Source organism: Lagenorhynchus albirostris, chromosome 10 (genome assembly GCF_949774975.1).
Source record: "Lagenorhynchus albirostris chromosome 10, mLagAlb1.1, whole genome shotgun sequence".
Classification (NCBI taxonomy): Eukaryota; Metazoa; Chordata; class Mammalia; order Artiodactyla; family Delphinidae; genus Lagenorhynchus; species Lagenorhynchus albirostris.
The window spans coordinates 42,688,857-42,832,381 of NC_083104.1; the positions used below are offsets into that span (position 1 = coordinate 42,688,857).

At 50.1% G+C, this 143,525-nt stretch overlaps 1 protein-coding gene across 8 annotated transcripts; it reads right to left on the reverse strand.

Moving 5' to 3' along the window:
- Positions 1–20,744: 20,744 nt before the first annotated feature.
- On the reverse strand, positions 20,745–106,774 carry SCN5A (sodium voltage-gated channel alpha subunit 5). 8 transcript variants are annotated; one of them, XM_060164059.1, is made up of 27 exons: positions 106,490–106,774; positions 103,847–103,965; positions 96,562–96,651; positions 95,109–95,237; positions 88,006–88,097; positions 84,493–84,723; positions 83,044–83,107; positions 81,580–81,721; positions 80,880–81,077; positions 79,704–79,883; positions 78,703–79,074; positions 73,551–73,683; positions 72,376–72,611; positions 63,093–63,266; positions 61,449–61,805; positions 56,566–57,006; positions 54,958–55,119; positions 52,177–52,297; positions 51,108–51,262; positions 36,222–36,395; positions 32,316–32,438; positions 30,198–30,479; positions 28,015–28,068; positions 27,284–27,425; positions 26,516–26,616; positions 25,051–25,321; positions 20,745–21,985 (listed from the first exon to the last, which is right to left on the reverse strand). In XM_060164059.1, exons 1-27 carry the CDS (start codon positions 106,760–106,762, stop codon positions 20,745–20,747), a joined length of 6,057 nt encoding a protein of 2,018 aa, XP_060020042.1. In that variant the 5' UTR covers positions 106,763–106,774. The 8 variants fall into 8 exon arrangements, with proteins under 8 accessions (XP_060020042.1, XP_060020037.1, XP_060020036.1 ...); XM_060164054.1 differs by having other exon boundaries at positions 26,516–26,620; positions 27,288–27,425; positions 54,958–55,116; positions 106,490–106,762; XM_060164053.1 differs by having other exon boundaries at positions 26,516–26,620; positions 27,288–27,425; positions 106,490–106,762.
- Positions 106,775–143,525: the final 36,751 nt, after the last annotated feature.

Consider the following 143,525-nt stretch of genomic DNA (forward strand, 5'->3'; position numbering starts at 1 on the left):
TCAATTAGAATTTGCCTGCATGTTCCCCAAATGTTTTTTATCCTTTTTTGAAACATCCAGGCTTCAATCAAGGTTCCTATATTATATTTTGTTAATTATGTCTAGTCTCTCAATCTAGAATAGTCTGCCTGGTGAGCTTCAAAAGAATAGTAGATTCTCCAACCCCACACTTGAAGATTTTGATTTAGTAGATCCGATGTGAAGCTGGAATCTGTATTTTCTAAACAAACAACACTGGCTATCCTGAGGAGCAACCAGGATTTGGAACCGGACCATATGCCCTTCTTTGCTCCCACTCTCCCCCAAGGCACACATTCCTTAGACAGAAGTCTTCTGGCAAGCAGGTGGTCTTTGAGTTTGACCTTGTGACTATCAAGTGAAAACTTTCTCCTATCCCATTAGGCCCCCAGGTGCCCAATTTTCTTTATAGAAGAGCTGCATAACATTCAGCTGAAACCTTCCCCTGTAACTCCTGCTCATCAATGACAGGCCCTAACCGCCTTTCCAGGCTACACAGAACTGGCTGGCACCTACTTTCACCTGATAGCCCTTTAGAGATAAGGTGCTCCTAATGACATCAGGGCATCTCATTTCATGCCCAAGCATTCATGGATTTCAGACCCTTCACCATAATTTCACATGTCTTCCTGGTGTGGCGACCACGTCTGGACAAAGCATTCAGGGTGAGGTGATAGCAGTGCTGAATCGAGGTGGGGGATTGACACCCCACTTTTCTCACTATACCACTGGTTCATGTGGGACTTGCTCCAACTAACGGCTTCGGGTCTTTTCCACATGATCTACCGTCAAATCACTTTCTCATCATGTGCTCACGTAGTCAATTTCTGGAACACAAATATGGCATTTTATGTATGCCCAACTATTAAGATTCCACTTGATTATAATTCCTACCCATCTTCAGGCGAGTTCACATTCTTGATGATCCTGATTTGGCCATCTGACATGTTAGCTATGCCTCCCAGCTTTGAGATTGCAGATTGGAAAAACAAGCCTTCAATGTGTCCGTTAAAAGCATTGAAGGAGACAAGAGCCAAGGAAGGTCCCTTTGGTAAAAAATTCATTTTACATGGCAACCTGCTTCACATACCCATGCAGCAAGTTTCATGTGATAATAATGGGCTCTGATATTTTCAGAACTTACATTCAATTCTCTTCTATGTCTTAAAAAAAAAAACACTAAATTGATTGTACAATGCAGAAATAGGTCTCCATGAAAATTTGCCTGTGAGTCACTCTGGGACAGGGAGATTGCCCACTGCACTTCTGGTTGCACACAGCACGGCTGGGCCAGCGCTTTGGACACCTGTGCTATGCAGGGAGACTGCCCAGCCCATCTTCCCACTTACACATGTAATGTTTGCCCTCCACCCCGCAAGGCTGTTGCCGTTACTTTACTTTGCTTTGTAGTTCAGTCATTCATCATTTACTTGTCTTTGCCCTCCAAGGCCTGCTAACTTCCTGGAGGCAGGCAGATTGCAGAGTTGACTCCTTTCTGCGGCCTCCAGAGGGTTCTGTAAACAGCACGTGCCCAAGACGTGTTATGGAGTTACCAGCAAGTCGGAAATGTTGAGCTTATCCTGCTTGAGTGTCACTGCGCTCATGGTCCCTGTGAGGGAACCCAGGAAGGCTGAGGACTAGGGCCTGGCTGGGGGGCCAGTCCCCCTGCAGGGAACACAGAGACTGGCCTCTGAGATGATGGCTTCTCAGAGGAGGGAGGAAGGCATGTGCATTGTTCTGGCTGTGAGCTTGTGGGCAGGCGCTGCGTGGAGCAGGGCCCTGTGCTGGGATGACTCCCAGCGGCGTGCTGAGCACTGCTTCCAGCCGGCTGGAGTTCCCCGGGCGCTTTCCCCACTCACTTTTCATCAGGATCCACAGGGTCTGGTCCTGAGTCCGCCCGTCCCAGTGGGAAGATGGGAGCACGGAGGTGCCTGTCAGAGTGTGCTGAGCAGGGCTTTTGTGTGTTTGGCCCAGAGAGAAGCGGAGTTAAATTTAGGTCTTCCAGCTGTGTGCAGGTGTGGAACCCTGCCCTCTCCCCTGCCCCCAGCCAGGATCTTGGAATTATTTCTCTCCTCTGCCTCCCCCAGCCCCAGTTCCTCGACAGGCACAGGATGAACCGTCATGCCTCTGGTGATGCCAGGGCTCATTTCTGCCCAAATGTCTTCTAAGTCTGGGGACAGTGGCAGACAGTGGCCTTGAATTTGCCAGGCCTCCCCAGGAGCTCCGAGGCCTTGGCACATCTGGGGCCCAACTGGCTCTTTCTTAGCCCACTAGGCAGGACACATATTTTAGTTCCCACCACCTCCCATGATGGGCCCCTGACTTCTCCCCCGGCCTCCTGATTTCTGTGCTGTGTGCCCCCTCTCGCCTCTCTGCCCCGCACTGCCCCACACTGCAGAGGGAGCCTTCAACCTCTCGCTGTCATTGCCATTCAGACACGGGCAGAGACCTTGGATCTTCTCCAAGGTCAGTGGAGTCCAGGACAGTGTGACGTGTCTATGTCCTCTTTCCCCATATGAGGCTGAAACTTGAATAGACTGGGATTCCTCAGGGGTAAGTGTGCTGCGACGTCTCCTTCACTGTGGCCCTGGGACCCTTCCTCCGGGCTCCCTGGCTGAGGCTCGGAGCCTTACAAGCTCTGGTCTAGGGTCAGAGCCTAGCTCTGCTCCTCTGCATACTTGCAATATGATTTCAGGTAAGTGGCACCCCCTTACGCCTAGTCCCCTGTGTGCAACGTGAGATTGGGCCGGACACTCTCCAGGGTCCCTCTGTGTTCGGTGTTCTGACTGCCCAGGGCAGAGCACTCCTTCTCATAACGCAGCCTGCAGGGGTGCTTTGCAGGGAGATATGCAGGGGCAGCCTGGAGGTGCGGGGGGTAGTGGGCTGAGGGGCCTCAGAGGAGGCGTGAATGAGGGAGAGGCAGAGCAGGCCGGTGTGGACAGCCCTGTCCCAGTCCTATCTCCCGTCCGCGACACCCTCTCCACACCCCAGCCCCGATAAGCGGGTGTGAGCCACGGCCGCCTTGTGACAGGTCCTTCAGTGGGGAGGGGATGGCGGGGGTCCAGGTCTCTGCTGAATCCGGACGTCAGCGCCTTCCTCCCCCACCCCCTTTTCCCTGCTGGGCTGGACAGGCCCAAGCAGCCCCATCCTCCCTGACACTCGGCCAGCGAGGTTCAGCCTCCTCAGGGGTGCAGGGAGCAGAACTCCCTCAGTCCTTTCTGGCAAAGAGCCGAGGAGGACAGCCACCCCTGCCAAGCTGCTCCTGCAGTGACCGTGGGGCTGGGGCCTGGCTGGTCCTCTCATCTCCTGCCCTCACCCAGTCTCCTCCAGTCTCTGTGGCCATCAGCTTTCAGTCATCCCCCCTCAACTCTGACTTTGGGGCCACTGTTTCATCGGGGCCCACCTTCTTTCCTCCAAGGCCCCAGCCAGTGTTCACCACCAGCAGGCCAAGGCCAGAAACCCCTAATTTCTGGGTTTGTGGGCCTAGGGGTCTGAGAAGAAGAGAAACTGAGCTTGGAGCTCTCAGGAAGGGGAAGGGAAAGGCAAACAGGCTGGGCTAGAGGCTGCAGGACACCCCCGGGAAGGAGGGTCTTTGCCCCCAGGCCTAAGGCACTCAACTCGGAGCTTCCTTCTGCTTTCTCAGAGGCTCACTAACATGTTCAGAGCCGAAGATTGCTTTGATTCTCAGTCTGCCACCATTGTGCATCGGGCAGCCCATCCATGTGCATTTGGGTGTAAAGATGTACGTGTCCTCTGTGTATGTTCCCATCCCCGGGTTCCGTTCTCAGCCTCCGCACAGCTTATGAGGCATCAAGGCCCACTGGCTAAGAGCACAGACTCTGGAGCCAGGCAGATTGACCTGGGGTCAGCTCTCAGCTCTGCCATCTTAACTGCTCTGTGCCTCAGTTCCCCCATCTGCAAAAGGAAGATGACAACGTGGACGATAGTACCACATTCCTTGTAGGACTCTTGCAAGTATCAAATGAGTTACTACATGTAAAGTATTTGAACAGCACCTGCCACAGAGTAAGAACCGTGGAGTTGTTGGCCATTATTATTATTTGTGTAAATTTTACTTTAATGTGATTTCACATATATCCTTTATGCAGAGTCACCAATTATTTATATTTTGCTCATTAATTTTATAATTCTCTCTCTACATATATGTATGTATAATATACTGTATATTCTATATTGTATATATACTATACATAGTATATACACATACAGATTTTTTTCTCTGAATCACTTGAGAGTAAGTTGAAGACATCATGCCTTTTTACCCCTAAATACTTGAGAGTCTATTGGTGAGGACAAGGATATTCTTTGACAAAATCACAATGCAGTTAACAAAATTAGAAAATTTGTTATCTAATCCACAGGCCATATTCAAATTTCATCCGTTGTCTCAATCATGTCTTCTTTCTATTTATTTATTTTTCCTGGTCCAGGGCCACCTGTTGCATTTAGTTGTCATGTCCCTTTAGTCTCCTTTAATCTGGAAGAATTCCTTGGCCTTTCCTTGTGTCTCTTGAACTTGACAGTTTTGAAGAGTTTAGGCCAGTTATTTTGTAGAATGATGTTGCTCAAGTTCTGTTGCTGTTTCCTCATGATTTGTTTCAGGTTATGCATTTTTGGTAAGATTACCACAAAGGGGATGTTGTATCTCTCTCGGAGTATCACTGGGGGAGGCACGCAATATCCATTTTCCCATTTGGTAGCGATGTTGTCCCCGATCACTTGGTTTAGGACGTGTGTGCCAAATTCCCCCACAGTTAAATTAAGTAAATTAAAGAGCAGCTGTGGGAAAATACTTTGAGACTATGTTCCTCATCAAACTTTTATCCTAATTTTCATCCACTGATGATTTGCTACTCCCTCCCTCCTTCTAAACTTACTAACTGGACCATTCAAACTGGCTCCCATGTCTTTTGACATGTATATACCAGTCTAAGCACTCTCTTACTTTCTAGGATGGTCCGGGGCTCATCTTGTATTTTTTCTCTGCTCTAGCGATGAATCAGCCATTTCACCAAGGAGTCCGATTTCCTGTGAATGGAGAATGGTATTTAGAAACCAAGACTTGGGGCTGCATGTGCTCATTGATACTGGTGTATTATTGTTCCTCCTTGACCATTTTATCATCTGTTCACTTGTATGCGAAGGTTGGGACAGCACCAATGAAACTGCAGCTTGGAGATGGGAGGGGCAAGGGAGCAAGGTGACCTGCATAGAGTCCCCTCTCCTCTCTGGCTCTCTGAGTCCTCCCCACCTTCTCTTTCCTTCTTTCCCTCTTCATCATGACCTCATGTCCCCCTTCTTGGTCAGAATTCCTCTGGAGATTCCAGCTGTGGGAACCTCTGAAACCATTTCCCCAGCTACGTGTGTGATATCAGAGACAGACAACTATGTAACCTTTGTGTGTGAACAGTCAAAGGCAAAGATAATTTACAAGAAAGTTTTTGCTTAGAACAATCTGGTGACAGGGTGATTGGGGAAGACACATTTGGAAGATTTCCACATGGAAATGTTCCTTTTTCCGGCATGAAAAGCACACAGACCCAAACCTGTGCTGAGGTTAAGGCTGGGATGCCGTTGGAGGTCTGCTCTCCAAATAAGCCTCTGCAAAGCTCAGGGGACCCGCAGGAATGGTTACATGCCTAGTGTAGCCCACTTGCCATGTCCACAGGTAGCAGGTACAGGTGTGGCTTAAGAAGAAACTGCCTGGAGTCCGGGGAAGGCCACTTGGCTGGCTTTGTTAGTTATTCAAATGTAGCGTGAGTACATATCCCTGGTCCCCCACTTGGGAGTTAGTTAACTGTTTTGAGACTATATTCAAGGCTTCCTCTCTCTGAGATCTGGGGTATGGAAAGCTGGCCTCTGGAGGAAGTGCATCAATTTACAGAAGGACCCAGAGCCTCTGGGATGGAGGAAACAGTATCCAGCTGCTACATCCTGAGATGAGAAGGGGAGGAGGTGTATTGTGTGGGAGTGGCATGACCACAATAAAGGCCTTGGACCAGTGGCTTCTGAAATGAAATCATCTTGGGTAAGCAGAGGTCGGGGTAGTGACAGGATCCCAGCAAGGGCTCCCCTGTGTTTCATGGGGGAACGCTGGCTTCAGCGTGGAGTCAGGCTACTGCTGGGAGGTGCTGAGCTGCGCTTGTGCTCTCGACTGGAGACTGTGGTTATTTATCCACAGGAGTGTCACCTAGAGATGAATCAAAGTGGGGTTCCCTCCCTGGGCTCCCCGTGACTTTGAGGAATGGTACCGCCTTCTGGTAGCCTGGGCTGGTTCCTGTGAGGTGTCCAAGTGTCCTCAACAGTGACATGGCAGTGCCGTCAGACCTCAACCCCAATTTTGTTTTGTAAACAATTCAAGCAGAAGGGGAAGTTCCCTCAAGAGAGGGACTGGATGTGTCATGTAAATTCTTGATAGGTTGATAGAAAACATTAAAAGCTGATTGAGAGTATTCCCTGCTAGTCCAGTGGTTAGGACTCTGAAGCTCTCACTGCTGAGGGCCCAGGTTTGATTCCTGGTTGGGGAGCTAAGATCCCCCAAGCCACACAGCCAAGAAAAAAAAGCTGACTGAGGCCGCCTTTGTGCTCTATGCTCAGGGGGCAGTTCATATAGCTACATTCACAACGACCAGAGAAGCAGTGTTTTCCTATCAGCAGCGACATAGTGCAATGCTTCAGGCGGGTACAGGAACTTGCTATCTTGTGGAGCTTCTGCAGTCTGTGGTAGACATAGGAGGTTCTTTTCCATTATGGGTTATTACCAGATATTTTCCATTATGGGTTATTAACAGATATTGAACATAGTTCCCTGTGCTATACAGTAAGTCCTTGTTGTTTATCTATTTTATATATAGTAGTGTGTATCTGTTAATCCCAGACAACTAATTTATCTCCTCCCCTTCCCCTTTGGTAACAGTAAGTTTGCTTTTCTTTATGTCTGTGAGTCTGACTCTGTTTTGTAAGTAAGTTCATTTGTGTCATTTTTTAGATGCCACGTATAAGTGATATCATATATTTGCCTTTCTCTTTCTGACTTACTTCACTTAGTGTGATCATCTCTAGGTCCATCCATGTTGCTGCAAAAGGCCTTATTTCATTCTTTTTTATGGCTGAGTAGTATTCCATTGTCTCTGTGTACCTCATCTTCTTTATCCATTCCTCTGTCAATGGACACTTAGGTTGCTTCCATGTCTTGGCTATTGTAAATAGTGCTACAGTGAACTTTGGGGTGCATGTATCTTTTTGAAATATGGTTCTCTCTGGATATATGCCCAGGAATGGGATTGCTGGATCATATGGTAGCTCTATTTTTAATTTTTAAAGGAACCTCCATACTGTTCTCCACAGTGGAGAATTAATTCTTAAATAGAATAGGCCCCCAGTGAATCATCCACCCTGCTTGCCAAGTACTCTTTGGGGCAGATGTCAGAGGCCTGAGGGCCAGCCCAGGAGGTGGCCTGAGGAGGCCGACAGCCTCTTGTGGCACCTTCCTTTTTGTCCTAGTCGGAGACCAGAGGCACCTCCTCACCCATTTTTGGGCGCTCTGTTCTCCAATTTTGCATCCCAAATTGCTCCCAAATTTCTCACCCTCCACCATCATCTCTCCCTACAGAGACCACCTGACCTGTTTCCCCTCATCCATTCTTATGCCCCACAGATCTTTCCCTCAGAGCAAGAGGTAGGATCTTTCTAAAGTACAAACCCAGCTGGCAACCTTGCCCCTCCCTGCAAATAATAGAAAGCATGTACAACAAGGCACCTCTTTGTGTGCCGCTGGATCACGTCCACACTCTGCTCCTGGCTCGTCCTCACTCCCAAGCCAGCCACGTGGGCCATCTTTCCCTTCTGGACCAGGCCACGACTCTTCCACCTCAGGACCTTCACACCTGCCCTTCCTGGTCTCTGCCTGGAAACACCCACCTCAGTCGACAAAAATGCCATGTCTTCATCAGAGGTCTTCCCTGATGTTTGTACTCATTGTACTTTGTCCCACCCCACCCCCTCACTGTTTTGTAATTATAAAGAGCTCTGGTTTGTGGATTTTGAGGTTAATGTCCGTCTCCCCAGCATGACTGAGTTCCATGAGGGCGGGGGTCTTGTCTGTTTGTGCTCATTATTGTGCTCTCCAGAATCTGGGAGATGTTCAGCACATGTTTGCTAAAGGAAGAATGGACAGATGCCTCAGTTTCCCCAGCTGGTCCCGTGTGTAGGCTGACATCACTTAGCAGGAGTGAGTGAGTGAGGAAAGGGACTCCTTTGGCTCCGGGGCCTCCTGTCCCTCGCACCTGGGGAGTTTCGCTGCCATCAGGCCCGCAGGCCAGGCTGTGGCCCCACTGCTCCATTTTTATTTATCCTGCAAACACCAGAGTCTCTACAGGAGGAGGAGGGTGGTCACGCAGCAGCTGGGGCTGGCGGGAAGCAGACACATGGGGCCAGGTGGTCTTCAGCCGGGGCATAGGAGCAGAGAAATTGGCACGAGGGGCTCTGCAGCTGGGGCCTGGCAACAGGTGGGTGGCGAGGGTGGCACTGAGTTGGTGACTTGCCTTGGGGAGAGAAGGGCACTGTGGCCAAGGTGCCAAGAGAGTCTGGGCTGATGGCTAGGAGGGCTGGGCGGGCTGCCCATAATCGAGGAGGTGACAGTGGGCGTAATGAGCCCACTTAGTGTAAGCGAAATGGAGGACTGGGGGTAGGAAGTCCAGAGCTTCAGCACCCCGAGCCAGCCGTGCCCCTGGCCTCTGGTCTTCCTCACGCCTCCTGTACTCCAGCCCCTCACTGCCTCCTAGTCTCCATGCTCTGGGCTTCTAGAACCCCCAGGCCCCCAGCCCCTGCGACGCTGTCCGCTCTCCCAACCTCCCTGTCCCTCAGCTCCCCAGTCGCCACCTCTGGCCTGTCCTGCCAGCGGCCTGGGCCCTGCTGGTCAGCCCCCTTCTCTCACCTCCTTCCACTCCCTGTGGCGCCCTGGCACCAGCCCCAGGTCTGTGTGGACTGATTTCCCAACACTCCTGTCCTCCCTGCCCCACACCCCCAGGGAGGGGCTCTCTTGGGGATCCAGCCCCCCAGAGGTCAGGTGGGGGGAGGGTGTGGCTGACGGAGGGCCTGGTCCCTCACCCCCCGACCCTGAGCTGTGGAGCTGAGCTAGGGAGAGGGTGGTGTGGGGAGAGGGAAGAGCATGCGGGGCCCTGCGGGGCAGGGGATGGGGTCCCAGAAAGGCCACACTACCTTCCCAGCTTCCTTGGTCTTGCCTGGCGCCATCTGCCCTTCCCAGCTCTTCCTCAGTCTCCACTGTCCCCCCCTGGTCCTTCCAGCTTCTCACGGTCCCTCTCATTGGTGACTGAGGAGCTGGGGCCTAGGCCATTCTGCGTGTCAGGAAGGACGGGCTGCAGGGAGCTTTCTGCTGCATTGTGTGTGTAACTAGTGTCCCGGGGGGTGGGTGGCTATCGGGGGTGCCCCTGGGTGGAGGAAGGGACCTGTGAGGGGTGTGTCAGTAAACAGAGAGCAGTTCAGGAAATCAGTGAATGTTACTGTGGAAGGGGTTTAGAGATTGTCCCTAACCATTTACAGATGAAAACACAGGGCTCTGGAAGAGGGAAATTGGATTGGCATGAACAAGTCACATGGGGGCTGGTAATCATGTTCATCATTATCATGCTGGATATTTATTAAGTGCTACTGTGTACTAGGGATTATTGTAAATTCTTTATGTGTCTTAGTTTACACAATCCTCACACTACCTTAGGAGGTAAGTATTGTCATGCCTATTTTACAGATGAGAAAATGGAGACTAGAACAGTGAGGTCAGTTTCTCCACATGGTGCAGCAAGCCCATGCAGAGTGGTGGAATGTTGTCACACTACACAGGGAGTTTTGCTCCTTCAAATGGTGACATATATATATGTCACATATATATATAAGTGACATATATATATGTCACTTATATATATATATAAAGTCTGTCTTTAGAGCTCCTTAAAAACAATAGCAGACGTTTCACCAAAGAGGATATAGGAATGGCCAGGAAGCACATGAACAGATGCTCAACATCATTAGTCATCAGGGAAATGCAAATTAAAATTATAGGATACACCGACCCAACTGGCTAAAATTAAAGGAAAAAAAAAGACTGACAATTCCAAATGTTGGCATGGATACGGAGCAACTGGAACTCTCATTGCTGGTAGGAATGGATGATGAACAACCACTTTGGAAAACATCTGACAACTTCTTATAGAGTTAAACATACACTAATCAGATGAAACTGATTAGTTGTCCCCTGAAACTCAATTTCTAGGCATTTACCCAAGAGATAAAAACATATGACCATACAAACACCAGTACACAATGTTGATAGCAGCAGCCTTATACCTGATGGTGAAAAATTGTAAACAACCCAAATGTCTATCAACTACTGAATGCAAAACCAACCATGGTACATCCATATAATGGAATACCTCTCAGCAATGAAAAGGAACAAACCAACACAGGCAGCAACATGGATGAGGCTCAAATGCATTATGCTGAATGACAGCAGCCAGACACAAAGGTTACGTGCGATATTATTCCATTATATGAATTCTCCAGAAAAAGTAGATCTATAGGAACAGAAAACAGCTCAGTGGTTGCCAGGGGCTGGGGTGGAGGAAGGGGTTGACTATAAAGGAGCATGAGGACGTGATGGAAATATCTGATATCTTGATTTTGGTGGTGATTATACTGCTTATACATTTGTCAAAACTAACCACACTGTGCATTTTAAAAGGGTGAATTTTGGGACTTCCCTCATGGTCCAGTGGCTAAGACTCCATGCTCCCAATGCAAGGGGCCAGGTTTGATCCCTGGTCAGGGAACTAGATCCCACATGCTGCAACTAAGAGTTCATATGCTGCAACTAAGACTTCGCATGCTGCAGCTAAGAGTTCACATCCCCCTGATTTAAGTATAGAAACAGTGGGCTGGAGAGGATAGAAAGTACGATGGTCATTGTTGCCTCATTGCAAAAGTGACATCAGAGGAAAGAGGGGAGCCATGCACTCTCTGGGAGAAGACTGTGACAGAGAGGGAACAGCCACTGCTGAAGCCCTCCGGTGAGGCGTGCACGGCCTAGGCAGGAGCCAGCAAGGACCTGGTGTGGCTGAAGTGGAGTAAGAGCCGGGGTTGTAGACGGGCTCAGACAGGCCCTGGGGAGCAGGGTGCATTGGGGGGCTGCAGAGGGCTCAGGCTGTTCTCTGAGTGTGATGGGGGCCACTCGGGGGTTCTGTGCAACTTGCCTTTTTTTTTTTTTTTTTTGCGGTACACGGGCCTCTCACTGTTGTGGCCTCTCCTGTTGCAGAGCACAGGCTCCGGATGCGCAGGCTCAGCGGCCATGGCTCACGGGCCCAGCCGCTCCGCGGCATGTGGGATCCTCCCGGACCAGGGCACGAACCCGTGTCCGCTGCATTGGCAGGCAGACTCTCTACCACTGCGCCACCAGGGAAGCCCCAACTTGCCTTTTAATAGACGCCACTGGCTGCTGTGTTGAGAACGGTCTGGGCCAAGGACCAACCAGGAGGCCTTTGTAAGAATCCAGGCAAGAGGCGGTGGTGGCTCAGACCAGCATGGCGACGGTGGTGTTGAGGAGTGGTCTGACTTGGGATATATTCTGAAGGCAGAGCCGGCAGGATTTCCTGCTGGATTGGATGTGGGGTGTGTGAGAGAGAGGAGGTAGGGATGATGCGAGGGTTTTTGGCCTGAGCAGCTGGAGCTCCAGCTGAAAACCCCATGGGGGCTGCTGACCGGTGTTACCTGTCGCCTGGGGCCTGTGGCTGAAGTCAGGACAGATACAGGGGAGGGCTCAGCCCTGCTCCTGGCTCTGGGGCTCAGGGGATGGGCTGCCTGTACTGGTTATTCCATTACCCTTTATTTATTGGCCTTATTGGCTTTTGTCATTTCCTCGTTGTCTCCTGTCTGGAGAGAAGACTATAAATGTGATGGATTGATACAGGATACAGGAGGCCCAATTATCTCTGTCGAGCCGGCCTCTCCTCTTGGTCAAGCCCTCCCCGTTCTCCGTCTTTGCAGCATCTCCCATTGCCTTGAAGGCAGAAGCAGCCTGGTCCCTGGCTGTCCAGGAAGAGGGAGTGCAGCCCAAGAGGGTGAGTGGCAGACAGACGGTCCCCAGGAGACACGGCTCCAAGAGCAAAGACAGGAGGCAAGCTCAGCCCCACAGAGGCCGGGCCGGAGGACAGCGGGGTGGGAGGGCAGGACGTACCGCCGCCGGTCAGCCCACATCCGGGGAGGGGGCTCTGCTTCGACTTGCACGCCTTTCTGGAATCCGAGCTGGCGCCTCCCTCCACGAATGCTGGGGCGATGGGGCTTTTCTCTCCGGCAGCAGGTGCCTGGCAGCTGCCCGTGGATGCCAGCCCCGTGAACTGGCCTGGGAGGAAGTGCCTGTCGGAGTGGTGATTGTACGTGCTGGGCTTGGGCTTGGGCTTGGGCTTGGCCCGTCCCCGTCCCCTGCCCTTCAGGCTGACTTGGGACGCCCACAGGAGAGCGGCACCTTGCATGGGGGCCCCCCGGGGTCCCTCTGGGATCCCCCCAGGATCCCCTGAGACAGAGGTTGGCAGCTGCCGGCCTTTGAGTGTCATTTCTGAACCAAATCCCTCGGCCCCCACCTCAGGCCTGTCTGCCTGCCTCTGTCCCTGGGAATGTCCTGAGGCCCCTGGTCCAGGGTGGTTGGGACAGGAAGCCTGAGGTTCCTTCTTAGGATTTCAGGCATCTCCCTATGGTCACGCCCTGCTCGCTCCCCAACACGGATCCTGGTTGCCGTGCCTTGAGTGTGCATGTGTGTGAATCCGCACCTGCCTCTCCATGTAGGCGAGGATCTCAGGTAGGTGGCGTCCTTCCAGAAGAACAGAGTGGAAGGTGGGGCTGTGGGTGAGAATAGGAGCCAGGGACCTAAGAGGACAGAAGGGCAGGAATGACTCAAATGGAGGAGAGGATCCAGGTGAACCCAGTGGACTGTGAACGGCTGGGTTGAGGGGGTGTCTCTTGTGACAGCATTCCAGGGCTGCTCTCTGTGCCAGGCACGGGGCGGGGGCCAGAGAGTGTGGTGCGAGCGGGCCGGCCTGGCCTTCCCCAGCCCTCAGGCAGCGCACAGGACGGTGAGCTGGAGGGGTGTGCAGGAGACACAGTCCTGCGGCTTCCCCAGCCCATCCGCGGTGGCCTTTGGCACCTCCTAGCTCTCGGCCGCTGCCCGCTCTGTCTCCGCCTGTAGGAGTGAGCGCCTGTGCTGTCTCCCTGCCCCTCCCAGCCGCCCGGCACTGAGTCTCGTGGCCGTCAAGGCTGAGGCGGAAGAGCGGCTGGCACGGGGCAGGGAGCAGCCAGGGCCCTGGCCCCAGGGTGAGAGCTGACGTCCGTCCGGGAGCATCTCTCTCCCTGCCAAGGGTTGAGATCCTGGGCTGCATGCCTTCCTTCTGACACAGGAGCCGGCATCCGTCCCTCGTGGAACCTGGACCTCAGCCTCACCCCAGAGTGGCCAGGTGACAGCTGGTGGTGTGGTGACCGCAAGGCCCACTCTTGCCTCCCTCCAGATGTACCTGACACCTCCCAGGCCAATATTTTATATTGGGAGTATAGTTGATTTACAATGTTGTGTTAGTTTATTGTCATTTTCAGGTGTACAGCAAAGTGATTTGGTTATACATATACATATATCCATTCTTTTCCAGATTCTTTTCCCATATAGGTTATTACAGAGTATTGAGTAGAGTTCCCTGTGCTATAAAGTAGTCCTAGTTGATTATCTATTTTATATATACTAGTGTGTATATGTCAATCCCAACCTCCTAATTTATTACCCCCACTACCTTTCCCATTTGGCAAACATAAGTTTGTTTTTTTTATGACTGAGTCTGTTTCTGTTTTGTAAATAAGTTCATTTGTATCAATTTTCAGGTTCCACATATAAGTGATATAATATTTGTCTTTCTCTGTCTGACTTACTTCACTTAGTACCATCATCTCTAGGTCCATCCATGTTGCTGCAAAAGGCCTTATTTCATTCTTTTTTATGGCTGAGTAATATTCCATTGTATATATACACCACATTGTCTTTATCCATTCCTCTGTCGATGGACATTTAGGTTGCTTCCATGTGTTAACTATTGTAAACAGTGCTGCTGTGAACACTGGGGTGCATGTATCTTTTTGAAATATGGTTTTCTCTGGATATATGCCCATGAGCGGGATTGCTGGATCATATGGTAGTTCTATTTTTAAGTTTTTAAGGAAACTTCATACTGTTCTCCATAGTGGCTGTTACGAATTTACATTCCCACCAACAGTATATAGGGGTTCCCTTTTCTCCACACCCTCTCCAGCATTTATTCTTTTTAGACTTTGTAATGATGGCCATTCTGACTGGTGTGAGGTGATACCTCATTGTAGTTTTGATTTGCATTTCTCTAATAATTACCAACGTTGAGCACCTTTTCATGTGCGTTTTGGCTATCTGAATGTCTTCTTTGGAGAAATGTCTATTTAGATTTTCTGCCCTTTTTTTTTTTGCGGTACGTGGGTCTCTCACTGTTGTGGCCTCTCCTGTTGTGGAGCACAGGCTCCAGACGTGCACGCTCAGTGGCCACGGCTCCTGGGCCTAGCCGCTCCGCGGCATGCGGGATCTTCCTGGACCGGGGCACGAACCCGTGTCCCCTGCATTGGCAGGCGGACTCTCAACCACTGCACCACCAGGGAAGCCCTTCTGCCCGTTTTTTGATTGGCTTTGTGTTTTTTTGATATTGAGCTGCATAAACTGTTTGTATATTTTGGAGATTAATTGTGTTTTTTTGATATTGAGCTGCATAAACTGTTTGTATATTTTGGAGATTAATAATTAATTAATTATTTTGGAGCTGCATAAACTGTTTGTATATTTTGGAGATTAATTTGTATATTAAGGGATTGGCCTAGGGATCAATCCCTTGTTGGTTGCATCATTCGCAAATATTTTCTCTCATTCTCTGGGTTGTCTTTTTGTTTTATTTATGGTTTCCTTTGCTGTGCAAAAGCTTTTGAGTTTAATTGGGTCCCATTTGCTTATTTTTGGTTTTATTTTCGTTATTCTTGGAGGTGGATCCAAAAAGATACTGCTGCAAGTTATGTCAATGAGTGTTCTGCCTATGTTTTCTTCTAAGAGTTTTATGATATCCAGTCTTACATTTAGGTACTTAATCCATTTTGAGTTTATTTTTGTGTATGATATTAGAGAATGTTCTAATTTTATTCTTTTACATGGAGCTGTCCAGTTTTCCCAGCACTTATTGAAGAGACTGTTTTTTCTCCATTGTATATTCCTCCTCCTTTGTCAAAGATTAATTAACCACAGGTGTGTGGGCTTATTTCTGGGCTTTCTGTCCTGTCCCATTGATCTATATTTCTATTTTTGTGCCAGTATCATACTGTTTTGATTACTGTAGCTTTGTAGTATAGTTTGAAATCAGGGAGCCTGATCCCTCCAACTCTGTTTTTTCTTTTTCAAGATTGCTTTGGCAACCTTTTGTGTTTCCATACAAGTTTTAAGATATTTTGTTCTAGATCTGCAAAAAAATGCCATTGGTAATTTGCTAGGAATTGCATTGAATCTGTAGATTGCCTTGGGTAGTGTAGTCATTTTGACAATATTTAGTTTTCCAATCCAAGGACATGGTATATCTTTCCAACTGTTTGTGTCACCTTTGATTTCTTTCATCAGTGTCTTACAGTTTTTGGAGTATGGGTCTTCTCCTCCTTAGGTAGGTTTATTCCTAGGTATTTTATTCTTTTTGATGTGATGGTAAATGGAATTGTTTCCTAATTTCTCTTTCTGATCTTTCATTCGTAGTGTATAGAAATGCAATAGATTTCTGTGTATTAATTTTGTATCTTGCAACTTTACTGAATTCATTGATGAGCTCTAGTAGTGTTCTGGTAGCATCTTTAGGATTTTCTATGTACAGTATCATGTCATCTGCAAACAGTAAGTTTTACTTCTCCTTTTGCAACTTGAATTCCTTTTCTTTTTCTTCTCTGATTGCTGTGTCTAGGACTTCCAAAACTACATTGAATAAAAGTGGCAAGAGTGGACATCCTTGTCTTGTTCCTTATCTTGGAGGAAATGCTTTCAGCTTTTCACTGTTGAGTATGATGTTAGCTGTGGGTTTGTCATATATGGTGTTTATTATGTTGAGGTAAGTTCCCTCTAGGCCCACTTTCTGGAGAGTTTTTATCATAAATGGGAGTTGAATTTTGTCAAAAGCATTTTCTGTATCTACTGAGATGATCATATGGTTTTTGTTCTTCAATTTGTTGATGTAGTGTATCACACTGATTGATTTGTGGATATTGAAAAATCTTCACATTACTGGGATAAATCCCACTTGATCATGGTGTATGATCCTTTTAATGTATTGTTGGATTGGTTTGCTAGTGTTTTGTAAAGGATTTTTGCAAGCAGCTGTGGGCTCAGGAAGACTGTAAGCAGCCTGTCTGCTGATGGGTGAGGCTGTATTCCCACCCTGTTGGTTGTTTGGTCTCAGCACTGGAGCCTGCAGGCTGTTGGGTGGGGCCAGATCTTGGTGACAAAATGGCAGCCTCTGGGAGAGCTCACACCAATGAATACTCCCAATACTTCCTCCACCAGTGTCCTTGTCCCCAAAGTGAGCCACAGCTACTCCCGCCTCCCCAGGAGACCCTCCGAGTCCATCAGGTAGGTCTGGCCCAGGTGTCTATGAAGTCGCTGCTTTTTTCCTTGGGTCCCAGTGTGCATGAGAACTTGTGTACATTCTCCAAGAGTGGAGTGTCTGTTTCCCCTGGTTCTGTGGAGTTCCTGCAATCAAGCCCTGTTGGCCTTCTAAGCCAAATGCTCTGGGGGCCTGACATGGGGCTTAGAACTCTCACTCCTGTGTGAGAACCACTGAGATATAATTATTTTCCAGTTTGTGGGCCACCCACCCTGCGGGTATGGATTTCATTACATTGTGAATGTGCCTCTTCTACCATCTCGTTGTGGCTTCTTCTTTGTCTTTGGATGTAGAGTATCTTTTTGATAGTTCCAGTCTTTTTTGTCAATGGTTGTTCAGCAGCTAATTGTGATTTTGGTGCTTTCGTGCGAGATGGTGAGCTGAAGTCCTTCTACTCCGTTGTCTTGTCTCACACCCCTCTCCTCATGTTGTTTTCACTCTTTTTGCTGCAATTTCTAATACAAAATATATTTTCTTTCACCACCCAGTGTACATACAGGCACTCACCCAAGTTTTCTATGTATATCTGAAACAATAGCTTCACAAAACAACACTTATCCTAAGCACATAGCATCCACTGCTATTTTAAATTCTGATATCATTTTAAAAAAAGCTGGTCGTGGCCCACTACACTGGGACATGGCCTGCCCTTTGAAATGCCCTGGTCTGGCTGGGGAGACAATTAAACAAGTGTCACAGGAGGTTAAAGTGGACTGTCTCTGCCCCTGTTTTGACCAAGGGACCAATACCAAGGGTTTCAGGTTGCCAAACCATGTGTCTCTTGTATGCAGATGGCTTACAAGGGAAACGGAGCCAGACATGGGGACCCCATAGTCACATCAAGGATAGAAAAAGGGGTCCAAGGGAACCTGTTGTGAGTGGGTTTCTTGCAGAGAACTGTCATGAGTTGTTTCCAGGACGCTGTGGCTTTCTTCTTGAGGATGGCCTGTGTGTGGAGGGTGCCACCTTCTAACCCTGGCCTGCTGAGGGGGGCTTCCTGGGCCTTCTTGGAGAGCTTTGACATGGAGGACTGGGCCTCACTGGGCCTGAGAAAGCTCAAGTGGACCAGCCCTGGGACCTGGAGGGAGGGTTGCTCTGGTGGTGGCCTTGGAGCACACTGCTGCCGGGGCCTAGCCACGGGCCAGTGTGGGTGGGGCAAGTGTGCTTAGTGCTTCCTGAGGACCAGAGGCTGCAGGCAGAGAGGGCCTATGTGAGCCTCCACAACAGGGCTACCGGGAAGGTCCCGGGGCTTGGCAGGAAGAGGCTGGGAGTAGACCCACAGGTGCCCACAGGCAAAGGAAGGGTCACGGGGCCCCTGTAAGAGTGCATTCCTAGGGCTGAGGAGACTACAGGGAGAAGGTCCAGTAGGGAGTCTCCAGAAGGCCAGAAGATGCCCATATGAGAGTCCCCTGTAGCCGTCCAGCCACCCTATCGCCGACTGTCGTAGGACTGGACACTGTCAGGATGAGGCTAAGATGGTATTTACAACAGAGTGGCTGAAGGCTGCTGTTTCACCCAAGACTGAGTGGAAAAGCCCCAGCATTGGCCTGGTTTTTACCCGGGGCCAGGGAAGATTGTCTCCACTGAATGAAGCTGAAAGGGACAGGAAGAGGCAAAACTAAAGGCTGGATATATAAAACTGAATCACTTTGCTGTATACCAGAAACTAACACAATATTGTAAATTTGTAAATCAACTATGCTTCAATTAAAAAAAAAGAACAGGGTCCAGGCCAGGTCATGTAAGCCATTTATTGGTTTGTTTTAAAAATATGTATCTTATTTACGCACGAAGTTTGGTGAGAAGTGCTTGGGTAGTTCAGACAACGGCTGGCACTTGGTGCAGCCAGCGTCGTCTGTCAGCGGCCGGCCCCGGGCACCTGCCTCAGGCTCCCAGGCTGTCCCCACATATAAAACCCCAGTTGCCTTCTGGTCAGCTGGGCCTGCAGGCCGGCCAGCCTCCCAGCCTCATCCCCGTCCATGCAGCAGGCTCTGGGTGCCAGGTGCCAGGGAGGGCACACACCTCTCCAAGCCTTAAGAGCACAGCACAGAGAGCTACAAAAATAAGATTTCCACTCAGAGAAGTGTCGCTGGGACAGTTAAAAACCACATCCCACGCTGGACTCAAAGGGAACATGGGAGAAGAGAAATCACTGGGGTGGAAGGGGGTGGAGGCTGGGGCTGCCACCAAGGGAACTCAGGTGACAAGAAGAAACATAACACTTGTCTCGCCGGCAGTGTCCCCTTAGCTCCCCACGGCCAGCTCCCTGACGGCTCGGCGAGGTAGGTTAGGACAGCCAGCTTCTGGCTTCCCGGGCTGCCCTGAGAGGTGGCTGCCGCCGGGTGGAGGGCGGCTTTGCTGGAGAGCGGATTTGGGCAGCCGAGCCCCTGCCTGCACAGGCTCCACCAGCCACCACTGTCACTCTCAGGGTGACAGTTCTCTACATTAAAAGATTTGCATATGCTAAGTAGGATTGTCAGCAGCTGAAGAGGCCCTGGGGGTGGTAATTGGACTAGAAAAAGTATTTTTCCCTGAAAAGGCCTGCTCACAAGACCTATGGGCAGCCTGGCCGCTGCCCCAGAAGGTCCTGCATGCGGGTGCCACCAGGACCCTGGGCTGAGCGGGAGGGGCTGGTCCAGGGTCACACTACTCCCTTTCCCAGGGGGCCTGGGGTCCATTCCCCTCCCAGGGCACAGGGACTGGGCCTGAGCCTCCTGAGGCCCCTTCTCTGCACAGAGCCCAAACAGCCCTCCCCGCTCCCATGCCACTGCATCTGGAGAGGAGCTGGAGGCCACACGGGCATCCCCTCACAGCTGGGCAGAGGCAGAAAGGTCCGGAGAGAGAGCCTGGGTGATGACAACAGACTCCCTTCTCCACATGGGCCAGGGGCCCCCGCCCTGAGGGCTGTTGTGTTTCTCAGCCCTAACCCCACGGGCTCAGCCTTCTCTTCCTCGCCTGTGGGGCAGGGCCGGCCAGGCTGGGCAGCAAGGACAAGCTGGGTGGCAGGAAGTGAGTGGGGCTCCTCCCTCAGGCCCTTCGTTTAACGTTAATACACTAACAGAGGCCACGCTCTCCAGGGAAGAAAGGCAACATCAGTGCCGAGGACCAGCCCTGGGACCCGGGACACTCTCTTCTGGAAGCTTGTTGTATCTGTAGAACTGACCCCAGGGTGGCCTGCATAAAAATACAAGGGGAAAATGGACCTTGGGTACAATGGAAGGCCAGGATGAGCCCCGGCTGACAAGAATCCCACCCATGGGGGCCGGGAGGAAAGGCCTGTCTCCCTTAGGCTAGGGCAGAAGAGGCTGCCTGGTGCTCACCTCGGGGAGCCCAGGCCACACGTGGCCTGTGTCTGGCCTCTGTGTGTATGGGAGCGTGCACACGCATGAAGGGGAAGGGGTTCAGCCCTCTTGGCACCTTAGCCCAACCCCTGGGCAGTGAAGGCCTGTGGGACCCACACTGGATTTCACTTTTGCTTTGACAACAGAGTCCCAGCAGCTCCATAGACACTCTTGTGCAGAGTTAAGAAGAGGCAGCGGGAATTGCTGCCGATCCGTCCATGAAAAAAGTTAGTTCTTTGCTCAAGTAAAAAAATATCAAATATAATAAATTTATGAAAGCCCGTTCACAACACCTACAGTCTCAGTTTTGTATTTTGTCTCAGCAGCTGGGGTGGAGTTGCTTGTCAGAGCCCTGGGGTGTTGCCTGACCAGAACCTTCCGCCAGGACTGGTACACTTGGGGCCTCGAGGGACAGGCCACCCCGAATGGCTGGCGTAGCCAAATGCTTCCAGGCATCAGCATGGTGCACAGGGCTCTGCCTTGTCGGTCCATGGGGCTGAGGCTCATCTCTCACTCCTGAAGCCCAAAGCAAGGACAGATGGCCCAACGGCTGCTGGTCTGGGGCTGCATTTGGGTTTGCCATGACGCTGTGCGCTGGCCCACCGGGGCACGCTCACACGACAGATTCACGGTCCCTGTCTGGGGACGGGGGGATGTCCGCGAGATCTTCGCTGGGGCTGTAGTCAGATGCCCGCGCCTGGGGGTTATCGCTGGTGGCCCTGGTGACGCTGTCGTAGGAGGGTGGGAAGGACGTGGAGGAGATGGAGGAGCTGGAGGGCGGGACAAGGCGCTGGGAGAAGTTCTCGTTCATCATGTAGGCGATGAGGCCCTCCTGCTCGGGGGCATCCTCCTCGGAGAGGCCGCTGCCGCCCGCCTGCTGGCGGAAGAGGAAGGAGGCATGCTTCATGGAGCGCCGCAGCAGGTGCCTGCGGAAGGCCCGCTGGATGATCGAGGCCGACACCTCCTCGTGCTTGCGCCGGAGTGTGGTGGTGATGGGCTCGTACGAGATCTTGGACGGGTTGGCCGCCATGAACTTCTCCTCCATTTGGATCTTCAGGGCGTCCATCTCCCCAGACTCGCCCAGGACCCTCTTGGTGAAGGCAAAGAGGATGTCCATGCAGTGGATACGGTCCCCGCTCACCATGGGCAGGTCCATATTGATGAGGCTTATCTGGTTGGGCTTGGCGATTCGGAGCGGCTCAGACAGGGCGTCAGCAAAGTCGGACAGGGCCGAATACTCAATGAACTGGGTGGCCTCCGGGTCAAACTTCTCCCAGATCTCATAGAACATGTCGAAGTCATCCTCGCTCAGGGGCTCCGTGCTCTCCTCTGTGGCCACACTGAAGTTCTCCAGGATGATGGCGATGTACATGTTGACCACGATGAGGAAGGAGATGATGATGTAGGTGGTGAAGAAGAGGATGCCCACGGCGGGGCTCCCGCAGTTCCCCCGGGAGCCGTTGCTGTTGGGCAGGGTGGGGTCGCAGTAGGGAGGCCCCGTGTTGAGGATGGGGCTGAGGAGCCCGTCCCAGCCTGCCGACGTGGTGATCTGGAAGAGGCACAGCATGCTGTTGGCGAAGGTCTGGAAGTTGAACATGTCATCAATGCCAGCCTCCCACTTGACGTAGGCGAAGTTGGCCATGCCGAAGATGGAGTAGATGAACATGACCAGGAAGAGCAGCAGCCCAATATTGAAGAGGGCGGGCAGGGACATCATGAGCGCGAAGAGCAGCGTGCGGATGCCCTTGGCCCCGCGGATCAGCCTGAGGATGCGGCCGATCCGGGCCAGGCGGATGACTCGGAAGAGCGTTGGGGAGAAGAAGTACTTCTGGATGATGTCTGAGAGCACAGTGCCTGTGGGAAACAATGCAGACTGTGGCCACTGATGGCATTGCTGTCCTCCCTCCAGCCCAGCATCGCTGGGAGGGGTCTCTGTACAGCGAGGAGCCAGGAAGTGGAGGCCTGGGTCACCTGGGGCCTGCAAGGACCCTGCCTCCACCCACCTCTTTGAGTCTCCATTGCTGCATCTGTGGTCCAGAAAAGGAGGACCTACAGTACCTGCATCTTTTGCAAAGTGCCTTCTTAGCTCTCCGTTCCTTAGTCTCCTGAGAACACCTGCAGAGCCGTACCAGGCCCATCTTCCAGATCTTGGGTTCTGAGGCCTCAGGGGACTTTCTCAGCATCTTGGTGGCCCACCTTGGACCAGAACTCGGGAACTTTTAGCTCCTTTCTACTCAAAGTGTGGTCCAAGGACCAGAAGCCTGATCTCCTGGGCACTTATCAGGAATGCAGAATCTCAGCTCTGCCCCAGACCCACTGTGTTTTAACAAGCCCAGGTCATTTGTGTGCACACTGAAATACAAGAGGCACTGGCCAGGCAGTCGGCCCACTCCCCGCACCTCACCTGTCACATCTCAGCCTCTCTGAGGTGCTTCCTATGACCCTCTCAACTCTGCTAGCTGCCAGGCCTGCCCACCCATCTCCACTGACTACTCTGGATTTGGAGTTTCAAGGAGCAGGGATGTAAGTTATAGGGGAAAGAGTGGAATGCACTTGCCTCGTATTGGCCCAAGTGACCTTTCCTGACTCCTCATATGATAATAATGTCACTGGCTGACATATGTCCAGTGTTCACTGTCAATAGGGCACTGGGCTGAGCAATTCATACTCATCCATTTAGCCCTTCCAACAGAAGAAAGGGCTTACCCTAGGAGGAAAGCTGATACCATCATCCTCATTTTCTGGAAGAGGAAACTTATCTAAGTTACCACCTAGTCAGTGAGAAGCTACGATTTGACTCAGACACTCTGGCTCCAAGTCGACATGTTAACTATGCCTCTCTGGTACACAAGCTCTGGGATCACTAGGTGTTCCTGAGGACAGACTGCACCTCCTGGAATCTCTGAGACTATGCCTCAAGGGCTCTGTTCCTGTTCCTGACACCCGCATTCTCTAAAGCTTCTCTCCAGTCCTACCAGGCACAATCTCGCCCTCACCCCTGCCTGGGACCTCTCGGAGCATTTCCTGACCTAACTTCCAGCTTCTAACCATCTGTCCATCACTGCAGCCATAGCAGCCCCTGCTTTTGCCTCTGAGGCACTGAAGGCAGGGTCTGAACATGGCAGAAAGATGAAAGCCAGTCACCCCAAGGCAGCGGTCTGTGGAGGCAGGGTCAAGACTGGGCCCTGAACACAAGTGACAAAAGAAAAAAAATATTGATAAATTGGACTTAAAAATAAAAGCTTTGTGCTTCAAGAGATAACAACCAAGAAAGTGAAAAGACAACCTACAGAATGGGAGAAAATATTTGCAAATCATATATCTGATAAGGGACTGGCCTCCAGAATATATAAAGAATTCTTACAACTCAATAAAAACATAAATAAGTCAATTAAAAAATTGAGCAAAGGATTTGAAGACATTCCTCCAAGACATTTCTCTTATTATATACCAAGATATACCAAGGAAAATGACCAATAAACACATAAAAAGATGTTCATCATCATTAGTCATCAGGGAAATGCAAACCAAAACCGCAATAAGATATCACTTCACACCCACTAGAGTGGCTATAATTAAAAAATACAGAAAATAACAAGTGTTGGTAAGGATGCGGAGTAAATGGAACCCTCATACATTGAGGATGGGAATGTAAAATGGTGCAGCCACTTTGGAAAACAGTTTGGCGGCCCCTCAAAATTTTAGATTACTGGTTGCCAAGGGGCTGGGGAGAGGGAAAATGGGGACTAATCGCTAAATGGGTACAGAGTCTCTTTTGGGGATGAGGAAAATATTCTAAAATTAGAGTGTGATGATGGTTGCACAGCTATGTGAATATACTAAAAAGTACTGAAGTACACTTGAAAGGGTGGATTTATGTTATGTAAATTATATCTCAATAAAACTGTTGTTAAAAAAAGAACTTGGGCTCTGAAGTTAAACAGATATGGGCATGTGCTATGGTCTGAATGTTTCTGTCTCCCCCTAAATTCATATGTTGAAATCCCAACTCTCAAAGATGATGGCATTAGAAGGTGGGACCTTGGTAGGTGCTTAAGTCATGAGGGTGGAGCCCACATAAATGGGATTAGTGCCCTTATAAAAGAGGCTCATGGAGCTCCCTAGCCCCTTCCACTTTGTGAGGACATGGCAAGAAGGTGCAGGTTATGAACCAGGAAAAGGACCCTCACCAGAAAACATTATTATGCTGGTGCCTTAATCTTGGACTTCCAGCATCCAGAACTGTGAGAAGTAAATTTCTGTTGTTTATAAGTTACCCAGTCTGGTATTTTGTTATAGCAGCCTGAGTAGACTGTGTATGAATCCTGTCTCTGCTTCTCCCTAGTTGTATGATTTCCCTGCCTCAGTGCTGACTTTATAAGGTACACTGCATGAGGCAGGTGATGTCTGAAGGAACCTGGCACATACCTGGGTGGCTAGACTCCAGAATTTTCCATCTCCAAGGATAACTTCTACTTTAGAGGGCCACCTGCCTCCCGACTCTGGAACCTCTTCCTCCTTCAGCCTAAGGGGCAGGCTTCCCTTGGGAAGGCAGGAAAGCCCCCACAGGTCCCATTCCCTTTCCCAGACTCATCCTTGAAGCTCTCCAATCAGAGAGCTGTGTTCCAGGGTTCCAGGGAGGGTGGGGCCAGGAAGGGGTGCTGGGTCCTCTACCAGGTTGGCCCCTTGGCCTGATTGGGCCCTCCCAGATGTGTGTGTGTGTGAGTGTGTGTGTGTGTGTGTGTGTGTGTGTGTGTGTGTGTGTGTGTATGAGATGGGGGTAGAGGCAAGGAATGTAGACAGAAAAGAATGTAGGAGCCTGGTGTACTTGTTATGGTGAAGTACAGATCCAGGGCTGGAGGAGAGGGAAAGGCCTGGCCTGGGGAGGGCTTTTCTGCCCAGCCAACTTGCATACCCACCCACGATGGAGAGGATGACAACCACGAAGTCAAAGATGTTCCAGCTGTTGGTGAAGTAATAGTAGCGCAGGGCAGCCATCTTGACGATACATTCGCCTGTGAAGATGGCTACGAAGAGCAGGTTGATCTTGGCCAAGATGTTGACCTTCTCAGGGCTCTGGTCATCTGTCTCCACCATCATGGTCACCATGTTCAAGCAGATGAGAAACATGATGGTGACATCGAAGGCCTGCTTGGTCACAATGTCGAATATGAAGCCCTGGTACTTGTTCTGAAAGGAGGGGCAAAGGACGGGCTCAGCAGGGGTCTCAGACAGGCTAGCACGCCCCCATTGCTGCCTCTCAGCCCAGGCCACCTACCCTCCTACTTCATCCTCTGCGGGGGGGGCCAATGCCCCCAGACAGTCACGGGAAGAAGAAGAAGTCAGGATGCTGGCCAACCTGGCTCTCCTGCTGAAAGCTCCCTGGGCTTCCAGGCCCAGTCCTAGGCTCTCTCTTCCCTGAGACCATCTCTGATGGCTCTTCAGAAAGGGACCTCTCTTACCCCGAGTTTCCTCAGCACATCATTCATCATGCTTCCCTTTTTGTTCCCACTGTCTGAAGGCTCAAGGTCAGATTTAAATTTCAGTCCTAGTAATTGTCTCAGTCCTCAGGTTAACAAATTTTCTCCACCCTTTTTATGGAATTTATTTTATTTATTCTACTTGGGACTCCCCCAGTGGTCCAGTGGATTCTACTGACTGTATTTATATGTGTCTTTAATTGTAAGATTATTTTGGGGAAGAGAGACGATTATAAATAAGTGAAAACACACGTCTGCGCATGCACACACACACACACACACGTAACCTAGAACCGAGCATGGAGAACAGGAAAGTATCAGATGAAATGGATGAATTAGATGCAAAAACTGGGGCTGCCACTTACAAGCTAGTGATTTAGGTACCATTCACCTAATTAACCTCAGTACTGCCCCCATCCTGCTCCAATACACACACACACACACACACACACACACACACACACACACACACACACTTTTTGGGGCCAAGGGAGTCAGCCTAGCAGAGAACCCAGCACCCCTCTGGGCCCTACCTACCAGGGAACTCTACTGCTCAGGGAGTTGCAAGGATGAGGTTATGCACGGGGGTGGGGGCAGGCTGCCCTGCGCTCCCTGGGGAAAGCCTGCAGCCCTGCAGGGGAGAAGGGGGCTCACTGAGAGGTTCCTGTGGGAGGGGAGTGTCCCCTGGGCTGCCATAGCTGTCTCATGCCTTCCCTTCTATCTCCGTGAGACTGAGGCCCCTGTGTGTGGTTACAGGTCCCTCCTTTCCTGGACAGGCTGAGGGCCCTAGGTTGGGCCAAAAGACTGTGAAGAGGCCCTGATAGCTGGTCTTGTGGCATGGGGCCTTCCCAGGGTCCCCTCAGCTGGTCCTCCCCACTCCCACCAAATCGAAAGCCTGACTCACCAGGGGCCGTGGGATGGGCTTCTGGGGCTTCTTGGAGCCCAGCTTTTTCATGGCATTGTAGTACTTCTTCTGCTCCTCTGTCATGAAGATGTCCTGGCCCCCTAAGTGCAGAGAGACAGGCACCAGCTTCATTTTGGAGTTCTCAGAGCCCCCAGCATGGAGGGCACAGGGATCTCGCCTCCTTGATGAGGATGCCAGGGTTGCGCTCCTCCGCACTTCCTCTCCTGGGGGAGAAAAGTGTGCCTCTATCCTGCACCAGAGATTCCCCCCACCCCCGTACCTGCTTCTCCTGGGTCCCTGTCCCCATTCTCCTTGAGCTCTCTCTGACTTTGTGACTTGCAAATCCAGTCCCTACTCCCATCCTCTCCCCTGCTCAGCTCAGCCACCTTGGAAGTTCTCTCTGCCCACTTGGTTTGCCTGCCACCCAATCATGGCCCCTCTGATGGAGCTCCTGGAAGACCCTGGCCTCTGTGCAGTACCGCCCCCACCATTGTCCCTGATCACGGACCAGGTAAACAGACACAACCCTCACCCCAGGTTCTCTTAGGAGCCTCATCTCTCAGACTACGGCAGGCGTGGGGCACCTTGTTACAGGCTTACAGCCCTAAGCAGGTCACATTATAGACACACCCCTCTCCCACCCTATCCCAACAGGAGCAAGAAGAGGACCATCCCCAACAGGAAGGAAAAATGGGGCCAGGAGCTGGAAAGGCTCCCAAGTCCCTGGCATCCAGCCTCGCCCTGCAGCCTGGGGAACCTGTGCTCTACGTATCTTTTTCTTCTGTTGGTTGAAGTTGTCAATGATGACACCGATGAAAAGGTTCAGGGTGAAGAAAGACCCGAAGATGATGAAAATAACAAAGTAGATGTACATGTAGAGGTTGTATTCCCACTGGGGCTGCTCTTCATACTAGAGGGGAGAAACCAGACGGGAGGTCAGACAGGCGGGAATGGGGGTGGGCTGGCTGGGTGTGTCAGAGGAAGGTCACCACACAGCGTGTATGTCTGAGTGTGTGTGATGGGTGGGTGGGGATGGAGTTGAGAAGAGTGGGTGGTGGCAGGTGATAAGGGCAGGCATGCTGGGCTCAGGGCTGGCACAGCGTCCCTGCATGGCTCCTTCCCCTGGGCCACTGGGAGGTTTGAGTATATGGGGGCATCTCTCAGCCTGCAACTCTCAGTGTGATGGGGGTGGAGCACAAGGACAAAGGAGAAACTTGATTTATGTCTCTGTTGGTTCCACCCCATCCTCCTGGGGTAAGACTTTGATTCAACTAAATTACAGTGAATTTAATTTGAAAGATATTTGTAAATTTGGGGACTCCTTGGGAGACCACACAACCCTGCCCCAGGGCCAGGCCTAGGCATTCCAGAGAGGCTCAACTCTGGGTTGACACAAGAGACCTGGCCCTTATGGGATGTAGACCCTGATACCCTGGGGGCCAAGAAGCTGGGAACCTCGGGTGCCTGACTCAGGCAGAGAGGCCAGTGTGACAACCTACCCCCCTGGAGTCCACAGCTGCATACATGATGTCCATCCAGCCTTTAAATGTTGCCTGGAAGGAAAAAACAAAAGTAAGGAAATCATTTAATCCTGCGTCTATGGAGCTACTTAGGGCTCCCGTCTGGGCAGATGAGGCCAGGAAATAACCTCCTACAAGAAGCAATCAGTCCATCCCACCCTTTCAGCAGTATCCAAACGGCTGGGCGGTCAGGGAAAGGCCTTCTTGTTCAGGGCTGAGGAGGAGGGGAAGCCAGCTAAGCAGACACCCCAACAAGGTCATACAGTGGGGGAATAAACTTCTTGATGTTGGCCAAGCGACTTCCCTTCAGATCCACATTCATTTCAGATTCTAAAATGACACAGAAGCGCACAGCAGGTATCAGGGAGAGAGAGGTGGCTCTTGGGCTCTCAGTTCTTACTTAAGGTGGACTCCAGGGCTGACCTGGTCCCCTTTGTCATGAGCCTTATTGCTTCTGCTTCATAGCTTTTCAAAGGAAGTCCCTGAAGAATCCCAACCTTCCCTCATACTTAAGGGGGTCCTTTTGCTAGTGGTGTGTTGGCAAATGGCTAACAAATGGCTTTCCAGAAGAAAAAGAAAAGCCCTGATTGTTGCGTTTGCCAGCTTCTCTGTGTAAATACTCCCATCATTGCCATCCTTAAGTTGCCAACATGTCATTACTGAACACAGAGTTGGGAAGAGATGCACAGGAGCACAGCGTTGTAATATTTCCACTGCATGGATATAATAGGTGTGAATAACCTCAGGAGCATAGATGATAATAAGTGGTAATGGTGAGTTCTGATTTCGTTTCAATATCATTGAGTTAATTACAAGTTTAAAAATCTAATTTTTAATAATGGCTTGCCAAATATTGGAAAATGTAGCAATTGGCTCTTGTGAGTCCATACGTGCCGGCGCTGGCATGGCACACAAGGCAGGAAAGAGGAGGCTGAATAGGACAAGGTCCTGGCACTGGCTGCATGGACTGCCCAAGTCTGGGATGCTATGATGATTCAGAAAGAGCCTGGGGGACATGCTTGCTGGTGAGACCAATTGCCTAGCGACCTCACTTGTGTCCTTGGCAAAATCCGATCGTGTCCTGAGCCTACTTTCAGGGTATAAGCTGGTCTGCACAGACTTTCCATGTCTAAGAGTTTTCATGAGTCAGGCAGGGCAGAGGGAAACCAAGGCAGCCGCAGAGAAGGCAACTGCTTCAGCTCCCTGTGCCACGGGGCCCTCACCTGTACAGAGAGGCCTGGAGATGCTGTGGGACCTGCTGGGGACCACCCAAGGTTACGAGATGCCCGTGACCGAATTCTTCCCAGCCACTGTGCGGTTCTGTCTGCAACAGAAAGGGGGCTTTCCTTCCGAGTTCTGACATTCAGAAGGGACAGTCACAGGGATGGAAGGTGCTCTGAGTTTGGCTCTAATCATGTTCCCCACGATGTATTTCAGGGGAGTCGTTGGAGAAAGCTATCCCTGTGATTTAAGAGGTGGGTGGAGGTGTGAGGGGATGTGCCAAGCTTCCCTCTGTTCTGGGAACTAGAGACAGGTGTCTGGGCTTTTGGTTGCGACAGCAAGAAGAACAAGCTGCAGCTTTGCATGTTATGGTTCAGACTGATTTCTGTTGTCAAGGTTATTTGTATGCTGTGCATTATAATCACTGAAGCCACTGTCCTCACAAATCAGTGGAAACTTTGGAAAGACTGGGGAAGGCCATGCGTGTTTAAACATCACACATCTTGCACATTAGAGATGAAAGGAAATATATTCTTTTAACAACGCAGGAGGTATCACTACCTTTTATAACAGAGGGGTGGCCAGAGTCACAATTTTGCTACTAGTTCAGTCCCTGGGTGTCTATGGTCGTTCACTTGCAATCTGTGCCATCGTACTGCCAAACTGACTGCTGTCTGGGGAGCTGGTTCTGCCGTAGTGCTGAAGCCCCAGGCCATACTTGGAGAATGTAGCATCTTCCTTAGAATGGAAAATCTGGGGCCTTCCCAAACAGCCAAGAATTCCCTGGAGAATCCTAAGCCTCCTTTGGGCAACATGATCCTATCGTGAGGATCCAGAGTGGCCCCGCTCTCCCTCACCTGCCCACAGCATAGGGGAAGATGCCTGTTGCTGGTCAGCCAGTAGGAGGAAGGAAGGCCCTTCCCCACCCCCACAGGACTTACCACCTGCAGAAGGGCCAGGTACCCGGCCCCCACGTTGTCAAAGTTGACTTTCACCTTGGTCCAGTACAATTCACCAGTCACGTTGAAAGACACACAGTCGCTCTTGTTGTTCACGATGGTGTAGTTCAAGGGCAGGTCTCCCTCAGTCTGGTTGATGCATCTCCCAAACTTCCCCGCGAAGAGGTTCACGCCCATGATACTGAAGATGAGCCAGAAGATGAGGCAGACGAGGAGGACATTCATGATGGAGGGGATGGCGCCCACCAGGGCATTGACCACAACCTCAAATGGGCAGAGAAGAGGCTCAGTTCCTGGGGGTGCCCAGAACACACACCCTTTTCAAGAGCCCCAAACTACTCAACCTCCTGGGTATAGGTCCCTATGGGGGTGGGGAACAATTCCTGTCCCCAGTGAAGGGGAACCCATGGCTGGAAGCTCTGGTGGGCAGCGAGGGGAGTGAGAGAGAACACACACGCCTTTTGCTTTGCACCCTAAAGTCTGACACAGCTCAGAACATCTGCCTTTCCCTTCTTGGCTCTGCCCGGAATCCATGACCTTCAAACTTAATTTTCAGCAGGGTCTCTGCTGGATGAGTATGCCACAAGTCTGATGAGAAAGGGCCTCTGGAGATACACTCTCTGAGCTAAGCTTCTGGTTTCCTTTGGGGTTGCTGCTACCGGGATGGATGGGTGTTCTCCTGTAAAGTGTGTCCAGGGGACCTCCGGGTGGTACGTCTGGAGGGTGCTCTGACAGCCCTCCCATGCTGCGGTGGGAGCAGGGCTGGCAGGGCGGGTGGTGTGCGCGCTCCCTGTGCCTCTGCCCTCCCCAGGGAGAGGCTCTCTGACCCCATGGGGCCATGGCCCCATGCTCTTCATTTAAACTCACAGCACCCAGGAGAAGTATCCTTGGCAAAAATAACTGGGGACTGCACTCCAGTGAGGGACCTAGTTCTCAGCTGTCTGTGAGCCAGGAACATGTTTGCCACACAGACTAGGAGCGGAGCTGGTGTGGAGCTGGGCGGTGGATATGGTAATGCTGACACACGCAAAGAAGGGGGTCGGTCCGTGGCCCCCCAGCAGGCATGATGAACCTGGGAACGGGGTGGGAAACCAACTCTCCCGTTTGCCCTTCTCTGGCTCTGTGGCCAGCAGCCACAGCAGAGGCATTCCTGGCAACTAGTGTCTCCCCCATGTCCCCTTGTCCCAGAACAAAATGTCCTTGCTCCCAAAGAGACATTTAACTTAGGTCGGATTATTCACTTGTGAACGGCTTCCCACCAGAAATAAACAGCTTGCTTCTCCATGGATTGGGGGTGTGAGCAAAGTTCAAAACCATCAACCAAATTGGGGCTGTGTAATGGTGCCTGCTGGGTCAGTGAGAGACACACAGATGTGTCTGCTAAAGTCACAACAGAACTGTGAACATTTTGTAAAAACAAGAAACAAAAAAAACCCCCACACAGAAACACATGGGTTCGTTTTCTTGCTATATAAAATGGATAATGTTTTTTCTTGGTGAGCTTTTCAATTTGCCTTATATGTGCACATTCTTTGGTAAAATTTGGTGACTTGAAACAAACGCAGAGGGCTCTGCACTTAGAAAATAGTGCCAAAGAGCTTACTAAGCAAATACAAGCTGCTTTCTCATGGTGAGAATACAGCTGGCTCCTTCCTTGCTTCCTTCATCCTCCCTAGCACTGCCCTACCGCCTATCACAGACAGGGAAGGCAGCCTGTGATGGCCAGGAGGCAGGGGACAGGGATGGACACATGGAGCCGGGGCGCACACAGACACGAGGCCCCGCTGGAGAGCAGAAGCCGAAGGGGCCCTGGGCCGGTGGGGCTGGCTGCAGCTGAGACGCCTTTGCCCCAGGCCTCACTTCCTCTCCATTATCCAGGGCTCTCTGGCCCTCGTGGAGCCCACAGGGCTGGGAGTGGCAGGCCTGGGGGGAGGTTCGCACAGCTCTCCATCTCCGAGTGCCACCAAGCCCAGCCGTGCTTCCTGGAGATCCTGCACATGCTCCCACCGGGTCAGGGCCGCCTGGACAGCAAGTGGGCCTGCGGGTCCCCTCCATGGAGCCACCTCCCACTGCCCCTGTGGGAAGAGCCACCCCTCTTACCCTCATGCCCTCAAATCGTGACAGGGCTCGCAGGGGTCGGAGCGCACGCAAGGTCCGCAGTGACTTGATGGGGCCCATCTCAGCAAAGCCCAGCGCGTTGGCCACCAGGCTGATCAGCGAGACCTGTGGGAGGCAGGGTGGGAGTGGAGCCACGGGGACAGCTCGAGACAGTGGCAGGGCTCCTGGCCCACCGAAAACAGGCTGGGTGTGAGAGAGCCAGCAGGTCTTCCTGTGTCCAGTCTTTCTGATTCCCGGCTGGATCGTTTTCACAGGCTGTCCTGCGTTGGGCCAGCCTTCCTGCGGCCCAAGAGGCTGGGGGCAAGCCCAAGCATGGCCCAGCTTTCAGACCTTCACTGAGGGCCTGCTATGTGCACTTCACACACACACACACACACACACACACACACACACACACACACACACACACACACACACACACACACACTCACACGTCTGTAATAGCCGCAATCACCCCAGGACTTGTAATGCACCTCCCAATGCTACAGATGAGAAAACTGAGTTCCAAAGCCACCCGCTAGTGTGGAGGAGCAGGGTCACAAAGCCTGGGCTTTAGGTCCCATGTGCTTTCCTTCAAGTCAGATTCTTGGGCCTGCCCCTTCCCTGCCGCGAAGTAGACTCTCTGGGGAAGAAGGACTGTCCTGAGTTGAGTATGAGCAGACAAGACAATCCTGGGGCATTTCCCCAAAGCTGGACCTCACAACATTCTGCCGTCTTCAAAGAAGGGAAGCGCAGATGGAGCCCCTGAGGGCTGTTCTCTGCTGTCTGCTTTCTCTGCCCCGCCCTCACCAGGGCATTTCCACCCAGCGGATTTTATCCTTCTAAAGTTCCAGGAGCATCCAAACACTTCTTATGTCACTGCTGGCCGGTGATCACAGGTTAGAAGTGGCCTCCTGCCTGACCTCGCCGGCAATCACCATTACCACCACCCTAGCTCTGAGGGCAGCCTGACGGTGGCGAGGGGCTGCAGGCGGGGCCCTGACTCCCGGACCCTCCTCCCAGGCTTGGAAGCAGCAGGTTGGGAGAAGGCTGGGCAGAGGGGCTTGGAAGAGGAAGACTCCCAGGATGGACTTCTGTGTTGCCCCCACCCGGGAGAGGATGAGGGGCATCTCTCAGGGACTTGCTGCTGAGGGCAGCCAGGTCCGGCCAGTCTCCCTGCCTAGCTCCCAGCAGGCCAGCCTTGTCTGTTGCTTCCAAAGCTCACCCTGCCTGCTCCACCCAATGTCAGTTGATGGCAACTCCATCCTTCCAGCTGCTCAGGCCACAAGCCTTGGCATCATCCCTGCCTTCTCTCTGTCTCTCACATCCTACATCCAACCCATCAGGATTTCCTGTTGGCTCTGCCTTCAAAATATGTCAGAAGTCCAAATATTTCTCACCACTTCCACTGCCACCATCCTGGCCAGGCCGCCATCATCTCTCCCCTGGATCACTTCCACAACCCCCCAACCTTCTCCCTGCCTCCACTTCCCTCCCCCACCACCCTGACAGGGTGATTCTTTCATAACATGAGTCAGATGATGTCGCTCTTCTGTCCAAAGCCCTTCAACGCCTCCCCATTTCATTCTAAATAAAGGCCCATGGTTTTCAAAGGCTGCATCCGTTCTACCCCATGCAGTCTGGCCTCATCTCCTGCACTTCCCTTCCCCACTCCTCTGCTCCAGCCACTCTGGCCTCCCTGCAGTTCCTCAAGTATCCCAGGCACCCTCCTACCATAGGACCTTTGCACTGCTGTTCCAACTTCTGTTTGGAATGTTCTGCAGACATCTGCCTGGCTAACCCCAACCTCCTTCAAATGTCACCACAGTGAGCCCACTCTGGCCAGCCTGTTTAAAGTTCTAATCTCTATCTTCCTTTCTCCCTGAGTCCCGGCCCTCCTAACCCCCTTCCCTCTCTACTTCCTCTTCTCCATGTGTATACATCACCAGCGTAATATAAAGCTGGCTCATGTATTATGTTTCTGGTTCACAGTCACCTTCCTGAGTGCAGGCAGGGGTTTTGTCTGTTTTGTTCCCCAAGATCCTCAGCATCTACAATAGCACCCACATACAGTAGATGCTCAATAGTATCGAAAAAATGCATGAATTGAACATGGAAACATCCTTTTCCAGACCTTGAGGCCTGAAGTCCACCATTTCCATGAAGTGTGGGGATAGGGGGGCATGGCCAGTGTCTGGAAAGCTGGATTCCAGCACCCACTTCCTTCTCCTTGACCTTGGGCCAGGCCCTTCTCTGCTGTGAGCCTCAGTTTCCTTCTCCACAGGCTAATTCTCCAATCTTGAGAATTTCAGGCCCTTAGGCCTGGCCTCAGCGGAGTTCCCCAAGGTGGCAGGTGGTGGGAGGTGGGTGGGCTTCCCCAGAAGTCTTTGCAAACTCTATCTGGCCTGCCCTGGGGGAGTCCCAAAAAGCTGCAGGAACAGCTGGGTGAGGGGGCCTCAGGGCAGAGCTGCCAGGATCCCAGGCCTTCCCCTGGCCCTTTGGCAAGGAGGCTTCAGGGGTCCTCTCCCTCATCTCAGGGAGGCTCTGAGGGCTCTAGGCTGTAAGAGCATCCTGAGCTCCCCCCGTCTCTGCCAACCCAGCACCTCTCACCCCAGCATTAGCATCGGCCACTTGGGGTGATGAAAGAGGCCTGGGCTGGAGGCCCAGCAACGTGGATCTGTGTCTCCACACATACTCTAGCCCACGGAGCCATTCAAGTTTGTCCTCCCACCCAGGCCTGGACACTGGCCAGGCCCACTGGCAGCTGAGCCCCTCCCTTTAGCTTCTGGGCCCGAAGTGGGGACTAAGCACAGGCCTAAGCTCTTCTATAACTATAGGAAGGACAGCCCCTGCTGGTGGGCAGAGCTACGAGTGTCTTCTGGAAAGCTCTTCCCAGCCTGCAGATCCTGACCCACATCCTGCTGTGCGAGACCCACCACAACCAGATGATAAGTCCTCGCCGGAGCCCTTCGCCATGTTCCCTCTGCCCTTAGGGAGCACAGATCCAAGGCTGCCCCGCATTCTGAGTCTCAGTTCTCACCCCGCCATGGCTACCCTCCCACCTGACTGTGCTCAGGAGCCCCACAAGACCGTGCACTCACCCTGCTTGGTACCCAGAAGTGTCCCGGGGCCTGGGGAACTGTGGGGCAGGGGCCTCCCATTCCATCTGCCAACTGGATGCTCAGGGGATATGCCAACCTCCTGCCCCAGGTCCCCTGGGCACACCGGAGGTCAGGCAAGCCCTGCCAGCTGCCTGATCACCCAGGGCAGCCACCTGGAAACCCTCAGCCAGTGTTCATGCTTTCCTCCTTCTCACAGGGGACTGCAACCCCTCTCATCCTCCCCAAGTGGTACCTTCTACCTGAGCCAGGAGGATCTCCTGCCTGCCCAGCACTCTTTCCCCAGTCCCGTGCCCTCTGGTCTTTGGCTCATTCCATCTCCTATACAACACCTCCTCTGTGTGTGGACATGTAGGCTCTTAACCGGTCATCTGTGTAGTGGGCCTGACAGACACTTCACAAGGTGCCGTGGTGAGGGCTGCAATACGGGCTCATCGCTCCCCCTTCTGGACATCCTGAGAGGGTGGGACCCCACTCCTACCCTGGCTCACACCGCTGCGGGAACTGCACTTCACTATCCCCCGTGGTGAGTATAGTTTCTCCCAGAAGCCTAGGTTTCCCTGTGTCCCCAGTCGGGGGTTTTGATGGCAGAGCCCAGGTATCCGCTCTGTGACCCCAGACTCAGGCTTCCTGCCCCTTTGCCCACCCTGTGGCACAGCCAAGATGTTCCACTTCGTCCTGCTGTCTCCTGCTGCCCTGTCCTTCTGTCCTTCTGTCCCTCGGCCTCAGCTCCTTCTCACACTGGCAGCGGGCGCCCCCCTCCTCTCTTCCCTTCAGGGGCCACACTTACACCCACAATGAGGAAATCGAGCCAGCACCAGGCATTGGTGAAGTACTTCTTGAAGCCATAGGCCACCCACTTGAGCAGCATCTCCAGCACGAAGATGTAGGTGAACATCTTGTCGGCATACTCCAGCAGGACCTTGATGGTCTTCCGCTCCTCCAGGTAGATGTCCTCGAAGGCCTGCAGACCAGGGTAGACAAGGTAGACATGATATCCTGACCCAGCCAGTCCCACCCCGCACAAGCCTTCACCTCTGACAGTATCTGCTGCCCAGGAGAGCGGGGCAGAGGGGAGCCATGTCGTGGAAGGGATTCCTGAGTGTGCCCTCTGAGCCGCGTGTGCACCATTGCTGGGTTAGGAAATGATGTTATGTGGTGTGTGGACAACAAGGCAGAATGCGTAGTGAGAATGCTTCTTCCTTCACTTTAAAGAGCAAGTCTCAGTTCAGTGCTAGTGCATTGTTAAGACCTCTCTAAAACAGCTCAAGGCCTGCTGCTAGAAACAGCACACACTTTCCCCACCCTCTCTACTCCACTGTGTTTTTACTCAATTTACTTTGGCAATTCCCTACTTTTCATAGGAAACAATATTTGTTTCCAATGACAACAATCATTCAAAGTTGCCCTTTAAAATAAACTTATTTAAACAAACAAAAAAACGGTGAATGTTCATCTAAGGCAAAATTTTAAAGAAATGATAGTAAAGGCGGTTTGTAGATATGAAGATTAGGAAACACAGGACTAGATGAAGTCAAACCTCCTGCAATCCTCAGCATCTGGGAGTCAACATTCCTAAAATGCTAGAAGTTGTCGGTCTTTCCCCACCTCCTCACTGCTGCCTCAAGCCAAATCCCCGAGCCAACAGAGAGACTCAGATGGCCCCGCTGCCCTCTTCTAACTCCAGGTTTCTGATCTGTACCTGCCCCTCCTGAGTTACCTTCCCCTATCCAGAATGTGCTCTGAGGCTCCCAGTCTAGGCAACTGAATGTGTCACTGAGGGGCCCAGGGAGCTGCCTCCACCTGTCGCTCTGGGCCTCCCTGTCTGACTGCAGGGCCCCTGTGAGCTACAGTGATCCAGGGGGCCGGTGCTGTCAGCAGTCAGATTAGCAGACCACATAGCTAATCTGGTCCATGTAGATATGACAACAGGATAATTCAGGCCCCAAAATGGACTTTGGGAGTTGTTCAAGACAGAAAGTAGGCCTGTTTTTTTCTGAGTATAAAAATGTATGTGTCCTATAAAAAATGAAATAATACAGAAATTATAAAAAAAGAGAATAAACAACAACAAAAAAACCAAACAACCCAATCAAAAAATGGACAGAAGACCTAAATAGACATTTCTCTAAAGAATACATACAGATGGCCAACAGGCACATGAAAAGATGCTCAACACTGCTAATTATTAGAGAAATGCAAATCAAAACTACAATGAGGTACCACCTCACACTGGTCAGAGTGGCCGTCATTAAAAAGTCCACAAATAACAAATGCTGGAGAGGGTGTGGAGAAAAGGGAACGCTCATACACTGTTTGTGGGAATGTAAGTTGGCGTAGCCACTGTGGAAAATAATACAGAGGTTCCTCGGAAAACTAAAAATAGAATTACCATATGATTCAACAATCCCACTCCTGGGTGTATATCCAGACAAAACTATAATTCAAAAAGACACATGCACCCCCTGTGTTCATAGCAGCACTATTCACAATAGCTAAGACATGGAAACAACCTAAATGTCCATCAACAGAGGAATGGATAAAGAAGATGTGGTACATATGTACAATGGAATACTACTCAGCCATAAAAAAGAATGAAATCATGCCATTTGCAACAACACAGATGCAACTAGAGACTATCATACCAAGTGAAGTAAGTCAGAAAGAGAAAGACAAATATATGATATCACTTTTATGTGGAAACTGAAATATGACACAAATGAACCTATCTATGAAACAGAAACAGAATCACAGACATAGAGAACAGACTGGTGGTTGCCAAGGTGGGGGGGATGGGTTGGGAGAGGGAGGGAGTAGAAGGTTGGGGTTAGCAGACGTAGGCTTTTATATACAGAATGGATAAACAACAAGGTCCTACTGTACAGCATAGAGAATTATATTCAATATCCTATGATAAACCATGATGGAAAAGAAAAAAAAGAATGTATATATATGTATAACTGAATCACTTTGCTGCACAGCAGAAATTAACAAACATTGTAAATCACTATACTTCAATTTAAAAAATTGATTAAAAAAAGAGAATAAAAGGCATCTCCAATTTTATGGCACTAAAGTAACCTCTGCTAACATTTAGGTTAACATTCTTTCAGCCCTCACTATTTGTGTGTATATATTTGAGTGCACGATTTTATAAACAGGCTAAAATATTTTGCTTTAAAATTTTTTTCCATGAAACAATCTTTTGTGAATATTTACCTACTAAGTAATGTGAATACATACAAGATCTATCATTCTTTTTAAAGGCTGTATAATATTTCATTACTTGCATATACTACTGTTAATTTAGCCATTGTTTCCAATTTATCCCTAGTAGAAACAACATTGCAATGAGCACAGTGTCTGATTATGTTGAGGATAAATTTCTAGAATTGAGGTGCCAGGTCAAAGTTATACTTTTGGTACAGATTAGGAAAAGGACCTCCAAAAAGGGACACCAATTTGAGACTCCTTCCACAGTGCATGAATGTGGCTCTTTCCCCACCACCCATACTGGTGCAGTTTCTCCTTTGTCACATTTCCCAGACTAATGAATGAAATTTGTATTTGTTACATTTTAATTTATCTTATTACTAATGATACTGACATCATTTCCTTGGATATTTGCAGTGTTCTCTTTATAAATTGCCTGTTCATGTCCTTTACCTATTTTTTCACTTGATGGTCTGGTTTATTTGGGGACATTAACTCTTTGTTTTATATACTTTATCCTAGTTCTGTGCCTTTAAATTTTGTTTACTTTTGTTTACCGTACTGAAGTTCTACACTTTACTTTCAATTATATAATTTAATATATTTATATCATTTGTTATGATTTTCATTTAGTAAAACCTTTGGCATCATGTTAAGAAAGTCCTTGCCAGAGACTCCCTGAACAAGATGGCAGAGTAGAAGGACTTGAGCTCATCACCTCTCATGAAAACACCAAAATTACAACTAACTGCTGAACAACCATCGACAAAAAATGATGGGAAACTACCAAAAAAGATACTCTACATCCAAAGACAAAGAAGAAGCCACAACAAGATGGTAAGAGGGGCACTTTTGCGATACAGTCAAATCCCATGCATGCCAGGTGGATGACATACAAACTGGAAAATAATTAGATCACAGAGGCTCTCCCACAGGAGTAAGAGTTCTGAATCCCACATCAGGTTCCCCCAGCCTGGGGGTCTAGCATTGGGAGGAGGAGGCCCCAGAGCATTTGGCTTTGAAGGCCAGTGGGGCTTGAGTACAGAAGCTCCACGGGACTGGAGGAAACACAGACTCCACTCTTGGAGGGTGCACACAAGGTTTCATGTGCACTGGGACCCAGGGCAAAGCAGTGACACCATAGGAGCCTGGGCCAGACCTACCAGTTGGAGTGTTTAATCTTTTTACATTTAAGGTAATTATTAATATGTATGTTCTTATTACCATTTTGTTCATTATTTTTGTTTTGTTTTTTTTAGGTCTTTTTTACCTGGGTCTTGGAGGGTATCCTGAGGAGGCAAGTGTTGCCTGTGGTTCACTGTGGGGGCAAGGACACTGGTGGCAGAGGCCCCAGGGAATGTTCATCGGCATGAGCTCTCCCAAAGGTCAACATTTTGGTACTGAGACCTGGCTCAACACAGCATCCTGCAGGCTCCAGTGCTGGGATGCCTCAGGCCGAACAACCAACGGGGTGGGAACAGAGCCCCACCCATCAGCAGACAGGCTGGCTAAAGATGTCCTGAGCTAACAGCTGCTTGACACACCCCTGCTCACCAGAGGGACAAGACTCAACTCCACCCACCAGTGGGCAGGCACCAATCCCTGACACCAGGAAGCCTGCACAAGCCCCCGGACCAACTGCACCCACCAGGGGGCAAACACTGCAAGTGAGAGGAGCTACAATCCTGAAGCCTGAGCAATGGAGACCATAAAAACAGAAAGTCAGATAAAATGAGATGGCAGAGAAATATCTTCCAGATGAAGGAACAAGATAAAACCCCAGAAGAACAAATAAGTGAAGTGGATATAGGAAATATACCTGAAAAAGAACTCAGAGTGATGAAAGTAAAGATGATCCAAGATCTTGGAAAAAGAATGGAGGCACAGACAGAAGATAAGATACAAGAAATGTTCAACAAGGAGCTAAAAGATTTAAAGAACAAAGAGATGAACAATGCAATAATGGAAATGAAAAATACACTAGAAGGAATCAATTGAAGAATAAATAAGGCAGAAGAACAAATAAGTGAGCTGGAAGACAGAATGGTAGAAATCACTGCTGTGGAACAGAATAAAGAAAAAAGAATGAAAAGAAATGAAGACAGTTTAAGAGACCTCTGGGACAACATTAAACATACCAACATTACAAGGATCTCAGAAGGAGAAGAAAGAGAGAAAGGGCCTGAGAAAATATTTGGAGGAAGCACAAAGAGTCCCATACAGGATAAACCCAAGGAGGAACACTCCGAGACACATATTAATCAAACAGACAAAAATTAAAGACAAAGAAAAAATATAAGAGTGACAAGGGAAAAGCAACAAATAACATACAAGGGAATCCCCATAAGGTTATCAGCTTATTTTTCAGGAGAAACTATGCAGGCCAGAAGGGAGTGGCATGATATGTTTAAAGTGATAAAAGGGAAAAACCTACAACCAAGAATACTCTACCTAGCAAGGCTCTCATTCAGATTCAATGGAAAAATCAAAAGCTTCACAGACAAGCAAAAGCTAAGAGAATTCAGCACCACCAAATCACCTTTACAACAAATGTTAAAGGAACTTTTCTAGGTGGAAAAGAAAAGGCCACAACTAGAAACAAGAAAATTTAAAATGGGAAGGCTCACTGGTAAAAGCAAACATGCAGTAAAGGTAGGAAATAATCCACACACAAATATGACATCAAAACCAGCAACTGTGAGAAGAGGAGAGTACAAATGCAGGATATTGGAAATGCATTTGAAATTAAGAGACCAGCAACTTAAAACAACCTTGTATATATACAGACTGATATAGCAAAACCTCATGGTAACGACAAACCAAAAATCTATAATGGATACACACACGGAAAAGAAAAAGGAATCCAAACACAACACTAAAGATAGTCATCAAATCACAAGAGGAGAGAACAAAAGAGGAAGGGAAGAAAAAAGACCTAAAAAAAACAAAACAAAAATAATGAACAAAATGGTAATAAGAACATACATATTAATAATTACCTTAAATGTAAAAAGATTAAACACTCCAACTAAAAGACACAGACTGCCTGAATGGATACAAAAACAAGACCCATATATATGCTGCCTACAAGAGACCCATTTCAGATCTAGGGACACATACAGACTGAAAGTGAGGGGATGGAAAAAGGTATTCCTTGCAAAGGGAAATCAAAAGAAAGCTGGAGTAGCAATACTCATATCAGACAAAATAGACTTTAAAATGAAGACTGTTAAAAGAGACAAAGAAGGACACACAAAAATGATCAAGGGATCAATCCAAGAAGAAGATATAACAATTGTAAGTATATATGCACCCAAAATATATACTTACAAAAAATAGGAGCACCCCAATATATAAGGCAAATACTAACAGCCATAAAAGGAAAAATCAACAGTAACAGAACAATAGTGGGGGACTTTAGCACCCTACTTTCATCAATGGACGGATCATCCAGACAGAAGATCAATAAGGAAACACAGGTCTTAAATGACACATTAGACCAGATAGACTTAACTGATATTTATAGAGCATTCCATCCAGAAGCAGCAGAATACACATTCTTCTCAAGTGTACATGGAATATTTTCCAGGATTGACCATATGCTGGGCTACAAAGTGAGCCTCCGTAAATTTAAGAAAATTGGAATCATATCAAGCATCTTTTTCAAACAAAACGCTATGAGATTAGAAATCAACTACAAGAAAAAAACTGTAAAAAACACAAACATGTGGAGGTTAAACAATATGCTACTAAACAACCAAAGGATCACTGGAGAAATCAAGGAGGACATCAAAAAATACCTAGAGACAAATGAAAATGAAAGTACAATGACCCAAAGCCTATGGGACATGGCAAAATCAGTTCTAAGAGGGAAGTTTATAGCAATACAATCTTACCTCAGGAAACAAGAAAAATCACAAATAAACAACCTAATCTTACACCTAAAGCAACTACAGAAGAACAAACAAAACCCAAAGTTAGTAGAAGGAAAGAAATCATAAAGATCAGAACAGAAATAAAATAGAAACAAAGAAAACAGTAGAAAAGATCAATGAAACTCTCTTGTTTATCTTTGAAAAGATAAACAAAATTGATAAACCTTTAGCCAGGTTTCATCAAGGGAAAAAAAGAGAGAGGACTCAAATCAATAAAATTGGGAATGAAAAAAAAAGAGAAGTTACAGTGGACACCACAGAAATACAAAGGATCATAAGAGACTACTGCAAGCAACTATATGGCAATAAAATGGACAACCTGGAAAAAGTGGACAAATTCTTAGAAAGGTACAATCTTCCGAGACTGAACCAGGAAGAAATAGAAAATGTGAACAGACCAATCACAAGTAATGAAATTGGGGCTTCCCTGGTGGTGCAGTGGTTGAGAGTCCGCCTGCCGATGCAGGGGACACGGGTTTGTGCCCCAGTCCAGGAGGATCCCACATGCCGCGGAGCGGCTGGGCCCGTGAGCCATGGCCGCTGAGCCTGCGTGTCCGGAGCCTGTGCTCCGCAGCGGGAGAGGCCACAGCAGTGAGGGGCCCACGTACTGCAAAAAAAAAAAAAAAAAAAAAAAAAACTTCCAACAAACAAAAGTCCAGGACCAGATGGCTTCACAGGTGAATTCTATCAAACATTTATAGAATAATTAACACCTATCCTGCTGAGACTACCTCAAACAATTGCAGAGGATAACACTCCCCAACTCATTCTATGAGGACACCATTACCCTGATACCAAAAACATATAAAGATACCACAAAAAAAGAAAATTACAGGCCAATATCACTGACGAGCATAGATACAAAAATCCTCAACAAAATACTAGCAAAGCAAATCCAACAATATATTAAAAGGATCATACCCCATGATCAAGTGGGATTTATCCCAGGGATGCAAGGATTTTTCAATATCCACAAATCAATCAGTGTGATACACCACATCAACAAATTGAAGAATAAAAACCATATGATCATCTCAACAGATGCAGAAAACACTTTTGACAAAATTCAACACCCATTTATGATAAAAACTCTCCAGAACGTGGGCATAGAGGGAACCTACTCAACATAATAAAGTACATATATGACAAGCCCACAGCTAACATCATACTCAGTGCTGAAAAGCTGAAACATTCCCTCTAAGATCAGGAACGAGGCAAGGATGTCCACTCTTGCCACTTTTATTCAACATAGTTTTGGAAGTCCTAGATACAGCAATCAGAGAAGAAAAAGAAATAAAAGGAAATCAAAGTGGAAAAGGAGAAGTAAAACTGTTACTGTTTGCAGATGACATGATACTATACATAGAAAATCCTAAAAATGCTACCAGAAAAGTACTAGAGCTCACCAGTGAATTTGGTAAAGTTGCAGGATATAAAATTAATATGCAGAAATCGGTTGCATTTCTATACACCAACAATGAAAGATCAGAAAGAGAAATTAAGGAAACAATCCCCTTTACTATCGTCTCAAAAAGAATAAAATACCTAAGAATAAACCTACCTAAGGAGGCAAAAGACCTGTACTCCAAAAACTATAAGACACTGATGAAAGAAATCGAAGATGAAACAAACAGTTGGAAAGATATACCATGTCCTTGGATTGGAAGAATCAATATTGTCAAAATGACCATACCACCCAAGGTAATCTACAGATTTAATGTAATCCTTATGAAATTACCAATGTTATTTATTGAAGAACTAGAAAATTTTTAAAAAATTTGTATAGAAACACAAAAGATGCTGAATAGCCAAAGCAATCTTGAGAAATAAAAACAGAGCTGGAGGAATCAGACTCCCTGACTTCAGACTATACTACAAAGCTACAGTAATCAAAACAGTATGGTACTGGCACACACACAAAAATATAGATCAATGGAACAGGATAGAAAGCCCAGAAATAAGCCCACCTGCAGTCAATTAATCTAAGACAAAGGAGGCAATACTATACAATGGAGAAAAGACAGTCTCTTCAATAAGTGGTGATGGGAAAACTGGACAGCTACATGTAAAAGAATGAAATTATAACATTCTCTAACAAACACCATACACAAAAGTAAACTCAAAGTGGATTAAAGACCTAAATGTTAGACCAGATACTATAAACTCTTAAAAGAAAACATAGGCAGAACACTCGTTGACATAAATTGCAACAATATCTTTCTGGATCCACCTTCTAGAGTAATGAAAATAAAAACAAACAAATGGGACCTAATTATACTCAAAAGCTTTTGCACAGCAAAGGAAACCATAAACAAAACAAAAAAGGTAACCCACAAAATGGCAGAAAATATTTGCAAACAAAGTGACCAATAATGGATTAATCTCTAAAATACACAAACAGCTCATGCAGCTCAGTATCAAAAAAATAAACTCCCCAATCAAAAATGGGCAGAAGATCTAAATAGACACTTTTCCAAAGAAGACATACAGATGGCAAAATGCACATGAAAGGATGCTCAACATTACTAAATATTAGGAAATGCAAATCAAAACTACAATGAGGTATCACCTCACACCAGTCAGAATGGCCATCATCAAAATGTCTACGAACGGTAAGTACTGGAGAGGGTGTGGAGAAAAGGGAACCCCCCCTACATTGTTGGTGGGAATGTAAATTGGTACAACCACTATGGAGAACAGTATGGAGATTCCTTAAAAAGTAAAAATAGAACTACCATATGATCCAGCAATCCCACTCCTGGGCATATATCTGGAGAAAACCATAATTCAAAAGGATGCATGCACCCCAGTGTTCATTGCAGCACTATTTACAACAGCCAACACATGGAAGCAACCTAAATGTCCATCGACAGAGGAATGAATAAAGAAGATGTGATACATATATACAATGGAATATTACTCAGCCATAAAAAAGAATGAAATAATGCCATTGCAGCAACATGGATGGACCTGGAGATTATCATAGTGAGTGAAATCAGACAGAGAAAGACAAATATCATATGATATCACTTATATGTGGAATCTAAAAAAAATGATATAAATGAACATATTTACAAAATAGAAACAGACTCACAGACATGAAAAAACAAACTTACGGTTGCCAAAGGGGAAAGGTTGTGGGGGGGAGGGATAAATTAGGAGTTTGGGATTGATATATACACACTACTATATATAAAATAGATAATCAACAAGGGCCTATTGTATAGCACAGGGAACTCTACTCAATATTCTGTAATAACCTATATGGGAAAAGAATCTGAAGAAGAATAGATATATGTATATTTATAACTGAATCACTTTGCTGTACATCTGAAATGAACACAACATTGTAAATCAACTATACTCCAATGTAGCATAAAAATTTAATTAAAAAAAGACTATAGGGACTTCCCTGGTGGTCCAGTGGGTAAGACTCTGTGCTCCCAACGCAGGGGGCCTGGGTTGGATCCCTGGTCCAGGAACTAGATCCTGAATGCATACCATAACTAAGAGTCTGCATGTTGCAACTAAGAGTCCATGTGCTGCATCTGAGAAGTCTGCGTGCCGCAACTAAAGATCCCACATGCCACAACAAAGATCCTGCGTGCCACACCTAAGATCCGGTGCAGCAAAAAATAAAGAATGAATGAATGAATAAATAAATAAAAATTTTTAGTGTATAAAAAAATACTACAAAAAATTTTTAAATGAGGTACATATGAAAAAAAATGAAAAGAAAAAAGCAAAAAGAAAGCACTTGCCTATTCCAAGGATAGAAAAAAAATGACCTTCCTTTTCCTTTTCCTTTTTTCCTTCCTTCCTTCCTTCTTTCCTTCCTTCCTCCCTCCCTCCCTTCCTTCCTTCCTTTCTCATTTCATTGTTTTATATTACAATTTTTTAAATCTAATATATTTTGGTTGGAGCAAATATATATTTTAATTTTTTTTTTCAGAGTGACTAGTCAAGTGTCCTAACACTTTATTAAAGAATCCACACAGTAGAAGTCAACACTATCATCTACCACATTTCTATATTTGCTTAAATGTATTTCCAACCTCGGTGTGGTTCTACTACTGTCTTGGTCTATTTCTGAATTAGTGTCATATGAATTTTCCTGGCCATTTTTCATAATATTTAAGACAAACTTAAGCAATGTTTTGTCAAATTCCCTTTAAAATGTTAGAAATTTATTACTGCCTTGAGTTTAATAACTCATCAGCTTTAGGAACTAATACAGTCTTTCTGCCCAAGACGAGAGTATATTTATAGTATGTTTATCCGTTTGTCTTCTTTTACACTCTCCTTAGGCAAGTTTAATAGTTTTCTTCATGTACCTCTTATACATTCCATGTTATATTCATTCCCAATTATTTTATGGCTACAATGCCTGGCATGTAAGGACTATTGGAGAAATGTTACTTGTGACTAAGTGGTTTCTGTTAGTATAAAACAACAGCAACAATTGTTTGTATATTTGTTTTATAACTGGTCATATAATATTTTTAATAGTTTTTAAAATTTTTCTAAGCAATCACTATCTACAAGTAATGATATATTTCTATTATTTTAAACTCATTTTATACTTGAATATATTAACTTAAATTCTTCTGTTTTTCTGATTTTTATACTGTATGTTTAATTTTCTTGATTAATTGCACTGGTTAGTACTTCAAGATTATTATTAAATAATGAAAAACAGCTAAAAGGTAGTTAAATCATCCTTTTCTTATTCCTGACTTTAATAAAAATGTTTCTAGTGCTTTACTACTAATGATGATGGAAAAAGTTAATTTGAAAGTAAGTTTTTCATTAAGTAAAGGAAATATGTTTTATTTCTATTCTTACCAAAGTTTTAAAAATCAGGCATTCATTGAGACAATTATATGGTTTTTCTTTGTCTGACTCATATAAATAGATTTCCTAGTAGGGCATCGTTCTGACTCCTTAGGATATACCTAGCTATGACTCATTTAGTCTTTCAAATATTTTACTGGATCCTATTTGCATGTATTTTAAGAATTTTGTATCACGATTCACTAGTATAGAGTATGAAAACTGGTCTGTGGTTTTACTTCTGGTATACTTAAGGTTTTAAAAATCAGCACTATTTAGCTTTCATAAAAAGAATTTGTAGGTTTTCCATCTGTTTTCATACCCTAGAAGATTTTAAATAGGATTGAAATTATTTTCTTCCTTGAAAATATGAAAGAATCCACTCTTGGAGATGTAAGAGATTAGACCTAGTGGTTTATTTAATTGTTTTAATTTTTGAAGGAATCAGCTTTGGAAATTTTATCAGATTTACTATTTATTTTCTAATTCATTAATTTGTGTTTTTATTTTATTAATTATTCCCTTTATTTAAAAAATTTTTTTTACATTTGTTTATTTATTTATTTATTTTTGGCTGTGTTGGGTCTTCATTGCTGCACGAGGGGTTTTCTCTAGTTGTGGTGAGCTGGGGGCTACTCTTGTGGTGTGCAGGCCTCTCACTGTGGTGGCTTCTCTGTTGCTGAGCACAGGCTCTAGGCACGTGGGCTTCAGTAGTTGTGGCACATGGGCTCAGTAGTTGTGGCTCGGGGGTTCTAGAGCACAGGCTCAGTAGTTGTGGTGCACGGGCTTCGTTGCTCCATGGCATGTGGGATCTTCCTGGACCAGGGCTCGAACCCGTGTCCCTTGCATTGGCAGGCAGTTTCTTAACCACTGCACCACCAGGGAAGTCCCTCCTTTGCTTTCTTTAAGATTAATTTGTTGTTGTATTTCTAATTTCTTGAGTTAATGAATTTATTCTTTCTATTTAATAATGAAAATGGTTAAGTCTATTAATTTTACTCATTACAGCTTTGGCTGCATCCCACATGCAGTATTACTGATACTGTTATTTTCTAGTTTCTTTCCCCCTCTCCCAAGTCGAAGTTTTTTCTATACCTCTATTTTTCCGTTCTTATTTTTCTAGATTTCATGTGGACAAAACTGGTTGAACTGTAATCTTTGATTTATGACACACTGTCATCTTTAGTCCATGAATAGTCTCTATTTATTTGCTTACTTATTAATATAATGAACACCCATGAACCCACCATGAAACTATTTTCTGTTTGATCCAAAGTTTAAGAATAACTTTTACATTTTTAAGGGTTTGTTTTTAATCTTTCTATTTTTGCTACACTTAGCAGTCTTCTTATCTGTAAAACAGTGCCTATTTCACAGGGTTATTATGAGAATTAAATGTATTAATGTTTGTAAAATGTTACAATAGGGCCTGGCACATAGTCAGTGCTATTTAAGTGTTAGCTATTATTTTTATTATGTTAGGTCAAATTTATTAACTATACATATTTTTTACATATCTCATTGTCTTGTTCTTTCTACTTGATTTGTCAAGCACTAATAGAAGTGTGGTAAAATCTCACTGTACTACTGCACTGTTGCCACTTTTTTTCTGATTTTGCTTTGTATAAGTGCTATGAAATCCCAAGCAATATTCATAATAGTTGTATTTTTATTATAGGTTGGACCCTCTTTGTTTTATCTCAATTTTTACCTTGAATTCAACCTGGTTTAACATTAACAAACAAAAACACTCTGATTTTTGTTGTCATTGTTTGCATTTGTCTGCTATATCTTATTTCCTTTTACTATTTCTGAGTCACAGTGTTTCAGATTTGTCATTTGAGAACACATAGCTGAAGATTTTTTTTCTTCAGTCCATTTAGAGTCCTTTTCTTTTAAAAGATGAATTTTATCCAGTTACATTTATTATTAAAACACATGCTTGATCTTGCCTTTGCCATATTGTTTCCTGATTTAATGCTTCCTTGTTCCTTTTTTCCCCCTATCTTTTGCTGTAAAATCTCTGTGTCCTTAAAAATTTTTTCCCTTCAGCAATTTCAAAGTGATACATACTCTGCTTTCTGTTAAACAAGTTTATAACTTTAAATAACACACTCTGACTTCTTTTTCTCTGTATATCATTGATGTGTTTTTTTTTTTTTTTTTTTTTACAGTGCTTGGCTCTCTACCCTGATGAGATTCACCATTCGCTTGCCAAAACTCCTCCTCACTTATGCTAGGCTGAGCTTTTCCTCCACAGCCCAGACTAAATGGCTCTGGCTGCCCTTGTTTGTGGCTGTTTAAAAACAAAACTCGTTAACATATTGTCAAATCCTCCTTCTCTGAAGCCTACAGAGATTTGGCTCTAGCTGCTGATGGTAAAACAGCATGTAGCCTGCAAGCCATGGCTCCAGGCCCACTCTGGAACAGGGGCAGGGCAGTACAGGGTGGGATGGGAGGCCCAGAGGTTTAGAAGTGATAGCTGCAATGTCTCCCCATGGCCTGCCCCGACAGGAGGCAGCATGTGCTGGAGGCAAACAGCCTGGGATCAGAGCGGCCCCCTCCCTCTCTATAGTCTAAAGCATTCCTTGTTAGTTGCTCACCCATGGGGTTCTAAACTCCTCAACAATATCAGGTGCTTGCTCCCTCTGGGCTAGGAAAGTTTCTGTTTGTTCTGATCACCCTTCTCTCTGCCCACCAGCACCTTTCACAACCCTCTCCAGGGCTGTTCCATCTCCTAGAAGGGCTCTGAGAGATGAATAAGGTACTTGGGAACCAGATAGGGCATCCCTGGAGTGCCTCACTGCTCCTCCCGGCCTCACCAAACCTCCCTATTTTCCATAGTCCAGTTCCATCTGCTTCCTCCAGGAAGTCCTCCTGATTGCTCCAGTTCCCCCTGACCTCCCATCACCCTGAGTCATCTACTCCATTCTTACTCAACTCTCTCTCGAACTGATATCTGACTATCTCAAACCTGCTGAATCTGATTTCTCCAACTAGACTGGGAGCCCCTGAGGCCAGAGCCAGAGTCTCTTCCTCCTATTGCTCCTCCACGGCTCACAGGACCAGTAGATACAAGGAGAGCTTAGTAAAGATCTATTGAACAAATGGAAAGTCAAGACAAAGGACTCGGAATCTGACTCTCTTGGCTCAAATGCCACATCTGCTGCTTGTAAGTGGTGGGGCTTTGGGTGAGTTACTTAATGTTTCTACAAAGGGTTGCTATGGGGATTAAATGTGATAATGCGTGAACTACATAGCTTGGCCTCTAGCCCTAGAAGACATGGAATGAGTGGAGCTACCAGTGTAATATCAGCCTGCATTGTTAATTGCATTGAACCAGTCTGATGGAGTGTCTGACGCTGTGTGCACGTGGGTGTGTCACCAGGGCTTGGGTGTAGGTGACTGGGGACCTGCGACCTATGCCAGCTGTGCACTGTGATCTGGGCAAATCACTTCCCTTTGTGGAACAAGGAGGCCTGGAGAGATGACCTCTGTGAGCCCTTTCTGCTCTGACCTCCATATGTGCTGTGCGTGTTGACAGTTTATGAGTTGGTCCTGATCTGAGGCCCTGGGGGAATGCATTTTCAACAGAGGCTCCGCCCCAGTTTCTGACCTGGTTTTCCAGCTGGAGATCTCCTTTCTCTACCTCCCCTCCTCCTCCATACCTCCCTGCCCAATCCCCAGGAGGGTACCAGCGCTCCACTGCTGAGCAGGATCATGAAGATGATGAACGTCTCGAACCAGCTGTGCTCCACAATGCGGTAGCAGGTCTTGCGCAGCCTCCACCAGACCTTCCCTGGGGCCTGCGTGGTGTCCACGGTGCAGCAGGGACAGCGCTGGACACAGCCTTTGGGGGAGGGAGAGGAGTCAGACCCAGTCCAGGGCCTGCAAATGCCCACATCTGATGGCAGAAAGTTGAATGGTTGAAAGAATGACTGAAAGAGGTTACAATGATGGGTAATGAACTGGGTAACATGGTGGGTGGGGCCATGGCAGGGGGTGGGTGGCAGGGAGGGGTGACTTTGAGTGCCGCCCTCAGGAGCCCACACTCAGCAGGTACCCTGTGGATAAGCTGGATGGACTAGGCAACCAGTAAGTAGATGAAGGGCCTGGCAGTTCTGGGCAGGGGCAAGGCTGGGGTTGGGATGAGCTCCAGCTTGCCCTGTGCTCATCTAGGAAACTCTCCCCCTGGGGGAATGTACCAGAACCCCCCTGGGGTGCTGTGTCCCTGGTCTTTCTCCATGTTTGCAGTTTCTGAGCCTTAGGAAGGGCAGACTCCTCACTGATAGCCCCAAATGATGTGCCACATGGAGGGCAAACCCTCATCTTATCCCCAGCGGCCCTCCGAATATACCATGGATTCATAAAAGCTCTAGATGCCAATCACCAGCACAGCCACATGCCACACCCACCTTGAATATTTACAGAGGGCCTATTATATACCAGGTGCCGTGCCAGGGCCTGAGGGAACAGGGGGAATTAGATCCAGTCCTTGCCGCTGTGGAGACACCTGGTCATGCTACCGTCCCACACACGCAGCCGACCCACAGCGGCCCAGCCCAGCACGTCACGGGCACACTTGCCATGACTCATGTCACAGGCAGGTGGAGGGGCCCCCAGGGTCTCGAAGAATGGGGGAAAATTGGCAGGCACCCAGGTCAGAGTGGGGTGCGACATGGCCCTCTACCCCCAGGAGCTGCAGGTCCTCCTGCCCCGGTGGGCAGGGCTGAGGCTGGGCCAGAGGCCCATCCAGGGCAGTACCTTTAGTGAAGCAGTCCTCTGGATCCTTGACGTCCTCTCCGAGGTCGGGGATCTGCTCCAGGAGGTCAACAGTGTTGGTCATGTCTGCTGTGCTCCCCTCAGAGTAACTGTTCTCATGTGTCTGTGGGCAGGACCGTGGGGTAGGGTGGGTGAGGGCATGAGTGTGGGCTGTGTAGCAGCCTCCAGCCTCAGGCCCAGAGTCTGGGGGAGCCTGGGGCTCCCAGAGTGGAGGTGCCCAGACTATCCTCCATTGCACACCTGGGGAATCTGAGCCCGGGTGGATGGGAACCTCCCATGAAGGTCACCTAGCCTGGACCTTAGGGCTCCTGAGTTTGTGATTCTGGTCTACTGGTGTCTAGGGCAGGGTACAGGGGGTCGGGGAAGGGTTCTGGGAAAACCCTGGGAATGGGGAAGGCATCCAGGTAGAAGTAAAACAGACATGGGGTGCAACAGGGACACACACTGGGACACGGACACAGAGTGGCAGCTCGGCACACACAGAGGAAACAGGCATGCCACACCCAGAACAGAGTCAGAGCCAGGATCATGGGCACACACAGGTACCAGGTCAGACATGCAAAGGACAGGCCAGCAACCCAGCCCACATTTCTCACTCAATTCATGTGGGTGCTGGTGTGATGCAGAGCCTGGAACAAGAGCAAGAAGGTGCTGGAAGCTTTCCTGCCCGGCTGTGCAGGGTTCTGCTGCCCTGATCCCACATAACTTGATTATAGAGAGGTGTGTGCAGGTGCCCTTATGAGTGTCTGTGTGTGTCACATGTGGGGTGCCAGTGTATAGGGGTGTTGTAGTTCTGCCCACTTCCCCTCTTTGGGCCAGTGCACCCATCTCCAGCTGCCATGAATACTGTTTAGCCAGCCCCTTCTCCAGAAAAGTGTCTTTAGCCAGGGACCTGCAATCCCTGGAAATGGCTTGGTGGTTACATCGAAGCCAGGGGTGGGTGACGCCTAGTGACTGACTGATACGGAGGACACCAAGCTGAGGCTGGAATCCAGCCAGCATGCCATCTGGAGCTGCTTCTTTTGCCTCATCCTGCTTCTCTCACTTCCTTATGGGTCTCTCCTGAGGGCACTCCCTCAACGAAACATCAGCACAGGAAGCCAGGCTCCAGCTCTGCTTCTAGGAGCCCACCTTAATGATAAGTATGGTGGGGAAGGGGGATCTGTAAAGGAAGGGCAGCCTTCATTTGCTTCAGATCACGTCTACATTCCCCAGCGCAACTGGCCAGCCTCATGCCACTCGAGTTCCACTCCACTTAGGGGCGAGCTGGTTTGAGCTCTTGGGCAGCCTCTGCTCTCAAAGTTGCCTTCTTTTCCCTTCCTTCCACTACTCACTCCACCGCTGTCTCAAAGTCCTCTTTAACCTTGAGGTTTGCGATAAGGAAGGGCTGGATCCTGGTGAGAATGCAGAGTGCTCCTGGGTGCAGGGTGTTCTCCCGTGGCTTTGAGGGTCATGTCCTTCTCCCAGCTTCGTTGAGCGGCACTGAGCTGGGAGAGGCACAGTCAGAGGTCTTCATGCAGCTTTTCTTTTCAGACACTGGAGCTGTCACGTGGGAGGACAAGTTCTCAGAATCCCGCTGCAGATGGGATGAGGTGTCCTTCGCCCAGGAAAGCCCCAGCCCACCTCGTTCTCCCTCGTTCCCACCGTGACCTGATTTGAAGAGGTGATGAAGTTACAAAACTCGTTCAAAGGTCAACGTTCTAGTACAGGAGCCTCTTCTGTCCGTGACCTGCTCCTCCTATGTCTTCCTGTTCCCACAAGACTTGGTGTGTCAGACTCTCCAGGGGGAGAAGTGTGACCTGTACAGTCAGGATGATGATTCCACCAGGCCCTCGTGCTTACAAACTGGCCACGATCACAAAGCCTCCAATGGGCCCATCTCACATAAGGAACAAGGCAAAGGAGAAATATCCTGTTGGAGCAAGTCACAGCTGCCGGGATGAGGACCGAGGTCAGGCAGCAGTTCAAGGGCCCCTGAGTGCTGTCTCTGAACATATGACCTCCATCTTCCTTGGTGCTTGGCAGAGCCGAGGTGGGGTGTAGTCAGCTGTGCCACAGTCCAGTTAGCTCAGGGGTTGCAAACTCAAATGTTTACAGGGCCAGGTAGGTGATGGAATGAGGGCAGGCAGGTGGGAACTGGCAAACCGGAGCGCTCCAGCCGGTGTCAAGGAGGCGGCGGTTACCACTCGTCTCCAGCAGGGCGGCTCTTCTTGCAACTTTTGTTTTTCAAGAGAAACCAGAAATGCAGATGTTTTTACACAAAAGCTTCTGGGTTTTAAATGTTGGTAGCAAATTCAAATTAAAACCCTTTTGTGTCCCAAAGCCCTCCAGCAGGCCTTGTGTTTGCTGCCTCTGCTTTTCTCCAGGTGAGAAGCAGCTGGTGGCTTGTGTGCCAAGAACTTGTTCTCGGAGCTCCCACAGCCCCCTGGGATGGGCTGATTCACAGGACAAACATGTGCCGACAGGACCAAAGCACAGGAACCGAGTGAGGAGGGGGTGAACAAGCAGAAGTTTGGGGTTAGTCCTGCATCGTGGTCCTGAGCGGCTGCTTCCAGAATTTCCTCATGGCTCTGGTCCCCAAGCCGTGTCTCCCCTAACAGGACAGGGCTGCCCATGCCCCGCTCCGCAGACGGGTCTCCCACACTGGCTGTGACAATGGCTGTGGTTCCCAGCAGCAAATGCAGGCCTGTGCCCAGGGACTCTCATGGCCTCTAGTCCCAGCAGCAGTGCCCCACCGGCTTCAGGGACAAAGGTGTGCATTACCTCACTGCACCCTGGGGCTGGGGCCTCTGTTCTCTGCTGCTGCCGCAAGTCTGCCTGAGCTGCACTGGCCTTGGCCCCAGAGGAGGTGGTCTCTGACACCTGGCTCCAGGACCTGGGCTCCGGGAGGGCCTCTGGGCTGCCAGACATAGGCTGGGATTCCTGCTGAAGAGACCCCCCCAGCCCATGAGCTACCAGGTCGGAGTATTTCTAGGACTCTGGCTCTGCTTCAGGCCCTGCCCATGCAGCGGGGCACTGCCTCCTGCCCTCTTCATGAGGTCTCATCTCACTGAAGACCCCTCCCTCGGCCATCCTGAGGCTGAAGGAGGCTCCTGATAGGTTCGGGCAAAGGGCCTAAGGCTAGACAAATCTCCCTCTCCTCCCACTCCTTGAAGGGTACAGCTGGGCTATGATGCCCAGCTCCCAGATGCTGGCAACTCTACTTAGGAAGGACATGCTGACTTTTCCCAGGAGTTCCCATGGCACCCCAGCTTGCTTGCGTGCCCGCACGTGTGAGCACGCGTGCACACACACACACACACACACACACACACACACACACACACACACTGGCCCCAGGGAGCCAGGGCCAAAAGGCTCAAGAGAAGGAAAGGAGGAGGAAAAGGAGGGGCAGGCGGAATTCCACTCCTGTGCTGGGAACGTCCTGGAGCTAATTGGACGCTGTGGTCCTGGCAACGCCAACGCTCCCCCTCCCCCACCCGACGCTGTGGCTGTGCTGCAGCCCGACTGAAAGGGCAGAAGCTGGCCTCTGGGACCACAGGGAGGCAGGAGGATGTGGAATCAAGCCTGGAGCCTCAGATCAAATTCCATGCAAGGGAACAGCTGCTCTTCTCAGCCAGACCCACCCAGTGCAGGCCCTGAGGAAGCGGCCAGGATGGGCCCAATGAAACAGAGAGAACCAGTCCTCGCTGTTTGACCTGAGACCTATAGGGAGAAGCCATCTAAGCCTAGCTCAGGCCATGAGAAAACTGAGGGAGCTGGGGTGGCGGTGAGGGGTACCATTCCGTTTGTCCAGACTCTAGTCCTAAGTGTTAAAAATAACAGGTTGGGAGATAAGATAGTGCTGTCTCTGACACCTGCCATCTTAGGGATGCTTATTTTTAAATCTCAGAATTAGCCCTGGGCCTGGGAGGAGGGGAAGGGGCAGTGGGGAGGTCTGGAGGCCACATTCCTCCCTCACCAAGACATTCCACCTTGTTAGTCCTGGAGGTGACAAGGTCAGGGCAGGGTCTGGGGGCCAAGTGTCCTAGCTCTGTCCTAGACGCATGAGGAACTCCTAGCAAGTCTCTCTCTTCTCTCTCTTGCTGTGCTTCAGTTTCCCTTTCTGTACAATTAGCTGCCCGTGACCAGCCAGGGGATGAATGATGGACAGCAGTCCCTCCCAAGATGCCCTCCTGGGCTGGGCTGGGCTGGGGAGAGAGGGTTGAGAGCTGGTTTCAGCATGCCTCCATGAGGCTGGTTTTTGGGGGATGGCCTGTCTTCTCCCTCCAGGCCACACCTGCTGGGGCAGATGCTCTGAGTGAGGCTGGGTCCCCTGGACAGTAGGTGCTGCACACACGGTGCGGGGCTGGGATGTGGGATGGGGCTCACCTGCTTGCTGGACTCTTCCTCTGTGCTCAGGCTGTTCTCCTCATCCTCCTCTTGGTCATCCATGTCTGACTCGGCCACGGCGATGGGCACACACACGGGCTCCGGATCCCCGGGTGTGCCCTGGCCTGGCCGTTGGCCTTCCTCAAACCGTGTCTCCTTGCGGGCTGGCAGCGCCTTCTCTGTCTCTGAGGGTGGTGGGGGGCTGGAGGTGGTGATGCAGCCGGGCAGCTGGCCCTGGGTGGCGAGGGCTGCAGGCTTCCGAGCCCGCCGCTGCAGAAGCCCACAGCAGAAGTCCCAGGTGGTCTGCTTGAGGAAGCGCAGGCCCCGCTGGATGCGGGCCAGGGCCAGCTGGAGGTTGTTCATCTCCCCGTCCTCGTCAGGGGCTGTGAGGTTGTCTGCACTGAAGGAGCTGAGCAGCAAAGCCAGGAAGAGGTTCAGGACCTGTGGAGATAATGCCGTGTCCTGCGTGCTCAGCCTCGGGGCTATGATGAGCACTGCCAGAGGCAGACAGCTCGAGGCTTAAACCCTGGGCCCTAGGCTCTCATCCTAACCCCCCATACTCCTGAATATAGAGAGTTTGGCTATAAAAGGAAAGACAAATTCTCATCCTGAGGTAGGCGATAGGCCCAGGCTAAGCAGCTGCAGCTGGTCTCCTGCTGATGCTTCAGTTGGGATACCAGCGGGAGCATTGGGCCCTGATTGGGTGCATTCTCATGGATTTCCTGGCCTGACACATGCTCAGAGAAGGTCCTCAGTCTAGGGGAAGGACAAAAGGAGGGAGAAGATGCCAGCTGGAATCCATCTTGGCTGAGAGATGCGTGCCCACACCAGAACCAGATATGGAGATGATTGGCCAGAAAAAAAAAATCCGGAAAACTGGCCCTATTTAAGCAACCTAAGCCCCTCCCTCTGAGCTTGCCTGTGTGCTCTTCCACACATACTTTGTTTTTTCCACACTTACTTTGTTTCTTCCACAGATATTTTGTTTTTTCCACATGTACTTTGCTTCTAATAAATGCTTTTATCTTCTTCACAATCTTCGTCTCTTTGCTGAATTCTTTCTTCAAAGAAGAACTGAGGTCCTCCTTCCAGCGTTTCACTGCCAGAATCAATCCCTCCTCCCAAGGACTCAGATACAGTCTGAATTGAGGGCGTTCAAACCCAGGTTTCTTGGGTATTGGCCCAGGTTCAATGGGAGAACCATGGGTTCATCTGATGTCAAAGCCTGCAGATGGGGCCTTGCTGTCTTGGGAGTAATGGGGGGCAGTGAGGTCAGGGTGAGCACAGGGCTGCTCCCTGGGAAGTGAGATCCAATCTGGGATCAGCAGGGCCCACCCATCCATTCATTCATTCATCCATCACCCATCTGCTCTTGGGGCTTTCCTGGGAAGAGGCCTCTGCATCTGTTGGTGAAGGAGGGGCAGTGATATGTCTCTGAGTTCCCCACTGAAGCTGGGTCACCACTCAAAGATCTGGGGCTCCAGCTGTGGAGCACTCTCCACTCTCCCCAGATCCGACCATGCTTTCCAGGTGAAGGACATGGGAGAATGAGCAGAGAAGAGGGCGATGCCAGGAAAAGAGGCCAGGTGGCAGCCCTTGGGGGCCTGGGCGCCTGTTGGGTCAAGCTACTGAGACAGAGTTGTGTCCAGGCAGTGAGGGGAGCTTGGAGGGTGCTGCGTGCAGGATTAGACACTTGGATAGAGGAGAGGGACCTGGGGCTGAGGCTTCAGAGGTGCCGGAACACACAGTCTTTACTTAAGTTATTTATTAGGGGTTATGGATTTGATGTCCGTCCCTAAGGGGGGTTTGAAAAATCTCTCTGTCTTTGGATGGTTCTGGACTACTGCTTGTTGTTAAACCACCCTGCAAGTGTGAAGTTTTAGCTTTAGTTAAAAAAGAGAACTTTTACCGAGTGACAAGGGACTGGGCTTGGGGAGGGTAGTTGAAGATGGTGGTGGGCTCGTTCCACACAGGGGTCAGACCGGCTCATGAGCATCGCCAGGCCAACAGGACAGAGACACAATCTCCCCACCTTGGGCTCAGGTCTCCCCTCCGCAGCCACTCCCAGAAGGGAGTCCAGTTGAATGGGGGCCCCTATAGCAGGGTGGTGTGTGAAGGTGGACACCCAATCGGAGTCCCTGCTCTGGCTTCTTACAAGCCCCTGAGACATGCTTGTCAGAGAGCTGGGAGTGAGAATTCTGGCGAAAGCAGTGGGCAAGGTTGGAGTGCCAGGCCTCAGAAACGTGCCTTTGCTTTAAACATTAACATTCATGTGGACAGTATGGAAAGGTTAAGGAGTAGGCTCTCCTGTTCTATCTCCACAGAGAGATGATCACTTTTGACACCTGGCAGTCTCTTTTATGTCGTCACTGGAGGGGTGACGCATGTGATGTGATGCAGAGCTGCTGTCTACACTGACCTCTGGCCAGGCTCCCAGCCTCTGTCCACACTGGCCCAGGCCTGGCCTGCCTCAGCTCCTGGTAGCCCACCCTGGGTTCACATCCCCTGACCTCCAGGCATCTGGGGCCAGGCTGGGGGCAGGGCAGGGGGTGCCTGGGCAGCCTTGTCCACCCACAGAAGATGCTAGGGCCTCCCCTGCCGCCGGCTTCAGAAGTTCGGCTGCTTCCAGTGCTTTCCCTGTCAATCACACTGCTGCTCCCCAGCCCCTGCCTGATGATCACTTCCCATTTCAATGACAATCTTGCTTCCACCCACGCCCCGAAGCAGCCCAATTCCTGAGGCAGCCAGGGAGGGGGCCGCGTGGGCTGCGTTAGCTTCCCTCCTCCAGCAGCCTCTAATCTTCTCATCCCCAGGCAGATCTACTCGGAAGTCGGAAGTCGCAGGCTGTGTGTGCGTGAGGGCAGCTCAGCCTGGCCCTGGGCTGAAAGCTCTGTGTACTCGCATCCTCCTTGGAACACACAGAGTCTGGCAGTCCCAGAGCTGTGCCAGGGGCTGAGTGAGGGGCTCCCTGAGGGGCGGCAGGTTTGAGGGGATGGGAGGGGGGTTGCAGGGCCCGCCAAAGAGCTGGGTTCCACTGGCACTGTGCACTCTGCTTCCTCTCTGGGCTCCACCCATGGAGGCTGAGGAAGACCGACCCCGACTTGGCCTGGTTAAGTCACAGGGGAGGAGAAAGCAGGCAGGTCTGGAGAAGGGCTCTGGAATCTGCAGCCCACAGTACTCACATCACCTAAAATCCCTCTATGAGCCGCTGTGAGCCTGAGCTGCCCACACCATGGGCAGTGGTAGCCAGACACTGCAGGTGTGACGTTGGAGCGTGTGTGGTCCCCCTGTGTACCCAGGAAGGTGGCTGCATGTCCACAGTGGACACTGATCTCTCCCTGAACAACTGACCCCTCTCAAACTTGCCTCTTCCAAAGGCTCCTTCTCTGGCATTTAGATTTTGATCTCTCTCAACTCCAGAATTGCCCACATTGTAAAGACACAAGGCAAGATGCACTTTCCCTGGGACAGACAGGTGGCCATGGGAGCAAAGACCTGGGCTTCTCATTACAGGACAGCAGGGACTCTCACCACAGCTATTCAGGATGACATACAAGGTTCTCTCGGGCCCCACCTCACCTGGACCACCACTACCTGCCTGAGCCTGTGCTTTGCTTACCTTGCTTCTTCCCTCTCTAGCATCACCTGTCAATCAGGTCAGCGGGAAACCCCCTCCACCAGGAAGCCTTCCTTGATTTCCCCAGCTGAAGGGGCTCAGCACCCATGGGCTCCCTCTTAATGGCTCTGACCATTCTGACCAGCTTGAGAGTTATCTCAGGCCTGTTTGAACTCTCCACCTCCTCACTCTCTCAAGGTGGTGAGCAATGTCAGAGCCACATTCACCTCTGTATGCCCAATAGCATTTGGCACAATATTCTGCATGCAATGGGAGCTCAACAAATGTTTGTTAAGCTGAATTGAACCAGGTGATAAATCACTGACAGTGAATAACTAATAAAACAATGAGTAGATGAGAAAATAATTAATTAATGGATATAAAATGAATACATAATGAATAAATAGGTAAATAGATGGGTAAATGGAAGAATGAGGAAATGAGTGATGTGCATGAATGGATAGCTAAATGAGTGAGTGAGTAGATAGCTGGATGGATAAATGAGTAGATGGATGGGACTGATGAATAAGAGAATAGATGAGTGGGTTGACAGATGGATGTAGAGGTGGATGAATCAATAGAGGGATAGATGAGTGAGTGGAAAGATGGGTGATGGATGAATGAATGGATGGATAGGTGGGTGAATGAATGGATGGGTAGATAGATGGGCAAATGGATGGATGAACAGGTGTGCACATGTGTGTGTGAATGGGGGTTGATGGATGGATGGTTGATGGATAGATGAATGGATGCGTAAGTGAATGAGTAGATGGACGTTGATGGATGAATGACTGGGTGAGTGAGTGCATAAATGGGTAGGGAGATTGGTAACTGAGTAGGCAGATCGATGAAAAGGTGGACAGGTGGATAGGTGAGTTGGTGGGTGGGTTATTGATGAGTGGATCGATGGCTGGATAAGTAGATGTATGAATGAGTAGAGAGATGAAAAAGTGAATGGGTAAGTAATAGATGGATTGATGATACATGGATGGATGGGTAAGTGGGTGCACAGATGGGTGAATGAATGAACGGGTGAGTAAATAGATGGAATGATGGGTAAATGAGTAGATGGATGGATGGGTAAATCGATGGATGGATGAGAGATTGATGGGTGGATGGATTGTTTGATAGATGGCTGAGTGAGGGAGTGGATGGATGGAAGGAAGGGTAAGTGAATGGACAGATGGATGACTGGGTGGGCGGGTAGCTGGGTAGATGAATGGATGGGTAGGTGAGTGAGTGTGTGTGAGGCCACCGGCCAACTTACCACGAGATTGCCAATGACCATAACAAGCAAGAAGACCAGCAGGCACAGCGACTGCCCAGACACCTCCATGCAGTCCCACATGGTCTCGATCCACTCGCCACAGAGGATGCGGAAGATGATGAGGAAGGCATGGAAGAAGTCCATCATGTGCCAGCGGGGCAGCACACCTGGGTCGCTGATGCGGTGCCTCAGCTCTGAGTAGTTCTTGCCAAAGAGCTGCATGCCCACCACAGCGAAGATGAACACGATGATGGCCAGCACCAGCGTCAGGTTGCCCAGTGCCCCCACTGAGTTCCCGATGATCTTGATGAGTGTGTTCAGGGTGGGCCAGGACTTCGCCAGCTTGAAGACCCGAAGCTGGGGAGGGAGGGGTCCTTGTGAGGGGCTCTGGCTCCCACTGCCCATAGACACCCTCACCCCTGACAGCTCCTGCCTGAGAACCCAGGGCACCCTTAAAGGTCACCGACACCTGTTTCTCCTCGTTTGTCCAAGAGCACACACTATTGCTTCTCTCCACAGCCTGAGGGCAGCTTCATCGGGCCCTGCTCTGGGAGTCAGGTCAACAGCTCCAGACTCCTCCCCCCAACCCGCCCCATCTCTCTGTCCCCACACCAGCCTCCTACCCACCTTGGTCTCACTTCCAGGAACCACCCAGTAGATTCCCCATCATGGAATGTCCCTCTTCCAGAACCCTCCTCATCAGGTATCCTTCTGGGCGAGCTCAAACCATCCCTGACTTGCCCAGTCACCTCCATCTTTCCCTCCTCTCAGTCATCACAGAGAAAGGGAGCTGGTGTTTAGCATTTATTGAACACCCACTGTGCCAGGCCTTATGTTTAGGATGGATCAGCTCATTCAGAACTCCAAATAACTACATGAGGGTGGTACTATTATTACCTCATTTGACAGATGAAGAAGCCAACCCTTAGAGGTGGGGTATGGTGTCTAGGTCCCTCGGCTCTTGGCAGTGGAGTCGGAATTAAAACCCACAGCCTAGGCTTTCTATTTTGCCCCCAACAGCCTGCCTACCTAGCCCCAAGTGAAGCCACTTCCTCCAGAAAGCCTTCCCTGACCTACCTCTAGCCCCATGCCTGGACCTCTTAGACATTTTGAACTCAAAGCATGGTCCACAGACGCATAGCTTTGACATCATCCGAGACCTACTGAATCCACATCTGCACTTTAGCAAGATCCCCAGGCAATTTGTGTGCACATTAAAGTTTCAAAAATGCAGATTCCAAAACCAGCAGGTAGAGCCTCAGCAGACTTGGCTCCACCTGTTGCTTGCCATGTGGCTTTGGGAAATCGTTTCATCTCTCTGAGTGTGGAATGGGAATGTAGCAATACTAGCTCCTCTCCTGGGATCCTATGAGGACTAAAGGGGGCACGGTGAATCACAAAGGGCTTTGCAAATCGTCAGGATGGATGGGCACCCCAACTGCCCCTCTGGAGGGAGGGCTATCTCCCTCTGTCTTGCCCACCTCTGTGTCCCCCACATCACCAGCCCTGGGGTACCTAGCAAACAGCTGTTGGGTAAGGCATGAAAGATCACAGTAGGGGTGATTGAGTGGTGACCTCGGAGGGGGTGTGGCTCAGTACCCCAGGCCCCCACCCACTCGCCCCCTGCCGGGCCCAGCCGTGTACCAGGCGGAAGGAGCGAAGCACCGACAAGTTGCCCATGCGGGACAGGCCCAGCTCCATGAGGCTGAGGATGACGATGATGCTGTCGAAGATGTTCCAGCCCTGCTGGAAGTAGTAGTAGGGGTCCAGGGCGATGATCTTGAAGGTCATCTCTGCTGTGAAGATCCCTGTGAAGACCTGGGAAGCAGCGGGAATCAGGGGTTCCCGACGTTTAGGCTGGAAAAAGCCTCTGGCAGCAGGGGCTCCCTGCCTCCTGACTCTTGCTCCTGTAGGGTCCCCCTTCTGGGCTGCCAGCTCTGACTGCGCCCAGAATCCCAGTGGGTGCCTGCTCAGCCACGGCCCGGTCCCTTGGGGACACCTCCAGCCTGATGCCTCCAGCCAACTCTGCTGTTCCAGGCATGACCCACCAGCCTGGGCCTCAGAAACAGCCGGGCCCACTGCAGGCTCTGCAGGGACTCACAGCTCTGGGAGGCACCTGGGATCAGGGGAAGCTGGGGTGGGCCTTGACACCACAACTCTAGACCCCTTCCAGCCCGTGTGGCCACAGGAAGTTTCACACATGCCAAATACACACATTCCCACAAACACGCTTTCATGGCTCGTGGCTTTTGCCCATGCTGTTCCCACTTCCTCCCTGTCCACATGCTGACTCTTCTCACTGTGATAAGAACCAGCCACCATCTCTTGAGGCTTGACTATGTACCAAGAGCTGGGCTAGAATGCTTTGCATACATTGTTTCTTTTAATCTGTCCAACAACCCGACGAGAAAGGTATCATTAACCCCATTTTCCAGGTACAGAAACTGAGGCACCGAGAGGTTAAGTAACATGCCTGGGGTCAAGTAGCTCATAAATCTGAGAACCAGGAGATGAACTCAGTGCAGTCCTTCAAGATTTAGAGCAACCACTCTCCCTTCTAGAAACGATCCTGAGGTGGGCAGGGGCTGGGCTTCACCTGGTTCACTGACTCATGAGTCCCTGAGCAGCCCAGCTTCAGAAGGCAGAGACTCAAGGTTAAGGAGTCCATCGTGTGATGGGCCAGGCAGCCCCGACCATGGCCTACGGCTCTGAGCTGTGTCAACTGCTATGGCAGGAGGGTGCATGGCTCTGGGAGGAGGGGATATCCCCTGAGGGTGTGGCTAGCAGGAAGTTGGTGCCTGTATATCAGGCCTTCCTGGAGCCAGGTGGGGTAGTGGGTGGGGTTATCCTGAGAGTGGTGAGGAGGCTCTGCGGTCTTCTGCAGGGGAGGCCTGAGGTCCGTGGGCCTCAGTAGCTGTGGAGGTCAGAAGCAGAGGCATGGTTGAGGCATCTCACTGAGGTCAGCACTCAGGAGTGGGGGTTACCTTGTCCTTGGCACCTGCCCTCAGGAGACTCTGTGCTGGAAGGAGAGAAGGAGAGGCATCTGCACCTGTTGGTGGCCCCAGCGCCAGCCCTTTCCCTTCTCCGGAAATGAGGCCCTGTAGCAGTGGGCTGGGGGGCAGGGGATTGCTGTTGGCCCAGGGAGGGCACTAGGATGGCAGGTGGGTGGGCACCTCTGCACTACCATACAGGGCACCACCCATCAGCCCAGCCCATGTGACTTCAGTGGTCCCTTTAGTGCTTGTGCCCAGAGAGAACTGTCCTTCCACCAGCTGGGGTCTTAGGGAAGGGAGAGCCCCCGAAATCCTCCAGCCTCTGCTCAAATTCCTAGGCTGCCCTCACATGTGAAGAGGCATCCTTGGGTTCTGCCGCTTTCCCTGCCCCCATAACTTTTCCATCTCTCTGACCCCATCTCCCACTACTCTTCCAGCCACGCTTGCCTCCTTGCCATCACCTCCTCAGGGCCTCTGTACCTGCTGCTCCCTTTCCCTGGATCCTCCCCTCCCCAATCCACAGGACTCACTCCCTTCAGGTCTCTGCTTAAAAGCCACCTAATCAACTCAACAAAACTTCTCAACACTTAAAATCGGGGCCCCGCCCACGATGGTGCTTATCCTCTTCCTTGCTTTATTTATTTATTTTTATTTTATTATTATTTTTTTCCTTGCTTTATTTTTTGTTCCCTCATATGCCACCCTGACATACTGTACGGTAGTTATGTGTTTGTATATTGAGTCTCCTCTGGCTAGACTGTAAACTCCACAGTAGGAGGGACCTTTCCTGTCTTACTGTACCTGGAACAGTGCCCAGCCTACAGGCGGGCCATCAATATTGGCTGAATAAGCATGCAAGTGGTTGGGCCTTAGACCTCCTGCAGCGCCCAGCTCCATGTCCCTGTCTTCCTGAGGCCTTCCCTACTCAGCAACGGCCCTCACCCAGCTGCATTCCCTGCGTCGGGCTTTGCTGAGAGCTCCTAAGGGTGGGGCTTGGATTTGCCCTTCCTTGGCCCCAGCCCTCTGGTCTCCCCGGCCACTGCCTGAGGATGCCAGGGTGAGTGAGTGTGTGCTTAAGACCCACGAGTGCTAATACGCATGTCTCGGTAAAGGAGCTCAGGAAAGACCCCCCACCTCACTTTGCCCAGGTTCGCAGCTGTTCTGGCAGCAAAACAACAGATACAAGGTGGTGTTGGAAGTCAGCAAGAAAAAGACAGCAGAGGGAGGCTCTTGGGGATTGCCTTTGGGGAGGTGATGAGCAGAAGAACCAACAGCATCACCTGGAAGGTCTTCAGAAATGCAGAATCTTGAAGGCCCCAGACCTGCTGAATCTGAATCTGCATTGTGACCAGACTCACAGGTGATTTGAAGTTTGAGAAGTGCTATTTTTGAGCAATGGTTCTTAAACTTGGTGCGCTTTGAACCCCCTAAGGAATTTTAAAAGTATTGATGCCTGGGTCCCACTTCCACAGATTCGAGTTAAGTTGGACTGGAGTACCCAAGTAGCGAGAGTTTTATCAACTTCCCAGGTGATTCTAATGTGCAGCTAAGCTTGAGAACCACTGCTTTAGAAGTACATGAATTTTGGTGTGACTCCTTTCAAAGGATCACCACTGGCATTGTAAGGACATGAGATCAAAGCCGGATGGTTTAAGATGTGCAGACAACGGCAGCCAGACCCGAGTTCCAAAGCAGGGTCTGCCACAGTGGGATCTTGGGCCAGTTTCCCCATCTCTCTGAGCCTTGAGTGTTCCCATATGTAAAATGGGGATAATAATAACACCATAGATGGTGTCTAAGAGTTAGAGCTAATGGATGTCGAGTGGATACTGCCTAAGAGAGGGCGGTTGTTGTTCTCATTGGCCTCATTTATTATAGCTGCTGAAAACTCCAGGCCCAGGCAGGGGCTTCAGATACAAACGGCTCTGCATGATTTATAGGCTCACTGGGATCTAGCAGGCAGGCTGTGAGTGTGGGCACCCACCTCCCCCGACTCCTGGCAGGTGGCACACGGAGTCATCAGTGCTAATGGTGGCTTCCCAGAAAGTGGGAGGACTTTTGAGAAACCCCAAACTCTCCTGACTTTGGCTAATGTCTTTAATGGGATCATCCTGTACACACTGTCAACTTGCTTTTGAAATGTAACACCTTGTGAACATCCTTCCATGCCATTTAAACATCACTTACAGCATTATTTTCTTTTTCCTTTAAAAAAAAAATAGTTGTGGGATATTCCACGGTACAGATGTGCCGTAAGTAGTTTAACCATTTCTTTGTGATGGGCATTCTTTTGTCCCTATTACAAACATTGCCAGGACTTCCCTGGTGGTCCAGTGGTTAAGAATCCTCCTTCCAATGCAGGGGACGCAGGTTTGATCCCTGATTGGGGTACTAAGATCCCACATGCCTCGGGGCAACTAAGCCCGCACACCACAACTACTGAGCCTGCGTGCTGCAACGAAGAGCCCTCGCGCCAAAACGAAAGATCCTGCATGCCTCAGCTAAGACCCCGCATGCCGCAACTAAGATCTGATGAAGCCAAATAAATAAATTTTAAAAAACCATTGCCATAATAGATATCCTTTCACATACATATTTTAAAACAACTTGCTCAATTATTTTCTTGGTATAAATTTCTGGAAATGGAATTGCATAGCCAACAAGCATTTTTAGAGATTCTGACACATAACTGCTAAAAGATCCTCAGAAAAAAAAAAAAAAAAAAAAAGATCCTCAGAGATCGGTTTTAACCAAATCCATGAACCACATGGGATAACTGTTTCCCTCATAAAAATGTTAATTCCTGTCCCACTAACCTTTCCAATCCAATAGGACAAAAGCCATCTTTTACTGTTGCCTTGTTGGATATTTCTTTGATTTTTGTATTTCTCCTTTTGTGAAATTGCCTGTTCATATCCTTTACTTGTTTTCCTATTAGGGTGTTTGCCTTTTTTTGTTGTTGTTTATATATATACTTTATATATTAAGGGTATTATCCCTTTACCTACTGTGTGCATTGCAATTTTCTTGGTTTGTCATTTATCTTTGTCGTTGTACTTTCTAAAAATTATAAAATATTTTAAGCATATAAACAAGTATAGAATAATATAATGCGTCCTTTGTACCCACTACCAAACTCTACCAAATATTAACATTTTGCCATATTTGCTGCAAATCTTGTTTCATTTCTCCCTCAAAATAATAGCAAAGACTTAAATAGCATTTACTATATGCCAGGTACTGTACTAGTGCTTTACATATATTGAATCACTTAATCCTCACAATAACTCTATGAGATATTATTGTTATCCCCATTTTACAGATAGGGAAACTGAGATACAGAGAAGTTAAAGTCACTGGCCCACATGATGGAACCTGACATGAACCTAAACAGTTGGCTTCTTCTGCATAGTCTTGATCACCACCTGCCATCGCAGGTAAAACCCATAGAACTACATTCACTCCAAGGTAATCACCATCCTGAATTTGATGTTTATCATTCCCATGCATGTTTTTACAGTTTTAATGCATAGTATTTTTGCATTGTTTTAAGGTTTCTATAACCATATGTGTTCTTTTTTGCAAGTTCCTTTTATTCTTAACATCATGTTTGTGAGATTTATCCATACTGAAAGATGTATACATATTCCTTCTAACTGTGCACAGTATGAAAACACCACAATTTATTTATCCATTTTTAAGTGGAGGGATAGACATTTAGATTGATTCCAATTTTCCCTGTGACTAACAATGCAGCAAAGAGCTTTCTTGTACATGTCTCCTTATACAGACATGTGGGACTTTCTCAAGAATATGTATATCTGAAATTGTTATAGGGTATGCATATCCGTGACTTATCAGATACTGTACAACTGTTCCCTGAAATGGTTGTAACAAATTGACACTCTTACAAAGTGTGAGTTGCCGCTGTTTCATATCATTGCCAACACACAGAATTTTACTTCTGATTCTCTAATGGGTGAGAAACAGTATCTCAGTGTTGATTTAATTTGCATTCCTCTGTGTTTCTTTTCATCTGTTTATAACTATCTGAATTTCCTCTTCTGTCATTTCTTCTGTCCATTGTTGTGGTTGTGTTTTTGCCAGTGGATTGTCCCTCTTCTCTTTATTGATGTGTAAGCATTCAATGCATATTCTGGATTCCATGTCTTTCCAGTTAAATACTTTTTATAACATCAATTTCCAGTTTGGGGTAGTGATTTCACTTTGTTTACCATATCCTTTATTGTACACATATTACAAATTTTTTAACATAGGTAAATTTAGCAATCTTTTCTTTCATGGTATAAACTTTTTGTATGTTGGAGAAAGCCTTCCTAACCTCCAAATTTTAAATATTCTTCCACATTTTTATTCTAAAAGCTTTAAAATTTTATTTTATTGCTTTTAGGTGTTGAATCCATTTCCCTGCAACTAATTAATGAATATGGTATGGGGTAGGGATCTAATTTACTTTCTTCCATAGAGATAACCATTCTGGGGACTTCCCTGATGGTCCAGTGGTTAAGACCCCATGCTTCCAGTGCTTCCTCTGCAGGGGGCGTGGGTTCGATTTCTGGTCCAGGAACTAGGATTCCGCATGCCATGCAGTGCAGCCAAAAAAAAAAAAAAGGAGATAACTATTCTTCCCAATCTTATTTATTGAATAGTCGGTCATTTTCATATTGATTTATAATGCCATCTCTGATATTTATCAAGTCTCCAAATATGCATTTCTTATTTCTGAGTTCTTGATTCTGTAGTACTGGTCCATTTTTCTATATTGCACCAATACTATAATGTTTCAATTACTATAGCTTTATAATACATCTTATACATGGTACGGTAAGCTCCCCAGCTGATTCATTAATTTATTTCATAGACATTATTTTTCCATATTAATTTTAGGATCGCCTTTTCAAATCCCATGGGTAAAAATGTGTTGGGATTTTGATCAGAATTACATTAAACATCCAGGTTAATTTGGTAAGAACTGATATCTCTACAGTATTCAGAATTTTATCCATGAAAATGGCATGTCTCTTCACTAATTTATTCTTTTATATTTTTCAATGGTTTTGTAATTTTTTTCATATAAAATTTACAATCTTCTGCTACATTTATTCCTAGATTCCTCACAGTTTTTATTGCTATTGTAAGTGTTAACTTTTAGAAATTACTCTCCAAATGATCATTGATGGTGGCGAGGAGCAGAATTAATTTTAGTATGCAGAGTCTGTACCTACCAACATTGCTGAACTCTCTTACTGGTTCTAATTGTCTTTCTGTAGATTTTCTTGGATTGTTTCTATAGATAATTCTTCTTTTTCTTCTCTTACCACACTGACAAGGACTCCAGTATAATTTGGACTCGAAGCAGGGAGATGGGAAAAAAGCTAGTGCTGCAGCACAGCAGTGTAAGGCACTAGGTAAGAGGATGAACTCTAGATACAAATGGCTTGGATTTGAATCTTGGGTCTTTCACTTCCTGGCTGTGTGACCTTGGTTAAATTATTTCACCACTCTGTGCCTCTGTTACCTTATTAGTAAAATAAGGGTAATAATAACACCATCCCCCTTACTGGTTGTTATAAAAATTAGGTGTTCAACAAGTATTAGCTATGATTGCCAGGATCACTTTGTGTGTTAATTTTTCAGACATAGCTTCCAGGAACACCCAGGTATAAATCTGAACTCCAAATCTGTATAAGGTCAAATTCATAGTCACAAGCTTCTGGAGGTTACCTTCCCCACCCCCTCACCCCCCTCCAGCCCTGGCTGAGACTGACAACCTTCCTTCCTTATTGTTTCCCAGGGTCAGTGTGTGGATTTATTTGAGTTCACCACTTTACTGAACATAGGGTCATATTCTTATGGGGCTACTCAGTTCCAAACCCTACCTGCACTGTCCCAAATATAAGTCCTGTCCCTGCGTGTTCACAGAAATCCAAGCCCCCAAGATTACTCAAATCAGCACCCCTCCCACCCCCTAGGGCAACTACAGAACGATTTCACACGTTTACTGCTATGGTTTTTAAGTACCTCTTTGTTTTTGGCACTTGGGGGTTTTTGTTACTTTCTCATGAACTTTATTATGCATGTCAAAGAATGTTTGCTGTATTTTTGTTTCACAGTTGGAAACATCTCAGGTTTCCTTGTCCACAGTATTGCTAGGAACAGACGTTTCATTTGCCTTTTGCCTTTGTTTATATGATGGGCTAAACATTAGTGAAATCTATCATTCTTCTCCTTTATGGAATTTGTCTTTAGTGACATGCTTGGAAAGGATTTTTTCACACCAAGATTATTTACCCATGCTTATTTTTGTGATTTTGTTTCTTTACATTTAATATTTAAACCATCTAGAATATATTAACTGCAAGACAATCAAAACCTTACATACTAGCAATAAAGCTATCCAAACAGAACAAAATAGAGCTGTAATCCAATGACATGACCCATTACTAATAACTGAACCACAAATTTAACACGACTGCAATTCAATCACAACTTAATGCTCCAGGGAAGCCACCAGTGCTCTTCATCACCTCGACTGCTGCTCAGTCCAACCCAAAGGTCACATTCCATTAAAACTGTATTCAACTGAAATCCTATGTACCCACCCTCTGAAGACCACCCAACACAAGGCAGGCACAACTGTGCCACAAGACTCTTACAGACTGATATCTAGCTTTTCCTTCTGTTTGTATACAGAAGAAGAAAAGAAAAGCAGAATCACAGCAAAACGGACTCACATTTGTGAAAAAGTTTGAATAGACCCTGTAGAGAACTATCTAGAGTTCTGGATATGGTAAGTAATAAGGGAAGAAAATCCTCACACTCCACAGTGTAGGAGACATGTCTACGTGTGGGGGCCACCTGTGCAGCTGGGACCAAGACAGGGCTGGGTCTGCAAGAGGAGAGAGCTTGGAATGAATGACCCCCTCCCCCCACTCAACCTCAGTGATGATCCCAGGAGCTCCTTTCAGAGGCCAGTGGGCTCTCTGCAGCTTTGCTCTAGGATCTTCTGCAGAAGGGTCGACCCTTTGTTTACCTGGACAGAGCCAGTAGGACCCTGTCCCCCAGAGTCAGGAGACAACAGCTACATGCCCAGCTATGCCATCACTATGTCACCTCTCTGGCCTCAGTTTTCCATCTTCAGAGTGAAGAGCTAGGACTTGATTTGGTGTCAAGAAGAAAAAAATCAGAATTAGAACCCAGACATTCTGACTTCCAGGGACAGTCTCCTTAATAACAACAACGAAGATAATAACCACAGCTATCATTTATTTTGAGTGCTTATGGTTTATCAAACTCTGAGCCAAGCACATTATACACATTATCTTATTCAATCCTCATTAGCTTCCTATGAAGTTGATATTGTCATACTAATTTTACATTTATTAAATTCAACAAATACTTACTGTACCAATTACTGAAACTAAGTAATTTGCTAGAGGTCACATAGTTAGTAAGAGCTGAGTCAGAATTCAAATCTGGCTCTGCCTGATTTACTCACTCCATCCATCCATCCATCCATCCATCTATCTCTCTATCCTTCCCTTCCTCCTTCTCTCCATCCAGCCATCCATCCATCCTTTCCCTAAGAGAACTGCCTCTTTTTGCATGCACTCTCCTCCTCCGTTACTAACTGCCACACCTCATGTCCCCACACATTTCAGGCTCACACTCAACTCACTTTTGTTTTCTAGCTTTTGGGCATCTTTATCCCTAACCTCTCACTCCCAATTACATCTGTCACGAAAGCTGATCCTGAGGCTCCGCCCACAAGGTCTTCCACAATGACTCCTATCTTCAGAAGATCCTTTCGTGTTCTGAGTCACTCCTCCCTTACCCACAAAGGCTGTGCCAGCTGGCCAAGAGCCCTTCACAACACGATGCCCATGTGAGAGTCAGCTGCCAGCAGCCCTTACCAGGTTTCCGACCTGCAGCATCTCCTCAAATTCAGTTGTCATGTTGTAATGCTCCAGTGCCATGAAGAGTGTGTTAATCACGATGCACATGGTGATGGTGAGGTCGGCGAATGGGTCCATGACCATGATCTTCACTCTCTGCTTGATGGACATCCACAGTGGACAACACTCCCAGATCAGGTAGCGCTGGGCAAAGCGATTCCAGCATGGCGGATACTTGCGGTGAGACTCCAACTCTGGGTGGGAGGGGGCGGGGCAGAGAGCCAGTGAGCTGGTTTGTTTTTGTTGACCAACTCTTATATAACTCGTGGTATTCCAGAAAAGATGTATGACCTACCCAGGAGATGACAGGGCTGCTACATGACAGGGGGACAGAAAGAGGGGCAGGGATGACTAAGGGAAAGAGTGGCCTATGTCCTGGCTCCTTACTCTGGGAATACGGGAGAAGAGGGCCACAGGGACAGAAAACCAGGATGGATGTGGGGAAAACTGGGACAAGATAGATTTGGACAAATGTGGGCTCTCTTGAGACAACACTCCCACATAGATCTGCGGACACTCAGGGGAGGTATAGGCTGAGACAACATCTGAGACAGGCGAGTTCAGATATAAGGACACCCAGGACCCAACAGGTAGGAACAGATGTGGATATCTGAGACATGTCAGGACAGATGTGGGGGGGATGCCTGGGACAGAAGTCATGTTGGACAGGAGAGGACAAATCAGGGGGTGCCAAGTTCAGGATGGATTGGATGTGAGGTTGCCTAAAGTGGGACAGGCTTGGACAGATGTGGGAGGCTTGGAATAACCTGGGGTAGATATGGGGATGGCTGGGATAAGCTAGAACAGGCATGCTTGGGATGGGATGGTCCCAGCAGACATGGGAATGCTTGGGAGAGGACAGGATGAGACCAATGAGCCCCTAGGACAGGCCAGGACAGCTGTGGGGATGCTTGGAAGAAACACAGACATGGCTCCTGAGGATGCCCAGGAAAAAACACACTGGAACAGACGAAAAGACACCCAGGACAGGCCACAGAGACTGAAAAGTCTGGGACAGCTGTGCGGATGTCCAAGGCAGGCAAAGCAGCTGGGGTGAACTTGGCTCAGGCCTGGCTAACTGTGAGGGTGCTCAGACTAGAAGTGGGGAGTGTTTGGATGACACCAGGGCTGACCTTCCAGTACGCTGGTGAGGACGCTGACTGCACTGAGGGTTCGCCGCCGCTCTCCTGGCTCCTCGAAGCCATCCACACACGGAGCCTGGGGGGTCAGCATCTGAGGCCTGCCTGGCTCCTCCGACGGTGTGGTCTGGGTGTAACCGGGAGATATGCATCAGCCTGGGGACGGGGGTCTGCCTGGATCTGGGGCAGCTGCCCCAGACTCAGGTTGGAGAGGTCACAGGGGGCCACATGGGGGTCTTGATGGGACACTGGGTGCTGGGCTTCTTTGCTCCCAACTCCCTCCCAGCTAACAACTCCCCTCTTGCCAATCATTACCTCCTTCATTCTCTTTTTTTTTCACCATCTCTCATTAGTGGTGATTCCTGAGTGTGGACGGGAAATGACATGTACCAGGTTCTTTTAACCAGATGCTGACATATACATTAGTACATGCAAAAACGATCTGGGAGTCTTAATTGACCCCAAGCTCCCCAGAGTCAACAAAAGCTGAAAAAAAACCCACCGTGCTCTAAGGTGACATTAATGGAAGCATAAAGCACAATGTTCAGACACAGCTGGTGGGAGCTTTTGTGGAGGCAGGTTGGCTACATCTACCAAGAAAATTTTACATTGGCTCTGCATTTCCTTGTCTAGTAATCAAACTTCATAAATAATTATACACGTGCACCAAAAATACGTATGCAACAATGTTCACTGCAGCGTTGTTGCAAATACCGTAAAAACAAAACAACTGATCAATAGGAAGAATATTAAAATCAATTATGGATACAGTCCAACTCGGGACTCTGACGCAGACAATAAGGAGAACGAGGCTGTTACACATATGTTCCCATGGGAGCACTTCCAAGACAAACAGTTTGATGAGAAAACAAGAAAAAGGTCTGGAAGATAACACACTAAATTGTTAAAGTGGCTATATCCGGGGAATGGGATTGTGTGGGAAGGGCAAGGAGTTTTACTTCTGCACTGTTGGATTTGTTTTCAACGTGCTTGTGTCATTTTTGTAAGTAAAAGAACCAGGCCTACAAATGGAGACGGGGTGTGTCCTAATGAAGGGGGTGGCAGCAGACATTCCCGAGGCTTACTTCAGAGCCCCCCACAGAACCAAGAGGGGCCCGCAAAGACTTCATGTCAGCATGGCCGTGCATGACCACAGTCCGTGAGCCCAAGCTGGGGCTGCTAAAGGCACTGCGCTGTTCAGCGTGCAAGAGCGAGGCTCTATAATCTGTCAGAGGGAAGATGGGCCTAGACAACGCAGGGTGGCAGAGCCAGGGCCCGGGGTGGGTACCAAAATGATCTGGGCTCAAGTTCAGGTCAGCTTTTGTGATTGGCAGGACTGCCTTGAACTGTTGCCTATGGAGGGAGTGAGCTCCCAGTCATTGAAGTATTCAAGCAGAGGCACCTGAGAAAGCTGAGATAGCTGGTGGAACAGTAGTACCCTAGGTCCAATGCAACTACAAATCTGGCCAGCTTAACTCACAAGCATGTCTTAAATTCTCCCAACTTCTCTCCTTTACCATCTGTGATAGTTTGGGTTATCATTCAGCAAATATTTACCTTTTCCTCTCCCACTGTGACTGAAGCAAAATTCCCTGTCTTATTGGTGACACGCCTGCTTTGGCCAAGGGAGTGTTAGTGGACATGATGTGAACAGAAGCTTTGAATGTGCTTGTGCCATTTGCCTTGCTCTTGTGCTCCAGTAATCCTCCAGGAAAAGAGCTTCCCCAAGTAGCTGCCACACTTTCAGCCCGGGACAAAGACAAGGGGAGCAGCCCTGAGCCTAACCTATAGTATGGAGCCAGGCCATGTGCAGTCTGAGGCAGAGCTGCCCAGCCAAGGTCAACCTAGACCAGCCAAACCATGGTCAACTTGCAGAGAAGTGAGCGTGAGAATAAAGGCTTGTTGTTAACCATTGACTTTGGGGGTAGTTTGGTACACAGCAGTATTGTGGAAATAGCTGACTGATACACTGTCCTAGTGCAAGCTGTCATCATCTCTTTCCCAAAACTACTACAACAGCCTCCTAACTGGCCTCTTCTCTCCCCTCTGTTCTCTACACAGCTGAAAGGGATTCCCTTAAAAAGTAAATCAGATCATGATAATCCTCTGATCAACAACTCCCCCCATCTTACTCAGAGTAAATCCAAACTTTTCTATAGTTTACAAGGCCCTGCATAGCCTAAATCCTAATTCCTCAAACTCATTTTATATCCCCTTCTGTTTCCACCACACCCAGCCCTGCCTGGCCCCTCTCATCCCTTAAACATGTTGAGCTTATTCCTCTTCAGTGCCTTTACACTTTCTGTCCCTTCTGCCTAATACACTATTTTCCCACATGTTCGTGGCTGGCTCCCTAAAATCACCTGTTGGTCAATTTTAACTTCACCTCCACATAAAGGACTTCCCTGCATATTCTAACTAATAGCCCCCATTCCCAGCCCTCCCCCTAGCAACTATCTATCACATGACCCTTACTGGTCCCTAGAAATATTGATCAGTTTACTCTCTGTCTTCCTGCCTACGATGCCAACTCCATGAGGTCAGAGCTCTTGTCTGTTCTGTTCACTGTTATATCCTTGGAGCCTTAAAGACTGGCACTCTACGCAGAGGGTTGGCACTGGATAGATATGGGTTAAATGGATAAATACTTGGCACTCAGGGGCTTGAGTTAAGTTCTAGCTCTGTCCCTAAGATGACGGGGGCAGGGAGGGGCGTGGGTAGGAGGGAGAAGAATCTGTTCAAGGTGCCTCCCCCACTCCCTCTGCCTTTGGGGCCAGGCACACATACAGACAGCAGGCAAAGTAAACCTTCACCCTCTGCCCCAAATTAAAGTGAGCTGTCTGTTGGGCCTGCCGCCTCCTATGTTGATGAAGAAACCACTACGTGCCCGACACTGTGCTTTGTTTTCAGACTAGAACTGGGCAGAGGTGTCACCAGGGACCCAGTTGAAGCAGGGAAGGCATCCTCAGAGGCCTACAGCCTGCTAATCTCTTTAACTTTTCAACATCTCCATCTTGGTCCACTAATTCCTTTAACTTTGCAGATAACCCCCTTGGCCCGCTAATCCCTTTAAGGTTATAAATGGGCCCCACAGAAGTGAGAATGGGTGAAGTCAGAGTTCCCCCGTAATGAAGTGTTTGAACTTGGATCCCTCCGGACATGTGCAGTACAATGAGATGATTTTCTCCCTAATGAGATTAGGGAATTCTATTAGCGCTCCAGCTGTTGACCTGATTCCACAAGGCTGAGGCTCCAGGGCTGGACCTGCAGCAACTGGGAATCTGTGTTCTTGGGAAGCCAGACCCCCACCCTCCAGGTAATGGCCAGGTGGGTCCCCAGACCCACCCAGAAGCTATGGTCTGCACCCAGTGCATTCCCAGGACCCTCTCCTTGACTCCCTGCTCCAGAGGAGCACGAGGGCCCCAAGTCTTCACTCCTTCCGTCCTGCTCAATAATAACAATCATAGATAATAATAATTATTATTGAACATGAGGCAAGTACTGGTCTAAGCACCAGACAGGTATTAACACTTTTAGTCCTCACCACCACCTTCTGATGTGGATATTATTTTTATTTCCACTTAACAGATGACGAAATTGAGGCAGAGAGAGATTAATTGCCTGTGCAAAGTCCCACAGCTAGAGCAAGTGTCTGAGCTGGAGCAAAACAGGCCATCTGGCTGTGAGCACCCTCTTCAGCCTGCCTCCACCTTCCTGATCAGGTTTCCCTGTCTTGCCGTGCTTCCTCAGAAGCAGGTCTGCCCTCCTCCACCTCCCGCAGGCCTCAGGGTCTGAGACCCACATTTGCCCTTTTCCTGGGTGGGCTGCTCTGAGCCCTGTGCTGGGGGCAGGGGTCAGCAAGGGCACTCGGTGACTGGTTGGGCAGACATCAGCCTGTCATGGGATAGGCTGACTGAGTGATCAAAGCTCTGACTGGCCTCTCATGATCTGGCCCTCCCTTCCCGTCACCTTTCTGACAATTGCTCCAACTCCCCTCCCGTTTACTCCCTGGTTTCCAGCCACACTGCCCTCGTGGCATTTCCTCCAATACACTAGGCATGCTTCTGTCTCAGGGCCTTTGCACTTGCTGTTCCTTAGGCCTGGAACATGTTTCCCACAGATGATGCAATGACAGTATGTTACTACAACATTATCACCACATCAACGTACTCGTGCGTGTCCTGATTGCTTTACGCGTTCATCCTGGCTTCGATCCTGAGGTGGGTATTTTATTTTATTTTACTATTTTATTTTTTGGCTGCACCGCGTGGCATGCGGGATCTTAGTTCCCTTAGCAGGGATCAAATCTGCGCCCCCTGCAGTGGCAGAGTGGAGTCTTAACCACAGGACCACCAGGGAATTCCCTGAGGTGGGTATTTTAAATCCATTTTACAGACAAGAGACCTGAGGCAGAGAGAAATAAAATAACTTGCTCACAGCCATCCAGCTGGTAAGCAAACCCCATCTGTCTCCAGAATCTGGGTGCTAACCCCTCTGCTATACCACCCCTCACCTGGTTCCCCGCTCCTTGCCTCCTTCAGGTCATTGTTTAAATGCCTTGTAATAAGGGGGTTTCCCTTTCCTTCTTCCCCACTTTCGTCCTCGCACAGTACTTAGAGCTTGGGCTAATATTACTTGACATGTATCAGTTTGTAAAGTGCCAACATATTTTGAATTTGATGAATAACTGTCGCCCAGAAGCTCAGAAGTGTTCCCTTGCCACTCTGGCCCTTCTCCAGATTCTCCATGATCCGCAACTCTCCAGGGCTCACACCTGGCACACACAAGACCTCTAGGGCACTGGTCCTGTGTCACCACAGTGTCTCAGTGCCCATGCCTTACTCGCTGCTAAATATTTAACTGTCATCCCTGTTTATCATCATTAGATACCATATATGCATACATACACATTCTTCTTCTTTCTTTAACTTTTGTCTGTCTGGAAGCTCTAGGAAGCAGAGATTTTTTTGGTAGGCTTATTCACCCCCAGAGCTCAGTACACAATAGGCGCTCAATAAATACTTGGTGAATACTTGACTTTACTCTAAAAGTACTTTACTCTAAAAGTAAATACTTTTAGACCTGGCTCTGGTGACCAGTCTGGGAGATGGGACCCGCCTGGCGCTGCATGGCGGGGCGGACTCACCGTGTCCAGAGGGCGCTCCAGCATCATAGGGCGGAGGAGGCGGCTCCCTGGGGAAGTGGCCTCAGGGTCGCCTGCCCCCAGCAAGGAGACCACCCCGTTGCAGTCCACAGCGCTGTCCCTTTTGCCATTGAGGACGTGGCTTGGAGTTGAGGTTCCGGGACTGGGTTGTCCCTGGGCACTAGGCCGGCGCAGGGGCCAAGGCACCAGCAGTGATGTGCGGTGGCTCTCACTGTCCCCGGCTGTGCTGTTTTCATCATCTGCAAAATCTGTCTCAGAACCCACGTCCCGTCGGCGGAAGGTGAAAATGCTTCCATGGCTGGAGCGTGGCTTCAAGGAGGTCCTGCTGAGGCCGTGGGTGATGCTGAGATGATTCTGAGGGCACACAGAGAGGGGACGTGATGAAGACGGCTCTCCCCGTGCTCCCAGCTTATCACTTGTGGCTTTGGCCCCAGCTCAACTTGGAGCATTGAGGGCTTTTGTCGGCCACATAGGAACTGGATGGGCTGAGCCGGGGGTGCTCAGAGGAGGGGTGCAGCGTTAGAGGCAATCCTGCATCTTCTGGGATCTCTGCTCACCTGAAGCCTGTGCCTCTGGGGCTTTGAGATTGAAGCTTATCTGGGGGAGAAGGGGGCAGGAAGGCCCCTGCAAACAGGCCTGGCCCGAGCAGGGCCTGGGGCAATCAGTCATGTCCCTCACTCATTTGGGCACATCCTTGAGCTCCTACCAATCCACACCATGGGGAGACCCTCAGTCCCAGCCCCAATACTGGGGACTTAGCTGAGGTTGGGGATATCCTAACACCCAAACCTACCCTATCCCTCTGCCCAGGGCTCCTCCACTCTAAGAGTGGCCATGGGAAACAGGAGGGGCTGGGAGGGGGCTCAAGGAATATTCTCCTTGGGGAGCAACTGTGGGGGCTGTGACAGCACCAGGGGACTAGCACGATGGCCTTCTGATGCCGGATCCACCCTGAAAGGGCCAGAGCCACGGCCGGAGATTACCACTGCTCGGGGACCATCCTCCGAGTCGGACTTGGGGAACCTGTCATCCCCACACTCCTCCGACCCTGAAGACATTCGTTTTCTCTGCTTGCTCCTTCCCTCGTGGGAGATTACTGCGGCCAAAGGGGACATCTCCAAGGAGCTGCGGGACACGGTGTCCACACCCCTGATGGTGAGGGCCTGAAAAATGGTGGAAGAAGGGATGTCTTGGTCATTGAGACATGATGCAACCTCAGGCCAAGGTAGGCCAGGCAACTCTCAGCACCTGTTTTCCCCAACAGTTAAGTGGACCTGCCCACGCCCCCCCAAACGAGTACATCATGGAGAGGTGAGCTCAGACAGACCCAGGATGTTTTGAGAAAGATCCAGATCCAGGGATGAAGAGAGTAGTGGCTTAAGTGGGCAGTTCTTGCAAGAGTGGAGTGTTGGGGCAGGTGGGAGAGGGGGTGTTGATGAGCCGAGGTAGTGACAGAACTAGAGGGCAGGGGATCTTCGAGAAGGTTCGGCTGGTCAAAATGGCTGCTGCAGGATGTGGCATGGAGCAGTGAGAAGGAAGTGGATGTCCTTGGCCTAGCTTCTAAAAAGTTTGCTCTGCAGTTAGCCTCCGGCACCCACCATGTGTGGAAATGTGGGGACAGCCATGGCAGCATTGCCAGTGCTCATTTGCTGAGCCTGTTCAGGCCTCCGACCTTGGATCTTCCTCACTACCCCATCAGAAGGCATCCGTTGACTAGGATAAACTATGTCTATGGACACATGGTTCTCTTCTACCCAGCATGCACTAGGCTCACGGCGACCACCTTTAGCCAGGAGCTACCACCTTTACCCATCTGGCACCACCATCACCCAGAAGACACCACGGTCATAGGGAAGAGCGTTCCTCAGCAGGCACCATACTCACAGGACCCACCTTTACTCAGCAGGCACCATTTTTACCTCCCCATGAACAGGCTCTTGTCTTTACCCAGCAGGTAACAAATTTTTACCCAGCAGACACCACATTCACAGGAAATACCTACACCCATCAGACACTTGCTTTACCCAGCAGGCGCCAGTTTTACCCAGCATGCATCACTTACAGCCACCAGCTTTTACCCAGCAGGCACCACACTTATAGGCATCTACAATCAGGTGAAGGCTTGTTCTGGAGGCTCCGTGGCCACACGGCTCACCCACCTCATGCTCTTTCTTGAGCATCTCCATGGCTTCCTGGAATCGCTTTTCCTTCTCCTCTGTCTCAGCAATGGTGGCTTGGTTTTGCTCCTCGTAGGCCATGGCAACCACAGCCAGGATCAAGTTCACCAGGTAGAAGGAGCCCAGGAAGATGACAAGCATGAAGAAGATCATGTAGATCTTCCCTGCAGACCTCAGGGTCTGGGGGAGCAAGGGGGCGGAGGTCATCTTCACTGGGGCCCCTTCCGGGTCAAGGTCATAAATCCCAAGTTGCCCAGCCTGGCTGTGCCAGGGGTTCAAATGGCCACAGCCTGGAGAACGGGTAGAGCATGTCCCACCTATAGAGGGAAGTGTCCTAACCTACTGAAGAGAGTGACCTGCACACAGGGGGCAGTACCCCACCCATGGAAGGAGGCAGAACATTTCAGTTGACACAGGAAGTGTCACATAGGGTGGACCAGTGTTCCACTAACAGAGCATGGAGTATCCTATATAGAGGGCTGGGTACTTGGTCACCAGCTAAAGGAAAGTTTCTTTGCTTGCTGAGTCCCCATCCCTCAAACGTCCCCTGTGCCTCCTCTCTTCTGACCAGTGGGGAAGCTGCTGGGGCGCTTGTGACTAGTCATTTGTGCAGCCTGGGCCCTGGTGCTAGACACTGAGCCCATTCCTGGCAGCTCTCTGCTGGCCCCATGCACCCACGTACCTGCTGGTAGAGGCGCTCCCAGTAGTCCTGCGTCATCAGTCGGAAGAGTGCAAGAAAGGCCCAGGCAAAGGAGTCGAAGCTGGTGTAGCCGTGGTCAGGGTTCTCGCCTGCCTTCAGGCACCTGTAGCCCTCGGGACATGTCCTACGGCCAGACACACAGACTTTATCCCATGCTGTGGGGGGCCCTCTGCCCCTGAGACGCTAGCTCCACAAACCTATTGCCACATTGCGGGGTCCTGCCGCCGTGACTTTTCATGCTGTGCCTCCCACCCGGGACACCGTCTCCCTCTTTTCTCTACCCATCTGTATGCTGCTAGGCCTAAATCCAGCTCCCTCTGCCCATGTGACACACCATCCCAGCTGCTGTCTGCATTGCCTCTCCCCTCCCAGAGGAAGTGCCAAGGGCCTGGCTCAGATTTCTTCCCTGCCTGCCTACCCCAGGGGAGCTGGGCACAGTGCAGACACACAGGGGGAGCATGAGGCTGAGGTGAACAGGATGGAGCCCAAGGCAAAGGTCAGGCGGCCGTGGGGCTGTGGGATGATTCTAGGGTGGATGGGCTGGGGCCCGGCCATGTCTGGAGGGGGCAGCCTCTCTCCCAAAGAGGGAGCGCTGGTATGGAGTCACGAGTGGAGTGAGTGTGTGAGAGAGAGGATGGGGGCAAGGGGAACTTGGCAAGGAGGAGGATGCAGCCAAGGGGACTCTGTGTCTTGCTAATGTCCTAAATTAAGAAATTAAGACTTTTTCTTTAGAGATAGGAAGGGCTCTGCGGCCATTTGAACCCCTGGCACAGCCTTGCTCCCCCAGACCCTGAGGTCTGCAGGGAAGATCTACATATTCAGAGATGCGGGACTACAGCCCCGAAGAGCACCTCCCTTAGGTGAGCCTGTGTGACCCTCCCCATAACAACCTATGACACAGTCACACTGACCCAGGTGCCGGTGTGCACAGGGCCCTGGAAGCCGCACGTGGCTACTGGGCATCTCTGGGTACCACACCCAGGCTGCAGGTCCAGGCCCTGCTTGCCCTGGAGGAGAGTCTAGGCTGCCAGGGGAGGCCATACTCACTTTTGACCTAATGGACGGATGAGGAGGGAGGAAGTGAAGACAGGAGGGGGTGGGTGCTGCCCTGGGGGGCTTTGGGAAGGGAATGGAGCCAGGGTTGGGCTATTGTGGGGCCCTGCAGGGTTTCCTGGGCTGCCCCCCAAGTCCAGTCCCATCTTCAAGGCTCTGTTTGCCTTCCCTGAAAAGCCAAACCCCCATCTCTTTCTTCACCCCTTCCCAGCTGTCTCCCTGTGGAGGTGGGGGGCAGCTGCCATGGGCCTGGGAGGGAAGGGAGGCAGGGAAAGGTCTTGCTGTCCCTGGGGTCAAGGGCATAAACTGAAAGCATAGTCAGCTGATAAAGCACTGGAAGGAGACTCCCCCAGCTGGGTGAGGTGGCCCTGGCGGGGGGGGGGTGCTACGTACCCAGCGTCAGAGCTATTCCCACACAGTAACACATCAGAGGTGCCATTCTTGAGCAAGTAGTTTTCTGGAAGAGAAGCATCCAATGGTGAGAGGCACGTGTGGTCCAGACTCCTGGGGGTTCCAGACTGCACCCTGGGATTTGGGGAGGTAGACACTGCTGGGGGTCTTCCATCCGCTCCTCTGCCCTCTGCCTGACCTCTGCCCTCTGCCTGACCAGGTCTGAGGCAACTCTGGCTGATTCCCTGGGCTTCCTCTGGCTCCTCCTCCGACGTTCAGCTGCCAGTGTCCCCAGGTGCACTCAGGAAATCCCCACGAGGAGCTTCCGGACCCTGCCCCAATCACTCAGGGGGCCAACCTGGGTCAAGAGAGGCCCCGAACAGGAGGCAGGGGTTTGTTCAGACATGGCTGGGGCTGGACCAGATGAGACGTAGGACATCAGTCCTGTCGCCTCCACTCTGTGACCATCCATCAGCCCCCATCACTCCCCACTACCTGCCTTAGTCTTAGGTGTCAGTTCTCCAAGTGTGGTCCCCAGACCAGCAGCATCAAGCATCAACTGGGAACTGGTCAGAAAGGGAACTTCCCAGAGCTACTGACTCAGAAACTCGTGGGGTGGGGCCCAGCAGTCTGTGTTTTCCAGAGCCTTCCAGGTGACTTTGGTGTACACATACGTTTTAGAACAGCTGCTACGTGGCCACACTGAATCACAAGCAAATTTACTCATTGAGTTTCCATCTATTTCTTTTTTCTACAGTGGACTGCTGGTGTATGTTAGAGGCCTTAACTTCAGAATGGCCCTCGGGGTCCTCGTGGCCTGGAATCTGGCCTTGTACCAGCATCTACCTTTGGCCTAGACTGATGGCTCTAGTCAAGAGAGGTGCTGGTCATCGGCCCGGAGGATGGAAGTGTAACCCATGGGGCAGTGAAACAACTCGAGGGGCTCACGTGGCTTTGTACGATCACCGAGCTTGTCCTGGGGTGCATGGGTATGGCCTTAACATCCTGACAAGGATCACTGAAGTCAAGTGACAAAGCCCATGCCAAGCAAATGGGGCCTCTACTCTGAAGCCTCACAAACTACCCCAGCTCCGTCCCCCCACCCTTTCCCAAGCGAAAGCCCTCTCCCTGCTGGCAGACTGGTCTCCTCACCATTCCTGACCCTTCAAATGTTGTAGCTGCCGTTCTCCTATCTACCTCTCCATACTTCCCATTCTTCAAGTGTTATCTCCCCATCTAGCCTGAGAACTCAGGAGGATAGGTGCTGAGTCTGCTCCTCTCCTGTCCTCTCTCCCAGAGCCCCAAAGGGCAGGGGCTGGGATCCCTGACACGCAGCTGGGTCTCTGGGGGAGCAGGTAGGGCCTGGACATCCTCAGAAGGAGGCCTGTGTGGGAGATGCTCGGCCCTGGTGGCCCCACAAAGCCCTGCCTGGGCCACGGAGCCAGTCAGCACCTGGGTCGTTGAGGTAGAGGTCCAGCGATTCCCAGACCAGGCCGTCGGCTTCCACGGAGCCGTTGGTGCCGCTGAGCACCGTGAAGTTGCGAACGCACTTGTGCCTCAGGTTGCCCATGAAGAGCTGCAGGCCGATGAGGGCAAAGACGCTGAGGCAGAAAACCGTGAGGACCATCACATCGGCCAGCTTCTTCACAGACTGGATCAGGGCCCCCACGATGGTCTTCAGGCCTGGGGGAGACGAGGAGGAGCTCGGAGTCACCCACGGCACCCGTGCTCCCCGCTCCAGTGGACAGGGGCCAGGCCTGAGGGGTGCCGGGCTGGGGGAGCCATCATGATGGGGGGGCAGGGGAAGGAGGCCTCTCCTGGGCTTTTCAGACCAAAACCTCCCTTTCCTCTGCTGCTGAGAGTCTGTCCTGGTCCCCCTGGGGCGGGAGTCCAGTCTGGCTGTGTATTTTCAGAGGGGCCTAGTTCTCTTTGCTGTCCGTAGCCAAATAAATGAAATAAGTATGGAAAATGCTGTTTCCTTGCAGGAGAAAACACTCAAAGCCTATCCCCCGCAGTTAGTCCCAAGTTATGCCAGGCCTGTCCCTTTAAATGTAGTTCCTGGAAAGGAGACAGAGGGCCAGGCCCCCTCCAGGGCAATGGACAGCCTTGGCCTTGATCCTGAGATGGGGAGAGACTCAGCCATTCTTGGTAGGGGAATGTGGTGTGTGCACTGGGGAGGTTGACGGGGCGGTAGGGGGGGGGGGTAGGTGGGTCTGGCTAAGGCCATGGTGGGTGATGTCCTAAGGGGCCTGCTCTGGCTCAGGCCCCACTTTTGGGAAAGGCACAGGGGTACCTGTTTTGTATTTTCCTCCTCTGCCCTGTCCCCCTGGAACCCACCCCCGTCCATCCCACCCCCCAAAGCTAAGAGGCCGTGATCTGTTAGCTGCACGGCCCAGCTCCCTGCAGAAGCCAGCGCCGCACAGAAAAGCAAGTGTAGACGCCTCTGGTCTGACACTTGGCTGCGGTCCTACAGCAAGTTCACAAGTTCGAGCAGAGCATTGGGAGCGAGGGGGCTTCTCTGCCAGCAGCAGGGACTCACCTCCCATCCCTCCTCCCCACCCCTCCCCCCCATCAAAGCGGCCAGATCTCAGATTAAGCTCCATCCATCCATCGTCCAGCCGGTTAATGTGTTAGGAGCACCTGTGCGGCTGTGCCCGCAGCTGCTGTGCCCATGACTCAGAGACAAGGAGGCAGCGATGGGCAAACATGGGAGAGGGGAGAGGAAGTCCTTCCCACAGTGCCGCCAATGCTGCTGCCTGCCCAGGGCTCGGAGGCACTCAGCGTTCTCTGTGAAATCATCCTGGCAGATGTTGGCAACCGCCTGGGCACTGGGTGGACCTTGCAGGGGTCTGGGCCCAGAGTGGTGGAGGTGGTGATGGTGGTGGCGGGGTTCATGAGCCCTCTGTAGTCCAGAACTACGCTTCATCTCTAGCAGAGCTTCTAGGACCCTCGGTGGGCATCTGGTTCTCCTCACCACGCCTGGAGATCCACCCATAGTGTGGGGCATGGTGGGGGCAAAGTGAGGGGCCGTGGGCAGCAGCTCACATACCCAAATTAAACTCTGCCTCCAAAGTATCTGTGGCCTGAATCACTCAGTCCAAGGCTCTGAAAAGCACCTCCTGGTCTGTGGAGATAGTGTCCTTGGGGACAATCAGTTGGTGACCCATTCCTTTAACCATTTCTCACATTGATGAGAGTCCACTTCTGGCAAGAATGATTCCAACCAAGTAAAGGGATTCTTTCTGAGAAGACCCAGGAAGAGATGGGTGCTGGGGGATCAAGTGGGAAATTCTCCCTCCACTGAAGTTCTAACAGGCTGGGCGAAGAGCCCTTGGAAACTAACCATTCCGATTCATTCCCATTTTAAAGGAAAGGAGACTGAGGTCTGGAGAGGGTCACGGCTATTAAGCCTCAGCTCAGGGAACACCTCCTCAAGGGAGACGTCGGTAATGCTGTGACCACAGCATCTTCCTAATGACCGCTTTCAGCAGCTGCTGTGTGCTGCCTCACTGGGCTGCTGGCAGCTTTGATGAGATCCAGTGGGACTCGGTTGGGGTTGGCTGGCTCCCTCCCTTAACCCCGGACTGAGAAATATTTTCCTTTGTCAGCCTTATTTTTTTTTAATAAAACAAACTGGAAGATGATTTTTCTTAATTGTTGTGGTCAGTGTGCTTACCTATCCTTGCCAGGTGTGTGCTGTGAAGTCCCCTAGAGGACAGACCCTGGCCGATGACGCCTGTCACAACGTTGGGGGGCTCCATGGGGATGGGAACAGAGTGCCCCACTCGCTACGGGCTCTTAGCAGAGGTCTGGGCCATGTGCGAGGAGTGTGCGGGCAAGTGGCTCCTGTGCTCACCCCACGGTGGCTTCAGAGCCAGGAGGAGTATTGAGGCTCAGTGTGAAATCAGCATAAGTGCGGGCTCCTCTTATTAGATAATTAGCCCCACCGGGGGAGTCTGAACTCCTTCTGGGAGCTCACAGCAGGGCCCCTGCCTCCCTGGGGGCAGCAATAGCAAATGCAGGCCAAGGGCCCAGGACGCCCGGGCTTTCCAAGTCAGGAGTGGATACAACCATCTGGCTCACCAGCTCTGACATCTCTCCAGATCGGTGACATGCAACCTGTTTCCAGCTGCCTTCTTAAAAGAAATGCCTTCTCCAGCTCTGAGTGGGGATGCACTCAGAAAAGTTTCTGGAAGGGGCCTCTAGGCTCTGAAATCATTATAGTCTTTGAGAGCTTTCCTAGATGGATGGGGTAGACTGGCTTTCTAGAGAGGTCGTCTGGGCCTCAGAAGGTTTCCCGGGACAATTGCCAACATGCGTCAAGGAGAATTTCTTCCCGAGGCTACCATGCACGGTTTGCTAAACCTCTACCGCACATGCAGCAAGGGCTGTTAGACGCCAAGGCCCGGTGACACCTGTCCACAGAGTACTCTCCGTTTCACAGAATGGGGTTGCGGTGTCGGCTGTGTGTGTATCACCAAAGGGGGCTCAAGGCAGGGAACGGGCACTCAGCCATGAAAGGCCATGCCTGAGCTGTCCTTTTTTACTCTGGGTGTGGTTTCCCTCACAAACAGTACTTTTAGTTTCCTTATCGGAGGATGATGCTTCAGGCTGAAGCAACTCACATACAAGCTTTCAGCTATTCCAATAGTTGAGTTCAGTTTGGGAAATAAATCACTACCTTGGGAAGAATTTGGGTTCAATCCAGGACCTGCCATGGAGTACTCTGTGCCCCCGGGGGTCTATGGTGGTGGGCTTTGCTGGGGTGGACAGTCCGAAGCCCATTCTGAGGCATGGAGGGGACAGCCGTGTCCACTGAAGACAGCCCCCATACCCAATCTCTGGGAAAGGTATTCTGGGGACAGGCACATTTGAAGGGGCCTTCCCGAGGGTCGCCTTGGCTCCCAGGTAGCTGGAAAGGCCCAAGCGTGTCCCTCCAGCCTTGGCGTTTAACCTGATTTTCACCTGAAATGACCGATATAGTTTTCAGGGCCCGGAGGACTCGGAAGGTACGTAAAGCTGAGACATTGCCCAGGTCCACAAATTCAGTGGTGTATCTGTAACAAGGGAAATTCACACACAAGACAGTGACAACACGCCAGTAGGACACACAGTCAGAGGAGGGGGGTGGGGGAGACGGAGAGAGAGTCACTTGTAGCTGAGATCTGGGAGGCAAACCTGGGCATCTTACCTGGGATAACTGAAATAGTTTTTAGAGCTCTCAGGACTCTGAAAGTTCGAAGAGCCGACAAATTGCCTAGTTTTATATTTTCTGATACATACCTGTAGAATCAAATCACAGTTATTGGGAATTACAAAGCGGCACCTCAGCCCGCCCTCCCCGACCAGCCCTCTCCCTTCTCCCCCTCCCATGGGGAGGGCTGTGCATGACCTGGGGCCTCCCCTAGGTTTTCTTCTTGATCTCATCCCTCCTGCCACGGGGAACCTCAGTGAGGGTGCCTTAAGGATGTCCACAGAGCAAGCTCCCAGGCGGCTCTCTCGGTGATGGTCCTGTGAATAACCAGCGCCACGAGGCAACGACTCTGCCACGTTCTCCATGCCACTTGGGGACTATGACACGAAGCCACATGGGGGGGCGTCTGAGACTGGGGACGCAGCAAAGAGGGAAACTCCATTTTCCAGGAGGCTCAGGCCAGGTGATATAGGAAGCAAGTGGGTTTCTGGTCCTGGTTTTGCTCTATGTCTTCTGCAGTGTCACCAGCTTGTGCCTGGCAGCTCTGATCCGTGGGACCCTGAAGTCTAGCTGAGACCGCTGTGGAGCCATGGCTGGGTGTCCGAGGGCATCCCACTCCCTCCTTCCAACCACAAATCTCTGCGCCAGGCGTGGCTCAGGAGTCCCTGAAGTCAGGAGGTGGAGGTGACTTGAGTACTCAAAGGGAGAAGAGTTCCCAAAATGATGCTTTGGAAGATGAGATGGGAGGTTGCCCAAATATTTAGCTCTTAACTACTCACGGGCAACAGCCAACACAAGAAGAGAAAAAAGCAGGTTGAGGGGTCCTAGGGATGTGCCAGCCCCTCTCCCATGAGTCCACCCCAGTCTTGGTGTCTCCTCACGATGGCCCTGGGTGTCCACAGGAGTAGTGACCTCAGGAGGCAAGCAGCCCTCCTCGGTGTGTGTCCTGCTTGGGCCCGAGTGGTGCTCAGCAGGGTTGAGTGGCCGTGGGGCTCCCACCTGCAACTTGGACAATCATCCATCCATAGCTTCCACAATCACAGGAGGAAGGAGTCGGTCTCTGGCTGGCAGGGACCCGCCCAAGCAGAGCGTGAAGACACGCGTGGATGGGTCACATGACCAGGATGTCTGAGAGATGGATGGATAGTGTGTGACGAGGGCTGTTGGGACAGTGGCAAGTGACTTGTGATATTTAACCAAAGGTTTCATATCCAGGGTGTCTGAGATTTAACCAAAGGTGTCTGATGTTTGACAAAGAACAGCAGACTCAGGATGTCTGATGTTTAACCAACTGTGTCCGACCCGGTGTCTGAGTGACGTCAGTCCAGGGACACTGGCTGAGTGTCGACGGTGGGCTGACAGTGCTGACAGACTCACTCTGCCTATCATTGTGGACCTCCAGGCCCTTCCACTCGGCTCAGAGTTCCTGAATCTGCCTTCAAGCTCTGCAGGGAGGGACTTGGCAGGCTGTGACAAGGGACTCAATGTCCTCGGGTCAGCTGGGTCCAGCTCTGACTCTGGGCTGACACCAGCTTCCTCTCCATCCACTCATGGTGCTATTCGTCTTTATGGGGCCCCGTGGACGAGGCCTGCTCCCTCCTTACTCTCCACATCCCTTCAGAGCTGGGAAGTCAGCAGACTCATTCTCAGCAGAGCTTTCCTTCTGTCTACACCAGATCCTTTCCATGGTGTGGTTTCCATTCCTTCTGCTGGACTCACTGCAGCTTGCAAATCTTTCTTGGGCGCAACAGTCAGATGCAGCCCTGTGTTCCGGGGGGCATAGAAGTCACCTCCCTTGTTCTGGCCCATATACATCTACTGACTTAGTCGAAGCTCCCTCTCAACTTTTGATGGCTATTCTACTTTCTGTGAGGGCTCTGACCCTCAGACCTCTGTCCCACACTCTCCTCTCAGGCTTGGACTCTCTGTCCAGACATGGTGTGGCCATGGGACTGCCAGGTTGAACCTGGACCACTGCCGATGTCGCTGTTACATGGAAGCCACAGTTTCAGCCTGTGGATGGCTCTGGATCCATTTTCTGCTGCTACTCCAATGGGTGTGGCCTGGGACAAAGTTTTCTTGTTCAGGACACTGGCTTCAAGGCTGTCTCTTCTGATTACAGGGAATGGGCAGAGAACTGTGCCAAATGGAGAGGGAACCAACCGTCCCTGCTTCAGCCTCTTGTCCCTTCCAGACCCTGCCTGTCCCCTCGTGTCTCCAGTGAAGCCCTGCCCATCTCCTGCTTGGATTTAGCCCGTCTTCGCCTGTCCCAGTGTAGACCCCGCCTTCCCCACCCCCTCAGGGCCCCCAGTGCTGACAGTGCTTGCCCTTTGCTCAATACCTGCTGGGCATAGGAAAGCTGAGACCCCAGGGTATGTGCTTCCGGCAGCCTTCAAGGCCAGCTGTGTGGCTGAGAACAGGCTGGGGCCAGTGGTTGAGTGTGGGTGAAGTCAGGTCACACGTGGGAGAGCAATACTGAGGAGGAAGAAGACTTGACGGTGGGGCACAGAGCAGGGTGAGGACAAGGTGTGTCTGTGACCGTGTCTGTGACACGGGGGCTGCTGCCTCTTTTACTTGACCCAGAACCTAGTGCCTGGCTACTTCCCGTTTGGGGGCCCTAGACCCCCACCAAAGCCTCTCTTGGGGCCCCAGAGAATGGCAAGGCAGGAGAGACCCTGTGTTTAGCAAAGGGCCAGCTTCAGCAGTGGCCCAGGTCAGGGTGGAGCTCTGCTCCTGCCAAGCTGGCAAAACGCTCCTCCAAGTCCTTCTACTCTTTCTGCTGTGGCCAAGCGGCTGGGCAGGGGCAGACAGCTGCGGGGGTGGATCGTGGGCCCTGACACAGAGAAAGCAGCCGGTGGGGGGTGAGAATTCTACCCCATCACACCAGCCCCAGCGCAGGAGGGAGCCTTTTGGAGGCCGAGGAACCATCAGGAAGGCAGACCCTGGCCTTCTTCCTGCTCTGCCCCTATCTTGCTGTGCAGCCCTCCCATTCCATGCAGACGGCCCCTCCTGGGCTGCCAGGCAGAGGTACAGACAGCACAGCACGTTAGCTACTGCGGTGATTGCCACCCTCTCCTCTCTGCCCTCCCTCCCTTCCCCTCCATGTTTGGTTTCCATAACAACCCCAGAAGGTGGGAGGCTGCGCTAACTAGCAGGTAATGCCCAGCTCAAAGGGGGCGACAGGAAGAGCTCTGGCTGCGGGATTGCAAGTGGAGCCCGGCAGGCTTCCTGGCATCCCCTCCAACTCTCCACAATTCTAAAGTGGGTGGGGTTGGGGATCAGGTGGAGGCCTAGCCAAAAACATCAGAATGGGGTGCTTCTCAAGGTTACGAGTTAGGAGACTTGGTTTGAGACTTGGTGCTTCTCAAGGTTACGAGTTAGGAGACTTGGTTTGAGCCCCAGCATTGCTGCTGATTCATTCTACAATTTTAGGCAAGTGGTAGGCTCTCTTTGAGCCTCGGTTTCTCCATCTGTAAAACGGAAGGTGGGATGGGGAGTTTCATCGAATAGAACTTTGTTGCCACTTTAGGCTCCTCTGATGATTCTAAGAGCCCCTTATTATTGAATCATTTTGGCTATAGCAGAACACTTTTCACAGCATTACCACGGCAGTAATTCATTGTTTTCATAAGGCAGGAGCACTGTCCATCAAAGTGCCAGGTCAGTCCAGCCCAGAGCACAAACCTGGCGTGCCAATGGGCCCAGGCAGCCCCCCAGGGGAAGTCAGTGGACCATTTCCGTGAGACGCTCGGAAACCTGGAAATAGTCTCGTGGCCTCTGAGGCCCCGTTCTGCTTTTTCTCCCCTGGTTCTGGCCCAAAGTGAAGGCAGGAGGGCTTGGTGAGGAAGGGACTCCTGCTCTGCGATTCCCAGTGGAGGGAGACGTTTTCTGTGGGATTCCACGGGGACTGACCAGCATGAGACAGGACAGGAGGACTGGCTAAGGGCTGGATGGGGAGGACTCAGAGCATCTCCCAGAGTCGTGGGCTGATGACAAGCCAAAGCCTGGCTCCTGCCATCAGACAAGGGGCCCGGGTTCTGGGAGCATTGCTGCCATGACACGGTGCTGCTGAGGCTCCAGGATGGGAAGGTAGAAAAGGCTCAGGCAGATGCTCTATCCTCTTGAAGCCCCTTCCTGTGACTTCGGGCCCTCAGGGGCCCATGGATCACTGCCCACCGCCCCCCCACCCCACCCCCGCCGTAGGGCACCTTGGAGCCTGGGCCCGCCTTAGCCATCCTACTCCATTCCCATGAGTGCAAGCCCCTGGCTCTGACAGAGAATGCTCCCCCCGTCCTCACACATCAGACCTGCCTCCCAACTCTGTGTTCTCAGATGATGATCCTGCTTCTTACCACGGAGAAAACAGAGGCAATCAGAAGAGAAATTCCTCCTCTCACTATCGGCTCTATCAATCTACCTCCACTGCCACTTGAAATTCTGCCTTCCCTGCTCGTACGGCCAACACTCCACCCAGTCCCTGGATTCCTACCCCTCGGGCCAGCTCAAGGGCTTTGCTCCTGCAACTGCCCCCTCTCTCGTGGATTGTTCCCATCAACTTGCAACGATGCCTCCCTTCTTTAAAGGTCCTCCCTTCACCCATCCTCCCCTCTGGCCACCACCCTACTTTGGGTCCTATTTTAGAGCAAACCCCACAAAGCAGATGGGTACATTTGCCTCCCCCCGCCCCGCCCTCTTCCCACCCTCCCTCAAGCCTTCTCTCATCAGCCACGTGTCCCCCACTCCCCTGGAAGCCATCTTGTCAAGGTGAAAATCGTCAACCATTTTTATGTTGTTGACTTCAACGGTCCATCTTGGTTCTCACCTTCCTCAGCCTCCTTGTGGTTTCTTTCAAGTCGAGTCACACTCCCCCGCTGGTTTTCAGGATACCGCTCTCTCCTGGTTTTCCTCAGCCCTCCCTGGAGGCTCCCTCCAGTTTCTTTGCTCCATCCTTCTTTTTCGGGACTTCAGGATGTTAGAGCGTCCCAGGGTACAGTCCCCAGGCGGCTTCCCTTCCCTGGCGACACTCCCAGATGATCTCATCCGGTCTCCTGGCTTTAAATACCATCTGTATCCCGACAGCTTCTAAATTTATACCTCTGAGTGGACCTCTTTCCTGAACTCCAGGTTGGCAGATCCAGTTGCCGACTCGATATCTTACCCTGGATGCTTTCATACCTAATACATTCCAGACCGGATGTTTGATTCTTCTCCTCCCTCTGTTTTCCAGGCCAACGAATGGTCGCACCAGCCACCCAGCTGCTCAAGCCAATAGCCACCCTGAGGTCTCCTGTCAGGCCTACCTTCAAATATACTTAGAATCTGACCACGTCTCTCACCTTCTCCACCGGGACCCTGGTCCCAGACACAATCCTCTCTCTCCTGGCTACGAAAATAGCCTCTGAGCTCCTCCATCACTTCCGCCCTTAACCCTCCACAGAGTCCTGTCCACAGAGCAGCCAGGGTGATCTTCCTAGAATGTAAATCAGACCACGTCCCTCCCTGCTTTTAACCCCCACAGGCTCCCATCACACTTGGCTTTGATCATGGCCTGTAAGGCTGCACAATCTGTCCCCCACACCCCACTACTCTTTCCCTTGTTCACTTAGCTCTGCCCAGGCCTAAATCTACACTGGCTTCATGGCAAGCGGTGGCCTCTCTCTGAGCCTCAGCTTCCCCACCTGTAAAACGGCAGGCTGGAGTCAGCTCACAAGCAGCGTGCCTAGAAACAGGGGTTCTGATGCATGTTCTGACCACCGGGCAGAGAGCACCCCATCAGCAGGGTCGTTTCCCTCTTCTCCTCTCTCCTCCACTGCATGGATGAGCTCAGAGCCGCTCACATCCAAGGGTAAATAAAGACTTTGTCATGAACAGGTGGGTTCAGTGAATCTGATCCTAGAAAGTGGCAGTTGAACTGAACCTCTGACACCACCCAGCTCAACACCGACCTTTCACCAGTGGGGAAACTGAGGCTCTATAAGGGTAGGGAGTATAACCCTCATCAGCTCTGCTCTTGCCAAGGTGCGGTGCCCAGCCCTGCACACACTGGGTTCTCCACACACATCAGGCTTTCATAAAGGGTTTGATGGCTGAGCCCCTGACCATGACTCCTGCATGGGAGGCCTGCCCTAATCGTTCATCCCCACCAGAAACCAGCATCCGTTGCCTGAGACATCCAGAGTGGCGTGCCTCAACCCAACCCCTAAGCAAGGGTCCCTTCCCTGGCAAGGAAGTGGGGCCTCAGCTGGCATGGCAGCAGGCCTGGGGTCACATTTGCTTACTGTGTCCCTGGCATCAGTTTTCTCATCTGTAAAATGGGAGTAAGGAACCCCCATCCAGGTGACCTCTCTGGCTGGTGTGAGGACCCAATGGATCATGTCAGTGACCAGGCATCTCACAATGTGCCAGACATTGACTCTCTGAGTGGAGACTGCAGCCATGCTGGGGCACCTGGCATAAGCTCCTGGGGATGCCCAGCCACTTCTCCAGCTCCTTTGCTCTCTTTCCTGCAGTTTAAATCACCTTGGAATCCAGGTCACTGTTCATAGTGGTCCAGAGATTTCAGGTTGTAACACTGGTTTCCCTTGACAGAAACAGCAGAGGATACTAAACCAGAATCTTAATGAAGTTCCTTGAGCAAAGGGCTGCCACGGAGCCACAGATGAGCCAGGGGGCCTAACCAGCATGGCCACGTGAGCTACTCTGAACCCGTCTCTCCCCACCAGGGTGAGCCGAGGGCCTCCACGCCATCTTCCTCCTGCAGAGCTGATGTTGCCTCTGCAGGGAGGCAGAGAGGGCTGGGCAGCCTGGGGCCAGGAGTGGCGCCCACGCCTGTCAGTGTGGCCGCACCCCGCACAGCACAGAGCGAGGTACTTACGCCATGACGATCACACTGAAGTCCAGCCAGTTCCACGGGTCCCGAAGGAAGGTGAACGCATGCAGGCAGAAGCCTCGAGCCAGAATTTTGACCAGACACTCAAAGGTGTAGATGGCAGTGAAGGTGTACCTGGGGAGGAGAGACCGGTGGGCTTTCTCAGGGAGGGTGAGGCCCGCAGGCCAGGTTGGCAGGAGCCCTATGTAGCTTCCCTCTCGAGGGCTCTCAGACCAGGCTCCCAGCAAAGCCCCATGGCAGAGCTGGAGTTGGGGGCCGGAGCTTCGTTCCAAACACCTGGTCAACTTATGCATCTTCCCGTTTACTCAGCGTTGTGCATGCCCATGTGAACCCTCCATCTTCTGTCTCTCGGTTGTCTTGATGTAAGAAGACCCTCCACGTATCTCCTCACCCCAGCCCTGGGGGTCCAGGTACACAGGCATACGGTGGCCACTGTGGGACAGTTAGGACACTCAGAGTTCTGGCCCCTCACTCTTGTTTGTGGATCCTCAGTGATGGGAGGCTTCTCATCCTCAACCATCTACAGGTAGGTGGGTACAGCTGTCTACCTTGGGCTCGGAAAGGGGGTTGATGTTCTAACACTTGAGGCTGGGAGGTTGCTGTTCTCTGTGTCCGGGGTCAGCTGAGCAATCCCAAATGTTCGGATGCTGGGACTGCGGCCCACAGGGCCACAGCCATGCTTGTCTCCAGGTCTTACCAGCTGGATGCAGACCCCAGCACCGGCCGTGCTGCTGGGTCCTGTGTGAACAAGGAGCACCACCAGGCAAGCCACTTAGGTAAGAGAGGCTGTCCCCAACATTTCATTGGTCCCCTAAAAACAAGGCCTGTTGGGTTCCACTTAGAACCTATGGGTCAGGTACGTTCATGTGGGAAGAAAGAACCAGGCACAGTTTTCTAAAACTGTGCAAACGGTTATAGGAAGCAGGACTTAGGGAAAAGAGGCAGCAGAGTGTGGTGTTGAGGTCGGAATAGTCCTGGGCCTTTTCCCGGCTGCCACGCCCCCTAGCTGCAAGGTCTGGGGTGGTTACTTCTCCAGTTTTGTCTCTCATCTGTCAAATGGGCATAGTGTCTGTACCTGCCCTATGGGGTTACATGATGCTTATTGCTCCAGGATAGTGGCTGGCATGCACTAAGTGCTCAGTTATTAGTAGTATTGTCTCAGAGCCTTCTCCAATATCATCAGTCCTCTTTAAGGTGGGTCAGGGGGAAACCCTCACTTTGCCAACCTGGAGAGCTTCCTCTCCTGAGGACATAACTCAAAGCATGAATTTGGCAGGACTGGAAGCAGCGAAAGAGGGAAGGGCTAGGGCAAGGACCACCCCCCCCCACCAGGTGGGTGAGTCCCTGGGCCTCTGCTGGGGTAACTTTGAGGCCAAGAGTCTGGAATGGAAAAGGCAGGGCGGGAGGGGCTGGCTGGAGAGGCCCTGAAGATACTCACTCGACATACTTGGTCCAGGGTGGAGGGTCGCGCTGGGCCATGAACACGCAGTTGGTCAGGATGGTACACATGATGAGCATGCTGAAGAGCATGGCGCAGGGTCAAGGAAAGCCGCCTGCAGGGGGCCGGACAGGCTGCCACCGCCAGGGGGTCCCGCCCCAGGTGTCGGCACCGCCAGGCCAGGGCTGCCAGATCAACGAGACAGGGGTTCCCAGGAGACACACCGGGGCTCTGCCCAGTCCTTGCCAACCCCTCCCCACCGAGGCTGGACACCTGCCCTGTTCCACAGCCCCCGACAGGGACCAGACACCTGAATTCAAACAGCAGAGTCCCTTGTAGGGCCCATCCTGGAGAGAAGGGACGAGGGGCCGGCCTCCAGATCTCAGAGGTTTTTACCCATGGCCTAGTGGGAGCCCTGTCCTTGGCCACAATTAGAGGGAGATGGGTGTTTATAAACAGCTCCTCAGGCGCCACTGTTTCAGGGAGAGGAAAGCCACGGTGGCAGGGCCCCGAGTTCCCTCCTCCACTTCTATGGGAGCAGCCCACGCTGACCTTTGAACTAGGACCTCTGCCAAAACGTTCATGCCTTGTCCGGACACAGTGACCTGAGGGGAGGCAGGGGACCACATCTCTGGCTGCTTCCTCCTTTGCACATGCTCTTCACTCGTGGCCTCTTCTCCACCTAGTACACTGCTTCCCTCCTTCAACGAGGGCCTCCTCTGAGCAACCTGCCCTGACTTCTTGCTTGCTGCACCCCCATGGCACCAGGCATCCCTCTTTTAGCATGTCTGGCTCCCTGAATGGCAGTGCCCATCTGTCACCACCAGAAGGGGAGCTCTTCAAATGCTGGGATTGCGTCTCGGGCATCCTCTGGGCCCTTAGCCTCACGCTGAACTGCTCCAGGCCTTGTCTGATCCCTGAGTCTTTTTTTTTTTAAAATATATTTATTTATTTTTGGCTGTGTTGGGTCTTTGTTGCTGCACGTGGGCTTTCTCTATTTCCAGCGAGCGGGGGCTACTCTTCGTTGCTGTGCGCGGGCTTCTCATTGCGGTGGCTTTTCTTGTGCAGCACAGGCTCTAGGTGCACGGGCTTCGGTAGTTGTGGCTCATGGGCTCAGGAGTTGTGGCTCGTGGGCTCTAGAGTGCAGGCTCAGTAGTTGTGGCACACGGGCTTAGCTGCTCCGCCGCATATGGGATCTTCCCAGACCAGGGCTCAAACCCGTGTCCCCTGCATTGGCAGGCGGATTCTTAACCACTGTGTCACCATGATCCCTGACTCTTTGGCTCCAAGTCCCAGACACTGCTTCAGGCTGAACAAAGCTCTGACTGACCGCCATGGCCTCCCTTACCTCTACTGGACCTGCAGAGGAACAAGGGCCAGACCCTGGGCCTCTTGTGGGTAGGGGCACCCCCGAGAGGCCCAGCCTAGAACAGGGACACTCTGCTGCCCCACAAATCCTCTCCCCAGCCCAAGAGAGGAAACTGGGCCTCCCTTCCCTGCAGCTGCCCCCAGGCTCACCACCTTGTCCCGGCCTCAGCCCTGCGGGCAGCAGCTGCCAGCCAGGCGATTCCCACCGGAAGCCCGGGAGCTGCAGTAATTGAGCTCCGGGGGCCTGCCTCTTCCCTCCCCATCACAGTTCCACCCTTTCCCATAGCTTGGCCCAGCCTCGGGCCCGATGGGGAGCCCCATGCAGTCAGACTGGAGATGGGGCTGAGCTGGGGTACTGACTTCGGTGGCCCAGCTGGAGAGAGAGGTGGGATATCTCAAGGAATCTAGGTGAATGCCCTCCACACCTCCAGCACTCCTTCTAGGGAATCCAGGGTATCAGGCAATAGCATGTCAGACCTGGCCCCCAGTATATAACGAATTCTCCAATTTCTCATCTGAGATGAGAGGGGTCAGGTTTTGGGACACCCCAGGGTTTGGATACTCAAACCAGAGCTGCTCAGCTCAGCGGCCAGGGCCTCAGGGAACCTTGATTCCTCCCCGGCCAGAGGGTGTCTCTCCAGACACCGAGGTCCCTCCCTCAGCTTGGTATCTGTGCATCCCTCTGCCCGGGGGAGGGTCTCCACGGCCAGGCCTAGTTCCTCTCCAGCTTTCAAGGGTAGGATCAGACACCCAACTCAGCAGCCCTTCTCCCCTACACACGTGCGCATGTGCGCACACACATTCCCGTTCCTCACACCCCAGCTCCCTGCCAAGGCGTTCCTCACTGGGCAGTTAACAAGCCCCTCAACCAGACTTTATTCATCCCCACAGATCCATTGCTAAACCAACTGAGGATCAGATGATTCCTGAAATATGAAAGTAATGATGCTAAGAGCAAGACTCCACCAGCTGCTGTTGACTTCGGAAATGGAAGGGGGCCAGAGCCGAGGATTTCCCGTAGCCCTCAGAAAACAGAAAAACCTAGAAAACAGACTCTCCCCTAGAGCCTCCAGAAATGATTGCAGCCCTGCCGATACCTTGCTTTTAGCCCAGTGAGAACTTTTTTGGGCTTCTGACCCCCAGAACTATAAGGTGGTAAGTCTGTGTTGTTTCAAGTGGCGAAATTTGTGGTAGTTTGTTACGGCAGTCACAGAAAACGACTGTGGGTACAAACCACAGGGTGAAGGGCTCTGTAAAGTGTGAGCAGACGGCCACCCAGGAAGAGGAACAGAATTATTTGTCATTTTTAAGAACAAACCTCATGTGAGCACATGTGCGTGGCTCTGTGCGGGAGATAGGGAGGCCTCTTAGCCATTGAACTGCTCCAAGATAGGGTATTATGAGAAACCAGACCCGCCTCTGGCTGGGCTGGGCAGGAAGGCTTCCTGGAGGAGGCATTTAGACAGGCACTGAAGGTTGGTTAGGGTTCCTCCAGCCGTCAGTCCTGGTGAGGCTCAGAACTGGGGAGACCCCTGTCTGGGGAGCCAAGCCTCTCCCAAGCCCTCTCTCAGTGCACACACCACTCATAGCTCTCATTAGAGAGGAGAAAAGGTCACTTGGCAGACAGCAGCAGTGCGGACAGGCCGCCTTGGACCAGAGGACTTGGCGGGACACAGACAGAGGTGAATCAAGGTCTAGCATCAAGACTTAGGGAAGAACCAGAGTAGACAGCCCTGCTGAGCCCCGCTAGCCAGGGCCTGGGTCACACGGTGGGAAAAGACAAGTGCTCCCTGAATGAATTTTGGCTTTTCCAGACACAGCAATGGAGGGTGAGGTGCACAGACTCTAGTCTCTGCCACCTGACTGCTCAAAACCCTGCCTGGCTCTCCTATCCTTGAGGACAGCCCTTCCATTATTCTCGGTCTTTCCTGTGTATGTGATCTTTTCCTACCTAGACTGAGCCTTTAGTCCCTGTGACTCAGCCCAAGCATCCCTAGGTCCCCCATGGAGCCACGCACACAGCCAATACCAGAGAGATAAGTCAAGTGTACTCCTGGCCAGGGCACACCTGTTTGCACTGCCTGGTGGTTTCAGGCCGATGATTGAGCTGGTTTCATGTGTGGGCAGAGGCAAAGGCCAGCTCTCCGGGGCTGAGTTCAGCTGAACATCTTCAATCCTGCCGTGTCATTGTCCCCAGACACCCACTCCCAGCCTCATAATTAAAATGCCAGCAAGGACTGCCAGCCTGGGTTGTGGGGAAAGTCTGAAACTGGGGCTGCCTGTCTTCAGATCCTAAGGCATCAAAGAGAAGGGAATTAATGGTCGGGGTATTTTCATATATTTGTGCTATTAAATTAACACACACACACACACACACACACACACACACACACACACACACACACACACACACACACACACACACACACACACACACACACACACACACACACACACACACAAACATGTGGTTTGATTGCCCATTTGAATCTTCCAAGGGAATGTGGGAGGATTTTGTGAACAGATCCTATGCACCCAGGAAGGCAAAATGCTGCTTGCCATGAACGTGCGGCCTCTCTGAATGTGACTGCAGTGGAATTTGGCGTTCTGTTGGTTTCTTTTATTTAATCCTGGCAGGAACACATTCTGCAGGATTATAACAAAAATACTTCAGAAAAAAAAATTCTACATGCTCATATTTACTTTTTAGGCAACTTCCCAGGGACACGCTGCAAGCGTGGAGCCCAGAGCAAAGCTGAACTGAGGTATCGCACGATCACCAGCATGTCACTGGGAATGCCTGGATTGTCGCAAGTGAGCGGGCTTTCTTTCTGGAGAGCAGGGACTGCATTCCTGCCCCCTCGTAAGTTAGTCTTTGCCCCTACTGCCCTGTCCAAAGGGCCTGGCACAGAACTTTGCACACTGGGGACTGAGATGTTTGAATGGCTATAGAAATGTAGGCCAACAATCAGTTTCGGTTTTGCAACATGAAGAAATTCTAGAGATCTATGGCACAACAATGTGCCTATAGTTAATATGACTATACTGGACACTTAAAAATGATTAAGATGGTCAATTTTATGTTACATGTTTTCTACCACAATAAAAAAAAGTGTAAATGGAGAGAAAGCTCCTAATTCAAAACCTGAAATCTGTGGGCATTAGAAACACACGGTGACTGCCAATGGGCATGGGGTTCCTTTTGGGGGTGACAAAAATGTTTTGGAATTAGAAAGTGGTGATGATTGCACAACCTTATGAATATACTAAAGTCCACTGAATGGTACACTTTAAATGGTACATTTTATGGTATGCGAACTGTATCTTGATTGAAAAAAAGGGAAATGCATGAAGAGCTTGTAGATTTCTAGGCCTCACACTGGTGATTCTGGTCTGGAAGGCGCTAGGAATCTGCATTTTTAACAAACTTCCCAGGTGCCACTGGCAGACTGACATTTGGAAATGACTGCCTTAGAGCAGTGTGTGCAGAAATCATGGAGACCTTCCTGAAATGCGGGTTCTGGGCCCAAGTTTCAGCAATTCCTTTAAGATCCTTGTGATACTGCTGCTGCTGGTTGGTGTACCACACTTTGATGGCAAGACTCAAGGACACAGAGGGGCTGCTCCCAAACCCCACAATCCAGGCCCCTCTTCTCCCTTAGTGCCCCCCAAGCCCGCTAAGGGGCGCTATTGGAGGCCAGCAGTGTGCTCCCATCCCCAGGCAGTGGAGCATCAAGGCAGCTGCTCAGAGCCCAGCACAGGGCCTCCCAGATGCTGAGCCACTTCCCTGGGACAGCTGCCCTGGGACACAAGGTCCACCTCAGTGACCTCAGGGCCGGTCCTGCCGGGCGGAACCAGCCCTACACAGCCTCAGTGCCACCGCTCGGTGGACTCTCTGGCCAGGCTGGGGACTGCATTGCCCCTACCGCCTCCCTGGCCTCAGCTGCCCCATGGCCCAGCTTTGCAGGAGCCCTGGGGCTGCAGCTTCATCCCTAGGGGCTGCAGTGGCTACCAAACAGAGCTGGGTTGGTTACATACCTGGAGGAGAAGCCCCAGGTGGGAGCCGGAGCATGCTTTCGGGGACGCCACGCCCTTGGAGTGAGGCCGGAGACAGGCTCAGAGCAAGAAGGCTGGCCTTTCCTCCCGCTGCACTGCTCTCACCAGGCTATGCCCACATGCTGGCAGAAATGACAACTCCTCGTGTGGTTGTCTAATCACGCTGAGGGGACTGTAAAATTCCCAAGGGGGCAAGGACAGTGTCTTATTCAGCTTGACACCTCCAGGGTGCCGGGCAAAGTGCCTGGCACCTACAGGGAGCTTGGGAACAGTTGCAGAATGGCTCAAAATTAAATCCAGGACCACCCTTGCCTCATAAAGTAGGATGCAGCTGTGAATGGTAGGCTGCCCCTGAATATAGTCTCTCCCCACAGTGTCTGCCCACCCTAGAGACCACCCTACTGACGCCACAGCCATGGCCTGCATGGGCTGGGAGCAGGGGGTGGTCCCTGGACATACATGTGTCTCAGCATCTCCATGAGAAAGGTAGGAGCCAGTTGGAGGGGGCTGGAGAGCGTCTGCAAGCAGAAAACAAACGGGTCCCTGGGGCCCTCTGACTGGTCCCTGGGTTTGGGAACCGGCACCGGGGCACAGGTGGGCAGACAGTGGAGCCAGGAAGGAGCATCCCTCATCCCTGCCTGGACAGGAAATGTCCCCCGAGCAGTCAGCATCTGTCTCTGTTACTCAGTCCCCCACTGAGCAGCTGTTTTCCTGAAGCCTCCTGCCCTGACCAGAGGTTAATGGGTGAGACCTTCGCCTTCGCCTCAGAAGAGGTCCATCCGGAGGGGGGAACTGAGGGGGGACCTTGGGGAGCTCTCGGGCCAAGCCACCAATCTAACAGCTAATCACACCACTGAGCCCAGCATCATTGATTCAATTAACAGGCAAGTCAGCTGCAGCTAAAGCAAAGCTGCCCAGGCCCTCACAGTGAAGCACAGATGCCTCTGACTCCACAGCCAGATACCTGCCCCCCCGCCCCGAGAGGCTCCATGTATACAGCCAGATACCTGCCCCCCCCGCCCCGAGAGGCTCCATGTATACAGCCAGATACCTGCCCCCCCGCCCCGAGAGGCTCCATGTATACAGCCAGATACCTGCCCCCCCGCCCCGAGAGGCTCCATGCATAGGGCCCTTTTTCTGAAGTCCAGAGAACAGCCGTTTCCCTGTCCCATGCTCGGCCCGAATGGGGTCCTCCTAGGGCCCAAAGACCAGTACCCGTCCCTTACCATACTGCAGCCGTCCCAGAGCTCTCCTCCGCAGCCTGAAGATTTTTTAGGTTGTGGTTTATGTAACTTAACGCTAACCAGAGTTCTTTGAGATACTCGGAAACTGCAGACATTTTGTCAACACCTAATCAAAAAGCAAGCGATGCCTCCCTTGGAAGAGGCCCACATGTGAATAAACCAGAGGCCTCTTTACTGGGAAGCGTTTTCTCCTTGGCTGAGCACCGGGGACCTGGTTGAGGTCCCAGCCGGTAGGCGGGGAGGTGCAGGCCTGGGGGTGCAGTGGGAGGGGACATGTGGAGCCAAGACCAGAACCAGGGGACACTGATCGGCCTCATTTCTTCTGGGATCCTCAGTAGCTGAGCTTCTAGGACATTTCTCTCCTGAAGGATCAGAGCCGAATCTCCCAAACTTTCATGGGTCCACGATCCCCTGGGATCTTGTTAAAATGCAGATGCAGATTCGGGGTGGGGTCCGAGAGACTGATGTCCAACTGCTCCCAGGTGAAAACTGTGTGCTCGTCTGAGGACTGACCGGCAATCAGCACCACCCTCAGCCCTAAACGCCCCATCCACCACCCGCCCCCCTCTCCCGCCCTGTTTGGGGCCCACACAGCGGGGACGGACTGCCAAGGATATGAATGAACGAGGATCTTCACGGCCGCTCTCCGGATGGGGTGGAAGGGGCTGAGGACATACAAGGCGTTGGTGGCACTGAACCGGAAGATGGTCTTGCCTTTGTTCAGGACGATGAAGGTCTGTGGACGGAGAGCTGCTTTAGGTCGGGTGGCAGCCCTTAGGCCCTTATGGAGGACAGAGGCTTTTGGGGGGCAGCTGTTGGCTCAGAGCCCTAGAACTCTGGAGAAAGGGTAGGGTGAGAGGAAGAGGAGAGGGCCTGAGGGAGAGGTGGCGGGTAGGGGCAGTCGGCACATTTGACAGGTGAGTGGACCCTTGCTGGGTCACCCACGGCTGGGGTGGGATGAGATCAAGTTTAAGGGATTGTCAGGTTGGGTGGATTTAGTTTCGTTTGAAAATTACAGTCCCAGCCAGAAGAGGCCTTTCACGATCCTAGCCGAGCTGTTATCATAGCGGAGGCCAGGACCCCGCTGATGCCCCCTCCTTCCCCTCTCCCTTCTGACCCCTCTGTGCTTCCCCATGAGGCCCACTGAGGAGCGAGGGTCTGATAAGGGAGCTGGGTCAGCAGGGAGGACTAACGGGTGAGAGTAGGGATGAGGAAAATGCAGAGCCCAGCCCAGGAGAGTGAAGCTTTCCCGGGGACCGTGTCTCCTGGAGTCCAGACAGATGGCAGCCCCACCTGACCCCAGAGGACACAACCTAGTGTCTTCCTCGGGGGATCATGTGCAGCCCAGGGTAAACCCGCTCCCTGTGCTTCCAGAAGATTCTATCTACACAGCTCAACGGGGCATTTGAGCGGACAATGGGTGCTAGAGGCTGAGCCACAAGCACATCGAGTGGGCATTTGAGCCAGATGCCACCCTTGAGGACAGCAGTCCATTCCCCCTGCCCTGGCTCAGCGGGCACAGCTGAGGTGGCATAGCCTGGGGCTGTGCTTCTGCAAGGGCTGAGCTGTTGAGATAAGGTTCTTTTTACTCGGGGCTGGGGAGAAAGCTGACCAGAGAGGTGAGGACTGAAAGTTCTGCTGTGGTGCCTGAATCACCCGGTGGGGCTGCAGGCAGTGTGACCGGGGGTCAGCAAGGGGAGACGGGAGGTTAGAGACCAGAATCCTGCCTGGGGCCACCACTCAAGTGTCCCCGATCACAGGGACAGGAGAGTGTCCCTGACTCCTCCCAGGCTCAATTGCCACCAGCTCCCCAAAGCCCAGCCCAGCCCTGGCCTACTCTCAGCCGGGTCCCCGTGCCATGACTCCTCCTGTCCCAGCTAACTTCAACCCCATCGCCACTTTGATGCTCCACTCAAACCTTGACTCGTCCCCAGCTGCGGCCTTAACCCGACCCTAATTCTCACTTCCAGCTCTGACCAACCAGGACCTAGGCCCACCCAACCTGACTAATCCCAATGTCTAGTCTAACTCTGACCCCAACCGTGGCCCCAGGCCCCCACCTTAACCCAGCCTGAGTCACTCGAACTCTGGGGGGAATCGAGACCAGGTTCAAGGTCTCTTCTCCCGCCTGTGCATATAGCCTGGGTGGGCTTTCCTTCCACCTACCCACTCACATGTGCGTGTACACACGGAGACAATTGGCACCTCTCCCACCCTCAGACTCCTGGTCTCCTGAATGCAGTCTCATTGCACAGTGACACACAACTCAGACGCCCGGTGACACTGACACGCAACACTCATACCCGCCAGGTGCTCACATTCACTTCCTCAGCGCTTCCTCAGCCCTGGACCAACTGCAGTGACGTGGGTAGGAACCATCCTCCTCGGCACCCAGCCTTCTGGGGAAAGGCCTCCCCCAAATTCAAACCCGCCTTCTTCCGGCAGTGAGGCCCGAAGTGTGGGCAGCTGGGGTGGGTACCAGGCCTCTGCAGGAGCCCTGCATGCCCGTGGTCTGGCTGGGTGCAGGGCTGAGCACACGGTCTTGAGAGGTGAGGCCGGGCAGGGGACCCAGACGGGGGAACTGACCTCCTGGGCAGAAATCCACGCCTGAGGAAGCCTGGGTTACCCTGCCCTAGTGGACAAAAGCCCCTTCCTCTCCCTACACTCAGGAGGGACAATGGCAGGACCACCCCTCCCTACCCCTCTCAGATTTCCCACTGGCCATCAAGGTCCCATCACCAGCCCACAAGGCCCAGGATGCTGCTGCCGTGGCCCCCAGCCTGAGCTGTCATTACACAGCCAGTGCCTAGCAAATTCCGTGGGGTGGGGGATGGGGGCTACATGCTGTCTCTGGTTAGGAGAGGGATCACATGCTGTGCTCTGGGGCCCAAATTGGACTCAGGGCCCGACTCCAATTCACACATACCACGGGACCGGGAGGAGTCCTCCAGGGGTGAGAATAATCTAACCACAGATGATTCCCAAAGTAGATACTCCACAGGGAGGCAAGATTTCAAGTGTGGCTGCCTGCTCTTTCTTTCATAGCACCAAACCATCTCAGGCTGCATAATTCTGGCCTTTTATTCTGGAACTCTAACATTAAGGTGATGGGAATATAGATCACTAATGACTCACTCTCCCAAGGCCCAGGGAAGCCAACCCCAAACAGAGCCCCCGTATGCAGGTGAGGCCCTCTCGCTGTCTGCTGTGCTGACAGGGATGCTGCAGGGAGGTGGGGGTGGGGGGTGGGCAGCAGTCACCTTTTGGGTGCTATAGAAGGGGTCCAGGTCCTCCAGGGGCTCCCCAATGAGCTCTTGGGGTGGGTTGCCATAGAGATCCGGCAGCTTTTTGGAGGCCTGCAGGTCCAGCTGGGGCTGGGGAACCTCCTCCTCGGGCAGCCCGTCTCGGCTCTCCTGCGAGGCGGCCGAACCTCGGGCCTGCTTCTCTGCCATGCGCTTCTCAATGGCCGCCAGAGACTCCCGGGTGAACCTGCGGAAGCTGCTGGTGACCCGAGGTAACAGGAAGTCTGCCATCTTCTCATCCTGCTTCTGGGGCACAGGCTGTCCTCACGCTACCTGCAGGGAAGCTGAAAGACACAGACATGGGGCTGATGCTGTGCCCACGGCCAGGGGTCAGGGTGGCCAGACCTGGGGGGAGTGGCTGGGCTGGTGGAGGCAAGGACCAGCACCTTGGCAAAGATGCTCCCCACCTCTCCACAGGCACACTTGGCGGATGCCGGCCTGGGCAAACCCAGAGCCCTCCAGGCTCCAGGGAATGCATGGGGACCTGCAGGAGGGTCGTTCCTCCCTTTCCCATCCCAACGAGCACGTTTGAATGCAAGTAGGCACGAGTGACTGGGTCATCGGGGACCCTTCATTCTACCCCACTTGATATAAAAGGGCACACTCACACCTGTTGGTTCCTTAACCAAGCCCACTCTGAGACACTTCTCACAACTGATCCCGACACACCCTGGGCTGAAGGGGACACTCCATGAGGCAGGGAGGGGGCCTGTCACCTTTTTATTTCAGATCTCTGGCCAGGCTGGTCCTGAACAAATGAAGGATGGAATGAATGACGAATACGTAGATGAGGGGCAAGGGCGTTAGAAGATACTCACTGCTGCCCTTCCTCTCAGCTTGTCTCTTCTACAGGAAACCCTGGGACCCTAGGAGGGTGATCAGAGCCCTCCTGGGCCAACGTCCCAACCCTGGGCTTCTTTTTCAGGCAGATCCTCGGCCTGAGTGGTGGGACCAGAGGGTGGGGGACAGTCTGTCTGGTCTTCCCATAGCACCACGCACCTGCGTGGGGGAGGGTGCCCAGACTTCACCTGGGGCACAGAGGTTCCAACATCTGGCCACTGAGGGGGTATCTGGATCTGCTCACCGAGGCCCAGGCAAGTCCTGCAGGTTTTTGGCAACAGCTGGGTAACAACCTGGCAGCTGCCATCCAGATGTTGGCACCGCAGAGCTGTGTACACAGCTGCCACGGAGCCCCCTGAGAGGATCTCAAAGAAATCCCCAGAGTGAGGCATCCTTCCAGAGATGGAAAACGCTGATGGAGCATCCCAGACTCCTCACTCCCCTCCTCCTGAGTCTGAACAAACCAGGGCCCATCTCGAGTAATAGCAGAACCAGAACATGGTGACCGCACTTCCGCTAGGACGTCCAGCCAGCAGCTGCATGTGACGCCAAACAGGGAGAATGTGGCCCCCGGTGGCCTCAGATGATCCAGGACCTGGTGTGAACAGGCTCTGACTCTGACACGGAGGCCGGAGAATGTGTACCCGACTGCCCCACCAAAACAGGATGTGGTCGGCGTAGCTCCTGACTGGGACGCCACTGCCACTAGGAGGGGGAGGCCGTGTCACTAATTACCACATCAAACCCGGGCAGGGCCGGGCACCTGTTGGAGATCTCTGCCAAGACAGAATCCCTTTCTGTCAAACACAAGCTCTGCCTTGATCTGACTCCTGGGACACATGTCACCAATGACCCCAATGAGTGGCTGCCACCCCGACCCCTGCACACACCCCGCCAAGGGCCCAGGCTCCAATCACCGTGAAGTAGGCACCTGGCCAGGTAACAGGTAAACAGTGAGCAAACACAACACAGCCGGGTCTCAAAAGGCCGCCTCTGGTCCGCAGGGAGATGCAGCACGGAATGTGTGAAGGGAAGCCAGAGGAGAGAGGTCCCGGGACAGACACTGTCAGAACCACCCCATCCTTCAGCCTCTTGTTCTTCTGGTTCACTCCAGTAAAGTTAAAGGAACATCTTTGTTGAAAACAGCAGGTGAAGGAGTAGATCCCTATTTAATAAAAGCCTGTCCCTGTCTAACTCCATCTTTGCGTGAACAAAGAGAGGCGTCTGTAATACTCGCCACCAAACATGAATGGTGACGTTTTTTCCTCGGCTGGTGGAAGTTTAGGTAATTTTAAACTTTCTTCTTCGTGCTTTTCTTCAGTTTTGAATTATTTATGATGATCTTATATTATTTTTCAAAAACAATAAAGTCATTATTTTTTTTATTAAAAAACAAGGCAGCCTGGATGACAGCAGCCCCTTCCTTGCAGGGCAATCCTCTCCACTGTGAGCCATCACTAGTCCTGTAAATCAGGAAGTCTCCTCGTTTACTTGGAATTATTTCCTAAAAATAGTGTTCTCTGTCTCACTGTATCCATCTGTGTCCACATGCCTGCAAGCGTTCTGGAGACACGTGGACACCCATGGACCTAGGGCCCCTGGTACATAGCGGCGTGTGTGTGTGTGTGTGGTGGTGGTGTGTGTATGTGTGTGGTGTGTGTGCGTGCATGTGTGTGTGTGTGTGTGCACACAAGCTTGCACCTGCATATACATCTGTTCTGGTAAAGGTGCTTTTAAAATTTGTATTGAAGTCAACTGTTCATACAGATTGGTGCCCAAATCCTAAGTGTACACACAGGTGGATGAATTTCCACAGACTGAACTCGCCCAGTCACTAGCGCCCAGGTCAAGAAATGGATAATTTCCAGTCCCTCTGACTGGGGTTCCCCTCTAGTCAGCACCTGGATAACCACTCTCCCGACTGCTAACAGTCAGGAGACTAGCTTTGTTTGCCTCTGCAGCTCAGAGGAACCTAACAGACCTCTTGGAGTGATGGGGAAAAAATCTGGGGGGAACTGCATCTCATTCTCGTTAACCTCTATCTGAACTTTAACGTTTCCTTCCATTATGAATGCAGGCAGCAAGATGGAAGTGTTAGCGATACCTGTGACCAATAGAAATGCAGCTATTTCTCTGTTCCATTACAGGGGCTGCAGTATCTCAAATAGCATTAATGCCATGGCTACTTCAAAATTACAACACTTATTAGATATTATTATTTAATATAGTAATAACGAAGCCCCAATGACAGGGCCCTGGGTCCTCGGAAGGGTCTTGCCCCAGCTGGCCTCCAGCAGGGCACCAGAACCCCTGGGACTCGGCAGTTTGTGAAACCAGATTCCAGATGAAGTTCCCTGCTCCCCAGCAGCCAGGCAGCTTCAGGTTCCAAGGTAAACCTGCCAAGAGCGTCCTCTGTCTCTGGGTCCCCACAGGTGGCTCACTGTGAGTGGGTGGGATCTGTTTTCTCCCTTGTTCTCCCACTGCCTGCACCTGGCTCTGGCCCTGCCCTGCCTTCAGCAGCTCAGGGCCCACGCCCTGTTGAGGCTGAGACTGGCTGAGCCCTGGCTGCAAGCTTTCCGGTGATGCCAGGGTAAGGAGAGATCGGGGTAGACCTGAGGACACTCCAGGCTCAGGCCCAGCCATACCCCTCAGGCCTGGGAGGGCAGGCCCCCAGCTTTGCAGGGAAGACCCACTTCTGGCTGGGGAAGTGCAAGGAGCCTCTATCTCACACAGCTCCATCATGTAGGGGAGCCTGGACGAGATTTGATTCAAAGATCACACAAAGATCATACTCTTCTAGATGCCGGCACCCCATGACTCTCACCCTCACGCAGGACAGCCTCTCCACCTGCACCAGCTTCTCCACCAGCAACAGTCTCTCCATCTGTACCGGCATCTCCATCTGTACCAGCTTTTCCACCTGCACCAGCTTCTCCACCTGCAACAGTCTCTCCACCTGTAGCAGCTTCTCCACCTGCACCAACTTCACCTTCACCAGCTTCTCCATCTGTACCAGCCCTACACCTGCTCCCCAGGCTGGGACAGCTTCTTCCAGATGATCCCTCTTCTTGGGCCAGTTTCCCCTGTCCTATCGGTGTCCCCTGAGCTCTAGGGACCCCCTACTCCATCTTGTCTCAAGTTCATCAGCTTCTGTTACTGGGTGCATCTCTCCCTCAGTTCTGCTGGCTCCTGAGAGTCACTGGGAGCAAACTGTGAACCCTCCTTTTCAAACTGGCTCCTCCTGACACCGTTTCCTCTGACACTGGCCACAATTCCCTAGCTCCACCAAACAGCAGGCCTCCATCCCCAAGGCCACGGCCGTGGGATGGGCCTCCTGGCCCCAGCTGGGACCAGTCTGATCCCATTGCCACCGGCCGCCTCCCTCTTTCCCTCCACCCACCATGTGCAGCTCCCACCACTCCCTAGTTCAGACATTGCCAAACACTGTCCATGCCCTGTGCAACGGCAGAGCCACCTCATGCTCCCCTCACTACGCCACCTCCTCCAGGACGCCCTCTCTGATTGCCCACCCACACTGACCTCCCTCCTTTGGGTCAGGAGGCTGAGCCCCACATCCAGCCCTGGATCTCTTCCTGGCCTCGGCTGCTCTCTGACACTTGTTAGCGTGGGTCTGGTCTCCCCAAACATCTTGGAAACCTCATCTTAGGGCAAGGCTGGGTCCCCCCTCCTCTGAGTCACTGGCCTGTAGGTGTGGGAATTCACATCAGGGCAGAGATGCTGTGGGGGGAGAATATGGACTGTTCACACCAGAAACTGGACCGCCCCAGACTGTCTCATCTTTTTGTCTTCTCCTGAAAGATGATTTCCTGAATGCACAGGGCACACAGCTGGTGCTCAGTCAATGGTGGTTACAATGCTGTGACACAGGACACGACAGCCCGGCAGCCTGCAGTGCAGCCATGCAGTGCTGGGGTGGAGGAGGGATGCGCAGGACTTCCCTGGTTTTAGCACTAAAATTCCTGCATCCCAGATGCCCTTCAGTCCTGGACAAACCAGGCCAGTTGACCGTCCCTGGGGTGAGGAGGGACCAGACTCCAGCCTAACCCCTCCTCGCAGCCCCTTCCTGCTCACTCCCCTCCCGGCTCCTGAAGGCAGTTCCTGAGTCACTTCTGGCATTCTGCCCGCCTTGGAATCGGAGCCTCTGGAACGCAACAGGCAAAGAATATTCTTTGCCATGTAAATTTATTCAAAGAGCTCTGTGGAAGTGATTCCCTGGCTTCCTAGAAAATCTCTGCTGGCTTCCTCTGCTCCGGGCGCCTCCTTCCCGCCCTGCAGTCCAGGTGACCTCGGGCTGGAGCACCCACAACCCTGGGCACTAGTTCCACCTGTGCCCTTCCACTGCCCCTCAGTCCTGAGGGCTCAGGGAGAGGGTGTGGGTGGCCCTGAAGCAGGGGCTCACTCCCCACAGGTGTGAGGAGTATCAGGAGCCACCTCATTTCTCCCTTGAGAACCCGCTGAAACTAATCAACACCTCAACCCATAGACTCATTTTGATGACTCAGTGAACATTTAATCAGCACCCACTGTGTGCATGGCCCTACAAATGACTTCTTAGAATACTTTCCTTCCCTAAGTGATGGGTCCCAAATCAACAGGTGTGATGACAAGAAAGGGGGAAAAGTCATCAGCAAGGAGAGTATGGTAGCTTTTAAGGAAATTTCTACTCGGTCTTGTTGAGGTTGGCAATGAGGAAATGCCCTGGGCCAGAGAACCCAGCCCTGTGACCGGGTCTGCTCACCCCTCTTATCTCTGGAAGACTTCCTAGTCCTATGCGGGATAGGGGCATGGTTAGGGCTATGGCTTGGAAGCAAGACTGCCTGTGTGAACCTGGGTCCTGGCCACTTGTATGTTCTTGGGCAAGTTAACTGATGGTTCTCTACCTCAGTTTTCCCATAGGTAAAATGGGGTTAATAATAGTACCTATTTCACAGGGCTGTTCTGAGGCATAAGTGTATTAATACTTGCACATGCTCAGCACACAGAAAGTGTTCAATGAGTGTCATTTGCTATAATCATTGTGGCTATTGTTGCCATTTTTTTCTCCTAAGAAATCCAGCTCAGAAGACCCTTCTCTGAAAAACCTTGTCGCTGCCCACACCAGTCCTCCCCGCCTGGCTGGCCCTTCCCTTCTCTGCGTTCCTGGCACACTGCGTTCCTATACTGGCTTCATCACAGGGTAGAGTAATTTGCTTCCACATCTGCCTCTCCCTCTGGCTGTGTCCTGAGCTCCCAAAGCACAGTCTGGCCTCGGAGAGGTGCCTATAAGGGCCTGGTGAATGAAGGAATGAACGCATGAATGAATGAGTGTCAGATTAACCTTCCTACTGTCCAGCCACTAACCCACACTGTGACCTTGGGACAAGGTCACACTTACCACTCTCCCTCCCCCCTTTCTGGACCTCAGTTTCCTCAACCATGAGCTGGGGTGGGTCATCCCAGCAGCATCACTTGCTCGTTATGTGCCTGGGACTGCGCTTATTCCATCCTTACAACAATCCTAGGAAGAGGGGACCTTATTATCCCCATTGTACACATGGGAAATCTGATGCTTCAGTCTGTCTGAAGCCAGGCCTTAAGCCTAACCACTGCACGACATTGCCTCCCACCTCTGAGGACATGGAGAGCAGGGAGGAAGGGTCAGGGCTATCTGTGGCCTGCCTACCTGGGCTGAGTATGTCTGTGATCCTCGCTCCAAAGCTAAGAGCCGGCCCATCAGCCTCCTCCGAGGCTGGCCCTCCCTCTTCGCAGCCTGTGTGGCCAGATGGTCCCAGGGAGACCTGGGCAGTTTCTGCCCTTGTCTCTCCAGCTCTCCACACCAGATAGAGCTGCCCAGTCCCATAGGAAAGCCACTCTGCACCTGTGGCTAGCGAGCACCTGGCAGGTGGCTAGTGCCCATCCAGATGTGCTGTTGTTACATCCACACTGGTTTGGAAGGCTTAGCATGATCAAGAATGTCACCTATTTCATTATTAACTTTTAAATACCGATTAAAATTTAAACTGGTCATATTTTGGATATATGTACTGGGTGAAATAAAACATATTAAAATTAATTTCATCTGTTTCTTTTTAAAATGCGGCTAGTAGAAAATTTTAAATTGCATATGTGACTTGCATTTGTAACTCAAATTATATCTCTATTGGATGGCACTGTCGTAGAGTTCCAGCCACGGGGCCCTAAACCCTTACAGAACTCCACCTGCTTTGGGGCTGGGCCTCAGGCTAGCCTGGGGGTGGGGGAGGGGAGGGAGCAGAAAACGGAGGGGAGGAGGGCTGGAAGGTGGCGATGGGTGGAAGGAGGGTTGGAGGGCGGGGATCCCACAGGTTGGGATGGTAGGGGGTGGGGGGAAGGGGAGGAGTCGACAGTGTGTTTCAGGCCATCCCTCCTGCCTAGGCAAGTATATGCACAGTCCTGGCTCTCCCGGGGTAACCGCTTGGACAAAGGCTCAGCGGGGGTGCCAGCTGGTGCCCGTGGCCTGTGCATTCAGGTCCCTGCTTCCAGATCAAAGGCACACTGGCATATCCCTGTGCGGGCAGGGCCTCAGCTAACCGGCTCCCTGCAGGCTCCTCTCCTTTGAGGCTGCACAGGCATTAACCCTGTCCAGTCTGGACCCCAGTCCTCGGGAAGGGGGCGAGGCATCGTGAAGGGGCTTTCCTCCTCTAGCTGCCATCCCAGCCCCCAGCAGTCTCGGGAAGTCCTGCAGAATCATCCCCATCCCTCCCAGAGGTGAACACACCCACCCCAGAAGCCGGGGATGCCCTCATTTACATGCATTTGCATCTCATTTATTCCAACAGTCAGGCTGAAGCCGAGGCTAATTCAGCTGACAGTAAAACCTCCCCCTCTTGCTCTGCTGAAGTGATTCTCCAGGCAGGGATGAAAAGGGGGTCCCTGAGACCAGGCCCCCTTCTGGACTGGGAGCTGATGGAAGAGCTGTATGGAGGGAGGGGCACTTTTGACCTGAGCCCTGAACTCAGCCCAAGCCTCCTTCCTGCCTTTTCATCCCCCTTCCCCATTTAAGGATGGGGACCTGGGGGCTGGGAAGTGCCAGTTCATCCCATTATCTCATCTGAGTGTTCAGTGGTGTTTTGGTGCCAGGCCAGGGGAAACACAAACTCCCCAGGTCATGTAGGGCCCCTTCCACCGGGCACACAGCACCCACTTCCCCCAAGCCCGAGTCTTCCTCCGAACACCCTGTACCGCTCCATGACTAAGGGAGCTATAATGTGCTGAGCAGCTCTGAGCTGTCAGAGCTGCTGGGGCCCTGGGTCTCCTGGGTGGAGACCTGGATGATCTACTATTAGGAGACCACAGAGCCCAGAATTGAAGAGCTGGCTCAGTCAGCCTGGGGCACTTCTGCCCCAGACCCTGTAGAGCTACACCCACACAATACATTACAATCGGGCCAGAAAGGTGTCCACTTGTGGCCCAGGAAACACCCTCCTGGAACAGAGGTGCCTCTGAGACAGCAATCAGCATCCCGTCTCTCTCCAGCCCAGTTCCTTCCAACTCACTTTCTCCATCTGGGCTGAAAAAAAGTTCCGCAGTGGAACTGCACAGACGCCACGGCAATCTAGGCATTTTGGGGCCACCTACTGCATGCACTGAAGGAGACAGAAATGCGCCCAGAGAAACCTAGGAACCCTATGCTACAGGGTCATTTACCTCCAGAGGGATAAGCCAATCCACTAATCCACAAAGTCCACACGGCAGAAGTGTCATGACACCATATAGCCAAATGTGCAACCCTTGTGCCTTGATACTCTTTTAAATTGAGGTATAATACATATACAAGAAAATGCAGATTTTAGGTGTACAGCTGGATGAGTTTTAATAAATGTATACGCCTGTGTAACTACTACGCCAATTAAGACGGTTCCCCACTGTCCCTTTCCAGTCAACTTTTCTGACTTCTATCACCATAGATTAGTTTTGCCTGTTCTGGAACTTCTTATACATGGAATCACACCGTATGGGCTCTTGTGTGTCAGCTGTCCTTACTTAACATAATGCTTTTGAGAATTTTACTTTTTATTTGTCGGTGAGTGCCATTTAAGTTACTTGTGCAATACACTGGGAAGACAAGTGAACCATCTGGGGACAAGTCCTTGATTCAATCATAAAACTCGAGGGCTGGAAGGGACCAGAAGTGCAGCAGTCTCTGGGGACAGGCGGCCCCAGGGGATCCTTAGGGAGTTTTTTTCTCTCCTTCTCTCAGACATTTCCTGAAATGGAAGCTCAGCAATTACACACCTAATAAGCACCCAGGCCCAGCAAGTGAGTGGGGGCTTTCCCTACGTTTCCAGTTTTGTTATCAACTAGCTGTCGCTTTATTTCACTGGCAGTCTGTGCTGCTTGTGACCCAGCAAGGTGGCAGGGTCGGCGCCGCAAATGGCCGGTTGAGCTCCTGTGTCTTCTGCTCAAGTCTGGCCGTGGTGGGCAGGCCTCTGTCGCTCAGCCTCCCTGCACCCACACACCAGTAGGGTGTCCCTTGGGTGGGGCCCTGGGCCCAGCAGGGAATGGACCCAGGGCTGGTATTCTTCCGAGGAAAAGCCCCAGAGGCAGGCAGCAGAGGGAGGGCACCTGGGCTCTGAGGGGCTCTTTGGACCACTTCCGGGCTATCGGTCCAGGTCGATGAGGCTGGGACTTTGATGGCCAGGCAGGAGGTATTGATTGGGCTGGGCTGGTCCCTCCCATGGTCTGATCTCCCCCTGCCCCTCATCTTAGATCCTCCCGGGGCACCTCCCAGGCCAGCCTGGATGGAGGGATGCTAAGGTAGCCTGAGAACTGAGTTGGTACTTCAAGCCAGATTACCCTTCCTGCTCTGCTGTCTCTCTGAGAACTGCCTCTTGAGCCAGGTCCTTCCTTCACACAGGCCTTCAAGGAATCAATACTCGCCAGAAAGGTGTTTACCACCCTCCTGATGCCACGAAGAGCCTTTCTACTCTTCAAGATCCATTCCCAGAAAGCACTGGGAATACCTGGGCAAGGCCTGGGTGGGGCAGGGAGTCACTGGCTCTGGGCTTAGTGCCACTTGCATGCCTGTGTGACCTTGAGCCTATGGGGTGACAAGTACCAGCCCTTGGCCTCTCAGGGCTGTAAGGAGGGGAGTGAAAGCCCTTGCAGATGACAACAGCGGGATCTCCAAGGGGGTGAGGCATCTTCTCGGGCCCACACAGACTCCGTGAGAGCAGCTTTGTCTTTCAACTCAGCTAATACCTCTGTGGGGACGTGACTTTCCACTGTCTCCCTGGGAGATTTAATCAGAAGAAAAACTGAAGGGGAGAGAAAGAGAAAGAACTCCAGCCTTGGAACATAAACATTCTTCCGAAAACAGGCCTGAAAACTTGATCTGATCCCTTTCACCTCTCCAAATGCTGTGCATCTTCCATGGCTGGGCTCCAATCCCACCTCCTCCAGGCAGGCTTCCCTGGCTGCTCTGGGCCACACTGACCTCCCACTGGGAAGGCTAAGCTTCCAATGCCAACCTCACATTTACTCCTGGGCAGACCTCTTTCTGGCCAGTGGGGTAAACCTGGGAAGCTCTGAGAGTCCTCTTCTGCCAGTAAACAGAGTGAGGAATGAACAAAAGATTGACAAACTGTCCCATCAGACTCTGGTTTCAACAATCACAATGAAGTTTTCTGTTGGGCTTGGGGCACACTGGATACCCCTCCAGGAAACAGAGCTGGAGATGGGTGGACTATGGGCATCCAAGCTCCCCAGCCCATGGCTGTGGTAACTCTGCAGGGATGGGATGAAGCAGGCCTGGCAAGGGAGGTGATACGAGTTTCAGAGTCCGTGAATCAGATGTCTCCAATGCTCTGCCAGATGCAGTGGCTGCCCCAGAAAAGCCCGGTCCTGGATTTCCTCCACTATCTGAGGGCTCCAGGTCCCAGGAATTCACTTGGGGTCTCTATAAATAGCACCCATCCCATATTGATCATCTTAAAAATACACAGGATGTTCCAGGACCACAGAGAGAAGGGTCTAAATATAGTGTCACCCTCAGGAACCGCTGGCAGCCCGAGGTGAGTGGTGTAAGCCGTGCATAAGCAAAGGGGCAGTCTGAAGGGGCTAACGACTGAGCGGGGGCGGGGGGGGAGGTGGAATGGAGGCAAGGAACCTCTCTATCTCCACCCCAGTCCCTTTGCTCCAGCACAGCAGCCAACCCTGTTCAGGAGCTTGGCCCTGCCTCAGGGCCTTTGTACTGGCATTCCCCTCTTTACAAGACATTCTTGCCCCAGATCTCCTCAGGATTGCTTCTTTCTTGCTATTCAGGTCTCAGTTTAGTCTCCTCCTTCAAGATGCCTTCCATGACCAGCCAGTCTAGCGTCACTCCCATCTCTCCATCACATCATCCTGTTTTATTTCCTTCATAGCACCGGTCACAATCTAAAATTATCTTCTGTATTTAATTGTTTCGTGGTACCCAGCCTGTCTTTCCCAACAGTATGTAAACTTCATGAGAGCAGTTATTGTATCTGAATTGTACAGCTTCTAGAATGTTCCATGACAGAGATTAGGTGCTGGATGCCCTGTCCAGGCTCTCTCCAACCACCTGAGGCTGAACTCAGCCTCAGACCTCTGCTGCAGGTTAGTCTGGGCTGGCAGAGGGCAGTGGGCATCAAATCCTGGGCTCACTTCGAAGCCTCACCACCCCTGTGACCCCTCCCTGCATCGTCCAGCCTCTCTCCACAGGCTGCCCCTGGCTTCACCTTCTCTTCTCTGTCTCCTTTGTGGATTTAGCCACAGGACTTTTAGCCCAGGCCCTCTACTCCTGGAAACCTGCTCTAGATGACCTCATCTTATCCTCAGACACTGGCTTTCTGGAACACTTTTCTCTCCTCAGAGCAAATCTCCCTCTCCTTCCTACTCCCTGCCCCCAGCAGGAGTCACAGCTCCTGCCATCAAAATCACCCTCTCAGAGCTTCATAGGAAGAGTCATTTCACCCCAGGCCTTCCTGACCGGCCCACTGGACAAACCAGAGCAACTGAGACCCCACGGGCACACTTTCAACTCACAGATCTCTGGCCCTCCCTGTGAAGGAAAGCATCTTCCCCACAATCTCACGCTCATGGACGCACGGCACGGACGCACACGCCTACAGTGTCCACTCCGGGCTCTTCCTACAGCCCTCCCTCGACCCCACCCTCCCCCCAGCTCCCCTCTATCTCTCTCTTCGCTCTTAAACCATCAAACTCTTTGGAAAAGCTGTCTACACATGCTCTCTCCACATCCTCACCTTCTGCTCACTCCTCAACCCACTCCAAATTGGATTCCATTCTCACCAATTCATTCATTCATTCATTCATTCATCAAAATCCATCTCTACCCAGCACCACATTCTGTGGGTGCCAAGAGGAAAATTTCTGTTGTTAAGGTCATCAGCACCCTCACGGTCGCTCAGTCTAATGGACACTCATTTTTAAATTATGCATTCTTTTTCATCTTCCCATGAACTTCTCAAAACGTATCTTCTTAACTCTCCCAGCACAGACAGGAGACTTCCGGGACGCGCGCCCTCTGTGCTTTCTGTGACACCTCCCACTGCTGGCTGTCCTCCTACCTCTCTGACTGCTCCTTCCCAGCCTCCGTTGCAGACTTCTCCAGCCTCAAGTGTTGGAGTGCCTCAGGGCTCCAGACTGAACTCTCTTCCCTCCCACCCTCTTCTCCACATTAGGATCACCTGGGTGCTTTCAAGACTACTGATGCCTGGGCCTCACCTCAGAGTCAAATGAATTAGAATGTCTGGGGGTGGAGTCTGGGCATAGGTTGGTTTTGTTTAAAAAGCTTTCCCTGTGCGCCTGCAGCCTGTGCTCTGCAACAAGAGAAGCCACCGCAATGAGAAGCCCAAGCACCGCAACAAAGAGTGGCCCCTGCTCTCCGCAACTAGAGAAAGCCCGCGCGCAGCAACAAGGACCCAGCACAGCCAAAAATAAATAAATTTAATTAATTAATTAATTAATTTAAAAAAAAACTTTCCAAGTGATGCTAATATCGCCAGGGTTGAGAACCACTGGTCTGCATTCTCACTGGAAAATCTAATTCACTGCCATGGCTCCAACAACCAGCCTCTGCGGATGATTCCAAGTTCCTACCTCCAGCCCAGATCTCCCTCCTGGACCCTGGACCCTTCCCTCCAACTGACTGCTAGATATCAGCATCTCCCTGGAAGCACTACACGTTCAGATCAGGACCCTGAAACATCCATCACCTTCTCTGTTCTGCATCAACCTTGCCAACCCAAACTCCACTTGCCCATCCACCCCACTCCCCACCGTGTGATACAGCAGCAGTGAATCTCACTTAGTGAGCAACCGATGTTGGGGATGGGAGAGCGCCATATCCCTTAACAGGGAAGGAAGTTGGAATATCACAGGTTGTATCACCTGTGATCACCTGCCTGTCCCTCTCCTTCAACTGAAAAACTTTGTACGGCATCCATGGTCTGCCCTGGAGAGGCAGCACAGTGCAAAGCAGATATACTGACACCTGGGCTCAAACTGAAGTCCCGCTACTTAGTAGATGTGTGACAGTGAGCAAGTTACTTAACCTTTCTGGGCTTTCAGTTTCACCACCTGCAAATTGGTCATTATTATGGTGTCTGCCTCCAGGGTTGATTCAAGGATTCAGCGAGATGAGTCTTATAAAGTGCTTAGTGCCGTGCCTGGCTGGCAGAAAGCACTCAGTGAATGTTAGCTATTTTTAGTACCATTACTGAGGATAAATTCCCAATTCCTGAGAGGAGCTCCAAGGGTCCCCGTGACTGTGACCTTGGCTTTAGCTTTTGCTCTTCTCTTCCTCACACCACGGGACCCAACGGGTCACTGAACGATTGTACTGTTTCACATCTCTGTGCTTTTGTACGTTGATAGTCTTGATGGCTAGACTGCACCTTCTCTATCTAGAAAACTCCTATTCATCCTTCAAAATCCAGCTGGAAAGTTATTTTTGTTAGATAGATACCCTTGACTCTCCTGGTCAAAGGCAATCACTCCTCTTTTGAGTGGTTTGTGGGCACACACTTCTATCGTTGTACACTTTTCCAGTAAGTTTCCCAAGGGTCAGCAGGAACCAGCCTCCTATGAACAGAACAGAGACTGCCATTTACCACTGTCCCAGGCTGCCCCCAGGACTCCCTTCTCCTTGGAATCCCTGAGCACCAGCCTCTTGTTCTCCCCAACTCCCAGTTGTCTCTGGTACTTCCTACCACTCCTCCGAACTCCATCTTCATGTTGAGCGAGTCAATCCTGGAAATTTTCCAGAGGGGCTTCAATCACCACCGCGTCGGGACCAAGCACCCCAAAGGCATAGCAGCTTCCCATGCCACACTGGGCTGAACGCTAGTTCTTGGCACCTCAGGACCACATCCCTTTCTGCTCAGATTCTCTGTGATCAGTCCTAGGTCAATTTGGCTCTCAGAAAGTAGATCTCAAGGCATCTTCACCCTGAGTGGGGCCCCCAATCCACTGACTCTCTAGGTGACCTTGGTTTAGTCCTTGACCCACTCTCAGCCTCAGTTTCCCCCCTGCCCCCGCACGATGTGGTGGTGATGATAGGGTTACTGAGGCTCATTTCAGCATGGGGCTGAACACTCTAGTGTAAAATCTGTGTTCCGCACTCTGGCTGTTCCCTGACCTTCCCCTCCCCTCGCTCCTGTGACTGCAGCAGGGCTTGAGCTATCAGCCCGTGCCAGCCTCATTCCACCTTCCAGCTCCATTACCACCCACTCACATGCACCTGCCCAATTCTAACTGTGAGAGGCTGAGGTCAGCAGCAGGGGCCTGGCCTCCTGATGACCTGGGCCTCTGCCGCTCAGGGCCCCTCTGGATCCTGAAGGGAATCGGGGAGAGAGCAGATGTGCTGTGGCAGGCACGGTGGGGTCATGTGGAGTGCCTGTCTCTACCGGGCAGTCTAGCCTCCCAGTGGAGGCGCCTGCGTTCTCAGCAGGATGGGAGGAGAGAGGTGGGGAAATGGAATGGCAGCCCAGAACCCCAAGAGGAAACTGATCCCGTCACCCACACTGGTCTCAGAGCACTAAGGAGAGAAGATCGACTCCGGCCACAACCTCGGCCACGGCCTCCTGATTCGGGGCTGTGCACTGGCCTCCAACAGGTGTTTGCAAGGCGGGCCTAAGGCCAGGGCCTTGTGCCCAGCACCCCACCACCACCAGCACTCTCCACACCTCCATCCCCCACAAGGCTAGGCACCTCTACTTCCTTCCAGGGCACCAACAAAGACGATCAAAAAACAAGTAGAAAACGGCCTGGCCTCCGGCCTCCCGGGTCAGAGCTAGGAGGGCAAAGAACTCTCCCCATCCCAGAGCACAGATATCTCCCCCGTTGAGGGCACACGGAGATCTCTCCACTTCAGGGCTCACAGAGACCAGATGTGTCCCCATTAGGGCGTCAAGAGGGCACAGAGATCTCTTTACGGTCGGAACGCGCAGAGATAGGGCACACAACATAGATCTCTCCCCCGTCAGGGTGCACATAGATCTGTCCCCGGTCAGGACCGGCAGAGATCTCACCCCAGAGAGGACACCCCCAGCGGACTGCTCCGCGGGGCCCAGAGAAAGGGGGGGCATAGCCCCTTCCTCCATTCCCAGCCCTTCTCGGTCAGTTCCCCCACTCTCTACGCGCCTAGTCGCCGTTCTGACCTTGGGGTCTCTGGCCTCCGGAAGCCGGGTGCCAATCCCAGACCCTCCCCGAGCTTGCGCCAGGATCGGCCGGGAAGCCGGAGCCGCAGCTCCCCCTCCCCCGGCCCTCGACAGCGCATTGGGAAACCCGGAAGGAAAGGGAAGGGGAGGGGGCGTGCGCCGATTAGCAGACGCCCCCCGCTCCCGGGGATCCCCTCCAGCCAGGCTGCTCTACGCCCCTTCTTCTCCCCTTCCCACCCTCGGGGGCAGAGATGGGGGAGGGAGCCTGCCTGCGGACTCGGGGCAGGGGAGGGGGCGCGCAGCGGTTGGAAGCTCTAACCCTCGGGGAGGAAAGTTGGGCGGCGGCAGGCAGAGGGGGTTCCGGCCGGGCCGGGGCCGCCGAGCGCGTGTGTGCTCGCTCACCTGCTGGTCCCCCGGCCGGGGCCCCGGAATGGGCGGCTGAGGCTCGGCGCGGACTCGGCTCGGCGCGGGGCTCAGGGCACTGGGCGCAGGCTCAGCGGCCCCGGGGGCGCGATCCCCGCATCCCACGGGCGCCGCCGTCGTCGTCTCGGCTCCGCGGCTGGACTCGGGCGCCTGGGCTCCGCAGGCGGCGCGGGCTCGTGCTGGGGGCGGGGTCGGGGGCGGGCCCCGCCTGGGCTCGGCCTGGGGCTTGGGGCCCCGGGCTGGCTCCGCCCCAGAGCAACGCGCCCGGGGCTCCGCACGTGGCGCTCCGCCCATTCTGAGGGTGAAGCCCTGGGCACCCGCTGGGGCGCACACCCCCGCGCTGACCCGGGGCCGCCCCGCCACAGAAAGCGGCCCACGCGGACACGGACAGACGCGCGCAGACCCGGCACACGCAGGGGTACACACACAGCGACCTGGCGACGCTTCGCTACAGTTAGCCGCCTACGGCCGAAGAGGACAGGCACACACGCCGGCACACGCGGAGTACGCACGCACACATCCTCACTGACTTGGTGACCTTACCCAAGCCACCCACCCCTGTGGACACAGACATACACTGACACTCGGAGACACCTGCTGTCACTGACACACACAGACTCCCACACGGGCACAAGCAGACACATCATTGACACACACCGACACTGAGGCAGGCATACTCTGACAAACTCAGGGACACCTGCATGACTCAGAGACACACATCCACTGACACACTGACACAGAGACACACACATAGAACCACAGTCAACTAGAGACACACACAGAGCACACAAGTCTGCACAATGGTAGACACTTATACTGATATATAGGCACTGACAGAAACACACACCCAGACCAGAAACAACCAACACCCAGACCAGAAACAACCAACAGACACACCCACACTGAAACACATGCACTCACTTCACCCTGTTGAGCTACAGAAAACCTACACCTTGACACACACGGAGGCACTTACATGCTGACAATGAGATAGACTGTCTCTCATACATGGATGCAGAGACCCGTACACTGACAAGCACAGTCGCTCACACATGCAGGCTGACCCACAGGGAGATATACCCAGGAACACACATCCTTGTTTAAAAGAAACAGGCCACCAGGTTTTGCCCACAGGCCAGTAACATCATTGGAAGGGACCGGCTATTGCCCAGAGTCAACACAGGAGTACACACGTAAACACACATACACACACACACACACAGCGTTTGTCTTATTCCCCAGTAGCCTTCTAATCTCTCCTGACACACTTTCAAGGCTCCTAAATCGTTCTCAGAGGGCACCCAGGTGCTGTGTTTGGGAGTTCAAAGGCTATGACCTTCCTCTCCAGTTTTGGGATCTTGGAGAGGTCACCAGGGGGCCATCCTCCTTTTGGGACTTGGGAGAGGGGCTCCTGGGGTCACTGGGTGCCTTATGTATATGCTGAGGAGCTACCGGTTCCTGCAGGAGGGGGCGGGTCAGCCAGCCCAGAGTGCGGGAATCAGTAAGAAAGCCAGTCTACAGAAAAGATCCGGACACAGGACCCTTTCTGGCCCTCGGTCTGGTAGGGTGGCTGGCGACGGACAGATAAACCACGTTCTGGCCACCTGCTTCTAGCCCCATGGTGGGCCTCAGGTTGGCCAGCATCTCCCACTAGCGGCCAGAGAGGGAAGTGCAGACAATGTCAATTTTTCAGGTCAGTGTGGCACCATCTGAACCCACCCCTCCTAGGTGGGCGGAGCGGGCAGCAGACTGAGAGAGAACGGAGACTGCTGGGGGTGGGCTTAGAGAGACCCACTGCTTCATCTACATCTAGCAGAGGTGAGGTTCTCACATTCCTCCTTGGTGCTGGGCACTTGGATGTTGCCCGCCGGAGAGGCACGCACCCCGGATTTAAGCGAGGGGAGAGAAGCTCATGAGAAGGAGGAAATAGAACTCTGATTCGGTTCTAATTTGGAGATTCAGCCAACGTATCTGGTGGCCTGAGAGTGGCGGCAGAGGGCAGGAGGTCAACGGGCCAAAGACAGGGCACCTCCTACAAGGAGCGCTTGCCAAGATCTTGGAGACTCCCTTCTCTTCACCAGACCCCATTTAATTAAAGAAGAAACATGCAGTCGGCAGTCAGAAAACAGTCCAAGGTTTTTAAAACTCCTATTGCTTTTATTCCGCCCTTCCCCTTAGCTCAGGTTCAAAGTTGGGTTAAGCACTTTGCTGTTGTGCATCCACACAGGATTCCTCTCTGGTATCACTTCCTTTTATTTCTGCTCCCTGCTACTACTGTCATCTACTCCCTCGCTGTCCTCTCTCTCCCCACACAGGCACCCATTCTTATAGCTAGATCTTTAAATATGTACACATCTTTGTAAAATATGCAGTATTGTTGTTTGTGTCTATGGATTTTCTTATGCGTTTTTACTGCCCCAGGCTTTTCTATTTTTTTGCGGTACGCGGGCCTCTCACTGCTGTGGCCTCTCCCGTTGCGGAGCACAGGCTCCAGACGCGCAGGCCCAGCGGCCACGGCTCACGGGCCCAGCCCCTCCGCGGCACATGGGTTCCTCCCGGACCGGGCCACGAACCCGTGTCCCCTGCATCGGCAGGTGGACTCTCAACCACTGCGCCACCAGGGAAGCCCCAGGCTTTTCTTCTTATGTTTCACTTCTATTGAACCTACATATAGAAATGTGCACAAACCCGAAGGCTCAGCGCGAGAGGTGTCGCTAGTTGAACCCATCCCTGTAACCAGCACACAGGTCAAGAAACTAAACAGTACCAGCACCCCAGACATCCCCTTCCTGCCCTCTTCCTGTTACCACCACTTTGTCCCCAGGGTTAATTACTATATTCACATTGAATTCCCTAAGTTAGTTTTGCCCACTTCTTATATTTATTTAAATAGTGTCATACAGTACAGACTCTTGTATCTGATTCTTTTGATTAGCTTTGGGTTTGAGAGCTTCATCCCTGCTGCTGCTTGTAGTCGTATATATAGTTTGTTTGTTCTCATTGAATAGAATTCCACTGTGTGAATATCCCACACTTTATTTATCCACTCTTCGGCTGATGGGCGTTTGGTGGTTCTAGCTGGGGTTACTATGAATAGCACTGCTATGAACATTCTAGGGTGTGAATTTTGGTGACCGTCTGTGTGCATTTCTGCCAGGTGCCTGCCTGGGAGTGGCATTGCTGGGCCATGGGAGGGAGTATGCTTGCTTTTAGGAGACACAGCCAAACAGTTTTCCAAAGTGGTTCTACCAACACACACTCTATCAGCAGTGAATGTTAGAGAATTCTGGTTCATCTGCATCCTCTAGCACTTGGTATTTTTATCTTTTTCATTTTAGCCACTTGAGTGGGTGTGAAGAGGTTTCATATTGTGGCTTTAATTGGCATTTCCCTGATGAGTAATGAAACAGAACACTTTTTCACGGTTTATTGGCCATTCGTGTGTATGTGCTTTCCATTTATATAAATGCGCATTGTTCTAACTTTCATCCTTTTTCTTATGTTTCTCCCTCAACACTTTGCTTTTGAGCTCTATCCATGTTTTGGTGTGGGCAGCTAATTCTTTGCTTCTGATAGCTGCAGAGTGTTCTGCGTTATGCACCCACTGAATTTTATTTATCCATTCCCCTAGAGATGGATGCTAGGTAGGATTGAAGATGGAAGAGTAGTAACTGGCTTGTGTTTCTGTTAGCTTCACTCTGCTAATGCCTGAGGCAGGGGTAGGTGAAGGAGCAAGCTGATTAGGGGTTCAGAACCCATAAGCACTCAGGACTAGGCATCATAGAAGGTGGAGGTGCAAGTTGGGGGCTAAAATCAGGAGGCGTGGTGGAAAGCTCACACCAAAGCCCGTAGACCCAGAGACGCCTCCTCCCTACGCCCTAAGACAGAGGCTGGTCGTCCCCCATCCAGCCGACTAACTCTGGCTCTGGGAGGGGGCATCTGGCAGGAGTGAGGAGCTTTCCTGAGACTAAGGGGATCTAGTGAGATCCCTGGTTCCCTCTGCGTAGGTGCCACAACTCTGGCAAAGGATTGGGGAATTCCACATTGAGAAAATGACCAGCCCAAGAGAGAAGACCTCTGATCGTGGGCACCCACCCAATCTCCCCCACTGGAAGCCCTCCTGTCCGGGAGCTCTGCTCGCTCCACATTCATTCCCATCTTATTTCTCCTTGCCTGTCTCTCCTATGAAGGCTGGACAAGCTAAGTATTTGCCTGTCCAATTTTCCCTGTACCCGGTGCTGGCCACGTGACTCTACAACGGCCTCGAGCCATAAGCAAAGCTTGGCTGGGGAATGGTGGTTTCTGGGAAAGCATTCCCCCTCCTGATAAAAGAGGACAAGAGCACTGGAATGAGCTGTCTTCCCTCTTCCCCTTCCTCCTGCCTTGAACAAGGGCACAGTGCTTGGAGCTGACGAAGCCATCACACAACCACGGAGGTAAGGCCAGGAGATTTGCAGCTGTTGGCCCCAATGACAGTGAACCGCAGAGCCCACACCTTCATATTTTCTTTGAATCTTCGTGTAAACGAATGAGACTGAATTCTCTGTGATTTGCAGCCAGATTGTGTTGGGTGGGGAGGGATCTGGAAGCTCAGGTGCTCTCAATACTGTTCTCCAGCTCTCTTATTTTTGGTCCCAGCCCCCTCCCCACTTCCAGAGGTACCCAGTGTCTGAGTCCCAGAAACGTCCCAGGGTTTCGAGGCGGAGGGGTCCTTTGCTCTCCTTGGCACCCCTCCCTCCGAGGGCTCTTTGAATTCAGCCTTCCCCTCTCTGCTAAGTCAGTTACCATTCAAACTTCCAAAAAGTTGTTGTCGCATCCGCTGTTACTTCCGCTTCCGGACTTTCTGCCTTGTAGCGTTTATGCCTTTTAAAATTATTTCACTATAATTTTAGTGGAATTTTAAGAGATGTCTTCAATCCACTATATTTTGAAGAAAGTCCTCCATTTCAGTGTCTACCCCAGATAAGTTTAAGTAGTAATAAGATGGTACCCTTGTGGGTGGTCAGCATTCTCCTTGGAAGAGACTTTGCTCACGGTCAAGGGCAAGAACATGACTTGCTTCCAAAGGGTTGGTGACCTGATGCCCCCTTTATACCTAGATGATGGGCAGGCTAACGCTTTTATTGAGGGACTATTGCCAGGTGGGATCTGCTGTGTCCTACATCTACCTTCTGCCCTAGTCAGACACCCACCCCCTTACTCTGCCAGGTCTCCACCAGCCCAAATGATGCTGGCCTTCGAATGGTCCCCTTCCTCCAGACAGTCGACTGCCATCTGCTGGAGAGCTGAGAGAAAATAGACATAAACCTCTGATGCCTAGGAATGCGCATTTTGCCCCCAAAATGTGTGAAGCACAACTGTACATGGCAGCCTGCTCCTGCCTCCACCTAGCCCATCTCCTCCTTGTAAAATGCTGTCCCTCACCCATCAGCTCTGGCCAGTGTAGTGAACTAGAGAGCAGGGCTTGGAGGGTCAGAAGTTCAGATCAGATCAATTACTATTGTCCATGTGACCTTGGATTACACATATAACCTTTCCAGACCTTACTTTACTCATATACAAAATGGAATAATCATATACCCACCTGATTGAGTTATTGAGAGAATCAAATGAAATAACATGTGAGAAACAGAATAAATATTTTACAGGCTGAACTCGGCATTCGTACTTACTAAAGCCTATTCACTCTTTGCCTTCAGTTGGGTTCCCTGGAAACACTCTGAGATGGAGATTTGCGTGCAGGAGGTTTCTAGGGAGGGCACCGGGGAAAACATCTGTAAGGATGTGAGGGAGACAGGGTTAGGCAGAGGGAGACATTGATCTCCAATGCAGCTGCAACAAAGGCTTCAGCCAAAGGCCACGGGAAGCTCTGGAGCTGGGTGACCCCCGTGGAGTTGTCCCCAGTTGAGACCAGAGGAGAGGGAGCAAGCTTTTCTACCTGCACTTCAATCAATCATTGGTGGTGGGCCGGCGAGGCAGCTCCCGCAAGGTAAGGGCAGTGCTCAGAAGGGGGTGCAGCTGCGAGCTGTCAGCAGCCACACTCCTGGCAGCTGGAGGGACAATAATACCTCAGCCCTAAAAGGCGCTCTGGGCAGCTTGCCGCAGCATCCCCCTACCCTGTGTCGTATATGTGGGGTGGTGGGTTGGTCTCGGTGGATGCGATATGGCAGGTATCAGAAAAGAGCCAAAGATTGATTCTGTGCACAGAAGAACCTTCCTGGGTTTGGTTTTGTGGAGTAAGAAGCACTAGACTGCTGTGGCCAGGGTGGGGTCTCCATTCAGCTGCCCTTTTCCCCGGTGCAAAGCATATTCCACAGAAGCATCCCAAGTCCACATAGGGCAACCTACGTCCTGTTCCATCGCATTCCACAGAGGACACGTGGTCACCCTGAGTCCCGCCACCTTCATAACGGTGATGCCGTTGCCCTGTGTCATAGTTTGCATCAACGCAATGGTGGATTTGAGGAAGAGGTTCAATGTGAGAGATTCAGAGCCTGTGAACCAGAGTCCGGGCACCTGAGTGCAGCCCAGATGTGTTTCTCAGGGGCGAGGGTGTTGGGGAGGCAGCTACAGTGTACCTAACAGTTTATAGTGTTACAAATGTCTTTAGGGAGGACACACACTGTCCTGTTCTCTTTGGTTCCCACCATTTCTTGTTGTATTATGTTTATTAACATTACCTGCATGGCCCTGCAAGCGTTTGAGTTTTTCTCTCCTGGATGAGGGCCCAGCAGCCCCATGAGGACTCCGGAGCACCCCATGTGGTCACGTGAACGAGGATCAGAAGTAAATGGGTGCTGATGGGAGGGCTAGGAATTCCAGGTTCTGGGTAGGCTGTGTGTTTGTGGGAGCCGGCAGTTCAGGGCAGGAATGGAATTGAGGCTGATGGAGGATGACGCTGGTTACAGGGGAGCTGGGGCGCCGTGCTCAGAGCTGGAGACCCCCGCCAGAGGGGCACTGTGCTTGGGCACGGAGTTACCACCACAGTTTTATTTTTCTACCTTTACAAACCATTCTTACTGATACACATAACATGGATGAATCTCAAATGTGTTATGCTGGGTGAAGGAAGCCAGCCTCAAGAGGTTACATATATCGGAAGACTCCATTTATACCACGTTCCAGAGAAGGCAAAATTAAAGGAACAGGAAACAGATCAGTGATTGCCAGGGGTTGGGGTTGGAGGGAGGTGTGGGATTGGAGGGGCAGCCTGAGGGAGGGAACGTTTTAAGATCTGGATTGTGACCGTGGTGGTGGTTACATGACTCTGCACTTGACAAAACTCACAGAACTGTACACTAAAAAGGATGAATTTGCCTGAATGTAAATTAAAATATAAATGGAAAAATTAAAAATAAAAAAGGAGACACCTTTACCTTTTTGAATAGAAGTAGTACTTCCTTCAGCAATGTGTGAGCATGTGGGTGTGTGTGTGGAAGAGAAAGAAGAGGTGTGTGTGGTTCTCAAAGAGACCATGGTCAGAGCCACTATTCTGAGCCCCAGAGAGCTGGAACAGGGTCTCTGGGCTTCAGGTATTTGATCTCACTGCTCTGTACATGAGCTTGAACTGAAGGCTCTGGTTGCCCAGAAACAGGGGTTGTGGACTTTGAAACGAAAGACTGGATTTTTTTTTTTCTCTTTTGTCAGACATTTCCTCCCCAGTGCTGCCATGGTAGAGAATAGGGGAGCGAGCCAGCCAGTGAGTCCCTGTCCCACACCTAGGGAACGTCTGAGCCTCCCCAGCTCCTGCCCCTGTCCGGCATCCACAACTTCCTAAAAATAAAATCATCACAGATACAGAAAGAGGATGTGGGGTCAGCAGCGCCCATCGACTCAAGCCCCAGCGCTGTGCAAACCAACTACCAGACTCCTCTGGGCCTCAGTTTTCCCGTCTCTAAGAGGAAAGCCTGGGGATTAAGAAATCCCCTAACATTCCGCAAGAATGGAAGCCCACAAGCCCACAGGTCCACAGGTACCCAAGGAGGGACTCTGTCCAAACGCTGACATGAGTCCAGGGGCGCCGCAGCTGTCAGAGCACCCGGCACCCCAGCCCCACCCCCAGCCCTGCCACCTCCACACTCCCGAGAGAAGAGGGTGAGCCGAGGGGCCCAGGCCTGACGAGAGACTTCGGAACTTTGTAGGGAAACGGGTTTTTTCACTGGCAGCCAATGATTTGGACCAGAAATGCTCCGAACTGGCAGCGGCTGACAAAAGCTGCCTCTAGTCTGTGAGTGTATCAGCTTTTGAAGAGATAGGAGGCAGGGCTGGAGCGCAGTCTTCTCAAGTGAAGGCTGACAGGAGAACAAAAGAGCTGCCTCCCACTCTCACGGCTTGGCTCTGAGCGTCCGTGGCCGCCGGGGCGGGGACATCAACTGCGCCATCCCCTCACTGTGTCACCGTAGGAGACGGGTCCGGGACAAGGAGAGACCTGCCTTGGACCTGGAAGTGGCAGTGGCTGTTGCTGGGGTCCCTGGGGGTGAGTCCGGGGCCCTGGTATCTTGAGCGTGCGCCGTGGGAGAGTGGAGCTGCTCCGGACTCAGGCAGCCTTATAATTTCTGAGAGGTGAAGAGAACAGGAGCCCTGCGGCCCCCATACTGGAAAGGAGTGTTGGGGACCAGATCAGCTGCACTTCGCAGGGAGCTTGGCTTCAGCCTGGGCCAATACCCAGGCCTCAGGACCTTCACAGGGGACAGTGAGACCACTGGCATGCCTTTTGTTCTTTCAGAAGTCCCTACTGAGTAGCTCTCACCAGCTCCAGAGTCCAGACCTCAGCTGTAAGTCCTTTATCTATAACTCTAGGGCCCCAGCTGGGATGCCTCTCCCAGGCAAACAAATATCCAATAGGAATGCCTTCTCCTAGGGTTGTATCCAGGCCTCTGGGAGTGGGTAGCACCTCCATCCACCTCTAGCTCACATGCATGGTCCATACCTGTTGGACCACACCAAGGAGCAAAATAGAGCTGTTGATGCTTCTGACTCCATTCAGTCCCTGCTGTGATGGACACAGTGGGTCAGGCACTCAGCTGCCACTTAATATCTTCTAGTGTGCCTTTCTGTACCCAAGCCAGAAGGTTGGTGACTAGATTTCTCAGGCTCCTTTGTAGATAGGGTTCTGAATTTGAATTTAGGTTCCACCAGTTAGATGTGCTGGCATGACATTTGGATAACAGAAACCACCTTCCTAGTGCTTTGGACGTAACTACTGGCAAGCATGGTCAGGGAGATGTTGGGCTTTTCTAGATCAGCATCCCAGTGAACCTGGGACTATATTTATGGATATAAAGAGGAAATCTGCAGCCATTGCAGTGGCTCCCGCCTATGGTGGATTAAAATGGCTGTAAATTCTTTGTGAAATCCCATCATGAGATTGAGTATGCGTTACTTCCTCCACAGTATGGGTTGTCCTGTGACTTGCTTTAACCTATAGAATGTAGCAAAAGTGATGCTGTGTAACTTCTGAGGTTTCACCTTAAGAGGTCTGCAGCTTCTCCCTTCATTTTTTGGAGCACTCTCTTGGAAGCCAAACACCATGTACCAAGTCTGACCATCATGCGATGAGGAAGTCCACGGTTGCCAAGTGGTGAGAAATAGTCCATGAAAAGGAGCACTAAGATGCCAACATGTGAGTAAAGGCTTCTTGCATTTTCCGGTTCACCCCAACCACCAGCTGAATGTAGCAGAGTGAATCACCCCACCAATGGCGCATGGAACAAAAGAACCACTCAGCTGAGCCCTGCCCAGGTTCCTGATACATATACTTAAGAGCAAACTAGATGGTAATTGTTTTAAGCCCATAAGTTTTGGAGTAGGTTGTTACATATCAGTAGACAATCAAAACACTGATCCTTGGATCACAGCTCGTGATGAGCTCTGTTTTTTAAAATAAGATATATAAAAAATAATAAGATATAATTTATATCGAGTAAAATTTAAAGTGTAAAATTTGATAAGTTTTGACATATGGATACATCCATGAAAATATTACCACAATCAACATAGTGAATATATCCATTATCTTCAAAAATTTCTTTGTGCCCCTTTTCAATCCTTCCTTCTTGTCCTTTCCTACACCCACCCCCCTGTCACAGGCGACCACTGATCTGCTGCTTTCTGCCATGACAGATTAGTTTGCATCTTTCTAGAGTTTTATAAAAATTCCCTACGGGGCCTGTCTTTCTCCAGATATTGAGTTAGTTGTTTGCCCTATAACCTCAGTTCTCTCAGGGATTTAACAAAAGTGATTAATTTCCAACTTTTCTCTTGTAAGGAGGAAAGCAGTGCTTTCTTTAGTTTTCTGCATCTCCAAGCTGAAGTTAGAAGTCCCCATCACTTATTTAGATAGAGGGAATTTAATATAAAGAATTGTTAATGAGGTAGTAAGCTGTTAACTAGGTAACGGAAAAGGTAGAAAGAGAACCCTTTCCATTGTGGATGGTGTGCCATTTCCTGAGGGTGCAACCAAAGCTGGTCTCCTGTGCTGAATTGTTACAATGGAGGACCAGAACTGGAAGGGATTGTGTTCTTGTTAGAACTTAGTTATGTGGCAACACCTAGCCATGAGGAGGGCTATGAGAAAAGAAATGTGGGCAACTTCCAATCATGCCTTTAGAAAGAGAGAAAGTGCCCTCCCCTTTCCCACTTCCCATTGGCTGGAATGTGGGTATAACTGTAGGAGCCAGGGCAGCCCTCTTGGACGAGGAGACAAAAGCTTCATGATGAAGATGTCAGAGCAGCATGATAGAAGGCTGGTTCTGGAGCTGCTTTTCAGTCCTAGACTTCTCATCTGGACTTTTATGTGACAGAGCAATGAACCTCTCACTGTTCATTCATTAAGCCTCTGCTATTTTGGGTCTCTCTGTTATAGCAGCCAAGGCTATATTCTGACTAACACAGACCTATACCTCATATACCAAAGAATAAAATTCCAGGTGAACTAAAGACTGAAACATAGAAACACAGTAAACGCAGAGAATTTTAAATCTTTAGAAGAATTATGGAATAATATCTTTATATTCTCCAATACATAAGGAATGATTTCTTAGATAAATTAAAAAAGGGAAAAGCTTGAAAAATATGACTATATTTGTATTAAAAGCCTCTTTTTATAAAAATCATCAAAAGTAAAGAAATAGTAACTAACATATATGGTGAGGGCTTACTCTTTGCAAGTGATGGCTCTAAATTTCTTTTCAGTAGTTATATATTTATAGTAAAAAAAAAATGCTCTGAGGTCTGTGCTCTTACTATCTCCATGTTGCCAACAATTAAATGAAAGGCACAGAGAAGTTATATCATTTACGCAAGGTCACAGGCTTAGTAAGTATCAGAAGTGGGGCTTAAACCTTGGCAGTCATGTGCCAGAGGCCACACACATGCCCACCACATTTTACTGCCATCAACTGATTTCTAAATGGACCAGAAAGAGAGGGGATAGGCTGGAAGAAGACATATTTAATCCATGTAGCAGATAAAGAATTTATATCTGAAATATGTAAAGAACTCTTAGAATTTATAAGAAAAAGACAAACAATGCAATAGACAAGTGGACAAAAAATACAGGCAGACCATAGAAGAGGTAATCCAAATGGGCAAAAAAAAATTTCTAAATGAATCGTATTTACACACTCTTCCAGAAGGTAGAAAAAGGGAGAATGCTTCCCGACTCAATTTATGAATCTAGCATTACCTCAATACCAAAATCAGACAAAGACAGCACAAAAAAAGGTAATATCACTCATGATCTTAGACACAAAAATCCTCAACAAAATATGAATAAATTTAATTCAACAATGTATAAAAATCATTATTCACCACAACCAAGTGGGATTTACTCCAGATATTCAAGGATGGTTTGAAAATAATTTGAGTCTTTGAAAATCAATTAATGTAATCACCCTATTAACAGACTAAAAAAGAAAAATGATATGACCATATTTTCTGAAACCAAAAAAAGCATTTGACAAAACCCAACAGCTGTTCATGATAAAAACTCTCACTCAGTTAGGAATAGAAGGAAACTTCCTCAACTTGATAAAGAGCATCTACAAAAAACCTACAGCTAACATCATATTTAATGGTGAAAAACTGAATGCTTTTCCTCTAAGAGTGGGAAACAAAGCAAGGATGGCCATTTTCATCAGTCTTATTCACCATAGTACTGGAAGTTCTGGCCAGTGCAATAAGGCAAGAAAAAGAAGTAAAAGCATACATATTAGAAAGAAAGAAAACACCCTATTTGCAGGTAACATTATTAAGAATTAGAAAATCCCAAGGAATCTACAAAAACAAACTCCTATAACTAACCAATGAGTTAAGCAAGATCACAGGATACAAGATCAACACACAAAATACAATCACATTTCTATATATTAACAATGAGCACATGGAAATCAAAATTATCATTATAATTACTCCAAAGGAAATGAAATACTTATATGTAAATCTAGTAAAACATGTATAGGATCTATATGCTGAAAATTACAAAATGTGAATTTAAAAATATTCAAGAAGACCTAAATAAATGGAGATACATACCATATTAATGAATTGTAAGGCTCAATATAGTAAAGATGTCAATTCCCCCCAAATTAACCTATAGATTCACTGCAATTCCTCAAAATCTCAGCAATAGTTTTTGTAGACATTGACAAGTTTATTCTAAATTCTACATGGAAAGACCCAGGATTTACAATAGCTAAAGTAATTTTGAAAAATAAATGGGAGGAACCACTCTCCTCAATATTCAGGCTTACTACATAGCCATATTAATCAAGACAGTGTAGCATTGGTGAAGGGGTAAGCAAAAAAAAATCCCTGGAATGGAATACAGAACTGTCCAACTGATTTTTGACAAAGGTGCAAAAGCAATTCAATGGCCTTTTGAATAAATGGTGTTGGAGCAATTGGACATCTGCAGGCAAAAATATGAACCTAAGCCGAATCTTCAAAATTAACTCAAAATAGATCACACACTTAAATGTAAATGTAAGACTAAAAAACTTTTAGAAAAATATGTAAGTGAAAAATTTCAGGACTTAGACTTGGCATCAAAAATATGATCCATAAAAGGAAAACTTGGTAAATTGCATCTCATCAAAATTAAAAACTTGTGCTCTGCAAAAGACACTGTTAAGAGGATGAAAAGACAAGCTACAGTCAAGGACAAAATACTTGCAGCCCACATACCTGACAAAGGACTCCTATCTAGAATATATACAAAATTCTCTAATCTCAACAGTAACACTAACACAGACAATCAAATTGAAAAATGGACAAAAGACATGAACAGATGTTTCACTGCAGAGGATTTACACATGGCAAATAAGGACATGAAAAGATGTTCAATACCATCAACCATTAGATAATGGGTAAATGAGAAGTGTTTGTGGAATTATCATTTGTACGTTTCTCTCTCTATATTTTTTGACTTTTATTTCATTTATTTTTTATACAGCAGGTTCGTATTATTTATCTATTTTATATATATTAGTGTATATATGTCAATACTAATTTCCCAATTATTACCACCACAACCACCACCCCCGCCACTTTCCCCCATTGGTGTTCATACATTTGTTCTCTACATCTGTGTCTCTATTTCTGCCCTGCAAACCAGTTCATCTGTACCATTTTTCTAGGTTCCACATATATGCGTTAATATACGATATTTGTTTTTCTCTTTCTTACTTCACTCTGTATGACAGTCTCTAGATCCAACCACGTCTCTACAAATGACCCAGTTTCGTTCCTTTTAATGGCTGAGTGATATTCCATTGTATATATGTACCACACTTTCTTTATGCATTCGTCTGTTGATGGGCATTTAGGTGCTTCCATGACCTGGCTCTTATAAATAGTGCTGCAATGAACATTGGAGTGCATGTGTCTTTTTGAATTACAGTTTTCTCTGGGATTGCTTGGTCATATGGTAATTCTATTTTTAGTTTTCTAAGGAACCTCCATACTGTTCTCCATAGTGGCTGTAACAATTTACATTCCCACCAACAGTGCAAGAGGGTTCCCTTTTCTCCACACCCTCTCCAGCATTTGTTGTTTGTAGATTTTCTGATGATGCCCATTCTAGTGTGAGGTGATACCTCATTGTAGTTTTGATTTGCACTTCTCTAATAATTAGTGATGTTGAGCAGCTTTTCATGGGCTTCTTGGCCATGTGTATGTCTTCTTTGGAGAAATGTCTATTTACGTCTTCTGCCCATTTTGGGATTGGGTTGTTTGTTTTTTTAATATTGAGCTGCTTGGGCTGTTTATATATTTTGGAGATTAATCCTTTGTCTGTTGCTTCATTTGCAAATATTTTCTCCATTCTGAGGGTTGTCTTTTGGTCTTGTTTGTAGTTACCTTTGCTTTGCAAACGCTTTTAGATTTCATTAGGTCCCATTTGTTTATTTTTGTTTTTATTTCCATTACTCTAGGAGGTGGATCAAAAAAGATCTTGCTGTGATTTATGTCAAAGAGTGTTCTTCGTATGCTTTCCTCTAAGAGTTTTATAGTGTCTGGTCTTACATTTCAGTCCCTAATCCATTTTGAGTTTATTTTTGTGTATGGCGTTAGGGAGTGTTCTAATTTCATTCTTTCACATGTAGCTGTCCAGTTTTCCGAGCACCACTTATTGAAGAGACTGTCTTTTCTCCATCATATATCCTTCCTTCCCTTGTCATAGATTAGCTGACCATTGGTGCATGGGTTTATCTCTGGGCTTTCTATCTTGTTCCATTGATCTATATTTCTGTTTTTGTGCCAGTACCATATTGTCTTGATTACTGTAGCTTTGCAGTATAGTCTGAAGTCAGGGAGTCTGATTCCTCCAGCTCCGTTTTTTTCCCTCAAGACTGCCTTGGTTATTCGGGGTCTTTTGTGTCTCCATACAAATTTTAAGATTTTTTCTTCTAGTTCTGTAAAAAATGCCACTGGTAATTTGATAGTGATTGCATTGAATCTGTAGATTGCTTTGGGTAGTATAGTCATTTTCACAATATTGATTCTTCCAATCCAAGAACATGGTATATCTCTCCATCAGTTTGTGTTATCTTTGATTTCTTTCATCAGTGTCTTATAGTTTTCTGAGTACAGGTCTTTTATCTCCTTAGGTAGGTTTATTCCTAGGTATTTTATTCTTTTTGTTGCAATGGTGAATGGGACTGTTTCCTTAATTTCTCTTTCTGATCTTTGGTTGTTAGTGTATACGAATGCAAGAGATTTCTGTGCATTAATTTTGTAACCTGCAACTTTACCAAATTCATTGTTTAGCTCTAGTAGTTTTCTGGTGGCATTTTTAGGATTCTATATGGATAATATCATGTCCATATTATCTATATGGATAATATCCATATCCATATTATCTATATGGATAATATCATAACTGCAAACAGTGACAGTTTTACTTCTTTTTCCAATTTGTATACCTTTTATTTCTTTTTCTTCTCTGACTTCCAAAACTCTGTTGAATAACAGTGGTGAGAGTGGACATCCTTGTCTTGTTCCTGATCTTAGAGGAAATGCTTTCAGTTTTTCACCATTGAGAATGATGTTGGCTGTGGGTTTGTCATATATGGCCTTTACTATGTTGAGGTAGTTTCCCTCTATGCCCACTTTCTGGAGAGTTTTTATCATAAATGGGTGTTGAATTTTGTCTAAAGCTTTTTCTGCATCTATTGAGATGATCATATGGTTTTTCTTCTTCAATTTGTTAATATGGTGTATCACATTGATTGATTTGCGCGTATTGAAGAATCCTTGGGATAAATCCCACTTGATCATGGTGTATGATCCTGTTTATGTGTTGTTGGTTTCTGTTTGCTAGTATTTTGTTGAGGATTTTTGCATCATATTCATCAGCGATATTGGTCTGTAATTTTCTTTTTTTGTAGTATCTTTGTCTGGTTTTGGTATCAGGTTGATGGTGGCCTCATAGAATGAGTTTGGGAGTGTTCCTCCGCAATTTTTTGGAAGAGTTTGAGAAGGATGGGTGTTAGCACTTCTCTAAATGTCTGATAGAATTCACCTGTGAAGCCATCTGGTCCTGGACTTTTGTTTGTTGGAAGCTTTTTAATCACAGTTTCAATTTCATTACCTGTGATTTGTCTGTACATATTTTCTATTTCTTCCTGGTTCAGTCTTGGAAGGTTATACCTTTCTAAGAATTTGTCCATTTCTTCCAGGTTGTCCATTTTATTGGCATAAGTTACTTGTAGTAGTCTCTTAGGATGCTTTGTATTTCTGCAGTGTCCATTGTAACTTCTCCTTTTTCATTTCTAACTTTATTGATTTGAGTTCTCTCCCTGTTTTTCTTGATGAGTCTGGCTAAAGGCTTATCAATTTTGTTTATCTTCTCAAAGAACCAGCTTTTTTTTAATTGACCTTTGCTATTGTTTTCTGTGTTTCTATTTCATTTATTTCTGCTCTGATCTTTATGATTTCTTTCATTCTACTAACTTTGGGTTTTGTTTGTTCTTCTTTCTCTAGTTCCTTTAGGTGTAAGGTTAGATTGTGTATTTGAGATTTTTCTTGTTTCTTGGGGTAGGCTTGTATTGCTATAAACTTCCCTCTTACAACTTTTTTGCTGCATCCCTTAGGTTTTGGATCATCATGTTTTCATTGTAATTTGTCTCTAGGTATTTTTTGATTTCCTCTTTGATTTCTTCAGTGATCTATTGGTTATTTAGTAACATACTGTTTAGCCTCCATGTGTTTGTGTTTTTTACATTTTTTCCCTGTAATTGATTTCTAATCTCATAGAGTTGTGGTCGGAAAAGATGCTTGATATGATTTCAATTTTCTTAAATTTACTGAGGCTTGACTTGTGACCCAAGATGTGATCTATCCTGGAGAATGTTCTGTGTGCACTTGAAAAGAAAGTGTAATTTGCTGTTCTTGGATGGCATGTCCTATAAATATCAACTAAATCTATATGGTCTATTGTGTCATTTAAAGCTTGTGCTTCCTTATTAATTTTCAGTCTGGATGATCTGTCCATTGGTGTAAGTGAGGTGTTAAATTCCCCACTATTATTGTGTCACTGTCAATTTCCTCTTTTATAGCTGTTAGCAGTTTCCTTATGTATTGAGGTGCTCCTATGTTGGGTGCATATATATTTATAATTGTTATATCTTCTTCTTGGATTGACCCCTTGATCATTATATAGTGTCCTTCCTTGTCTCTTGTAACATTCTTTATTTTAAAGTCTATTTTATCTGATATGAGTATTGCTACTCCAGCTTTCTTTTGATTGCCATTTTCATGGAATATCTTTTTCCATCCCCTCACTTTCAGTCTGTATGTGTCGCTAGGTCTGAAGTGGGTCTCTTGTAGACAGCATATGTATGGGTCTTGTTTTTGTATCCATTCAGCGAGCCTGTGTCTTTTGGTTGGAGCATTTGATCCATTCACATTTAAGGCAATTATCAATATGTATGTTCCTATTACCATTTTCTTAATTGTTATGGGTTTGTTTTTTTTAACATCTTTATTGGAGTATAATTGCTTTACAATGGTGTGTTAGTTTCTGCTTTATAACAAAGTGAATCAGTTATACATATACATATTTTCCCATATCTCTTCCCTCAGCCATAAAAAGAAATGAAATTGAGTTATTTGTAGTGAGGCGGATGGACCTAGAGAGTCTGTCACACAGAGTGAAGTAAGTCAGAAAGAGAAAAACAAATACCGTATGCTAACACATATATATGGAATCTAAGAAAAAAAAAAAAGGTCATGAAGAACCTAGGGGTAAGGCGGGAATAAAGACACAGACCTACTAGAGCATGGACTTGAGGATATGGGGAGAGGGAAGGGTAAGCTATGGGTTTGTTTTTGTAGGTCCTTTTCTTCTCTTGTGTTTCCCACTTAGAGAAGTTCCTTTAGCATTTGTTGTAGAGCTGGTTTGGCAGTGCTGAATTCTCTTAGCTTTTACTTGTCTGTAAAGCTTTTGATTTCTCCATCAAATCTGAATGAGATCCTCGCCGGGTAGAGTAATCTTGGTTGTAGGTACTTCCCTTTCATCACTTTAAATATATCGTGCCACTCCCTTCTGGCATGTAGAGTTTCTGCTGAGAAATCAGCTGTTAACCTTATGGGAGTTCCCTTGTATGTTATTTGTCATTTTTCCCTTGCTGCTTTCAATAATTTTTCTGTCTTTAATTTTGGTCACTTTGCTTACTATTTGTCTTGGCATTTTTCTCTTTGGGTTTATCCTGTACGGGACTCTCTGTGCTTCCTGGACTTGGGTAGCTATTTCCTTTCCCATGTTAGGGAAGTTTTCAACTATAATCTCTGCAAATATTTTCTTGGGTCTTTTCTCTCCCTCTTCTCCTTCTGGGACCCCTATAATGTGAAGGTTGTTGCATTTAATGTTGTCCCAGAGGTCTCTTAGGCTGTCTTCATTTCTTTTCATTCTTTTTTCTTTGTTCTGTTCCACAGCAGCGAATTCCACCATTGTGTCTTCCAGGTCACTTATCCGTTCTTCTGCCTCAGTTATTCTGCTATTGATTCCTTGTAGTGTAGTTTTCATTTCAGTTATTGTATTGTTCATCTCTGTTTGTTTGTTCTTTAATTCTTCCAGGTGTCTGTTCTTTAATTCTTCTAGGTCTTTGTTAAACATTTCTTGCATCTTCTCGATCTTTGCCTCCATTGTTTTTCTGAGGTCCTGGATCATCCTCACTATCATTATTCTGAATTATTTTTCTTGAAGTTTGCCTATCTCCACTTCATATAGTTGTTTTTCTGGGGTTTTATCTTGTTCCTTCATCTGTACAAAGTCCTCTGCCTTTTCATTTTGTCTATCTTTCTGTGAGTGTGGTTTTCCTTCCACAGGCTGCAGAATTGTAGTTCTTGCTTCTGCTGTCTGCCCTCTGGTGGTTGAGGCTATCTACTTTTCTCTATATTTTAAAGTTAGAATAAGAATCAGAAAGAAAGAAATTCTACCCCAACCAAACAAACCAACAAATAAGAGTTAAGTGAGTGGAGAGAGTGAGTCTAAATCACTGTTCAGTCAAGTTTTGCTGTGAAGGAGAGCAGTGAGATGGGACGGGAGTGAGATGTGGGGAGAAGGGGGAAGGGAGTATGTGTGTTTTAAGATGAGGGACACAGAACCTATTTGAAGGATGGTGGGAATGATGACATTGATGATGAAGGAAGAGGGATAACTATAGGGTGGATGAGGATGTTATGTGATCCAGGGCACAGACTGACTTTCGATTTGAGCAGAAACTCTTTTTCCATTTTAGGAGGAGGAACACAGAGAAAATGCTTATAGAGGCAGGTGGATTCATCTATTTGCTTGTGGGAAGATGCCTGATCATTTTATTCCTTCAATGAAGTGTAACAGGATGTTAAATTGTAAGTGTTGATTGAGACACCAAAATATAATAAATCTGACATGCTAAAGTGAGGTGCTAGACCAAGATACAAATTTTTGAAGAAGTAGTTATATGACTCTTAAACTCCACCTGCATTGAGGGATAAATGAGTCAGGCTGTCTGGAGGAAGGTGGAAGAATTTTTCGAGGTCCAGGTGAGGAAGGGCCACCTGAGTCCTGCCTGAGAATCTTCTGGGGTTCTTTGGAACTAGAGGAATCTTAAAACCATGGATCACCTTTATACGCTGTGAGACGTGCTTTAGATGTTTTTTTTTTTCCTGGAAGTCCTGCAACTACCCTAAAAATTGAATGTATTGTTGAACAGACCTATGCCAACACTTCAGAGATGTCAGAAGACAAGATGGCAGAGTAGAAGGATTTGAGCTTACCTTCTCTCATGAAAATACCAAAATCACAACTAACTGCTGAACAACCATCGACAAAAAAGACTCAAACCTACCAAAAAAGATATTCTACACCAAAAGACAAAGGAGAAGCCATAATGAGATGATAGGAGAGGTGCTTTCGATATATAATCAAATCCCATACCCACCATTTCCCACACACTGGTAAATAATTCTGTCGCAGAGGTTCCCCCACAGGAGTGAGAGTTCTGAGCCCCACTTCAGGCTCCCCAGCTTGGGGGTCTGGCATCAGGAGGAGGAGCCCCTGGGGCATTTGGCTTTGAAGGCCAGCAGGGCTTGAGTGGAGCTGCACATGACTGGGGGAAAAAGAGACTCCACTCTTGGAGGGTGCACATGAGGTATCATGTGCACTGGGACCCAGGGCAAAGCAGTGACTCCGTAGGAGCCTAGGTCAGACCTACCTGTGGGTCTTGGAGGATCTCTTGGGGAGCCGGGGGGTGGCTGTGGCTCTCTGTGGGGGCAAGAACACTGGTGGTGGAAGCCAGTGAATATTCTTCACTGTGGGCTCTCCCAGAGGCTGCCATTTTAGAGGCAAGACTTGGTCCCACCCAACAGCCTGCAGGATCCAGTGCTGGGACCCCTCAGGACAAACAACCAACAAGGCGGGAACACAGGCCCACCCATCAGCAAACAGGCTGCCAAAAGTCATCCTGACCCCACAGCTGCCTCTAAACAAACACACACCTTGACACAGCCCTGCCCAGCAGAGGGACAAGACCCAGCTCCACCCTCCAGTGGACAGGCACCCACCGCTCCCACCAGGAAGGCTGCACCAGCCTCTGGACCAACCCCACCTACCAGGACGCAGACACCAGAAGCAAGAGGAGCTACAATCCTGCAGCTTGTAGAACAGAGACCACAAATATAGAAAGTTAGACAACATGAGATGGCAGAGAAATATATTCCAGGTGAAGGAACAAGAGAAAACCCCAGAAGAACAACTAAATGAAATGGAGATAGGCAATCTGCCTGAAGGTGGAAGGATTTTTGAGGATTGTTCTTTGATGGGAGGGGTTAGAGTGGGCTGAGACAGTGTACAGAGACCCATCCCCACCTCCACTGGAGATGTATTGTGGGTTGGGTGCCTGCCTTTTATCTGAACCCTGTGAGGAGGATTTCAAGAGGCCAAATCTGGGACCCCTGCAACTGGGAGATGCACTGGCTGGTGTTTGACTCCTGCCTGGGACATTAAACAGCTAAAAATGGGCTGCTCTAGCTGTTGGTAGGGATGCTGAAGGAGAGGTGGCTCT

Bases quoted from the DNA above. Each gene is read 5' to 3' on its own strand.
- SCN5A (XM_060164059.1), bottom strand. From the start codon at position 106,762: ATGGCAGACTTCCTGTTACCTCGGGTCACCAGCAGCTTCCGCAGGTTC. The intron at 36,396-51,107 runs GTACCCTCCTGG...CCTGGTCTGCAG, and splicing joins TGCTCAGCAGTGGAGCGCTG to GCCTTCGAGGACATCTACCT. The intron at 26,617-27,283 runs GTAGAGCACAGG...CTCTGCACTTAG, and splicing joins CCAACAGAAGAAAAAGATAC to GGGGCCAGGACATCTTCATG.